This window comes from Schistocerca americana, chromosome 8 (assembly GCF_021461395.2).
Source record: "Schistocerca americana isolate TAMUIC-IGC-003095 chromosome 8, iqSchAmer2.1, whole genome shotgun sequence".
Taxonomy (NCBI): Eukaryota; Metazoa; Arthropoda; class Insecta; order Orthoptera; family Acrididae; genus Schistocerca; species Schistocerca americana.
Genome location: NC_060126.1, coordinates 238,355,805 through 238,499,983, shown reverse-complemented (window position 1 = coordinate 238,499,983; position 144,179 = coordinate 238,355,805). Strand labels below are relative to the sequence as shown.

Here is a 144,179-nt window from a genome sequence, read left to right as displayed (position 1 = left end):
ATAGAACCCAGTGTGTTGTCCTCGACGGCGAGACTTCATCAGAGACAAGTGTTTCGTCAGGAGTGCCCCAGGGAAGTGTGATAGGACCGCTATTGTTCTCTATATAAATAAAATTAATGATTTGTCGGACAGGGTGGGCAGCTATCTGCGGTCGTTTGCTGATAACGCCGTAGTGTACGGTATGGTGTCGAAATTGAGTGACTGTAGGAAGATACAAGAGGACGGATACAAGAGAATTTAGAGAAAATTTCCTGTTGGTGTGATGAATGGCAGCTAGCTCTAAATATAGAAAAATGTAGGTTAATGTGGATGAGCAGGAGGAACAAACTAGTAATGTTGAGATAAGGTATTAATAGTGTCCTGCTTGACACAGTCAAGCCATTTAAATATCTGGTAGTAACGTTGCAAAGCGATATAGTAAGGTGGAACGAGCATGTGAGAATCTTGGTAGAGAAGGCGAATGGTCGACTTCGGTTTATTGGGAGAATTTTAGGAAAGAGTGGTTCACCTGTAAAGGGGACCGCATTAGCAAGCTGGTGCCATCTGTTCTTGCGGATTGCTCGAGAGTTTGGGATCCGTACCAGTTCGGATTGAAGGAAGACATTGAAGCAGTTCAGAGACCGGCTGGTAGAGGTGTTACCGGTAGGTTCGAACAACTCTTAAGTGTTACGGAGATGCTTCGCCAACTCAAATTAGAATCCCTGGATCAAAGACGACGATCTTTTCGAGAAACACAATTGAGAAAATTTCGAGAACTGTCGTTTGAAGCTGACGGCCAAACGACTCTACTGCCGCCAACATACATTGCACGTAAGGATCACGAAGGTATGATACGAGACATTTGGGCTCATACGGAGGCATATAGATGTCGCTTTTCCCTCGTTCTGTTTGCGAGTGGAACAGAAAAGAAAATTACTAGTAGTGGTACAGGGTACCTTCCACCACGCACCTTGTGGTGGCTTGCGGAGTATCTACGTAGACGTAGATGTGGACATTGTCCGCAGTACCACGGAGTGTCAGACAGAGACCATTTTTGTGACTTCCCTTGACGCGGAAGCAGAAGTGGCGCGCGCCTACAGTGCCGTAATGGTACCACGTCGTCTTTTCATGGGACTTGTCGTTCTCCGTCTAGCATCACAATGGGCGTATCCATATGTGGACGCACGCATAAGAAATAACGTCGTCAGATCGGATTCGTCACCGTCATATGCGTCTAGCACATGATAAGAGAGTCCTGATGTACTAGACAGAACTTATTGTGTAACCATGCTTCAAACAAACCACCGTCATCACTCCCCGTGCATCCCAGAACACTGTAGCCGTAACTCTCCCTGCCGATCGCACAGTTTTGAATTTCTTCTTCTTCAGTGAGTGACTCCATTCCATTGACTGCTTCTGTGATTCTGATTCAAGAAAATGAACTCATGTTTCGTCTCCGCTCACTTTTTTTTTTCAAGAAATTCCTTTCCCTCCAAACGGAATCGCTGCAGCAGTTTGGAGGCCATTGTTTTTCCATGTCTCTTTACTCTGGTCGGTTAACGTTCTTGGTATCCAAGCTGCAGAGAGCTTTGAGTATCCCAGTTGAATAATCGTCATCACACTGACTTTACTGAGGGAGACAATGTGATACAAATCATCTGCAATCAATCATACGGCGGTCACCAGGTATGATGTCATCGACTTGCTAAATGCTTTGTGGAGTCACTGCAGTTACCGAGCTTACTCTCCATGTTTCGTCAGCCAACGGTGTTTGCCATTCAGCTTCGTAAGAGAGAAACAACCGATCGTCTAATAGTGTTCATATTCACTGTTTCATCACCGTGCACATTTTTTAAGTCTTTAATGAATGTGATTGGGCGTTTCACCTTCTGCATTCAATAATTCTATCACAGGACGCTGTCTACTGTGAATATCGATGTCGGCCGATGTGCAAGCGACTGCAGTACAGGCGTCTGTTGACGCAGAAAGTTACTACTGCACTAGATCCGAGAACAAGCTTCGCGCAATAGCGTCAAATTGAAATTTATCGCTTAAACTTTATTTAAGGAGAAAAAAATAGGAGGCACTACATTTTTTAACTGGCCCTAGTCCATTTGTGTGTGAGCTCTCACCATGCGGTTATGATCCGAGTAAACAAAGCATCGAGCGTGTTTACTGGAGGACTGTGTCGACCAAGTTGCGGACCAACCACATCCCACATGTATTCGATTGGCACTGTATCAGGCAACTTACCTGCCAGGGAAACAGGAATACCCGTTGTACTTCGCAGAAGGCTAGAAGGTGGTTTTCTATGTGTGGAGTAATGTTACTCTCTCTTTCTTGGGATATTGTGTTGTTGTAATATATTAATTTCAGCAATCAGCCAACGTATTGGCTTTATCGGCTTGGAGTCACGTAACAAACGACGTACAAAGCATCTGTAAATGCCCCTTCCTAGAGATTATGTAAATGAAAAATATTACGAAATTGCTTACGAAAATTCTTAACGTATCAAATGCATTGGAAACTGTTACGTGTCCCATTATCATCGAGGATAAAAAAAGTTCGTATTAAAACATTATAGTTTTGTTTTTTCATAGAAGCTACACTGCCATTTTTCTCTTTCTTGAGCAATTATCTGTGCCGATGATGTGTATGTTTGATTATATGTATTGTGTTGACCATAAACATGAATACATATCCTCTAAACTGACTCGTTCCACATAATTTCGACAAAAGAATCGTTCAGATGATCGTTGAAACTTGTAAGTAACTAACTATATAATTTCATACAAAAGCACTGCATCTCCGTCTAAAAACAGATACAATTTTCCTTGAACTTTATGTATACATTCACCCGATAGATAACCCCTTTTACTGAACAGAACTTCAAATGTTCTTGAAATAGTAGTGTATTGTAATCTCAAGTACAATTGTTCAAACTGAATAGCTTCTGATTATAACACCAAATGAGATTCTTCAATTTCAACTACGTAACAATAAAATAATAACCTACTGCGACCGCAGACTTATTGCACATTCGTATGATGACCAGCTTTGCAGATCGTGTTTGACTTACGCAGGTTCATTAAAAATGAAACATAAAAAACATAGCAAAAAATCAGTTTTTGCGCTTTATAGTCAGTTTAGAGGATATGTATTCATGTTTACGGTCAACACAATACACATAATCAAACATATAAAGCATCGGCACAGAATAGAGTAGCGTGGAGAGCTGCATCAAACCAGTCTCTGGACTGAAGACCACAACAACAACAACAACAGAAATTAATAATAGCTAAAGTCTGCGATACAAACCGGTGACATGGCTATGGTCCTGACTGCAGATGGAGTGGAGAGCCTCTCTTCTCCGCGGTAATACGAGGAGGAAGTTAGCAAGCCCAACGCTCCGACCGCCTTTTACCTCGGGGTAACACCGCCAGTAAGCTGAAAAATTAACTGAAAATGTAAAGTACAGATTTTTTTGTTCTTATGACCCGGTGTTGCTGGAGCAGGAGAAAGTATGTGCCGTAGACCACATTTTGTGAGGCTGCATGGGATTCTTACTGTCCTATACAACGTTATCAGAAAGGTGGTGTGTGTGTGTGTGTGTGTGTGTGTGTGTGTGTGTGTGTGTGTGTGTGTAAGGGGGAGGGGGAGAGGCAGTATCAGGGCTCTAAAATCTCGGATATCGTGGTTCCTGTTAAGACTGTTCTCAGTACGTAGTAGAAGTTCAGGTTAAGGCGAATACCAGAATATTTCTTTTTTTCCTCTCTCTCTCTCTCTCTCTTATTTTCCGCAATTCGAGTCACATGCAACGAAATCTCAAAAGCACACCTATTACACAATCGAAATAATGTAATTGTACATAAATTTAAATTAAAACTGAATATCCTATGTAAATAAATGGCTCTGAGCACTATGGGACTTAACTTCTGAGGTCATCAGTCCCCTAGAACTTAGAACTACTTAAACCTAACTAACCTAAGGACATCACACACATCCATGCCCGAGGCAGGATTCGAACCCGCGACCGTAGCGGTCGCGCGGTTCCAGACTGTAGCGCCTAGTACCGCTCGGCCACTGCGGCCGGCGAATATCCTATATACTTACTGTTATCCTTCTAAGAGGTTGGCAGTGTTTTTGTATAAGGTCTAAGAGGTTGGCAGTGTTTTTGTATAAGGTTCTGTCCTACCAGCATCAAATATGATAATTTACAATAAGTGCGGGTCATGAAAGGCAATAAAAAGTATGGGACAGAATTATGAAAATAATTTGAATCACGGAACGGAGACAGGATCTGGGAACACAACTTTAAATACGGTTAGTACAATTTGTAAAATAACAATAGTAACGTGTTATATGCCTTTTTATATTGTTTTCCGAGACTTTTGCAACAACCTTTGAGTATGCGACATCTAATTATTAAATAACGTCTTTAATTTTCAGTAACTCAAGGTCTTCTCATAATTGATTTAATCAGTGTAATGGATTTCAAATAGATTAACTTAATTGTATAGTCCGACGTAATGGTGTCTAGAAACTACCTGCGTACGAAGCGTCCTGGCAGATTAAAACTGTGTGCCGGACCGAGACTCGAACTCGGGACCTTTGCCTTTCGCGGGTAAGTGCTCTACCATCTGAGCTACCCAAACACGACTCACGATCCGCCCTCACAGCTTTATTTCCGCCAGTACCTCGTCTCCTACCTTCCAAACTTCACAGAAGAGCGGTTCGTGAGTCGTGCTTGGGTAGCTCAGATGGTGCCGGCACGGTAGCTCAGCGTGTTCAATTAGAGCGCTGGCTGGTCTCTGTAATAAAAAAAACTGAATCAATGGACCAACAAATGAACTTCAACGGATGTCGTCATGTGACTTCCGCTACGACCAAATTCAACGAACAGTAACGAACAGTAACGAACAAAAAACACAAAAAAGATGGTAGAGCACTTGCCCGCGAAAGGCAAAGGTCCCGAGTTCGAGTCTCGGTGCGGCACACACTTTTAATCTGCCAGGAAGTTTCATATCAGCGCACACTCCGCTGCAGAGTGAAAATCTCATTTGCACCTGCGTGCGGTTCACTCTAATGGCAGAATCGCACTTTCTAAATAACTGATGTACGTTGTCCTCCTTTAAAGAAGGGAAAACACAAGAAGGTAGGCAGAGATGTACATCTGATCTTTACCTTATCACAGATCGATGTTACTTATTGAACTACTACTTAATACTGTGTTTAAAACTCACGATGTAATTCCCACCCACTCCATGGAAAGCGGAGAACATACGAGTTACTGCATTGCTCGTAACTAGGGGGGAATTATTCAATTTACAGTCCGCCCCAGTAGCTGAGTGGTCAGCGTGACGGATTGCCGTCCTCTGGGCCCGGGTTCGATTCCCGGCTGGGTCGGAGATTTTCTCCGCTCAGGGACTGGGTGTTGTGTTGTGTTCATCATCATTTCATCCCCATCCGGCGTGCAGGTCGCCCAATGTGGCGCCGAATGTGATAAGACCTGCGATATGGCGGCCGGACCTGCCCCGCGAGGGGCCTCCCGGCCAATGACGCCAAACGCTCATTTCCATTTCCATTCAATTTACAAACATTCTGGCCTACGTTCTTTTTTCTAAAATTTAATTAAACGTTTTTTCATTACATTAACGGAGAAAACTGTACTGGTAATTGTAGTAAGCTCATAAGCTAAATTCCTAAGTTTATCTGTGAAAATGTATACACACGTAGGGCTAATAATCTTTAACTGTAATCTCTGTTTGAACAGCTTTCCAAAGTCTTTGATATTCCCGTCAATTATCATAGATTTTTTACTACATTCTTTTCATTTGTATGTTTTTTAGAGTCTTTCTTTCCCGTTCCGTTCGCAATACTTTTCATCAAATTAAGTCATAGGCTATTGTCAGTACACTAGAAGTCAAACAAAACAAAAATGGGGCGGTTGTGAGTAGGACTCCCGCACTCAGGGGTTCCGCACAAACTTATTAATGTATACAGACAGTTAAGCCATTGAGGAAATCGAGGATATTGACCATTTTTGTTTGTTATCGAGACTGATACTGGCAAGATATCGGTCCCAGGGAGTCCAAGACTTTTGAGAATGTTTTAGTTTCAAGTCTGAAGTCGGATAACGAGTGACGAAGTAAATATTTTTTTCTTGTGATACAATTACAAATTAACAATTTTGGATTTTTCCGCCAACTTATACAGTGAAAACTTACTTCTTGCCAAATTTTATGGTTCTAGGTCGACGAGACGACCGCAATAGGTTTTGATGAGAGTTCTCGAGTAAAAACATATCACACAAATGATCGTCTTTTTTGCTTGAATTGACTTAGAAACTTAAATTTTACACACCGCCAAGGGACGATATTACCTTACTATGTGACGCAAATTTGAAGCCGGCCGAAGTGGCCGTGCGGTTAAAGGCGCTGCAGTCTGGAACCGCAAGACCGCTACGGTCGCAGGTTCGAATCCTGCCTCGGGCATGGATGTTTGTGATGTCCTTAGGTTAGTTAGGTTTAACTAGTTCTAAGTTCTAGGGGACTAATGACCTCAGCAGTTGAGTCCCATAGTGCTCAGAGCCATTTGAACCATTTTGAACAAATTTGAATTTGATACGTCTACCCGTTCCTGAGAAAAAGGTTTCTTAATAGACGAACACTCAGGCAGGCAGACTGACAGACAAAATGACGGACGGATAACAAAGCTATCCCATAAGGGTACCGTTTTCACACATTGAGGCACGGACGCTAATAAAATGACGTAAAATAGAAATAAGGAAAGGGAAAATATACAGGCAGCACATAAATACGTACATATTCCAAGAAAAATATGTACGATAAGTTATTCTTTCTAGCTTGTTATGTTGCCCCTTTAAAATAATTCCACACTTTTTGTTATGAACTGTAGTCAATGAAACAACACGTTCTTTTTCACGCAGATCACAAGACAGTTCATCACAAATCTGTATTTTGTTAAAGACATCTCACGGTATTTGATTAAGTTTATTTTCGTTATTTTATGACGTAATAAATATTTCTTAATCATCATTACACCATCATTGAGCTGGTACATACAGGGTGAGACACTAACTGTTCCCACCAAGAATAACTCCGAAAGTATGATAGTAGATGAAAAGTTTGTGGGACTAATGTTGGATGGGACAACGGGGGCCATAAAATGACGTTGGTTTTTTGTTGCTAGGTGGGGTTGCTTCAGAGATATGAACGTCAACTTTGTTCTTTTTAAACGGTATACTATAGTTTGGTAGTTATTTTCTGATAGCGTTTATCGAGACAAACCCAAGGACGTGTAACAGTAAAGTCTTCGAAGGTCAACGAAGGTCACAAAAGTGGCATGAACGTCCGTGTACAGAAGGTGTTCGAAGTGATGACCATTGGTATCAATGCAATGCTACTGTCTTCTTATCAGGGATTCAGTGGTATTCCTTAACACATCGGCACTTATAGAAGCATATACTCTGACAATTCTCTCTCGCATATCTTCAGGCGTAGTTGGAACGTCTTTATAAACAATGTCCTTTACGAATCCCCACAAGAAAAAATCCGGAGACGTCAAGTCTGGCGGACGAGCCGGCTACGATACATCTCCGCGTCCAATCCAACGATTTGGGAATTGTCTCTGAAACTCATTACTAGCCATCAGCGAAAAACGTGCCGGACACCCATCGTGTTGATACCACATTCTGTTCCTTGTTCCTAAAAGTATTTCTTCCAATAACAGACCTAACGTTTCTTGCAGGAATGTGGTGTACTTCCTACCATTAAAATTTCCTTCTGTAAAATAGGGGCCTATGATTCTGTTCTCCAGAATCCCACACCATACATTCACCGACCACGGTTTTTTGGTGTGCAACTTGCCCACATGGATTTTCAGTTGCCTACTAATGCGTGTTGTGCAAATTAACATTTCCATGTTTCGTGAATGTAGCCTTGTCAGTAAATAAAATCAAATTAATAAATGTATCATCCCTCTAAATCTGAAGTTGAGCCCAACGGCAGAATTCAATGCGACGCATACAATCCGTACCAGCTAATTCTTGGTGGAGACATATGGTAAGGATGATATTTGTGGCGATGCAGAACACGAACAACAATACTCTGGCTGATGCCAGATTCCCTTGCGATTTGACGCGAACTGGCACAAGGATCTGGAACCACAGTGACAAGAGTACCAATTTCCGTTTCGTCGTTAGTAACTTTCCTTTGCCGAATATGTTTCCGATGCGTTAAAGATCCAGTTGTTCTCGATTTATCATACACATATTTAAATGTATGATGTGTAGGTGAGTACGTTGAGGATATCTTTCAGTATATAAGTCTCTAGCTCTCACTGAATTTCGTTGGCATTTTCCGTAAATGAGAAGAACATCGACTTGTTCAAAATGGCTCTGAGCACTATGGGACTTAACATCTATGGTCATCAGTCCCCTAGAACTTACAACTACTTAAACCTAACTAACCTAAGGACAGCACACAACACCCAGCCATCACGAGCCAGAGAAAATCCCTGACCCCGCCGGGAATCGAACCCGGGAACCCGGGCGTGGGAAGCGAGAACGCTACCGCACGACCACGAGATGCGGGCTATCGACTTGTTCTTCGAAGGAATACATCATTCACATTCGCCTGATTCGACGGTACTAGTCTTACCGTACCTATTAGTGTTGTATTGCGAAAACGTCGAATGGTGTTCACATGTCATTGGCACATTAGATGGATACGCCGTATTCGGCGAATATTTTCTATTTGCGCGATATACGAGGGAGAATTGTCAGAGCATGTGCTTCGATAAGTGCCGATGTGATAACGAAAACCACTCAATCAATCCATGATAAGAAGGTTGCAACACTGCACTGATACCAATGGTCATCACTTCGAACACCTTCTGTAAACGAACGTTCATGCCACCTCTGTGACTTTCGTTGACCTTCAGAGACCTTACTGTTGCACATCGTTGGATTCGTCTCGATAGCGGCTATCTTTCAGAAAATAAGTACGAAACTATAGCATCCAATTTTAAAAAAGAAAAAAAAATAAAGTTGACCTATCAGGAAGAAACCAACGTCATGTTATGGCCCCCGTTGTCCCATGCAGAATTTGTCCCACAAACTTTTCAGCTACTATCATACTTTCGGAGTTACTATAGGTGGCAAAGTTAGTTACTCACCTTGTATATAAGTAGTTGAAGAGTTTATATTATTCAATACTAACGTCACGTACTCGTGCTTTTAGAATTTACAGTTAACATGCAATATTGTTCAACAGCAATGATAAAGTTTTTTCGTTTCGTTGTTGACACAAATTTCTTTTTAATGTTCATAGACGCAGGTATGTATGTTGAAAATTATATGCATTCCAGTTTTGCATTTTAAGTTGAAAACTGCTTTTACCCATTTGGAATTTATGAACATAGCTGACTTACATTAATTACGCAAAAACTACGGACTTCGTTTGTAATTCACATCTCACAAAGCATGATTATTTAAGCGCGACAGAAGACTTTATTATCCATCCAAACATTTATCAGCAAGGCCCACTAAAATCGCACAGAAGATAAAATTAAGTCTCGTACTTGAAGTAACATTATTTAATCAAAGGTGGCCACCGGATAAAAGTTCCGGATGAACGAAGATACTCATACTATATGTTCCTTTGTACTGTTCGTAATCGCATCTGAAATAACCTAGCAGCTTTTTGGATTAGCGGACAGACTGGCACCTACCTGTAATTTTGTTCCGCATCACATCGGAACAGAGAGCTGTAAGAAAAACAACGCAGTAGCAATTGGGCATGCAGGGGACTAATTTGATACAGAACATGTGGTTAGTAAAGCCTGGCGGCCGTGGGGAGTGGCCGCGAGGTTTAAGTCGTCATGTCACGGTCTGCGCGGCCCCTCCCGCCCAAGGTTCGAGTCCTCCCTCGGGGATGTGTGTGTGTGTGTGTGTTGTTCTTAGTAGAAGTTAGTTTAATTTAGTTTAAGTAGTGTGTAAGTCTAGGGACTGACCTAAGCAGTTTGGTCCCTTAGGAATTCACACACATTTGAACATTTGGAATCCTGGCGTTTCTTACCGTGAATCCTGCCTCAAAACCTATCTGGTAGAAAAATAAAAATGAAACTTCAGACAGACGATCTGGTTTAACAAACAGGATCGAAGCTGCGGACAAATATAGCGTGTGATGAACAAGTGCGAGGTAAATCATCTTCATTAGATCTCAAAAAGTAAAATTCATATGCATTATTCACATGCTACAGGCTTATAATCAAATCATATCTGGTTAAATGCACACGTATTCATCACACGTTCCATATAGCTTGTCCGAGGACAAAGCATTCGGAAACAAGGGAATATCAGTCTGTTAACAAACTCACGAATCTACTTTTACTCATAGAGAGTATTTGACTGTTATAGGTACAAACGAAAGGGGCGAGCGGAGAATAATTCTACTAATGCAAAACCAGAAATCAATTGTTTTTCCGGGTACGACGTACGCTCAAGCGTAGTGATGTCAAAGTTGCAACACTGTTTATGTCTATGTAACGTTTATGCTGCAGCTTCGCTTCGGATGATGTGAAAGGATGTGTATGTGGTCCATGCGTGATGGTATGGCGGCACAGTTTCGTGCGGCTGTTCGAGAATACAAAGTACGAATCTTCGACAAGTGTATCTGCTGTGGCTTGAAACTGCCATGACTTCCAAGGAGCCCTTTGTATTTTATTTTATTTTTTTTGAGTGGGATATGAAAAGTCTTTGGTGCGTTCCACATATGTTGATAACATCGATGAACTCTGGAAAAGCATTGCGGATGGCTCTCAAAGCGTTTGGTACTTGCCTGGGATTTCCTTAATGTGAATGGCCATCGATAAGGAGACGTGGCACAGCCTGCCTTAACATGAGCGGTTGTCATAATGCAACACTTTAGTGCCTACCTTAGTTCTACCCTAATTTCTTTCGGAATTATCGCTGCAATACCTAAAAGTGTTAAAAATCTCTAGATTTAAGGCGTATAATTATAATAAAGAACAACACATTTCATGTGCTTAATAACATAAAATACCTATAGTACATCGCACAAAACATTCATAGATTTAGTGGATCACACGCTTAAGCTTTCCTTTTGCACGTTTTCGCTGAATTTAACATAGCTCTGTTGAGCTGTAAAGCTGAGCAATTGTTTCCTAGCAGCCGGCCGGTGTGGCCGAGCGGTTCTAGGCGCTACAGTCTAGAACCGTGCGACCGCTACGATCGCAGGTTCAAATCCTGCCTCGGGCATGGATGTGTGTGATGTCCTTAGGTTAGTTAGGTTTAAGTAGTTCTAAGTTATAGGGGACTGATGACCTCAGAAGTTAAGTCCCATAGTGCTCAGAGCCATTTGAACCATTTGTTTCCTATCATTCCCAGTTTTGTACGAAGCAACCCGCTAATGGTTTTACTGTTGAATCCATTTCTTTTATTTGGTTTTACATTTTTGAGAACACTAAATAATCTTTCTGCCTCAGTATTTGAAGATGGAACTGCTAGCAAAAGTAAGATGACCACTTCGAGGCTTTCGTAACTAAAATTTCCATGAGGACCTTTCTAGCTTAGTACCTTAATCCAGCAAATTTCAGCTATCAACTTTTTTTATTTCTTCGTCTTCCATTCCAAAACGCTTGGCATCGATGACAGCTTGATCCTCCCCTTCGTTGTCTCCTTTTTGCCCAATGCTTTTTGTCACCAAATATTAAAATGGCAGAACACATCTTTGGGTGAAGACTGTTTCTCCGTACCTCGTGCTACTTGGGGATCTACATATAAAAAAATAAATCAAAATAAATCGAAAAGTTCCTCATCCAAATTGAACCGCTGGTGTATCTGAAATATTATTTCCATACAACATTTCCTGGTCAGACATATATATGGTCGTCCTTTAGGTGAGTTTCTGTCTGAGCGACATCCAGTTTCATGAGACTGTTTAAATCAGATCTAGGTCTCGGGTGGGAAAAGTCGGGAAAGTGTGCGGAGGTAGTATTAAACTGGTCATATCTAGTAGACAAGAAGGTTAAAATAACTTTTCTTATTACAAATTATTGCTGGTTTATTTAGGAACAACATGTATCAGTTACAGCTGCCTGACTTTTAACACAAGCCTTAAATGTCAACACTGCTCGTTCTTACCCTTAACCGCATGATCTGGTAATAGTACGTGACATCAAAGAGTAGGTACTAACATTTATCACAAGAAAATTCACCATATCCTTCATACTCTGTGCATTCTTCATGTAACCATTGGGAGCAATTATCATATTTAATCCAGTCTTCCGTGATAGGCTCCTCCTAGATTTCACCAGACCATAGGCAATTCAGAACATCAGATCGCTTCTTGGATTTGGACCTGGTTGTTTCTGAAGATGATGGCGCGGTTAACTCCAGATTAGACCAGAGATTCTGCGTTGTTCGTTACTGGTATTTTCTCTCTTATTAGTTTTGTCTGATTTAACTTGTTTTTCTAACAACGCAGACAAAATCTCGGATTTTTTTGCCATTTTCTTTTTTGTTGTGGGTCGCAGTGGATAAATACTAGATAGGCCTACACCTGCTCGTGCAGTAGCACTCTGAATTTCATTTATGTCACGTTATTTGTTTTTCCTGGTGTTTGCACAGACAAATCATGTGTCAGTCAGGAGCAGCATTTGTCCGTGGGCTCCTGCTGAATTCCTTTGCCTTCTTCATTTGTTGGAAATTCAGTCTCTCAGGGATTTCTGATGGAGCGATGTCTTTTATTCTAAAGACAACATGATTGAACGGGAATATTCCTTGACTCGAAGGATTTTTCACCTGTTTGGATTGCGGTTACTCTAGAACGTAGCTCGAAACAAAACACTCAACTGTCTGCCTAATGGGTCTTCCAGGGTTAGTACCGCTTGAAACAAAGAGGCAGGGGCGAAGGGTGGTTAAGAGTGCTCGAATAGTCTTTCCCGCTACCTTACAGCGTACGCCTAACCGGTGCGCCACATAGTTAAAAAAATAACACAAATGGTAGTCACTGCTTGGTTCTGCTGTTTGACGTTCCGTGGTTTGTTCCTTACAGAACGGTGATTCTTTCGTAAAATAATTTTATTTTCAAGTGCATGCCTAAATAGTGCTTATTACTTACGACAGACAACTTAAAGATTACATAATGTGAACCAAAAGCTTACATATATCTGCCAAACCAATAAATCTGGCCGAACTCTTCAAGACTATATGTGTTAGCGTCGCTGTAGAATCAACGACTGAATGTATTTTCTCGTTGTTGGTCAGTGTGCCAAAATAGAGAAAATGCCATCGTGAAATATTACCAGATGCGTACTCCTACCCAACCTTACCTGACCTTAGCCTCTTCTTTTTTTGAAGAACTGTGATATAAAAGTTTGTGACATCTTCTGAATCATTTCAGGCAGTATGTACAGTTGTGATGATTTTGGTTAAAAGAAGAGGACGTAACACATGAAACATTATAAGGCATTTTTAAATAGGTTATTGAGGCTATGAAGATAGAATCATTAACTTAAAAGGGGTCCTCAAAAATTACTTTCGTGAAAAATAATTTCACAGCATCGTACTGTTCTAGTATCCTGTCGATACAAGCTTGAAGTGGCAGCCATCTGGCATTAGTTGCAGAAATTTATGTTGATCAATCTTCAGAAAATTTCGAAACTGCTTTAGCGATTCCGTTCGCTTCGGGTTCATATGAAAGTATGCAGGTACATTACTGCACAAATATTTTGAAATTCAGCTAGTTTACGGGAGAGATGTGATGTCGCACGATGAATTTAAATGGCAGGAGCACCCGATAACAGCAAGACGTGGAATTCACTTTTTTTAGTAAAGCATGGACCGAATTGAGGTTTCCCGCCATAACGTTCGTTGCGTCCAATGTTTATCTGAAAACACGAAGAAGCGATATTTCATGTTTATCTTTTGTTTTTTTAGAAGATACCTTTTGGCGTCCCATCTGTTATATCGATCATACAAAAAAGTCTGCATTACACTTTTTTTAACATTATCATAGAATGTTAAATTGACAACTGCTTTTTTCATAGACAAATCTGTTGTTTCATCTATTATAATATGAAAATAGTTCTTCATGGCATCAGTAACTTCTTGTTTATTGGTTGATCCTGTGACTTGATGTAAAATATTTTTTGCTTTTTGGTATCCTAGATGCACACCACCCGAACATTTCGATTCTGGAAACAAGCTTCGCATTAGTGTCACAAAATCATCGACTAATGAAATAGGCAGCTCATGTTTTGCAAGAAAACCGCACAAATTTTAATTCCATTTCTAACAGCTTAGTGGTATGAGTGAGTTTTGCTTAAAAAAGTTGACATTTTGTCACATTTTGATACAACAACCATATGTTTAGTGTGAATGGCACTTTTTATGTGTCTTAATAATTCAGACATTCCACATACAAGATCATAGTCACAGATTTTACAAAAGCATCTGTAATTATGTTCAAGCATGCGGTTCTCACTATGTTTCCATATTTTCGTCCAACGCCTGCAGCACGAATACCAGAAGTTACATGATGGATAATACACAATTACTATCAAATGAGTCATCAGACACACTTAGGTATTCTACACACAAACTCACATTTAAAAAAAAAATAAAAGCACCTCGAAATTGGCTCAAATAACTATAGCATCGTACACAATACGAGAGAGCATTCCTGTTTCTTAAAACTGTACCGATTCTGCCCTCTTTAGCCACCACCCGAGAATATATAGGGCTTCGTAATCAACAGCCAGCACGTGACACGTGAAACCTCCGATGTACAAAGACAAATTACTCTCAAAAATGTTCCGAGACTACCACATATTTCGGTGTAACAAATTCCTAAACATTTAGGAAACACACGACCGAGCGGCAACAGTAACACCATTTGGCTTGAAAGTGCCACAGCAAGGAACCATGACCACGCCGCATGCTTATTCACTAAGCATTAGACGTACAGAAACAAATTATAATGAAACACTGCAACGCGAAGCATTTATATGATGAATAATCATTGTAGTAACTGGTTGGCTGATGAGGGGCATGTGGGTTTCGTTGAAGCGCCACCCAGGAAAAGATTTATAATTAATTTCATGGCTAAATTTACGAAGCTTCTCAAGTATAAATCTGAGAGGAGATTTGAAGTGTCAAAAGTAAAGCAAAATTAACGCTGTTTCTAGCGCGCAAATTCAACGTGACATAGTAACATATCATCCAGGTATTCCAGCAACGTCGGCGAAGTTAATCTCAGCGGAGTCTTCCGTTCAGGTGCGTGACTTACAAGATAACATTCCCAAGTGTCAAAAAAACGATCCTGATGAAAAGTGGCGGCTGTGTAGAGGGGGAAAAATAATGCAACTTGAGAAATGTATAACAAGCTTTTGTAATAATTTGAAATTCAAAATATCCCACCACAATTAATCAAATTTGGAAAATGAGAACTTTTGCTGTAACATAAAGAATAGTCTTTCCCGCTACCTTAAGGCGTACGCCTAACCGGTGCGCCACATAGTTCAAAAAACCACATACATCCGTGTGTAATAAAGGTGGTTTCTGAAGTACCATTTTTGGAAAATGGGCTATATGCAATGTGTTAGCTGAGTATTTCAACAGACTAAATTAAAATATTAAAAATTTAATTTTATTTTACTGATTTATTTTACTTATATTTGCTTTAGTTTTAATTGCTTTTTTACGTTGTTCATTCATTTTGTTTTTTAGTAAATCATTTCAAACTCGTGCATTTTGTTAATTGAAAAGTAAGTAACACATCATTATGATACAAGATCATTTCAGTACTGGTGATTTGTAAAGAAACGCTTAAAACATAACATTTTTTTATACCATACACAAAAAATTGAAAGAAATATCTTAACACAATACAAAACAAAATTCAGCAGAATTTCGACCTGGCAGGAGCGATCCTCTAAATATTCTAATTTGTGACAGGTACGTATCAGTCCACGGTAAACTTTGGCAAAGATAATTTATTATGTACTAGCGACTGCAGCTTTATTATATTGTTTGTCAAGTGGAGATATACATAATCGTTCAACAGAACTAGATCTGAAAATCTACTATCAAAGTTCTTCCACTATCAAAAGGCGTATATGTCTCGCGGCTGTAAATGAGCCATCTCATTGTTTGGGTTCACCAGGTGAACAAGTTTCTTGTCCTCCGGTACGACGCTAAAAACTTTTTTCCCTTCACATTGCCCACCTGCCTTTTCTTAGGTTTAAAAGAAACTAACGGCGAATTTGGACGTGCAGTTGGAGAATCTCTTTTTTAAATACCAAATGTCCTTTTGGCAGCATCGAAATGTGGTACACAAAAGTCTGATCATGTCACAAGATATTGGAAAGATGTTTTCTTATCCAGCGAGGGAGAAAAATATATATTTTTGTCAGATTCTTCGAGTGGTCAGTGTGAATGAACCGTTTAGAGAATTGTACCCAGACAAGGAACTTTACATCGGGTGGTTCGAAAGAATTCAAATGCAGAGTTGCAGTCATGGGACATGTTGGCTTTCGATGTTAGAAGAACTTTGTGAGAAGATTTTCTGAACCAGTTCTGTGGAATGATATGTCAATCTTCACTTGAGAAACAATATAATCAATCTGCAGTCATTATAATCAGTTCTCTTTGCTAAGGCTTACCAAAGTGCTGGAATATGCCTGATATAAATCAAGATATTTACAGGATCGTCTGTAATAATTTGAAACCTCGTTGCATTTTGTTTTATGTTGTGTCCTCCATAGTGTATATTGTAACCTCCCCACAGATAAAATATATAAGTATAGCATTCACATTCAGCGTAACCTACCAACAGATAAGTTCCGTAACCTACCAATAATAAAAATGTGACAAATCTCTCAATAAAATTGTGGGTCACTTATAACCTTTCAATAATCGACTGCGAATTTAGACTGGTAAATTTTGGACGTCAGCAGTGCTGCGTCATGGCTCGGAAACATAATACTGAATAAATTGAAAATTCTTACCTCAATAAGGCCGCCGGATAACGCGTATATATCTGCTACTACAAGAATTTTTTTTGGCACAGCCCAGTGTGGCCGATAGATTTGTCGTGTATAAAAAGAACAACTGAATTTTTCTTTACTGTAATCTGGATGCCCATGGATTGGAGAGATTAGTAAATTCTTTAAATTGAGATGAATGATTGTCAAAAGTTAATTTTTATAAGAAAGATTATTATTAAGAGATTTCTTTTTTAAAACCATTTACATGGGACTTGATATAACAATACTACATGTGCGCGAGGGTGCTTTCCCCTTATACTACAACGCTCAAGCACCGCCATCGCTCCACACGACCGCCACAGCCAATACGATACACCAGACTCCTCACTACTACTACTACAACTGCTACACAGTTCCTACTGAAGTCAACACTGCTCTCTGGTCTGAGATTCTCTTATAGCTTACATATCGCAGGCAGCTCGTGAGTAATCCATCGAAATTACATCTGCTCGAGTGCGCTAGCAAGAAATTCCTTAATCATGGACCTCTTACAATATTAGCTGAAGAAATTTCGTTCATTTTATGTGCATGGTGTGAAAAAGTGTTATTTTCTAAGCATTTCTTTAGAGATTATCATTACTGTAATGATTTTGTATCAAGATAATGAGTAATCTATTTTCAATTAACAAAATCGATGTATGTGAAACGACAAACTAAAAAGCAAAACTAAAATGAATATAAAATGTAAAATAATAATTTAGAACATAAAACGAATATAAATAAAATAAATGATTAGAATAATAACGACTGTTTAATCTTTCAATCAGGGATCTTGAAAATACTCAGACAGCACATTGTATACGGCTTATTTTCCAAAATTGGTATTTTAGAAATCAACGTTGTTACACTTGGATAGGTGGCTTGAAAGTTTCTTTAATTTGTGTTGTAGAAAATGTTTTAAATTTTCAAAACTGATTAATTGTGGTGGGATATTTTGCATAATTTCAAATTATTACAAAAGCTGATTGTACAGTTTTCAAGAACATTAATTATTTATTAACTTTTGTATGAAAACTTTGTTATACATCGTCGAATATATGCTCTCTAAATCAAATATTTCAAATCATCTTTCAGGGTGTGTTTTACCTCTTAAATATGAAATTAGGCACAAACGAAAAAAACACATTGCATTATTTTGCCTCCTCAACACATCAACTAAGTTTCATCAAGATCGTTTATTTACACTTAGGTATGTTACCTTGACAGTGGCTCAGATTTCACGCATTTCGACGAAGTCCTTCAGCTGAGTACCCAAGTAACCACTTCATCGTGGTGTCAGATACTGCTCAGTTAGACAGTAAGTTATCTCACTCCTAAGAGAGTTTTCATAACATCATAAATTTGAAGCTAACAGCTGCCATGTCAATTGCCCCCAACCATTAGCTTCTGGTAGAAGTGGTTTGATTAAAAAACACCAACTAATATCATTGTAGGTGTACTAATCGTACAAATTATGATCTAAACTGTAAAGTAATGACATTTAATTTGTTACTGGACCTATTCAAACGGTTTCTTCTTTTATATACATGAGTTTTGGTTCTGGTGATTACTTCTTCTGTAGTAATTTTATTTCTGTCTTTCTACATTAGTTTTCCTATGGATTCAACTCCTTAAGTTCTCTGGATAAACTCTGCGAGAAGGAAAGCTATAAAATCGACCGAACAGAGCAAAATATGTTCTCAGTATTTTTGTGAAGTCGACATAGATCAAACATCAGTTTCGTCAGCCAGTATTAAGGTAAATGCTGAATTACGGAGGCAGTCTTCTCATATTACATACCGTTTTTAAGCGTATGATGCAGATGTAGACGTATCACAAAAACAAAGTTACATAAATAGGGCTAAACGCGTGTTACTGGATCACATATACGTTCAAGACCAGAAAAGTGTCTGAAAACACCTTCCTTACACTCCGTTATTCACGAAAGCACTGCGACATATACTGTTTAAAACGACTGTTGCGTGCTGATGACAGATTGAGAGCAGGAATCAAACGTAAACTGGAGTCTCCTAATGATTTGGGGCATTCAGTATTGCCGACTTTAAAGCAACGTATAAGTAGATCTCCAGTGTCATTTCCCCTTATTATACCTGCATGCTTGGGATTTCGTGTGGATAGCAGACTATCCTTCACTAAACACAATTATATTGTTACGAAAACAGAAAAGCTCTAAATGTTCTACATGTTCTAACAAGTGGTGTGTGTCGGGGAGCCCTACTGACCACTCTCACCATATAATACTGTGGGCTAATACGTTCTGCAATGGACGACGGAACTTTTTTATTTTGAGATACCCTGCAATATATGCTACAAAAATAGATTTTGTTTCGGGCTATTAAGCAGCAACGAAGTCGACACTAGCTAATGCACTTCTAACAGAAGCCAAAGACATGCCACTTGACTACGTGCTAAAAAGCTTCTGCTTCACCGATATGCAACAATTAATATCCTGTCATAATTAAAGCAAAGCCTTTCGCAAAAGATAGCCAAAAGAAAGCAAACCTACACCACTGTTATAAAAGGGCTTGAGATATCTCAGATTTACGTTTCATTGACACAGAGGGACAGAATATCACCATTGTTCAGTGGAGAATACGAAACAACCATCTATCAACCTGAAATATTTTATCTACCAGTCAATATGGCTCAGGAGTTTAGAACAAGTAATCATGTAATACGTTGCCTGGAAAGCAAATGGCCAGACTTTTAACGTTCCGTGCCTCAGTGTGTGAAAACTGTACCCTTATAGTATCGCTTTGTTGTCCGTCTGTTTGATTGTTAAGAAACCTTTTTCTCAGTAACGAGCAGACGTATGAAGTTCAAATTTATATAATAAGATTTATGATCCCTTGCCGGTGCAAACTTTTTAAAGTTCTAAGTCAATTCGGTCAAAAGATACAGCAATTTATGTCACATTTTGGTAGTCGAAAACTCACTCATCAAAACCTATGGGGTACATCCTGTTGATCTACGATCATGAAATTTGGCAGAAAGCAAGGTTTCACAGCACAAGTAAGGGGAAAAATTGGGGACTCCTTAATTTGTAATTACGTAACACCAAAAAAGATTCAACATTTTTTATCCGTCTGTCTGTTTTTCCCCCCGTTAAGATCATTTTTCTTTGCAACAGATTAGTTATCAAATTCACATATTAAGGTCTATGGTACTTTGTCAGTATAAAAATTTTAAACTTCAAAGTAAAATTTAAAGATACGCCCATTTATGTCACATATTTTGATACTTGATGACTCATTTATCAAAATCTGCATTGTACTTCCTGTTGATGGAGAATCATGAAATTCGGCAACAAGTAAGGCTTCACTTTAAGAGTAAAAGGAAAAATCCGAAAAAATTAACTTGCAATTACGTCGCACGAAAAAGTATTTCTTTTGTCATTCGTTAGCTGACTCAAACTTACAATTAAAACATTCTCGAAAGTCTTGGAATCCTTGGGACCGATATCTTGGCTACATCAATGTCGACAACATGAAAAATGGTCAATATCCTCGACTGTCTAAAAGGATAACTGTCTACATACATAATTAAGTTTATACAGAACCCTCACTGCGATAGTCGTACTCGCACTTGGTCCATTTTTTGTATATACAGAGTGCCCGAGAAGACATGGTCAGTATTACATGTTCCATGAATGAATTGAATGACTTTCTACTGAAATTGTGTGGAAAAAGCCCGTTTACAAGATATGTAGATTTGATCAGTTTTAACATTAATGAAGTATATGTCTTTAACACGAATGTTTTCTGGGTTTGGTACGGGATCATGTTGTAAATGACTATCACTACTAGACGCGGTAGAACGCCGCTGTAATCATAGTCGAAACGGTGGTATCATCAGTGATGGGTATTTACAATACGACTCGCTCTCTTACCCGGAAAACTTTCATGCCTTTGGCCTGCGGAAGCCTACGCAGCTACATATATTTTTCAGTCCTTCTCATGCAACTACACTAAAAACATAGTTTTTTTTACTTCTTGTTGTTGTTGTTGTGGTCTTCAGTCCTGAAACTGGTTTGGTGCAGCTCTCCATGCTACCCTATCCTGTGCAAGTTTCTTCATCTCCCAGTACCTACTGCAACCCACGTCCTTCTGAATCTGCTTAATGTATTCATCTCTTGGTCTCCCTCTACGATTTTTACCCTCCATGCTCCCCTCCAATGCTAAATTAGTGATCCCTTGATGCCTCAGAACATGTCCTTCCAACCGGTCCTTTCTTCTCGGCAAGTTGTGCCACAAACTCCTCTTCTCCCCAATTCTATTCAATACCTCCTCATTAGTTATGTGATCTACCCATCTAATCTTCAGCATTCTTTCTGTAGCACCACATTTCGAAAGCTTCTATTCTCTTCCTGTCCAAACTATTCATCGTCCATGTTTCACTTCCATAATGGCTACACTCCATACAAATACTTTCAGAAACGACTTCCTGACATTTAAATCTATAGTCGATGTTAAAAAATTTCTCTTCTTCAGAAACGCTTTCCTTGCCATTGCCAGTCTACATTTTATATCTCCTCTACTTCGACCATCATCAGTTATTTTGCTCCCCAAATAGCAAAACTCCGTTACTACTTTAAGTGTCTCATTTCCTAATCTAATTCCCTCAGCATCGACTACATTCCATTATCCTCGTTTTGCTTTTGTTGATGTTCGTCTTATATCCTCCTTTCAAGACACTGTTCATTCCGTCCAACTGCTCTTCCAAGTCCTTTGCTGTCTCTGACAGAATTACAATGTCATCGGCGAACCTCAAAGTTTTTATTTCTTCTATACGGATTTTAATACCTACTCCAAATTTTTCTTTTGTTTCCTTTACTGCTTGCTCAATATACAGATTGAATAACATTGGGGAGAGGCTACAAACCTGTCTCACTCCCTTCCCAACCGCTGCTTCCCTTTCATGCCCCTCAACTCTTTAACTGTCATCTGGTTTCTGTAGAAATTGTAAATAGCGTTTCGCTCCCTGTATTTTACCTCTGCCACCTTTAGAAATTGGAAGAGAGTATTCCAGTCAACATTGTCAAAAGCTTTCTCTAAGTCTACAAAAGCTAGAAACGTAGATTTGCCTTTCCTTAATCTTTCTTCTAAGATAAGTCGTAAGGTTAGTATTGCCTCACGTGTTCCAATATTTCTACGGAATCCAAACTGATCTTCCCCGGTGTCGGCTTCTACCAGTTTTTCCATTCGTCTGTAAAGAATTCGTGTTAGTATTTTGCAGCTGTGACTTATTAAACTGATAGTTCGTTAATTTTCACATCTGTCAACACTTGCTTTCTTTGGGATTGGAATTATTATATTCTTCTTGAAGTCTGAGGGTATTTCGCCTGTCTCATACATCTTGCTCACCAGATGGTAGAGGTTTGTCAGGACTGGCTCTCCCAAGGCCGTCAGTAGTTCTAATGGAATGTTGTCTACTCCCGGGGCCTTGTTTCGGCTCAGGTTTTTCAGTGCTCTGTCAGAGTCTTTTTCTCCAAAGGGCTCTTTAATTTTCCTGTAGGCAGTAACTATCTTACCCCTAGTGAGATAAGCCTCTACATCCTTACATTTGTCCTCTAGCCATCCCTGCTTAGCCATTTTGCACTTCCTGTCGATCTCATTTTTGAGACGTTTGTATTCCTTTTTGCCTGCTTCATTTACTGCGTTTTTATATTTTCTCCTTTCATCAATTACATTCAATATTTCTTCTGTTACCCAAGGGTTTCCACCAGCCCTCATCTTTTTACCTATTTGATCCTCTTCTGCCTTCACTATTTCATCCCTCAAAGCTACCCATTCCTCTTCTACTGTATTTCTTTCCCCCATTCCTGTCAATTGTTCCCTTATGCTCTCCCTGAAACGCTGTACAACTTCTGGTTTAGTCAGTTTATCCAAGTCCCATCTCCTTAAATTCCCATCTTTTTGCAGTTTCTTCAATTTTAATCTGCAGTTCATAACCAATAGATTGTGGTCAGAGTCCACATCCGCCCCTGGAAATGTCTTACAATTTAAAACCTGGTTCCTAAATCTCTGTCTTTCCATTATATAATCTATCTGATACCTTTTAGTATCTCCGGGATTCTTCCATGTATACAACCTTCTTTTATGATTCTTGAACCAAGTGTTTGCTATGACTAAGTTATCCTCTGTGAAAAATCTACCAGACGGCTTCCTCTTTCATTTCTTAGCCACAATCCATATTCACCTACTATGTTTCCTTCTCTCCCTTTTCCTACACTCGAATTCCAGTCACCCATAACTATTAAATTTTCGTCTCCCTTCACTATCTGAATAATTTCTTTTATCTCATCATACATTTCATCAATTTCTTCATCATCTGCAGAGCTAGTTGGCATATAAACTTGCACTACTGTAGTAGGCGTGGGCTTCGTGTCAATCTTGGCCACACTAATGCGTTCACTATGCTGTTTGTAGTAGCTTATCCCCACGCCTATTTTTTTATTCATTATTAAATGTACTCCTGCATTACCTCTATTTGATTTTGTATTTATAACCCTGTATTCACCTGACCAAAAGTCTTGTTCCTCCTGCCACCGAACTTCACTAATTCCCACTATATCTAACTTTAACCTATTCATTTCCCTTTTTAAATTTTCTAACCTGCCTGCTCGATTAAGGGATCTGACATTCCACGCTCCGATCCGTAGAATGCCAGTTTTCTTTCTCCCGATAACAACGTCCTCTTGAGTAGTCCCCGCCCGGAGATCCGAATTGGGGACTATTTTACCTCCGGAATATTTTACCCAAGAGGACGCCATCATCATTTAACCATACAGTAAAGCTGCATGTCCTCGGGAAAAATTACGGCTGTTGTTTCCCCTTGCTTTCAGCCGTTCGCAGTACCAGCACAGCGAGGCCGTTTTGGTTATTGTTACAAGGCCAGATCAGTCAATCATCCAGACTGTTGCCCCTGCAACTACTGAAAAGGCAGCTGCCGCTCTTCAGGAACCACGTTTGTCTGGCCTCTCAACAGATACCCCTCCGTTGTGGTTGCACGTACGGTACGGCCATCTGTATCGCTGAGGCACGCAAGCCTCCCCACCATCGGCAATGTCCATGGTTCATTCTTATTTTTAAATAAAAACTCATCTACAGAGTAGAAGGAGTTGTCCAGAAGAAATAATTTTAGGTTAGATATAAATCTTGTTTTGTTACTTGTCATGTTTTATGTTATTGGGCAAATGACAAAAAAATTTTATGCTTACTGGACACGTTCTCGGTGACGGCCAGCTTTAACACTGGTTAATAACGGTCATTCTATCTCTTAGTGTTGTAGGTATGGACACGCTATTCTTCTCACCTTGTGATGGAGAACTTACGGCAAATTTCATTAGCGAATGACAGCGTATCCCTCCTAAGATTCGTTTGAAGCATTTTCCCTTGTGTTTCAGCAGATATTTCCAGTTTCTGTTTATTCAAACTGCAAGTAGAGTCAGCCCAAACAAATACTGCTCATCACATGTATCAATGCGGTGCCCATTATCAACGGAAAACCTTTGTTTATTTCCAGTTACAAACAAAATGTTTGAGATAGAAATTTACGTGCCTGTTCCATAGAGAGGTCCAAAAGCAGTGTAGTGCAATAGTCAGGTACCGATTTGTATTAACAGGGATGTAGAATAACCAGTATTCCAGGAGAGAACGTACGGCGAAGCTGCATGGTGATAGCAGGCAGTGCGGGAAAGGGCGGCAAGCCAAGTCGTTGCTGGAATACTGAATGTTCTTTCTGTTTCATTGTCCCTGTTAACACATATCGATAATCCGAATATTGCACTACACTGTTAATTTCCTGTTTGAAGAAAACATTTTGTTTGTAACGGCGAGCAAACTGAGGTTTTACGTTGACGTTGGGCATCGCATGAAACACGTGACGAGTAATATTTCTTTGCGCGAACTCCATCTACACATAGCAAAAACGTAACTGGAAACTTATATCGAAACACCAGAGAAAGTGCGCCTTACGAATGTTATGAGAGGAGAGACGTTAAATTGTAGTTAAAAAGGCTAACTCCCTGACTGCGGGTGAACAAATATTATTCTTACTGTTCGCTTTTGTGAAAACCATTCTTTATTTCTGAGTGATAAATTGCCCTAGAAAATTATTCCTTAAGAAATTGTTGAGTTGGTATATGCTAAATTGTTATAAGGTTGGTTCATTTGTTTCAAAGAAAAGCAAAAGCAGCAGAACTTAATTGTTTGAACAGCTCGGTAATACGCTTCAAAGTTTTCATCAATAAGTACACCACAAAATTTGTTGCATTCTACCATGTTTATTAACTTCTGTGCGTGCGCTACATCAGTTGTTGATATGACTACTATTTTGTTGCGCATAAGTGAATATGACGTGTCTTCCCAAAATGTAGGTAGAGTTCAATTTCAGAGAACCCCTTAATGGTTCTTTGGAAAACTCATTAACAATTTCTTGTGCTGCTTTCTCTCGTATTGAGTTTATTACAACACATGTACCGTCAAATAAAAAGACCAGTTATGCTTGATGACTCTAAAGAGGATGGTCAATCACAGATATAAGGAATAGTAATGGACCCAAAATTCAATCTTGTGGAGCTCCCCACTCACTAACATTTTCACTGTTTTCTCTCAGTAACAACTCACAAGCATATGCCTCTTATTTCTGCATGACTTTTCTACCAAACTAGTCTCAAAGTAGTTCCTTTTAGTCTGAGGTTGCAGAAATAATGGAAACATACGTATGTTGTAATAATAAAACAGCTTCACTTTGGTGCTTACAAGCTGACAATCCTGGCACTGCCCCGGTATTAATTTTGTCAATTTCCATTAGAAACTGAAACTAGAGATGAACTGTGTTTGTAGCGTAATATCGAAAAAATCTAATTTCTATGTATTCATGAAAACATACTTGAAATTACGAAACAGCCGTACAAAGATAACGTGTAGGCTTTTAGAGCCGACGTCGTCATTAATTAAAATTCCGGGCTAAGAGGTCGTGGTTGAACAACAGAAATTCTTCGTCCTCACGTTTCGTTGCCAACTGCGGCCAATAACCATCAAAACTGTTAACATTCGCCTAACGAACACAAAAGGAACCGTCGTCTGGGACACAACGGCAAATCGGCTGTAGTGGAACATGTTTTTGAAGACGGTGATCATGAAATAAAATGTAGTGAGACAAGCGTGCTAGCTAAGACATCGCATTATTGTGCACATATGTACAGAGAAGCCATTCAGCATTATAAACACAGCAGTAATTTTAACAGAAAAGAAGGAGGCTTCAAGTTAGACAAGATATGGCGGTCGACTTTGTACCAATGATGTGAGAATCCTTTGATCGAGAGTAACAACGTTAGTGTTTCACTGTTGCCAGTTCGTGACGAGCGATAGCGCCTTCTATGCGATCTGTATAAACGTCGCTGCACCGACCAGCAGCAAGTCGTTGACTCACCTCGAAAGATGTTGCCCGCAGTTGGCAACGAAACGTCAGGAGGAGGAATTTCTGATGATCAACCACGGCCTCTCAGTCCATAAGTTTTAATAAATGAGTCGTACAAAAAATATGCATAACCTACAAATGTGCAAGTTCAGCTGATTCGTTTATCTACAACGTGATCTTGTAAACGTCTCTATGGCAACGCTTCTTTGTAGCTTTAGGTACGACTCAAGCTTACGCCTACACCCATGTGCACTTAGCAGTTGAAAGCTGTCAAAAACGCTACCACGTACCAGGAATTTTCTTATATTGATTCGACTGCAGGAGTGTCTTAGTAGGAAAGAACAAATGTATTGAAACTTCATGCATGATGCGACAGTTTTTCAAGCGTTTCATCGTTCATATCGTCATCTCTCCTGAACTCCTGAACTACGACAGGTACGTGGTTGTTACTCCAAAAGAGATTGTTACCTGACAGTAACGGATGATATATATATCTCTCAGCGAGCCGCGTAAGAAGGTAGGGCTCGCTACTTGGAAGTCCCATACGTTTAGGTAAACTGCTACGCTGCTTGCTTACGAACAGTGAGCAGTATGGTCAGGCTCTGACTTTACGGAAACTGAAAGTTTCAAATATTCACTAGAAACAGTCATGCTACAAAAAAAAATAATGACACCACTGAAATTACAATAAAGACAGAAATTAACTAAAATTATAACAATATTTAAAGCCAATATAAAAATTGTTAACACATTTGTACAATTTTTCTTACAAAATTAACGACAAGAGCTACAGACATGCTACATACGTGTACGACACACAGTTGGATAGGTCTTGACATTAGCTATAAAGAGACCATTTTCATCTTATCGCTGAACAGACGCACAAATTGTTATAAATAAATCATTTAGTATCCCATACAACAGCGCCAAAATAAAACGGTTCTTCACAGACACACTATAGATTAGCATCAGTTTGAATGGTTTGTCCTGTTGTCACAGATTCTTTATGTTTATTTAATAAGTTAATGTTTGTAATATGGCTGAGTAATGCAGTACTGCAGCGTAAGCTCAATAAAGACAAGAGTTTGAGAACCTTTTTGCATTCTGTTTGTCATCTATGAAAACTAAATCGAAGCTGACGATTCTGTGCTTTGTAATGTTTGATAATGTAATATCAATCTGCAAATTATCTAGAAGTATACACAATCTGTGTTTGAAATATGTAAAGATAGTAAAAAAACTAACGTAAGAATGACCTTCTAGTTACAAGATGCTCACTTTACTTTTGTAGTTGGTCACATAGAAAATCTCTTACGCAGGTGCGCAGGCTATGTTTCGGGGTCTTTTAATGTTAATGTCTTTGTGGGTAAGATTGTTTGGTGAGTTTTGCATGGCTGTTGAGCTACAGGAGTTTAACTATTGTTTAGGAACTGTAATTATTTCCGTGTGCACCTATTTGAACAGCGAGTCTAGTGTATCTGTCAGTGACTGAACTTGTTCCTTATTGAAACAGTTATTGTATGTAGTCTTGAATGAATGTATTTAACTTTACGAATTTAATTCAGTTTGAGTGATTTGGGTGCACAGCAGAATGCCTTTGGATTAGGCCTATTATGTTACTGCCTGTGAATGCCCTGCTTGCTCTTGTAAGTCAACGGTATGATCTCTTGTTGCTCTACTGTGTGTAAATGTCAGCTTTTGCGATTGATCTGAGTTAACTGATAGAGAAATTTAAACCTGTGGTTAGGCTACACCATTGTCCTGAGGTATCATTCCTATTATTTCTCATTACTTCCATAGATTAACTCATATTATAGCACAAGTGTTTCACTGAATGCCTCAGCTAAATTAATTTGCCTCATGAAACATACATTATTCTATAAAGGCTTAAAGCACTAGTGCATGATCAAACTCTTAATTTGCGGACGAGCTACATTCAAATCAAGATTGTGTACTCACCTCCTGGTGGTTATGAAGCAACAAATTGATACCAACTGGCAATCAATTTCACATCATGTTATTAGTTACCAGCCCACAGTGAAATTGGATAGGTTACAGAATAAATTCTCAGAAACTAACTATAAAAGTTGAGACCAACAGAAAACCTTATGTATAGCCTCTTACAGAAATGTAAAAGGATTCCCTGTTTCAGTGCTTATTAAAAAAAATGTTGATGCTTATAACTTTTCTTTATTTGCTATTGTGTATCAATATAATAATAAAAATAATAATAATAATAATAATAATAATAATTACTTGTATTAGTATTATTAATTTTTGCAGTACGTTATGATTCATATGAAATACATAAGTATTTGTCCATGTAACTGAATGATGCACACTAAATTAAGTCATAAAGTTTTGTAATCGCTGCATCTGATTCATTTGCCGTTATTTCTCAATATATAACGTATTGTTAACACCATGTGTGAATCTGGGCGTAAAATTATTCTGTTACAGAAGATTACTTTTAAATTCCAGTTTCACTAAGTAAGCTAATACTTTCTTTCCAGACTTGAAGGTAAATTTTATATATTTAATGGTAAGTAGAGAAATAATAAATTAATTACACTTACTAATTTACATAGAAAGGCTCGTATGGGTCTGCATCTATCATATACAATAGAACCCTACCCTGTAAATGCGTTTGTCAGGAGTGTTGTTGGCTTAGGTCACAGTAGCGGAGGTAGAGCTACAGTCTCAACAGAACAACGATCTTTCAATGTTTCTTTAGGAACATCCTCTTTTCGTACAGTAACGGCTTTCACAAATGGATGTCGTAGCTGCTGGTGATATGACTGTGGTCCATGAAACTTCACCTTCTTGGCTATTTTAACTGTGGGAGACACCGATGGAAGATTGAAACGAAGTTTCGCGGAAAGTCACGCACAGAGACATATCTGCATAACTCCAGCCATTATCCACAACAAAAGATGGTTGCCATTAGAAGTCTTCTGACAGAACCGAAGTAATTTGCACGGCGGTACATCTGGACCCCGAAGTAAAACATGTGAAGCAGGTTTTCGAGAAAAATGCCTATTCTGAAAAATTAGTAAATAGGGTTCTTCAACCAAATAGCAACACACAGAAAGACAACAGTACAACACAACGATGGATGAACACAATTTATCTTCCCTTTATCAAAAAAGTAACTGATCAGATTGGAAACATCTTACAGAAACGTAACATCAGATTGATTTGTAGACCAGCTAAGAAAATGTCAGAAACACCTGCCTAAAGGATAAAGGTAATGTTTGCTCTGCGAAGATGAACGCCAAATACAGCTGTCGATCGCGAGGAGAGCAGAGGGGATACACAGTTGGGTTGTGTGTTAGGTACGAACAGTCAAGTTTTGGTTTCGTAACAGTATGCAGAAAAAATGGAGATTTTTGAGAATTATATTGTAGATTAATAGAAGGTTTTTGATAGAAAAAGAATTGATTTTTACATTGGTACGATTATACTCTTTGTGAAAAATGAATTACAGATAATGATTAAGTTTGTTTTATTCGTGGCAGCGGTTTGACAATGTAGCATCCTCAGTTCGTCAGGCATCATGTATAGAATCTTCTTGATTTTCATTTTTTTGTTGTCAGGATTTATCGGAATTTTGTTTAAGAAAAGATTATACGTGTAAATTTTATTCTTGGATTATAGTAACGGGACTGCAGGGGAATGATAGAAATGTTTTTAGAGAACGTATTGCATCTTTGCGTATCTCACTAGTTAAATGTTTGCAGCTCTGTTGTCGAGACGCGCTGTAGCTACGAGAAGTTAGCACAGCGTTATCCAGTGCGAACCAGGTAAGGCAAATAATGAGGAAAACAGACTATTTCCTTAATTAAATTTCACAGGGACTAATTTTGGTTTCAAAGAAATCAGTGTTTCATCGAATTTCATAATCGTATCTTGTGATAACAGTAAGTCTCAGTCAGGGCTCGATTTTGTTAAAATTCTGGCAGTTAGATTTCTCTATGCATTCTCGCAGTTAAATTTTGTAACCAACAGTTACTGTTACTCATGCTATCAGCAACTAACAGGCAGTTTAACATTAAAACATGATTAACATTAGAGATTCACTTACACTAAAATACACTTAAACAGGTAACTACCACGGTAAGGTCAACATTGCATTGGGACTGCCAAGAGAAGCGTAAATACATGGCTGAAGAAATTTACAAGTCTTTATCGACTATGGAAAACAAAGTCTGCTGTAGCAGACTGTAGTAATTAACTAAAGTTTTCCGAAACCAAAATCATGCAGTGACGAACTGTTATGCTCAGCTTATAGAGAAGATACAGAAATATATGAACACGTTCATAATTTTAACAGAAAAGAAGTGGCGACACTTCGTCTCGTTTTTGGTACCCCCAACGATAGCAGCGACCAGCAATCGACACTTCAGAGTACGATATAGGATGAGTGCGAATGCTGAAGTTTATACTGACTTGTAACAGTTTTTACAATAGGAAATGTTTTTAATGCCAGAAGTATCGACAACAACCAAGAAATTACACCACATCTCTGATTACTTAGTTTCCTAAAGGGGCTGGAAGGTTCGAAACTGCGTTACACGACAGTTTATTTACGATTCTCTTGTAACGTACAGATATTCAGTGAACAATATCGTTTTTCTTTAATAACAAAAAATGCTAATAAACACCAGAAAAACAGATATTTCACGAATAGATGTCGTTTATCTATCGAACAAAGAGTTTTATTCGCTACAGTTTCAGCCAAATCAGTGAATGTGGAACGTAGGAAACGTATATGGAATGTAGTACCTAAATTATTTAACGTATCAAATAAACCACCACAACTGTAGCTTAAGGGAAAACCACATAGACCTGATAAACCATCAAAACAAAAAACTGAGAAACTAATTCCGTAATTGTTGGTAAATCTATGCCACGAAAAGGCAATATTATTCAACACTTTCGTTTTTGAGGCAAAAGTTATTACATTTAGAAAAATATTCGTGTATTAGAAAATCGAGTGAAGTGTAAGAAAGGGCGAATCATTTAACACTCTAAATTTTTTTTAAGTGTCAGGGAAAGTGCGTAGGACAATAACCGCAAGTAACAACAAAAATACACACTTCTCATGCATGAAATGTTTATATTCTCTTGCTTTCAGCGGAATAAGCTGTGAATAGACATATTCGAAAGTATTTCTTCTTAGATACATGAGTTGTAGCTTATGTCATTGAATCAGTGTGGTTAAGCTGTTTTTAGCTGCATTTCACGATAATTCACGACTCCTGGTAATTTACTAATGCATGGAGTGCAAACTGTAACCTATTCGACTAATTGGGTCGAAAATAATGAAAAACGTTACGATTACGACGCATGTGACTATGTGCTTTCTCACCGCTTTGTGGGCTAGTGTCGTTCAGCTGTCAAACGGTAACAAATTACGCACCAAAGAGTGTCATGAGTGTATTTATTGGACTGTGGTGATATACAGGCAGCAGTTCTACAGAACGAATAGATAAGTTTTATCTTTGACGGACGATAATCAATAGTTAAGTTTTATCTCTGCTGATCACGTGTCAACTCTAGCACACTCCTTGCCGACTATGTTTATTAATCGCGCAAAGATGGCACTCGGCGCGCTAGCTGATGGGAGCGGCTGTAAATGGGAAGTGCCTTTGCAGTCGCTCCCATCAGCCACTGCGTCGAGTGTCAACTTTGTTTGCGCATACAATACGCCACGCTCCGACGTCCGACCCATCAGTCGTAACTAGCAGCACTTCCAAAGACGCTAACTACAGCTCTGGACGATACGTTAGGTACGGAAAAGTTTCATGGGCCAAGACCACACAACGCGGAAGACTTACCAGCAGCTAAGACATCCTCTATTGTTTATAACGTGCGTAGTATCGCACCTACATTACAGTGAATCGCTGGCACAACCTTTTCCAACCGCAAACGGCTGTGATTCACAACCTTTTATACTCTCCGTGTCATGTTACTCGCTTCGTATCTGCTGGAAGCTGAGTTCCAGTTGTCCCTTGGGTGCACCGACCAGTTTCCCAGGGTCCTTCAACAATGGCTGCGGAGTCTTGGCGGTCGGGCTGATCCTGAAGTTGCTGATTATATGTGCCAGGGCGGTCTTGGCGACCAACTGGCCCAACCTAGGACCTGAAACAGCCAACAGCTCTTAGCTTGTGCCACAACTACAGACAACTGCCATGTACGAACCATTGTAGCACCCAAAAATGTACCAAGAAAAGAGGGAATCAAGATATTAACATTGGAATTTTTATACACTACTGGCCATTAAAATTGCTACACCAAGAATAAATGCAGATGATAAACGGGTATTCATTGGACAAATACATTATACTAGAACTGACATGTGATTACATTTTCAAGCAATTTAAGTGCATAGATTCCGAGAAATCAGTACCCAGACCAACCACCTCTGGCTGTAATAACGGCCTTGATACGCCTGGGCATTGAGTTAAACAGAGTGTACAGGTACAGCTGCCCATGCAGCTTCAAGACGGTACCACAGTTCATCAAGAGTAGTGACTGGCGTATTGTGACGAGCCAGTTGCTCAGCCACCATTGACCAAACGATTTCAATTGGTGAGAGATCTGGAGAATGTGCTGGCCAGGGCAGCAGTCGAACATTTTCTGTATCCACAAAGGCCCGTACAAGACCTGCAACATGTGGTCGTGCATGATCCTGCTGAAATGTAGGGTTTCGCAGGGATCGAATGAAGGATAGAGCCACGGGTCGTAGCACATCTGAAATGTAACGTCCACTGATCAAAGTGCCGTCAATGCGAACAAGAGGTGACCGAGACGTGTAACCAATGGCACCCCATACCATCACACCAGGTGATACGCCAGTATGGCGTTGATGAATACACGCTTCCGAAGTGCGTTCACCGCAATGTCGCCAAACACAGATGCGACCATCATACTGCTGTAAACAGAACCTGTATTCATCCGAAAAAATGACGTTTTGCCATTCGTGCACCCAGGTTCGTCGTTGAGTACACCATCGCAGGCGCTCCTGTCTGTGATGCAGCGTCAAGGGTAACCGCAGCCATGGTCTCCGAGCTGATAGTCCATGCTGCTGGAAACGTCGTCGAGCTGTTCGTGCAGATGGTTGTTGTCTTGCAAACGTCCCCATCTGTTGACTCAGGGATCGAGACGTGGCTGCACGATCCGTTACAGCCATACAGATAAGATGCCTGTCGTCTCGACTGCTAGTGATACTAGGCCGTTGGGATCCAGCACGGCGTTCCGTATTGCCCTCCTGAACCCACCGATTCCATATTCTGCTAACAGTTACTGGATCTCGACCAACGCGAGCAGCAATGTCGCGATACGATAAACCACAGTCGTGATAGGCTACAATCTGACCTTTATTAAAGTCGGAAACGTGATGATCCGCGTTTCTCCTCCTTACACGAGGCATCACAACAACGTTTCACCAGGCAACGCCGGTCAACTGCTGTTTGTGTATGAGTAATCGGTTAGAAACTTTACTTATGTCAGCACTTTGTAGATGTCGCCACTAGCGCCAACTTTGTGTGAATGCTCTGGAAAGCTAATCATTTGCATATCACAGCATCTTCTTCCTGTCGGTTAAATTTCGCGTCTGTAGCACGTTATCTTCGTGGTGCAGCAATTTTAATGGCCAGTAGTGTAACAATGTGAGGAGACTGAGGTAGTGTCACGTTCCAAGAACGGGAAGAGACTCGAAAAACTTATGATACCGAAAAGAATAGTAGTTATCCACTCAGTACTGTTGGTAGCTAGATTACACTGATACGTGAGAGCTAAGCATCATTTCGTAAGAATACTCCTAAAAAAGAATATCTACTTTTATTTTCAAAGAACGATATCTTACTGAATTTGGTAATCCTGTTATGTGTAAATCTGGCATATATCCCGAAAAGTGATAATCGGATTAGGAAGTAAAAAGCAGAAAATTCAAAAGATATATTTCCACACATAAAAATAATGTTAGGGTGGCAGTAAAGGTAATTTTCAAACAGAAAAATCGACAACTGTAAAACTAACTATCAGTATCCCAAGGAAAGTGGTAGCGCTATTGCTGTTCATGATGCACCGAGAGGGTGGGGGGGGGGGGGGGGGGGGGGGGGACGAACATGCGGAAACACTAGAACACCGGCAATGGAAAATTGAACTGAAATGCAGGAGGATCTGAACGAATTGACGCATGGTGCAGGGAATGGCAATTGAATCTCAATGTAGACAAGTGTAATGTGCTGCGAATACATAGAAAGAAAGAATCTTTATCATTTAGCTACAATATAGCAGGTCAGCAACTGGAAGCAGTTAATTCCATAAATTATCTGGCAGTAGGCATTAGGAGTGATTTAAAATCGAATGATCATATAAAGTTTATCGTCGGTAAAGCAGATGCCAGACTCAGATTCATTGGAAGAATCCTAAGGAAATGCAATCCGAAAACAAAGGAAGTAGGTTACAGTACACTTGTTCGCCCAATGCTTGAATATTGCTCACCAGTGTGGGATCTGTACCAGATAGGGTTGATAGAAGAGATGGAGAAGATCCAACGGAGAGCAGCGCGCTTCGTTACAGGACCATTTAGTAATCGCGAAAGCGTTACGGAGATGATAGATAAACTCCAGCGGAAGACTCTGCGGGAGGGACGCTCAGTAGCTCGGTACGGGCTTTTGTTAAAGTTTCGAGAACATACCTTCACCGAGGAGTCAAGCAGTATATTGCCCCCTCCTACGTATATCTCGCGAAGAGACCATGAGGATAAAATCAGAGAGATTAGAGCCCACACAGAGGCATACCGACAATCTTTCTTTCCACGAACTATACGAGACTGGAATAGAAGGGAGAATCGATAGAGGTACTCAGGGTACCCTCCGCCACACACCGTCAGGTGGCTTGCGGATTATGGATGTAGATGTAGATGTAGATATTACGTTGGGATGATTAATATCGCATAGAAAAGTCGTTGACATTCGCAATAGCTTCCAGGTCTTGTATGGTTTTGAAGAGAATCTCAGGCCATTCTTTCTGAAAAATAGTGGCAAGTTCAGGTAACGATGATAGAGGTGGATAGCGCTCGCGAAACCTTCTCTCCAAAGTAGACCATAAAAGCTCAGTGATATATGGTGACTGGTGGCAAAGGCAGATGCGACAGTTCATCCACATGTTCACATCTGAACTGTGTGACCAAGGATCTAGCAGTTTTGGAAACTAACATTATACCCTGAGATACTACTGTACAGCCAAACTGGTCACTTAATAATGATTATGTGACCATTTAGTCTCTGTGGCTGTACAAGTCTATCTCATGGCACAATGTTTGTTTCCCAATGGAGATGCTGTGTTCCAGCAATGTGACCTCCGTAGGGTCAATGAAGTACCAGTACATTGCTGCCCGAATCATCATCGAACCTCCGCCATGTTTCACTTTGGGAGCAAACTCTGCCAGAAGTGTGGAACAGTGTGCAACAAGACTCATACGGCCAAATTACTTTCGTCCGCTGCTGCACAAACCAAGTTTTATGGCTTGGGAACCATGTTTTCCTGCCATGGGCATTTGCACTGGTGAAGAGTGCTTTTGGAATTCCAGCTCGCTCTGCAAATTTCCTTTTTATGGAGCTCCCTTCTTGTTGTATTTGATGCTGACAGGGTTCGCGAGGGCGACATTCAGTTCTGCAGTGACTCTTATAACTGTCGTCCCATTTTTCGTCACAATCTTCTTCAGTGACCGTCTGCCACGATCAGCCAACCCTCACTTTCACCCGTATTGTGACTCAGCGGACGACTTTCTTCCACTTTCCTTGTGTGCGGTATAAATCTTCGACACTATGTGGCTTGAAACACCAAACACTTAGGCTCCCTTGGTTTTGGAAGCACTCACCATACTCCCTCTCTTTCAGTCTCTTCGCCTGTGATTCGACCGGAATAATCACTGCAACAGACCACTGCTCAGGAGCCAGTGATGATCAGTAAAATTACGCAACGGAATTTAGTAAAAGACGCAATCTGTTTATGGAGGCACCAAGCACGGAATCCTGAGTGGGCCTCATTGAACTCCTGTCCGTGGACATGGGATTAACTACCTACAAAAATAAAATCATAGAGTACAATAGACTCACCATTTGTTTCACAAACGATGTATTAAAACTTGTAAGGATTAACCGTTCATTACTAACAATTTCAGTTCAAATAGTACATGCGTGTGATTCTCGAAATTCTCCCGGCGTAAAGAGTAGTCCACGAAGTTTAGGGAGTGAAGTAGGATAACGTCGGTTTCTTACCATGATATTTCGGATGACAACCATTCAGTCACCTTCAGGTGAGTGTTTTGCACTGGAGATTGCTAGTTCACATCGCAGCCTTCGTACAAAAATTGTCGCAAAGACAGCCGCTACATGAACGAGCACTGTCGAATTACACGCCCTCTTCGAATGCTGCTCCATCTATGGCGTGACGGTCTATCTGTAATGAGATACTACATGCTCTCCCTCTGTCGGAATGAGCAGTTGCACAGTAAAAATTTACATATCAAAGTGAATGAAATTAAATATCATTAGATGTGTCATCGGTCTTAAAATTTTTTTCTTTCTGAAGAAATTAAAGATATCACCGGGTCCCACACCTTAGCCAGCTGAAAGCCGCCACCACGATTAATAAGATCTTCCATCCATGCCTTAATAATTGAATCCCAGAAGGATCTCGTCGAGACCAAGATTTCCGTGGCAGAGAAATCCATAAAAAAATGCTGTGGAGATACAATGCTCGGCTTTGGCCGGCTTACTGGGCTACGAAAGGCGAGTGTGGCGATCATATTCAACGCATCTTTCACGTACTGTGCGAGGTGTCTCAACAATTTAGGCTTTGCCACACTGGCAAGGTATTCTGTAGATTCCAGCCTTCAGCAATAGGAGATCGTCCTTTGCCGAACCGAAAAGAGAACACTTCTTTGTAGCTGGACGAAAGGTTATTTTGACTTTGTTTTCTTAAGATTCTGCCTATTTCCGACTAAATATTGCCGACGTACGGAAGGAACGCCCTGGACCTTAACAGCACCTTCTCCTCTTGATCGCGTGGGTAATCACGTTTCTTCTTCCTTAAAGTTGTGCTGATCTGATTGTGAGAATATCCATTATCTTTGAACACTGATTGTAGGTGTTCCAGCACCTTCACAAGGCTGTCTCCATCAGATACATAATGAGCCCTGTGAACCAACGTTCGAAGGACGCCCATAGTTAGTGATGGGTCGTCGCACCTAGACGCCTGCAATTACAGGTCTGTATGTGTGGCCTTACGGTAAACGGAATGCCCCAACGATCCATCCACTTTCCGTCTGACCAAGACGTCAAAAAATGACTGACAGCCGCCCTTTTCCACCTCCATCTAAAATTTCATATTCTCACGGATAGAATTCAGATGCTGCAAAAAAAGTGTGACAGTTCTTCTTCACCGTGGGGCCACACTACAATAGTATCATCCACATATCGCCGGAAGACTTTTGGTTAAGTTCTGCCGAATCAAGTGTCCTTTCCTCAAAGTCTTCCACAGTAAATTTTGATATCAGAGGAGAGATAGAACGATCCATGCCTTGACCCTCAATTTGCTCAAAATATTCACTGCTTAATAAACAGCAGTTTGAGGAAACGGCACGCTGAAATAGCGCTGTTATAAGATCGTAAGTTCAAAGCTTATGGCCTTCGTCATCTCAGACCCTGAAAGTTTGTCAGTGGAACAGTAAAGAAATAGAGTAACAGTGATTCGAAAAGCCCTCTACCTGGCACTTAATTGTGAATTGGAGAGTAGTGATGCAGATGTAGCTTAGTTGACCTCTAAGTTAGCTTTCGCCAGTATTGTAATAATCAAAGAGATATGTACCGGGTGAGTGACGAAAAGAATGGGCAGGCACCAAGTTTACTGCCTTTCTCCTAACAATTCAGTGATGGTTGCTGTTCCTGCTACAACTGCATCTTGGAGATTCCAGCACAATTTATCATTAATTATTAATTATGGGGTTCTAGGCGCTTCAGTCTGGAACCGTGAGACCGCTACGGTTGCAGGTTCGAATCCTGCCTCGGGCGTGGATGTGTGTGATGTCCTTAAGTTAGTTAAGTTTAAGTAGTTCTAAGTTCTAGGGGACTGATGACCTCAGATGTTGAGTCCCATAGTGCTCAGAGCCATTTTAACCATTATTAATTATGGAAGGGTCAGAGGAATCTTTCAAAATGGTTCAAATGGCACTAAGCACTATGGAACTTAACATCTGAGGTCATCAGTCCCCTGGACTTAGAACTAGGTAAAGCTAAATAACCTTAGCACAGCGCACACATCCATGCCCGAGCCAGGATTCGAACCTGCGACCGTAGCAGGAGCGCGATTCCGGACTGAAGCGCCTAGAACTGCTCGGTCACAGCGGCCGGCCGAGGAATCTTTCAATGGCAACATTCACGCTCGCATATTCATATAATAGAGATTCAGGACAAATAAAAATAAAGAAAAACTTCACCACAATGCACGTTGATGGCAAATGGCCGTTCCCTCGGCTTGAGTGCCCGAGAAAAAGAATTCATCGATAAGAATAAACTCTTAATAGTTGCACCATAGAAGAAGTTCTGAAATTAATTTGTGAGTTTTACCCCGAGAATTAGTAACTGTGACATGTAACGTTTCTCACAATCTCAAACACGTGGTAGTCACAAACAAAAAAAGCTGCATAAAATGAGTGGTAAAATTCAGAATAGCTGACCAAATTGGACAGGATACATTACTGTGAGTCACGATCTGCGAACGTAAGACTCTCAGGTCCGTACTTAACACGTGCTGGGACAACTAAGACATGTGAAAATTAGATTCCGATCTGAAAATGAAATTAGCGACATTTCAGAAATCTATTCACTTACACGATACTCATGACATCACCAACGAACTAAATCGAACTGGTGTGAGAAGATACATCACGAGACCACATGTCTGAACAGGGGTGGAGCAGAACATAGTTTGCATGCGTCGTCAAGTGCAACGGTTATGATGTTCCGAAGTTAACCAGAAAAATTCCCTATGCCGCTCAATGAGCAATGAGTGCAAGAAAATCTTGACTGGAGCTGAAATTTACAAAAATAGGATAATTCATTAATTATGAATAGGCACTCTCACACTTAATCAGTGTCGCCCATCTCGCGTATCCCGCAACACTGCCGAGTGAACCCTTTTGGAACCCACGCATTCCGTTCCTCCGAAAGTGTCCAGAGACCTCCCTATTGTGTGGTTCCAACTTGTACAGGAGCTTCGTCCAACTCGAACAGAAACCTCTTTGTTACCTGGTACGTGCTTCATAAGGTTGGCATTTCTGCCACAATAGCAGACTACTTTTACTCCAACAGATCTACATACCCTAAATTTACCTTGTACACTCTTATTCATCAGGTGAGAGGAGGAAAGGATGTATATACCGACATACTGCACATAAATGTATTGAATATGCTTGTCGTGCTCCGATAATTACCAAAAATCTTAGTAAAATATGAGGTGAAGTACAGATAATATACTTTGTGGCCACTACAGACACACTCAGCTGCTCACTCTCTTTTTTATGTAGTTTAGAGTTTGCATCCAGAATTGAGGTGCCAGATGTGGGTACATTAACTTAATTGTTCAACAAAATGATGAATCTCATTTAGAGACCCTTCAGTACTTCGGCCAGACCAGCAGAATCGTCGAGGACCAGTGTGTTAAGCATAAGCCTGACACATGTATGCAACGGCAGGACAAATATACTACCGTAGAACATTGCCTTGTATGTTGTATGTTAACCGGGGACCTAGAAACGACGGAGAGGCTCCGTACCCGCCACAGCCGCAGTGGTCTACAACCCCACGACGACTATCGCAGTCCACTTCACCCCTCCGCCGCCCCACACCGAACCCAGGGTTATTGTGCGGTTCGGCCCCCGGTGGAATTATCCCCGCCCCCCTCCTCCCGGGAACGTCTCACACCAGACGAGTGTAACCCCTATATTTGCGTGGTAAAGTAATGGTGGTGTACGCGTACGTGGAGAACTTGTTTGCGCAGCAATCACCGAAGTAGTGTAGTTGAGGCGGGATAAGGGGAACCAGCCCGCATTCGCCGAGGCAGATGGATTACCGCCCAAAAACCATCCACACACTGTCCGGCTCACCGGACCTCGACACAAGTCCGCCGGGCGGATTCGTGCCGGAGACCAGGAGCTCCTTCCCGCTCCGGAAAGCCGTGCGTTAGACCGATCGGCTAACCGGGCGGGCTACATTGCTTTAGTACCGATCTTCATCTGAATTACAACAGAGATCCTAGCGTGCATTTACAGGTACTTGGATAATGTTGTCAAGGAAGGAATTAAGATTAAATTAGTAAGTGACCTTATGAACAGACGAAGTTCCTGTCTTAATTTTTCTTGGAATCTTGTTCTCTGCCTGGTCAAACAACGGAAGGAGTTAACGCTACTTGCTCATCTGTCGAGACATCGGCTGTAGTCGAAGACGCCACCCAGCTCCATTACCGTAAGTTGTCTGAAAATTTTATACTCTGGAGGAAATTAATTACGAAAATATTGGTATCAAATTCGCTTTCTCAAATGGAACTGTAGGTTAATAATTTCTGCTGCTAGTGTTGTTCTAGAAGGGACGATTTCAACAGCGTTTCACTCTTCAGAATCCGGTTACTCGTTTAAGAGTAATTTCAATATTTAGAATATATCATTTATCTTAATATGAAACGGATTGTTGTTTTATGCGGGAGTCTGCAATTTCGTACCCAATAAAGAAATACGTCACACTGGATAAAGACGATACAGCGTATTTCGTTGTCGCTATACTGGTATAAAAGGAGCACGGAAGAAACGTGGCTTTCATTTTGTATTTGTCGTTCACTAATGTCTAGCGCTGAGTTCTGATTAGTCTGAAAAAGTGTCTCTTACGAACCAAGAAAAACTACATATGCTACTTCTTTACGGAGAATGCAGGAGGAAAGTGAAATGAACAGCTGACTTGTGCACAGAATGACATTCCGACAGACGATGTCCAAACAGAATGATAACTTAGCGAACTCGCAAAACGTTGTTATGTGAAAGGCAGTAGAATATTAAGCAGAAGGTAAGGAGAAACCCTACAACGAACAGAGCAAACGGAATAAGTTCTGCCAGATGTTTCTCATAACACATATGTTGAATCTAGAGAAACTGCTAGTCACTCTGGAATTAGTTACCCAGCGTTCTCCGCATTTTAAGAGCTTTCATCCGCATTATGTCAGTTTACCAGCAGATACTAGGGTAAACTCAGAGATGAATTCTATGCCCAAGTCCCGACACCACAAGGGGATTTAAAATATCACATTGTTGCAGCATATGCAAAGATACGGAAGGAATCTCTTCAGTCTGTCCAGAAGTCCTTGTACTACCGAAACGTGTATTGCTGCAGACGGTGGACACTTCGAAAAATTTATAACATAAATATGAAGAGTACTTGTTGCAGTGGTAAACATTAGAAACCTTGACTGTCGATGGAAGAGGCAGGAAAGAACACGTCAATAGCCACTCAGAATTCCAGCAACGAAGGATCACTCATACGTGAGTGTGAATGTCAAAGCGATTGCTACACACCGTACAGGCTGGGCGCCATTCCCAGCAGTACAACAGAATGACATCATGGCAACAGATTCCAGCCTAGTGTCGGCCACAAGAAGTGATGCAAGAGTTACTATTCATTACACTGACATAGCAGAATGAGTATCTGAAACGTAGAGTTATGCAATTCTGAAAGGAACCAAATGAGCTGACCAGACAATAAAAGCAGGAGAAGTGACGTCATTGCCAGCTCACGACAGCACATGTGTCAATCGCACATAAATATTGCTCACATCCAGTGGATACAGGCCCATTGTGCTGCCGATCAGCCTGGAGAAGGAACATATGCCGGCTAGCTGTTTACCCATCTAGCTGTCTACGAGCTCCTGTGGCAGCAAGTCCTACCGAGGGGATTCTGACACTGTCAGTCGCTGTGCTATCTTCCATGCTGGGACCGATGGGAAGCGCTGATAACATCAGCACTGAGCGCCCGTTAGCTTCTTCCTTACACACACACACACACACACACACACACACACACACACAGATGGGAAGAACTTCGGCATCTTCGACCTACAGGCCATTTTTTTTTTTTTTTTTTTTGAGGGCTCAACTATGGTTGTCGTCATCTTCCACCACGAGGGTCTCCGACTCCCATCCAGGGACATGCAGCTATTCATCCATTCATCCATCGTCACAAGGGACGAGCTGCCCATATCACCTGCTCCTAATGGCACATAGAGTTGGTGGTGGCTGCCTTTTTTGTGTACAGTCTGCGACAGGGCCATGGGTACACTGGTCTATAATCTGTGTGCTTCATATGGTGCAGGCTCGGCCTCATACAAGTATGGTGGGTTGCCAGCCTTGTGACGTCACAGGGCTGAGGCGGCGCCGTGTTAGCCGCATTCCTGGGTGACACTTTGTTGATCAGTTGACCATGAACTACCACCTACCAGAGCATCTGCCGAGGTAGCCGCTACAAATGAAATTTTAAGGAAGTATTTTTGGATTTTCTTTTTGTTGGTGTAGCTGATATAATTTGTCAATGCAAGTGTGTATCTTAATCAACTCCTGACACGAAATTAGTATTTACACTTGTGATGCCTCAATTCCCTACTTTACAAATCCACTCAATTTTTGACGTGCACCTTTCTTTTAAGGCTCTGGCAGAAACAAGAGCTGAAGTGTTACCATAGTTAACCGATGTATTATCCTTAGACGGCATGACCATTGCCTTTTAGTTCATATGTCGGTCCAACTACATGTAGCCAAGTATGATTAGTGGCAGTTTTGAATTAAGCTTTTCGCCACTATTTTGATTTTGTAAACAGACATAGTTGCGTCAAGCTGGAGCGCTCTGTCAGCCTGGCTCTCCAGTTGGTTATAACAACCCTAACTTGTGCATGAGACAGTTATCATTTTATGTTCAAAACAAATAAGTCTTAAGTTCTAAATAATTCTAAATATTGTGATTTCTCCGAAACTGCTAATCGAATTTTGAAGAGTCAAACGCCGTTTAATTCATCTCTTTTAGAATTATGATACTAGCAGGACAAATTATTACTATTCCATAGTTCCATTTGAAAAAGTAAAAAAAAAAGTACTGGTATTTCTGTAATCGACACGTGTAGGAGAGATTGTACGTCATTTAGTGAGGACGTTTTCACAATTGCATGGAGAAAGAATTGAGAGATCTTAAACTATTGTGGTAATATCTTCGATGAAGGGATTTGCTGAGCCACCACGTCTACTTTTATAATGAGGTAGGAAGGCAGCAGCAAGTAACATTTGTTGTAGATAAGCATGGTAGCGATCCGCTAGTAGCAGAAGCCTGGTACCTGGCGATGGTAAGTATACATTAAACATTAGTGCTTGTCATGGTAGCTACCAGGCTGCTACGTTGAGTTTGCTTTTGCAGGTAGTCAACACCTATTCGATTTCTAGTGTACGTCTACCTCACCTAAATGAAAACATTTTTCACTTGTTTTCAATCTGAGCAGGTTTCCTACCTTAATTTTATCTCACGAATATTCTTCGTCTTATATTTCCTGTTTACGAATTAACAACTTTATATTCTTGGGTAGTTGACATCATACAGCTTTCATCTCTAACAATCAGAGTGCAGATACTTTAAACTGTGAGGGCGTCTATCGGCCTATTTAGTTCACTAATGACTTTGTAACGGTTCAGTTGTGTGTAGTTGTATACAGAAAATAGTTTGATTCGAAATTTAGTTTTCTAGTATTTTACTAACCCATTTCCCTTCCTGGTTAAGTAGATCATCTGGTAATGGCTGATTAAGAAGGAGAAACCAATAACGAAACTATTTTTTGTGTGACCCGTGGCAGTAAAACAAAATAAAATAATTTTGTTAGCAGACGGTCGGCGATTTCCTCGTAAGCAATATGCTTAAGGTAAGCTATGTCGGGTTGGTTGCTAGCATTTGCTGGCAACCGGGACTTTATAATCTGCGCAAAATACCCTTCAGGGGAGAATTACACAGGAAGTGTACAGTGTTGTGGTTGGAGTATAATAGTCTCGTTTAGGAGTTGCAGGTTTTCCTTTGACTTTCTGAAGATAGCAGGGTTCTCCCTGTACCATTAAGTAAGAAATAATACTCCGAATGAGGCTAAAGTTTTGTAGGAAAATGCAACGAGTGGGAGAAGGGAATGATCAATGAGAACGCCTGTGTTTGAGACAAAAGCCAAACATTCTGATCCTGATGCATTTAAGCCTGAAAACAATTTTGAGGTTGTATGGTGCTCGCGAAATGGAGGAATCGGCTGTCAGCCATCCTGAGTGTAGCAAGTTACGTCACGTGTCAACGAGACAATTTATGCCGCAATACTGGAATCCAATTAAACGACCATTTTCAAAAGTAGCGTTTGTTCAACTGATCCTAGATAACGAAAGACCATGTTTAAATATACAACTGTATCACAAGTGCATCAGACGAGTTAATACTAATAACAAATTAATCATTATTTTAAATCTTTTATAACTACTAAAATATTTCAGATTTTCCAACTCTAAGACCAATTTTGGAATCAGCACAAAGTTTCCTTTAAGTTGAGACATTTTATACAACATTTTACAGTTTAAAATTTCGTAAAAATTACTTATATTTCTTATCGAAAAAGTGATAGAATGAAGGGTGGAAAGAATAACTGACAAATGCTGTTACCAAGACGATAATATACATTCGATTAATTCAATTTACGAAGGACTAAGGCTTGTGTGTGTATAAATTAAAATAGTGCTACTCATCAGCCGGCTTAATCTACTATTAAGTACATATTTATACTTCGTTTTTGTGATCTCACATCCATTAAACTGGCGACGATATATACATAGATTTTTAAAAGACGCCTTCCAAAGTTAGGTTGGCAGAATGAGAAAACATGACCAACACATGCTGATGATATTGTGTGTGTGTGGTTTGTTTACACGACAGATCTGTTTATATGGAGACATTGTTTGACTTACTGCTTGATACATGGCACATAGTTCCAGCACAAATGATCTCTGGGACCAAACTCTTGGAATGGACTGCAGCCAGTCTTAATTCATCATTGACTGTCACCGAAATCAATAAAATGGACTTGTGACGTAATAGTATGGGGGCTAGGAATTTAATTCGTTATTGGCCGCGAGACATCGAAAGCCGTCAGTTCCAACCTTGGAAGTTGGGGATCTACAGTTATTCCTGCTATGCAGAAGGTCCGACACTTCCCAAATGCGTTTCCTTGCACTGATCTGTAATTCTAAGTAGTTTCTTCCTGGTTTTGGTAGACTCCCGTTGTGGCTTTGCGGGGACGCATGTCGTTGGTAGTGAGAGGCCTAGCAAGAGAACGTGTAGCTGTTAACTAGCTGGAGGTCGCATCTGACGGAAATTAATAACCGCGTTTGTTTGCGTATAAATCCAAAAGACTGATGCCACAACAACGTTATTACAACTCCCCATGAAGAGGTGAGATGGTAATGGACAAAAACTGCTTTTCAGCGAAAGGTTATACATGTTTAAAAGAAGTCTTTGAAATACATATAAACAGATGAGAATAAATGACCGTTTTAACACACTGAAGCACAATTTTTATGATGCTGAAAAATTTTAGACTATAAATTACAGTTAAAATATAATCACTAATGACAATGTTAATGATGATTTAGTATAGCAGTGATGCTAGTGATGAATGAAAATGATTATGGCCACCATGGAGATGGAATGATGAGCATGACTATGGGGCCCTGTTGAACCGGATACAACGACTGTAAGTAGTTAGGTAGAGGCAAGGGGAAGTGTGGTGTGCATACTGTAAGACCTTCGGTACACACACCATCAGATTATTTGACTTGTCGCTCTAACGAAGTAGGCGAGTGTCACCAATATGTCTCGTGGTCTTATCATGGCGTGTTTATCTTCTGCCGTTAGGTCAGACGATAGAAATGCCACTTGCACGCTTAGAGTAGCAGATTGACGGTTACCAACTTTAAACAGAACTTGATTAAGTTTCACATCTATTTATTAAAATAATAAAAATCGTAGATATTACATAACTTGATTCTGGATGCTATTTACAACTGACAATCTGAAGTTCCTTTGGTCTTGGTACGTTAATCTTATTCTCACATATCTCTGATACTTGACAAAGTGTCTATACATTTCTCTTCATGGCTGTGTACAGGAATATGATAATCTTATTAGGCGCAGACTGAAACTTGACTATAGACTGGTACAGACAAATGCAGACTAATGCAGACTGACTAATCGGAGGTCTGTACACTCGTTATAATACCTCGAGCGTTCAGGTATCACTCTGCGCGAGTGTGATCCGCGAGGAGAAAAGGTTCTACGTTAGCAGCAATCTCATTGGCTGCGTTACATATTAATACGTGGATCGGCAGAAGCAGAATTTGGTCCATCTCTAAGACAGCGCCATCTCGTAGTGCAGAGACGGACGAGCGTTGCGCCTGCGCTTTTGTGCTTAGTGGGGCGCGCTCTAGTGGGAAAGTTGTGTACGCGCTGACTACGCGGAACTACAGGGTGTTTCAAAAATGACCGGTATATTTGAAACGGCAATAAAAACTAAACGAGCAGCGATAGAAATACACCGTTTGTTGCAATATGCTTGGGACAACAGTACATTTTCAGGCGGACAAACTTTCGAAATTACAGTAGTTACAATTTTCAACAACAGATGGCGCTGCAAGTGATGTGAAAGATATAGAAGACAACGCAGTCTGCGGGTGCGCCATTCTGTACGTCGTCTTTCTGCTGTAAGCGTGTGCTGTTCACAACGTGCAAGTGTGCTGTAGACAACATGGTTTATTCCTTAGAACAGAGGATTTTTCTGGTGTTGCAACAAGACAAAGTTTTCAACGGAGGTTTAATGTAACCAAAGGACCGAAAAGCGATACAATAAAGGATCTGTTTGAAAAATTTCAACGGACTGGGAACGTGACGGATGAACATGCTGGAAAGGTAGGGCGACCGCGCACGGCAACCACAGAGGGCAACGCGCAGCTAGTGCAGCAGGTGATCCAACAACGGCCTCGGGTTTCTGTTCGCCGTGTTGCAGCTGCGGTCCAAATGACGCCAACGTCCATGTATCGTCTCATGCACCAGAGTTTACACCTCTATCCATACAAAATTCAAACGCGGCAACCCCTCAGCGCCGCTACCATTGCTGCACGAGAGACATTCGCTAACGATATAGTGCACAGGATTGATGACGGCGATATGCATGTGGGCAGCATTTGGTTTACTGACGAAGCTTATTTTTACCTGGACGGCTTCGTCAATAAACAGAACTGGCGCATATGGGGAACCGAAAAGCCCCATGTTGCAGTCCCATCGTCCCTGCATCCTCAAAAAGTACTGGTCTGGGCCGCCATTTCTTCCAAAGGAATCATTGGCCCATTTTTCAGATCCGAAACGATTACTGCATCACGCTATCTGGACATTCTTCGTGAATTTGTGGCGGTACAAACTGCCTTAGACGACACTGCGAACACCTCGTGGTTTATGCAAGATGGTGCCCGGCCACATCGCACGGCCGACGTCTTTAATTTCCTGAATGAATATTTCGATGATCGTGTGATTGCTTTGGGCTATCCGAAACATACAGGAGGTGGCGTGGATTGGCCTCCCTATTCGCCAGACATGAACCCCTGTGACTTCTTTCTGTGGGGACACTTGAAAGACCAGGTGTACCGCCAGAATCCAGAAACAATTGAACAGCTGAAGCAGTACATTTCATCTGCATGTGAAGCCATTCCGCCAGACACGTTGTCAAAGGTTTCGGGTAATTTCATTCAGAGACTACGCCATATTATTGCTACGCATGGTGGATATGTGGAAAATATCGTACTATAGAGTTTCCCAGACCGCAGCGCCATCTGTTGTTGAAAATTGTAACTACTGTAATTTCGAAAGTTTGTCTGCCTGAAAATGTACTGTTGTCCCAAGCATATTGCAACAAACGGTGTATTTCTATCGCTGCTCGTTTAGTTTTTATTGCCGTTTCAAATATACCGGTCATTTTTGAAAAACCCTGTATGTACACAACAGGAAGGACGAAAATGGAAGGATGGTGTGAGGTGTAACACTGTTATTATGGTTGGAAGGGGGTATTTGTGAGAAAGGATTTCATCGTTGAATACTGAGAGTTCATGCAGTTCCGTCAGGAGAAGGTGAATAAGACACGAAGATGCATGGAAGGTGGCATATGAATGTAGTGGAGCAGCAGGGTATCTGGGCTCAGTACAGCGTTAAAAGGTAGTAAAACACAGATTGTGAAAAAACCGGAACAGAAGAGAATCGAAGCTTTAAGATGTAGTGCTGTAGAAGAATGTTGAAGAATGTTGAAAATTAGGTGGACTGATAAGGTAAGGAATGAGGACGTTTCCCACAGAATCGACGAGGAAAGGACTGTATGGAAAATACCGATAAGAAGGGACAGAATGGTATGACATCTGTTAAGCCATCAGGGAATAACTTCCATGGTATTGGAGGGAGATGTAGACAGTAAGAACTGCAGAGAAAGACAGAGCTTGGAATATATCCAGCAAATAATTGAGGATGTGGGTTGCAGTTGCTACTCCGAGATGAAACAGTTGGCACTTGAGAGGGGTTTATCGGTTTCAGAAAGAAAAGGGCTTTGGGTGATTTTCATAGCTTTTTGCGTGGAGGGCGGTACTGTGAAGAGTGGTAGGCATTTCGTCACAAACTCTGGGGACATTGCTTGAGGTGCAGGTGGGTGATATATCTTTACTGGGTGCATTGTTTCGTTGTTTAGCGAGTGTCTGTGTTATTTCTTTAGCTGTTATTGCTGTTTTTAGTTCTGCTCGTGGAGTTCTGCGTAAGTATTGAAAGTTTGTTGAGAGAAGTGGGATATCTATGTCTGTACATTCGTACACATAGGAATACATCGAGTTATGAATGTGTGGATCATGTGGATTGATGAAAGTGTCTTCTGGGTTGGATTCGAAGTGGTTGGCCTTGGTGAGGTTCTCATGAAGCAGTCTGTTGTTGTGTGGGATAGGATATTTTGGAGTGTAGTTGTCTCCGGAGAACCTATGGAATGCTTTCCGGCATCTTGTCGATATCATAGGCGTCTCGTTTAGTTTAGTGCATGTCATCCAGTGCTACCAATAAAGTCTAGAGTGGACTGAAGGAATGAGGAAGATAAAACAGTGATTTCAATGCGTTGCTTTCCTGCGATATTTTGGAAGTTGTCATAGTTATGTAGGATTCTCACCAATCATAAATTTAAACGGTGTTTCGCTCCCCACCAAACCGCGTATTTGAGTTCCGCCAAGGATGATTTGATGCTTCACAAGGGTGGAGTTGACAACAAACCACGCGAGTGTGACCCGTACAACGGGCAGGTGACGCGTGTAGTCCTTGAGAGATGCCCGGAACACACCCGGCTCTTAGAACCCAATAAACCGGTTGTGGTAGAATACTGCACGGACATTTGCCATTCCGTACTGTATGAAAAAGTTGAAATTCTAGCATCAACTTCGTCATACTGGAAACAGGACCTAAAGGAAGTAGGAGACATTCATTCGTCGAAGTACTGAAAATTAATGGCGACAGCTATTTCTACCTGGACAAAGCATGTAATCGGACCATTTCTTTTACCTACGCGCGAAGGTGTCGCAACAGTGCAGCTCCTAATGATGCGTCCCACCATGAATCGAGCTTCTAACTACAGGTTCTGTTCAGAAAGTGTTCTGTGCTGCCGCATGACATCTCTGGCCGTTGCGTATGTGTGGACAGATGCTCTGTGGTTGCAGGCCCTTGAGTTTAAAAGTCTTCGTCACATCGACACCAAGAACTTTATTTCACCTGCCGAGGACGGACTCTAAGTCCACCGTCGGAACGTATTGAGACGACCACGCCTTGGGAATGAGGACATCGCCCGGAACTGCAACTACATCATCATCCGCAATCTGCACGACATCGCCCGTCACCTGGACGACAACATGGGTACCGACTATATGTCGGACGTCCGCAGGAGCTCTCCGCAAAACTAACAACACCCACGGTGCTACCAACTGCCCACATAACGGCACCATCATCGCGAGAAAATCCCGGCATCAACCGCAGTATCGTCAAAAGCGTCAACAACAGCATCAGTCGCATCGTCACCAGCAGCAACATCAACGCCGCTGCAACAAAACCAGCTACAACGCATGCAACGCCTATAACGGTAATTGCAGGCTAACATTCCCTACCTCCAGTCATTACACAATCTCCCTTTCACACTCAACCAAAACCTATTACAAAAGGCAACAAAAGGTTAAGTACAAGTAAGTGACAGTGTGTAACGAAAAGGACTCTTAACCCTATTGGACGCTGTCATCATGCAGATAGAAATCACTCCAGAACCTCAAAGCAATACTTTCCTCTTTCTTTTTACTAAGCAGTTGCGGCCCCAAATTCCCAAACAATACAGCAACTCATCCCCACAGAGATACCATCGTCATCAAAACCAATATTCCCTATTCCCATTCAGCCCTACGTAGAATCATCGCTTCTTTTGGAGGAACTGTGTCCGTAAAAACCCTCACAGAACCTCTACCGGACCAACGACAGCCGTTCAAAGCAGCATTAAAATGTTTGACTTGGAGTATACGGTAGTAGAAATCGAAAGTGAACTGAACTCGCTACCAGGAATTAATGTACGTAATTCATTACGCATTCGAAGTGATAATGGACACCGCTAGGTAACAAGAGCGTTCAGAATTAGCCCACGCCATAAATTTATAAAAAATTGGGCCTTGATTTAGCGCAGAAAGTTGCGATTCTTCCGAAATAGCGACCACCTAACCGAAAATTTCAAGACCCATCTGTCCTCACTGCAAGCAACACCACCTTCACAAGCAATGGCTGAGAGTCCAATCGCCATTCACCTGCAACAACTGCAATCTCTTCTTCGCTATCTACTCCCACAAATGCAAATCATAGCCTCTCCCCAAAAACTTGAAATCGTGCACATACGCACCGTTGTTAAACAACTCCTACACGCACCACTGAAAACATCAGTGTTTGTAACCTAAGTCCTGCAACTAGTCATTCTATGCAAAGACTTCACATTCTACAGCAAATTCTCCTCGCTACAAGCATCATCTTCTTACGTATTCTCAAAATCAAGCCCGTTTCATTTCTGATCGCATCGAAACACTCATTTAGACTGAAGCTTCGGACAGCTTCCTGCCTGACCGTAAATGGCGCAGCAGACATAAAACATCATGTATAAAAATGTCCATTATTTCTGCTTCAATAAACTTCTTGCTCCTGCCCTCAAACACGAAATTATGCTGTCCTCCTCAACGAAACCTCCCTCAAACAACACAATGCGATACTATGTTTCCTTAGATTCTATCGCTACTCCTTAATGATCCAACACAGCGTTTCGTCTTCACAATCTTGCTCCCAAAAGTCGCATTAATCCTATCTAGTGTCTACATCCGACCTAATCATCCCATTCTTTATGATTTTCTGAAGCATGTACAATGAACCTTTAATATGTATATAATCGCAGCCGATCTTAACCTGCTCTATAACGTACATGCCGAAAAGCTGCGGTAGCGTCTGCTCATCAGCATTCTCAATGGCCACGAAATGCACATCCCTGTCCACATTCGACGTCGCACAGATACTTCCCACGAAGCCATCATTGCTCCTCTTAAGGTCTTAAATCACACAACAGTACAGTCATATCCAACTTCCCTTCTCCACACCTCAATACCGTGTCCCAAACCCGACACGACCCACACTTAATCATCCACTCTGACAACCCCAGGGTTGAAACTTTCTGGCAGACTAGAACTGTGTGCCGGACCGAGACTCGAACTCGGGACCTTTGCCTTTCGTTCGAGTCTCGGTCTGGCACACACTTTTAATCTGCCAGGAAGTTTCATATGAGCGCACACTCCACTACAGAGTGAAAATCTCATTCTGGAAACATCCCCCAGGCCGTGGCTAAGCCATGTCTCCACAATATCCTTTCTTTCAGGAGTGCTAGTCCTGCAAGGTTCGCAGGAGAGCTTCTGTAAAAGATTGGAAGGTAGGGGACGAGGTACTGGCGGAAATATAGCTGTGAGGACGGGGCCTGAGTCGTGCTTGGGTAGCTCAGATGGTAGAGCACTCGTCCGCGAAAGCAAAGGTGCCGAGTTCAAGTCTCGGTCCGGCACACAGTTTTAATCTGTCAGGAAGTTTCATATCAGCGCACACTCCGCTGCAGAGTGAAAATATCATTCTGGAACCCCAGGATTATTCTCGTTCCAAGACCCACACCATTATCGAAAGCGTCTTTCAAAATTCTGACGACATCCAGCGTGAAGGGAGGAATGAGGTCTGAAGGAAGCTTAGTATTTAACATCCCGTCGACAATGAATTCATTAGAAAGAGAGCACAATATCGGAATGGCGAAAACTAGGGAAGGAAATTGGCTGCGCCATTTCGAAGGAACCACCCTGGAATTTGTCTTAAGCGATTTAGGGAAGTCACGGAAAACCTAAATCTGGATGGCCGACAGGGGATTTGAACCGCTGTCCTCCCCAATAGGAGTGCAGTGTGCTAACCACTGTGACATCTCGTTCCGTACATCAACCGAACTGTCTCCTCTGACGGTCACACCCTCCCGCCACGTGTTCTTCCCCTGCTCCTAGAATCCCCTTGTCTCTACAGAGAATCCCTTCGTACTCGTGACCGAAATAGCTCTCTCGCCCCCGACAAAAATGGTTCAAATGGCTCTGAGCACTATGGGACTTAACTGCTGAGGTCATCAGTCCCCTACAACTTAGAACTACTTAAACCTAACTAATTTAAGGACATCACACACATCATGCCCGAGGCAGGATTCGAACCTGCGACCGTAGCGGTCGCGCAGTTCCAGACTGTAGCGCCTAGAACCGCTCGGCCACTCCGGCCGGCACGACCCCGACAGGTTTAGCTACATGTCCGCAGTTACTTACAAGCTAGACGACGTCGGGTCTGGCACACGAGACACATTGAACTAAACGAAACACATGTAAACTCTACAGAGCACTGGAAAGCATTCCACAGGCTCCCCAAAAACAACCCCATTCCCAAGTTTCCGCTCCAATACAACAACAGACCCCTTTCCCGACAACCGCACCAAAGTCAACCACTTCGCATGTATCTGTTGTGCAGTTCATCCATTTGCTTCAAAAACTCTCCTTAAAAGCGAAAGCTCATTGTGGAGACTACCCTCTTCACCAGTGCTATGTGCCCAATGAGCTGAAGTTCCAAGAGCACCCATCGTTTGGTAAAGGTGGTGGCAGCTGTTTGCTTGTAATACAAGTATGAGGCGGGTGCAATTAACAGCGTGTCCGAAGATGCAATCAGCTTTGCGACGAACCAAACCATTCCTTGTTCTCTCCCTCCTGAGTCAAAGCGACCATTACTAAGACTGTTTTCCAAGTGGAACATTACGGAGAATTGGTATGAGTCCACCCATGAACTTTTCTTGGTCAGTTGATGGTGCAATACGACGCATAATATGTCTCGAGCGCTGGACGTCCTTAACAACTCAAGGATACGCGTAACAGTCGTGGATGAAAGCTCGAACGACTCGACAGCAGGACGTGTCGAAGGAACATTTCAGTTTGTAGCTTCCTTCTCTGACAATTATTTTTGTGATTACATGGCATTTGAAACGAATACTTTTGGCTTTCGAGTATTTTATGGATGTTATCTGAAACTGTGATCTTACCAATGCACATCCTCGGTCCGTCGCTGAATGGAAGATACGTGAATCGTGGCCGGCTCTTGCTGTTCTCGTCGCTGAACCTCTCCGGCATGAAGCGGAGAGGCTCCTTCCAGTACCGTGGGTCCGTGTGCAGCCCCAGCAGGGAAACGACCACGGCTGTGTTCTTGGGCAGGACGAGGTCCGTGCCAGGCAGTCTGTAGTCTTGCGTGGCCCTTCTATCCACGAAGTTCAAAGGTGGGTGCAGTCGCAAGGTCTCTAGAGAGGAAAGAAGCAATTTTAACATATGGCATCAAATTTGTCTTCAAACCAACCTCATACAATTTCAAACTTGGGATGGGGACAAGCTACTTCTTTTGAGAAATTGCCCGAAAGAAAGAAAAAAAGGGTAGCTGAAGTACATGCATTGTGATATTTTGTTCAGATAAGTCGTTGTTTCCGAACATACGAGTACGCTTCCACCACATTAACGTGCCCATCCATCAGAGTCCTGACCGCTGCGAGACGTGCTGGAAGAGTTAATGAGGTTCTGAAAGGTAGCAACAGGGATTTGGAGCCATGCCCACTCCAGTTCCATGGCACGCTGCGCTAGGTTTCTCGGTTGAGGATCCACAGCGCGAAGAACCCTATCGAGGTGGTCCCACTGCTTCTCGATTGGGTTTAAATCCGGGGAGTTTAGTGACTAGGGGAGTACGGCAAACTCATCCTAATGTTCTTCGAAAAAGGCACGCACACTGCGAATTGTGTGGCACGTTTCATTGTACTGGTGGTAGATGCCATCGTGCCGAGAAAAAAAAAACTGCATGTAGGGGTGAACACGGTCCCCAACGATAGATGCATTCTTGTGTTGATCCATTGTGCCTTCCAGAATGACGAGATCAGCCAGGGTATGCCAGACCTTCCTCTGGTCTGGACTTTTCAGACGACTGGTGCAGGGCCATACACGCCAACGGCCATCCGTCAGATGGAGCGAGGTGGCGCAGTGGCTAGCACACTGAACTCACATTCGGGAGGAGACCGGTTCAATCCCGCGTCCAGCCATTCTGATTTTGGTTTTCCGTCATTTCCCTAAATCGTTCCAGGCTAATGCCGGGATGGTTCCTTTGAAAGAGCACGGCCGACTTCCTTCCCCGTCCTTCCCTAATCTGTTGAGACCGATGACCTCGCTGTTTGGTCTCTTCCCCCGAAAACAACCCAACTCAGATGGAGCATAAAAAGTGATTCATCTGGAAAGGCCACCCAGTGGACGTCCAGTTACAGTATTGCCGTGCAAATTCCAGCCTTCGTTACCAATGAACAGCTGTCAGAAGTCAACCTGGATCCATGAACAAGGCGCTTGCTGTGGAGGCTCATATGCATTAACGTTTGGTTAACAGTCGTAGAGGAGATACTGTTGATAGCACCTAATTTCTTCTGGGCAGCCTGTTGCTCAACGGCTACTAATATATTCTTCGGTGCATATTTCCACAGCCGTCGTTCACTCCTGTCATCTATGACCCGTGTCGCCTCTCAGTTGCATCGGTACTGGTCTTTGACAGCACCATTTTGCAACATCTTTGCAATGAAAAAGTAAAAACTGAACTGTACATGAATAACAATGGAGTAGACAGGAAAACCTTTAGCACAAAATAGGAATAGCATGCCTGCATAACAGTTTCTATTAATAAACAAAACTAATAAAATAAAATAAAATTAGTACTAGACAAGGCTTCATCAGGAGGTATGAAACATGGAGAGTGATACACAACAAATTAAGAGACAGTTATCAATGTAAATACAGAATACATAAGGAAATTAAGCAATATCAATAAGATAAACAGAAATAAATAAATGCAGGAAAATGGAGGTGTTTGAGGGAACCTACAGTTTGAGAGCGTGGTGGTACTGCATTTTAACATTAACATTATAATCAAAGCAGTGGCTGTGTAACAGTTTTCATTAAATAAATGAGCCAAGTAAAATATGAACAGTATTTGAGACAACTACAAGTGGTGTTAAACATGGACAGTAATACAAGTACCAGTTAAAAGAAAGCCTTAACTATTGAAACTACAGTCTATGTGGAATAAAAAGACAACTTCAACAAAACAAAACAACTTAATGAATACAGGAAAATGGGAATATGTAGGAAGAGAGAGTGTGGGAAGTAATGAACAACAAAGATGGTTGTATGAAGTTTAGGAGAGGGAAAGTGTTGAGCTGTGTCTGGTCATTTAGTATGAGATCTGGACTGTGAGCAAGATGTTTGTTAATTTCCAGGGCTTCGAGCAGGTTGAGTTTATGGCCTTTGTTTGCTAAGTGAAGTACATGGGACACTGGCTGGTAGTTGTGACCCTCACTCAGTACATGCTCGGTAAATGCAGAGTCTGAATTCTGCAACCTCCAGCTGCGTTCATGTTCAGCCAGCCTAGTTGACATGTCTCTGCCTGACTGGCCAATGTAAAATTTGTCACAATCAGAACAGGTGATTTTATATACCCCACTATTGGCTAATAACTGTATCTTGTCTTTGCTATTAAAAACACACTGGGCTGTCGTGTTCCTGACATAGTAGGAAAACATATACTTGCAGGATTTCAGTGCTTTGGCTACAATCTGTGATACCTGACCTAGAAATTGTAGTGTACACCATTTCTTACAGACAGTGGATGGGGAAGCAGGTGGGGCATAGAGGAGGGGTATAATTTTTCGTTTTTGTTTCCTGTGCAAGGCGTGGTCAATAAGAACTGGATTGAAGCCATTGGCTGTGGCAATAAATTTTATTGTATCCAACTCTGCTTTAAAATCCTCTCTGGACATGGGGATAGATATGAGACGGTGTACCATTGAGTGGAAAGCTGCATGTTTGTGAGCTATGGGGTGTTGTGACCAAGAAGGTATTACTGTGTTTGTAGCTGTTGTTTTTCTGTAAATTTTGAAACAATGTGTGTGTGTACTGATGTCAGTGGTGAGATCTAAGAAGTTTATGAATTTGTTGCCAATGTCCATAGTGAACTGTTTACAGCTGAGGTTCTCAATTCTCAATAAAAAAAATGACGTCTAAATGGGATTCATATTACAAAGTCAAGTTTGTATGGTTTGTTGGCATTCTCGTGCTTTCTCTGCGTGTTGAGTAATTAGATTTCTGGGCTGCAGTCGTGGAAATACCACTTCTTCTGTTGATATTCTGGTAATCATCAAGTGAGCCGATCGACTGAAGACACGGAATGCTCTTTAAAGCATCTGTCAATCCCATAATAAGGGGCGCTATCCTAACCTACAGTAAAGTAAAATAAAAAGGATTATATGTTTGCTGAGAGGGCGATGTTTGCGGTCTTGAATATGTGAGAAAGATGGAGCTGTGGGCTCTATACAACATTAAGTAGGGAAGGGACTTCTATGCAGATGGAAGTGGAGGCAAAATGAAATGAAAACTAATGTTCGACTGGTATTGGCAAGGGCTAAGAGATGGGATTTAGGTGATAGGAGGTAGACAGGATAGCAGGTATGCGGGGAAAGATTTGGTTGGAGCTTTTATTTGGAATGAAGAAGTATAGTACATAGTTCAATGGGTGTGGCATGGAAATATGGTTCAAATTACTGTGGGAAAGGGTACAGAGTGCGAAAATGTAAGAACACTGGGACGCGGTGTCAAAGGCACGGCAATAGCTCGGGGATGGTGAGGGTGAGGGTACAGTGCCCTGTTGGGAGACATACACTATGTGATCAAAAGTATCCGGACACCTGGCTGAAAATACCTTACAAGTTCGTGGCACCCTCCATCGACAATGCTGCAATTCAATATGGTGTTGGGCCGCCCTTAAGCTTAATGACAACTTCCATTCTCGCAGGCATACGTTCGGTGCTGGAAGATTTCTTGTGGAATGGCAGCCCATTCTTCACTGAGTGCTGCACTGAGGAGAGGTATCGATATCGGTCGGTGAGGCCTGGCACGAAGTCGGAGTTTCAAAACATTCCAAAGGTGTTCCATAGGATTCAGGTCAGGACTCTGTGCAGGCCAATCCATTACAGGGATGTTATTGTAGTCATGTAGTGTAACCACTCCGCCACAGGCCGTGCATTATGAACAGGTGCTCGATTGTGTTGAAAGATGCAGTCGCCATCCCCGAATTGCTCTTCAACAGTGGGAAGCAAGAAGGTGCTTAAAACATCAATGTAGGCCTGTGTTGTGATACTGCCACGCAAAAACAACAAGGGGTACGAGTCCCCTCCATGAAAAACGTGACCACACAATAGCACCATCACATCCTAATTTTACTGTTGGCACTACACACACTGGGAGATGACGTTCACCGGGCATTCGCCATACCCACACCCTGCCATCGGATCGACACATTGTGTACCCTGATTCATCATGCCACGCAATTTTTTCCACTGTTCAGTCGTCCAATGCTTACGCTTCTTACACCGGGTGAGATGTCGTTTGGCATTTAACGGGATGATGTGTAGGTTATGAGCAGCTGCTCGACCATGAAATCCAAGTTTTTCACACCTCCCGCCAAACTGTCATAGTACTTGCAGTGGATCCTGATACAGTTTGGAATTCCTGTGTGATGGTCTGTATAAATGTCTGCCTATTATACCTTACGACCCTCTTCAACTGTCGGCGGTCTCTGTCAGTCAACAGACGAGATCGGCCTGAACACTTTTGTGCTGTACGTGTCCCTAGGGATATTTAGGAGTGTGGATATCTCGCGTACAGACGCATGACACAAGTGACACGTAATCACCTGACCACGTTCGTAGTCCGTGAGTTACGCGAAGCGCCCCATTCTGCTCTCTCGCGATGTCTAATGACTATTGAGGTCGCTGAAAAATGGAGTACCAGGCACTAGGTGGCAGCATAATGCACCTAATATGAAAAACGTATGTTTTTTGGGGCGTCCGGATACTTTTGATCACATAGTGTAGTACCGGCGGAGTTATTTCGTAGCGCATGCAACCCCAAACGCGCATGTCCTAGCAGTCTACATCAGCATTAGTAGTTCGCAAATCACTCATTTGTATGGGAGAAGGTTCTTCCTGTTGTACCTGTTAATGCGGCTTTTCCCATTCCTTTCACGAATGGAGCGTTGGAAGAGCGGTTGCTTAAACGCCTTTGCACGCGCTATCATTATTGTAATCCCGTCTTCGCGTTGTAGCTGTTTGTTCCTAGACTCATGACTTACAGTTAATTCTGAAACTTACTTACAGGATACTTAATGTCTATCTTCAAGAGTATGGTGGTTCAGTTCTTTCAGAATCTCCATGACACTGTCCCTTGGATCATACAAATCTTGACCATTCGTACTGTTCTTCTTTGTATACGTTGAATATGAAGGGTTCACGGGGAAAAGGGCGTAAGTCAGGTCTTCTTACTTTTCCAGGAAAGAAGGTTATAACACCAAACATTCTTTACCAAATGCAATTTTTAGCCATTCCCCTTGAAATTTATGTTTAGTGTACCCTTACTTATAGTCGTTAGGTACCTCTACAAGGTTTTTGTGTAAACGTACTGTAACAACCTAAAGAAAATATTATATCGAATAACTTCCTTTTTGTAGGGAAAACGGGGTTGGTCATTATAAAAGGGGGAATGGCGGTAAATCTCGCTAATTCGTTAACTCTGTTAAACCTAGTACAATTAGAACTAACTGGTTGGTTGTTTTGTGGTGGTTAAAGGGACCAGATTGCTATGGTCATCGGTCCCTTTAGAACTAACTACCAATATTATTTAAGCTGTCATTAAAAAGCGTAATAAATGAATGTGCAAAAATTTATTAGTTACGAAAAAACCATAAAAATCATAAGATAGAAAATTATAGAATAGAATAGAATTAATTCTTTATGAACAGAAAAAAATTTGTAGGATCAAACAATTTCTTTGTAAACTATGTTCATTCATCGTTTATTCATTTCCGCTCTGGATTTGCTTCTTAGCACTAGCACTTATTGGTTTTAGAAAAACAGTGTGATCTTGGTGACACAATTTCTTGTTACGCTTTTGTAATTCTTCCAGTTTTGGCATCTGGGAAGAAAACTGCCTAGCCTCTTCTCCGCAAAAATATCTTTAACTGTTGTAGGTCTACATACTTGTCATAAATGATAGGTTGTGCATCTACAACAAAAACATCTTCTTGTAGGTTTTTTAAAAAGTAAATGTAGGTGTAGTTGTATTAAGGAAATAATGCAATAAAAATGATGATAAAAATAAGGAAGAAACAAGAAACACTCACCTTTATGTGGTCAGGTAGAAAGAACTCTCCTTGACGCTAAGGTTGTCCTGTTGTAACCGTAAGTGGCTTGGGCTTGTTGATAACATAGCGATACCAATGGCCATGGAATGTACTTCTGTATTCCAAGAATCGGGGATGTTCTTTTGCAGCCACTAATTCTTTTATTGGTCTAGAAGGAAATGGGCATTTCTTGAAAGATAACTGATCGAGGTGTGTAGAGTAATCCCTTACAAACTCCGTCTACATCGACAACATGAAAAGGTGAGTGTTTTCCTCTTGCACTCTATTTCCTCGATCCAGTCTTTGGGCATTTCACCTCCCTTTCTTTTTTTTTTTTTTTTTTTTTTATATATATATATATACTGGCCATGTTACGATCAAATTCAAGATACGAGTGGCCACGAATTGGAAAAGTCATTTTCACGTTCCTGCTCAAGTCTCTTGACGTGATGAACGATGTAATGCAGCAGGCGGAAAATAATCCAATTCTTGTTCTGCCCCCCGCGAGAGTCTGAAAATACATCTAATTTTCTAACAGAGGGATCAAGAATTGTCACAGAATAAAACAAAAAGGAAGAGACCTCGTTAGACCCTTTGTAGGCTACTGTTTCATCATACACGAAGAAATATGATTCATCGGTTGACACTATATGAATATTAAACATGAACAACCTTAATTGTCTCTTGTAGCACCCGTCGTTAGTTGTGTGATGTTAGGGATAGGTAAGTCATTCTGGAAATCCATAGTAATACGTTCACAATCTTTTGATGCCTTGCTGTTTGCTTTAGAACTTCTTTAACAAATATAATTCATGTCAGATTTTTAAAAGTGAAGTTTTTCACTGTTGACAGTTGACTGATTTTTTTTCTGAACTCGCTCTTTCTGAGCTATTTCGGGTTCGATTTCAAAGCATGTTCAACAGCTCGAATTTCGGCAGCATGCCTATCACAGTAACTGCAAGTGTCCATTCTAGGATACCCGAAACCGACGTTAAATTCTGTATTGAAAACAAGCCTAATTTTTCAAACAAGACTGATTGAGTAGGGCTTGATTTCTTAAATAACTTATACATCTTACTGATGTTTAGATCTGGTGGAAGATACACTTTCTTAGAGGTTTTCAAGCGGTAATGGCTTCGTACACATTTAAATGAACTAATGTGTTGGTGAACTGCGTCAAGTGCCTCCGATGTCACACGATGTTTCCGATTAGAGTGTTAGCCTCGACCATGCTTAGGACTCACACGTTTTTTCAGACAACGTTGTATTACTTCTAATGTTTTTCACAGATATTCCATGAAAAGATGTAAAGGCTTTAAAACAAAAATTACTTCAGTGACATAATTCTCCCTCTTCGCACTTACACGATATGAATAACTGTTGTCACGAAATTTAGCTTCGTTTTCTGGGTGCCTAGGTCTCCTTTGCGATTTACTGTTTACATTAATTAGGCCTGCCGAGTAAGCATTATGCTCATCCACAGTCATTTTGTTATAATTAGATAGAATATACCCACGTTCTGAATCAGTGGTACTCTGAAACCATCTCAGTCTGGAACATTTACAATCTGGCTCTAATTCATGGGTGGATGATAAAAGTTTTTTTCTCACGTCGGAAAGTCGACCTGTTCTCTTCCTTTTTCTTCGTTGAATGTGACAGTTGGCTGAAGGTGATACTTTCGTCATCTTCATTTTCCATGTTCACTTCCACAGTTCAGTTAAAACGTAAAACAAACTGAATAATTCACACATCACACAAAGCACCAACTTAACGTCTCGAACAGCACATACTCAACAGCTCAAGGAACACTGAATAAAAAAGGTATGCCAGACTAGCTTAGTGGGCTCTCATTGGTCAGCGACTTGTTATGTCACCCGGCAGCCAGACGGCAGCAGTCTCCTTTTGCAGAATATGAGAGATTGCAAAATAACTGTTTCCACGTCTCTTCTTTTCTCATACAACTTAAAAGTTTCGCGCTCACAGGGCTGAACACACTTCATGTTAATATTATATACAAGGTTTCCGAAAGAAATGCGTTAAATATTAGTAGCAATGATGATATATCGCCACGCAAAACTAGTGGCAGATGTTCGCATCCGCATTCATGCTCGCGTTTTAGGCATCTGACTACGGTAAAATTTTTTTTTTTTTTTGTAAATAAAAAGATAGTTATCTTCGAACTTACCTTACAAAGCTGATGCGGAAGCTATGTCGAAGATGCTGAAGGCGACGCTGACCAGATCCGAATCTTCCTAGCCGAATTCCGTTTCATTGCATCAATATTGGCTCTTTTGTTTAAATGTCTAATCCGTATAAAAGTTCTTTTTCTGACATATAACTGAACTATTTTGCTATTAAGTTCGGGAAATTTCGCACTTATATGATCTGCTAAGGTTGCCATCACTCTATTACAATGAGAAATATTTTATCCACGAAAAGCAGCAAATATAATTTCTAACTCACGTATTTTAGCAAACCAGTCAGTAGAGGGAGAAATGACGCCCCTTTTGCAATAATAGTAATCCAGTCTTGCTTCAGACTTAATTCTGTGTCAACAACACACTGCCCTGCTGTATTTCCCAAAGAACTGTCAACGTTTTTGCACTTGAATGCTATATATCCTGCTAGATATTTTAAAGCATCATCATTCACGTCTTCACTGGTACACACTGAATCACTGAGCTCGAAATCTAAGAGCAAGTTTTCATCTGTAGCGACGTCAAATGATTTATCAGTTACTCTTATACATAAATCGCTCGAGAGAAAACGTGCAAAATCTTCCTCAGTTTCATCAGCTGGTGTCGGGTAGTTTTCAGAACCAGAATTCTCATTTCTGTCCTCTGAAGTCGAAGCACCAGAAGACAAAGGTATTTCACTTGCACTTCCAGTCAGTATCAATAAACGTATTCTGTTTTTCACCTCGAAAGGAGTGGGATTGTTGTAGAAGACACCAAGGCCACGGATTCTGGAAAAGAAATTTTCCAGACAGTCTTGATTAAGTATGGCTGTCAATATATAAGTAGCTCCGGAATTTTTCGTATCATTGTAAAGTCCAAAAAGTGAATTTATTAATATAATGAATCCCTTCTGAAACGGGAGAAGACTTTCTTTTTCCTACTCGCATATTAGAACACATTTCAAGAAATCTTTTTAGAGAGTTTTCCTGACTTCTGATATTACACCCGTAACCACTTCTAAGGGGAGCTTTCTCATCTTGAGGGTATCTCGAATTCAGCACATCGAAAACATCGTTCACGAGCTCAATGAAGCTTCCTTCGCGGTCTTTATGCAGAACATATCTTACAGCTTGGGCAGTGCGATGTGAAAATATCTGTGCGGCCCTTCGGACATTCTGACGATCACGTCCACTAACGTTAAGATGAACCTCCGATATGTGGTGATTGATCGAAAGATCGCCTTTCTGAAGTCGAAGAAGATCTTCTATAACCATTTTTGTAATCACAGTACCATCAGGCAAAGTGATTCCGTCATCAAGAAAATGATTTCTTAATAACTTAAGCAAATGTGGAACATCAAAAATAACCCAGACTTTTCTGCTATGATCAACAGGGTTTGAAAAGAATGTCTTGGATGTAGACACACCAAGTTGCTTCCACACATTCATATTTTTTGGTCCCATGTCACACTTAACAGCTACGATACGGATTCCTGCTGTTTCAACTTCTTTTATGACATTCTGCAACAAATCACTAGACTTTGCAACATCAAAGTCATAATACACTGGCTGCTTCCATTTTGAAAACAAGCTGCGAACCATGACGACTTGGACATTGTTGTGTGGTCCGACTACTACATCGTCGGACGAATCGTAAGTCACACGACCGTCAATGCTCATCTCGTCGAAGCTTAGGACACCAATTGCCTCTAATGATGTGAACATTTCTGACCTACATTTAATTAACTCCAAAACTGGTTTCAAAATACCTGGTTGGCACTTGAACTGTTTCGTTTATGTCTGAAGTGTTGACCTGCAGGGAAAAGGATAACTCTTCCTCCTCAGGTAGGCATATGCTTAGGAGACAAAGCTCTCAATGTGAGAGCATTTGCAATGTCCTCTGAGCACCACTTTACTTGCTTCCTCTTCTTTAACAGACAACGAATTTGTCTTGGTGTGAAACACAGAGAAAGTGTACTTCTCACATCCGAGCATACACACTTGTGCTTCTTAGTGTGAGACACTTAATTCTTTGTTCTAGTCGAACATTTTTAATCTTCAAACTAACCAATTCTTCCTTCAGTGCTTGAATTTCCTGGTCTTTAAGTGAAATTAGCGTATCAGTAAAATCGTCTGTGTTGCTGGATTTGTCCAGCTTACTTTTCTTGGGAGATAAAGTTTTCAATGTTGAGAGAGCTCTTTTTTTTTACTGTTCTAGTGTCACAGCGACGTTCTCTCTCTGTTAGAACACTACCGGTAACATTCGCGGTGCTGGGACCTGGAACTTCGAATACATTTCCGTGCCAGTTTGGTATTTTTAGAGACGGAATAGCATTATCCTGTAGCAGTTTCCGTGTAGGTAGACCTGACAATTCATTCTGCAAGTTTCGCTTGTAATCGCTTTCAAAAAATGTTCAGAATAAACTCTTGCATTATTAACATTAATTTTGTCCTCTCGTTTACAACGAGCAATCCACTTACACTGTAGTTCAACATTTTTTGGAAAGCGATGATAATAAACTAACGCCTTCAGTCTTACGTCCACTATTGCTACATTCAGCAACTGCACAATACGACGTATTTGTACACGTAATTCCAAGAACGAAGCTACAAGACTCACGGAACAATTCCTTTCCAACTGAACACTCGGCAGGACAAGAATTACACACAAACTAACGTGTAACACGAACTCACATGCACGCCTTCGATAGAAGCACTGAGCAACACCGTTGTAAACAAACTGCAGTAGCTGCCAGGTGACGTCACAGCTCGAGATTCATCATGGCGGATAAAGGAGTGGGAGGTCGCATTTGCACTCCCGTGCAACAGCTGATAATCATAGACAATGGAACATAAACAACAGTTGCGATCAGTGCTGCCAACTGACTAACCCCCTTTTTCCTTGTTTCACAATGACTTACCTCCTTTTTCCCGTGGACGCTATATTTTTAAACCGCTGTAACTTTGAGACTATCCCCCTGCTTTCCACGAAACAAAAACTGATAAAAGCAGCTTGTTGAAAGCTTTCTGAAACTGTAATAATCTAAAATTTTATTTGTTTCACTTAACCCCTTTTTCCCGTGGACCCTTCACATGGATTAAGAAAAATACACTAATATCGCCAAAATCTATTGTAACATGGCTGACCCCGCATTGCATTGGGACAAAGGCCCCAGACAAGATGATACATTATGTACACATATATACACATACATATATATAGTACCGATAGACTGACTGAACATCGCTCAGTCCAAATCGTTAAGGACAGGAACTTTAAATTTGGAGAAAGTGTGGATCTTATTGTAGGTGTCGTTTCAGAATGGATTTTTCGAAATTCCAACCCCAAGGAGGTGAAATAGGGATGAAGCCTTTTTTTGAAAAATGTAGCTATTAAAGGAATTTTGAAGCTACACCTACGAAAATTGGTATTTGGTTTCTCGATCAGAAATAAAGAAACACGTGTTTCAGTATTTTTGGAAATTTAATCCTGTGAGGGTGAAATAGTGGATGAAACATTTTTTAAAATATCATTATTAAAGAACTACTAAAGTATTTTTAAGCTATGTCTATGAACATCGGTATTTGACTTCTCAGTTACAAACAAAAAACACGTGTTTCAGAGTTTTTTTTAAATTACTCCCCTAAGGACTTATATAGGGGATGAGGTTTTTTATGAAAACATTTTATTAAAATAGCATTTTAAAGCTACATCTATGGAAATGTTAATTTGACTTCTCAATCAGAAATTAAAAAAATACGTGTTTCATTGTTGTTGGAAATTCAACCCCTATGGAGACTATACAGGGTTACTCTGATTCACTGTCTCATCATCGCGCAACTCAAACTGCTGAGGGTAGAAACTGGAAGTTTGATGAGAGTGTGGATTTTATACTGTAAGATGGGATTTTCAAAATTCCACTACTAAAGGGGTGAAATAGTGGATGAAAGGCTTTTTATAAGAATGTCTCTTTTAAAGGAATTTTGTAGCTACAACTACGAAATCTGTTATTTGGTTTCTCTGCCAGAAAATTAAAAAAATACGTTTCAGCATTTTTGGAAATTCAACCGCAAAGGGGGTAAAATAGTGTGTGAAAGTTTGTTTGAAAATAAATAATTGCTAAATAACTACTAAAGTATCTTTAAGGTTACATCTATGACAATTGGTATTTGACTTTCCGGTCAGAAATTTAAAAAAAGTTATACATGTTTCGTTGTTTTGGAAATTCAGCCCCTAATGGAGTGCAAAAGAGGATGAAAATTATTTCACTCCTCGGTTAGATATAAAGAAATTATCGTTTGGGGTTGAAAGTTGCTATGGAAATATCTCCACAAGAACGCAAAATACACAATTAACGAAAACTTCGGACTCTAGCTACCAGAATAGCGTTTTGGTCAGAAGTACATTCGGAAACGACCATGCTTATATGGCCTTAATTATCGTGAAAAGCTTATAAGGCGTTGCAATTTGTGAACAACGTAAAAATTTGATTAAAAAACAGAAATATCTCTGCAGGCCATATAGTCTTCGCGAGCGAGCAGCGGGCGCTAAGCTAGTACATACATATGTTGTAAGGTGGTCATGTCATATGGTTTTTGTATGTCACCTATGTGCGTATCAAAGAGAGAACATGTTACGTTACTTTTAAACAGTCTTTGGTCTTGTCGTGGCAGTCTTTGCATCTTTCTTAGTTGAAGTATGGTAGGTGATGGACATAATAGTACTGTGTTGATTTATGATTGTATCTGTTAGATGAAGGAAGATTTATTGTAAAGGACAGCAAGGATGAGTAAGAAGAACAAATTAGAAAGTGAAGAGAATATAAAATTTGAATAATGTTATGTTTCGAAGACGATGAGTTTGAGGTAAGATTGCATCATTGCGCATCTAGGAATGATTATTCTCAGCTAGTTAACTTGCTCAGAGCTGAGAGGGCAATCAGCCCCTCATCGCTGAGTCGTGCATTAACATTTTAATTGATTAAGCTGTTTGATTTTTATAGAAGTTCTCTGTTAACATTGTACCCTTGTCAAATCGTTGTTCGCTTTAAGCATAGTATTAGTCAGACCTATGTTTTGTGTGAAATTCACGCGAAATTTTACTCTGTCTTTTTGAAAACATACTTCATTTTAAAATCTTGTCTTGTAATATCATTTCATAGAAATAGTTACTCGCCCCATCCCACTGTTTGGCACTATGCATTACCACATGTAACAGTCTGTGCATGTATTTCGAAACAGAGACCTAGCTTTGCCGCTGCCTGCTTGCTGATTGCTGTTGTGCTTTCGTGAAACAATGTTGTCAAGACGCGAGGTAAGTGGAAATTTTGATTAGGATCAGATAATTGTTGTACTTCAGTTGCGCATTTAACATAAATACAAGATGGATTCAGATCAGTTGCACTTCAGTTCATATTAGGTTCTGTTTAGTCAAAGATTAGCATACGAGTTGATGTTGGGTAAGAGTTTGTGGGGACAGTTTCTGATAATAAGTAGACTTTTGTAGAGAGCAAGGTAAGGTTATGCTAAATTCGGTATAGAAACAAAATTTAGTGGGGAGGCGAACATATGTCGACCTTTCTGCCAAAAAGTTCGTTATTTCTTGAAACCAAAAATACCACTAATTTTACTGATGTCCTTTTTTCAGCCAATTCATTTAAAGTTATGTGTTCAATATGTGAAATTTGGTGTCGTGTGACGATTATCGATTACTTCGTTGCGTAAGCATTTAGCATAGTAGTGCAGTTTCTGTGTGGATTTCTTTCATTGTTGGGCATTTGCATGCGCAATAGTACAGTTCTGCTTGTTTGATCATTGTAGCAGTTCTGTTTCTTCAAGAAATAGTGTTTCATCATGAGTGGTACAGCAGAAATCAATATGAAAGTTCGTCGTAGCTCTAGACAATAGATGGTGTTGCAAAATGATTCGGTACAGTATGAGATACACCACCTTGAGCGATTAGTGAACCCCAGCAGTTTACATAAGACTGCAAGACATTGCGCGGATCCACAATTATCAACCAGTTCAGCGAATAATAATGAAACAGAACAAACGATGGGTAATGAACATGTGAATTCTGACGTTGAGACTGTCTGCGGGAAGTCGTACAACTGGTAATAGACACATGAGAATCAGGTTTTGCGTCAGCGTCCTTTGAACGAACACAACGCACATCACCTTCATTGAACAGTTACACAGAACCACACTGCGCGAATCCGACAAATGTTCTAGGATCAATTCGTTCAAAATTGACATCTGAGGTCATCAGTCCCCTAGTCTCAGAACTACGTAAACCTAACTAATCTAAGGTCATCACACACATCCATGCCCGAGGCAGGATTCGAACCTGCGACCGTAGCAGCCGCGTGGTTTCGGACTGAAGCGCCCAGAACCGCTCGGTTACAGCGGCCGGCGACCAATTCATCAGATGCTTAAAGAAACACAAGATGAGAATAGGAAATCACTTAGGGAAGAAATTAAAAATGATCTTCAACCAATAATCAGCAGTTTTGCAACTAGATTACGTTACCTTGAAACAGAACAATGAGAAGGACTAATTGTTACCTAAAATCAACACTGTAGTTCCGAGTGCGATAGTTACACAGATAAAACCTGTACCATGGCTTGCTCTTTCCCCAGATATGTCACCTCTGGACTTTTCTGTGTGGGGAGGGATGCGCAACCTTGTTTACACAACCCCTGTTGCATCAGAAGAGGATCTGGTTGCCCGGATAGTAGCAGCAGCAGGAACAATTCAGGAAAATCCTGGGATTTTTGCCCGTGTCAGACAGAACATGATCCGACGGTGTGTTTATGTGTCAATGGAGGCATTTTTGATAATCTACTGTAATTGGAATTGGGTTGTATTAATGTGTTGTCTCTTGGTCATAAAAAATGGAAAAGTGTTTGTTGGTTTAATTAATTTGCCGCCAGAGAAATCTTCCTCTACTGGTTTAAATACTCCTCACAGGAAAAAATGACATTAGTGAAAAATATTTGTTTTGATGTCCCCTACAACCTCCCAGAATTTGTCGGTTTAAATACTTTTCACCCTGTACTTTCTAGTGACGATCATAAATAATATAGGTGGTCAATGAGACCTTTGTACCACTAACCGCCGCAACAGCCACGCTTATTTAACTGTTTTACTGTTCCATTAGACCTATTTTCTCTATACAATAGGTCGCATTTTAAACGCCTTCTGAAGTTGTCATGTTTTGACTGATTACAAAGTTGTGTCTCAGCATAGTAATAGAACTAATATTATTAAATTCTTCATTTGTGTGCCCATATAGTACGTAGTTGCTTTACAGTTCTTGAGGTGTATTTTTGTTCTGCCGTTGCAACTACAAAAATGCGTAATTTTTTCACGAGACACGTTTCGCTTTACTGAGGTAAAGCATCATCAGTTGTCTGTAACCAAGTTACTTAATTCTAATTTGCTTTAAGATCGAAAACAGTTCGTTAAGAATATTGATTTGTACTTACGGTGATTTTCGCTTGATTTCTCTCTTACGTCAGGAAATGCGAGGAATTAAGCGAAAATCATCGTAAGTACAAATCAACTTATTTTTAACAAACTATTTTTAATCTTAAAGCAAATCAAAATATAAATAACATAATTACGGATCACCGATGATGCTTTACCTCAATCAAGCGAAACGCGTCTGGTGAAAAACAAAATCACGTATTTTTGTAGTTGCAATGGCAGAACAAAAATACCCTCAAGAATTATTATATTATCGTATAACTATTATTATCATATCATTATCATCATATTATCGTATAATATTACCATCATTTATTATTATTATTAGATTATTATTATGTTATTATTGAGGAGGAGGAGGATAATGTTAATATTTTCGTGAACGTAGAAACTCATCTCTAGACATTGGCCTACGGCGAGCCGAATCAGTCCAGGAAGTACGCTTAGTGTCGTCTATGAATAATCATGCTTCGCTACCACCACAGACAACGCAGGGGAGAAAGCTGCTACAGAACTGCCAAAGGACCAAGGAACAACGATGCTGAGTAATATCCATTTTGCGTCACTTTTCGGATCCTTTCCGTCCGGAATGTAGTGAAAACACAGCAAGCAACGCGTGGTCAGACACTGTGTCAATACTGGGAGTTCTACACCAATTAACCAACGTCCATACAGAGTGTCACTGGCTGAACGAGGGAAATCCGGGAAAAGTGGGAAAGATGCTGCAAGACAACATCTTGAGGCTGATGAGGCTGAGTGGAAAACTACTACCTTCATAACTCCTGACAGGTTGTATGTGGGTTCAAAGGTATACCATTTGAACTGTGTGGTGCTCCAGCCACCTCTAAAGGTGTGATGGGCAATGTATTTCGACACCTTAATCAGACGACATTTTTTCTGTCTGGATGACACTGCCGTTTGCTGAATAACATCTAAGCCGCATGACAATCATATTTTAATGTGTCCAATTCGGAAATATGTCACTTTATCGTCCAACAAATAAAAGTCTTGGAGTACCCAGTAAATGACGATGTAGTTCGTCCCAATCCAAAGAAAATAGTAGTCAGACTTTACGACTCTTCGGCACATTCACGAGATGAGAAGTTTTCTTAGAATGTGCTCGTACTACTGATGATTCATGAAGGACTTTTGTACCAAAGTCCTTCCTGTGCAGGAACTACTGCAGAAAGACGCCATATTTTTCTGGAACAAGGTGCAAGAAATGTCTTTTCTTGACCTTAGGGGGTCCTTAATATCTCTAGCTGAGACCGAACTTCATACCGACAGGGATAGGGGCAGTTTAATACAAATTCAAGTGCTCTTAAGGTAATAGATTATGTTTCCAGAGCACTCTCAAAGTCTGTTCTATGAACTATTCTACAACCGACGAAGAGTGCCTTAATGATGTTTGAGCCATCAACAACTTCTGGTCGAATTCGTTTGGCAAAACATTCACTGATGTGGCAGTCACCATTCTCCATGTCTAGCCTGAAGGATCTGTTATGTCGACTAATGAGATGAGCAGTGAGGCTTCAAGAGTAATGAATAAAAATGGTGTACGAAAACGGGTGTAAAGAAAAGGATGCTGACTGCCTTTCAAGGAACTCTTCAGCAGAATACAGCGGCATTGCAGCAGAAATCTCACTCATCACAGTATAAATGACATTGCTGCTGAAGAGAGGGAAGATCCAGCATTGCTGAAAGTCCGAGAACCTTAAGCAATGAGGAACCAACTAAAGGAGGATTCCGACTAGTAAACGGAACATTACATAAGAGGAACTATGATCCGATGGAACGGAAATGAATGCTCGTCATCCCAGCTAATCTGCAACCAGCGATCCTGAAGAATTTTCACGACGCTCCGAAATCTGGTCAGCTGAGTTTTGTGAAGACTCTAGACTGAATCAGACGCAAGTATCACCAACCAAGTCTCTACCGATCCTTTAGACATTATATCGACCACAGTATGAAGTGTCTGGGATGGAAGCATGTACCGCAATTAACTCTGTGGCATCTTGTAGTGCCATTCGTTGGCGAGCATTACGCTGGTGAAAAATGGCATCATGATTCTGTCACACAGATGTAATACATGGGATGTAGAATGTCTGTGAGGTACTGCTGTGCAGTCAGAATTCTCATTCACTACTACCCATGACCTGAAGCAATAACTGAGTGCTCTCCACACCATGACTCCAGGATTGACACCGCTGTGCTTCTGCAGAACACTGGAAGAGTTGGACCTCTCCACAGTGTTTGTCGACGACGGACATTCGAGGTCATGCAGAGCTGCGATTAATCTCTGAACACAATGTGATGACATTCTGCACCAGTACATGCGTTCTGGTTATGACACCACTCCAGGTGCAGCATTCTGTGTTGTGATGTTAACAGCAACCTACACATGGACAGTAAGTCCCTAGTCTGATTGCTGCAAGTATCTGACGAATGAGGTGGGATGACACAGAGTGATGCAGAAGTCCATTACTTATTCTTGGATGTCAAACGCCTATTTGAAGGTATTAAAATGTGGTCGGTGCCCACTACGGCGATCATTCCTTCTGGTGATCAAACTTGGTCGAATGTAACCTTGACAATGAGTATGCCTACTCTGTCGTTGCCAAGCAATCCTACATCGGGCCACTGTTCACATCTGGATTGCCCAAAAGTCTGCGCATTGCACATCAGATCACCGAAGTTAAGCGCTGTCGGGCGTGGTCGGCACTTGGATGGATGACCATCTGGGCCGCCATGTGCTGTTGCCATTTTTCGTGGTGCACTCAGGCTCGTGGTGCCAACTGAGGAGCTACTCGACCGAATAGTAGCGGCTCCGGTCAAAGAAAACCATCACAACTACCAGGAGTGCGGTGTGCTGACCACACACCCCTCCTATCCGCATCCTCAGCTGAGGATGACGCGGCAGTAGGATGGTCCCGATGGGCTACTTGTGGCCTGAAGACGGAGTGCTGAATATTGCACGATTCGACCAGCCAGTCCAAAAAAAAAAAAAAAAAGCCATAATAAGGCAACTTTCAAACTCTGTCAGTTGTTTGCTGTCAGACACGAGTACGTGGTATATCCATGTTCTTCACAGCAATCGCTCAACGTCTGACGCCATTCTTGCCCCCTATCCTAAGAGGCCTGGTAACGAAACTAAACACGAACCACGCTAATGCATTCCGATGACCAACCTACCTGTCATAGAAATCATTTACAAACTCTCTAATGACGTGTGCATGTACGAAGTTAAATTGGCATCCAACAGTGTATTCTGAGGCTTTGCTTTTCTTTTGTCAGACCATGTGTTATAAATGATAGACTTTTACACGAAAATAACGGATCCGATGGTCGACACTGCCTATAATTTTCAGCGCCATCAATGTTTTGGGTCAATGGACGGACATGCCTTTGAATCCCACACACCTTCCAGTGACATGTATTTCAACGTTTCTTTTTGGAAAGTTACAGCAGTCAAGACATTATATTACTCACCGCTCATGGTGTTGTCGAGGAAAGTCATTTCCATCACTGCAGCATAGGTGAGCTGTCCTCCGTGCTTCGCCGTCACCATCTGGATCTCCTGGCGCAGTTTTTCTTGGACATCTTGATGGAAGGCCAGCTCATACAGCGCAAACGTCAATACCGAAGATGTCGTGTCGAATCCCCCCTCCAAGAAGATCATTATATTTGAAACTGCTTTTATGACATCCATAACTAAAAAGGAAAGAGAGAATGATGAAAAAGTATGTTTTGGTGACGTAATCTGTCTTGCAGTAATACATCTACACTGTCCGGATCACTTCTTTTACCAACTACCGTTTTTAATTAGCGCTGCCGATGATCTTCAGGTCTAGATGCAATAGGAAAGCGAGGCAACAATAGAAATTACAGAAGTGTGATATTACAAATACTACTACCAGGGGCTGCTCAATTAATAACAAGATATTATGAGACCCACACGTATCTGGCGCTGTAAAGTGTAGTTTGTCAACAAACTGCAAATACAAAAGTTGTGAGTGGGATAAACAAAATTCGTATGGTCACGTGACCTGTACGTATGGCATAGGCTAGTGTATTAAAATAGCGTGAAAGAGATTTCTTCATCATACAACTAAATAAATAACGAAATCAAGAATATCAGGGCAATTTTCGAAAGGGAAGATCCTGTATCGAACAGATGTTTAACTTAAAACCAATAATATCCCACAGAATGCTAACCAGCAAACCACAATTCATAGGAACATAAATAGGTAACATAGAGAGAGTAGGTAAATTTAAATACCTTGAAAAAACTATTCAGTCGAATGGACCAGAAAAATTTGCAATAGACGTATGAATTACAAAGAGCATACATACAGTTTGACAAACAATATTTACAACAAAAAACACATATTTAGAAAAACGATGCTAAAATACACTCCTGGAAATGGAAAAAAGAACACATTGACACCGGTGTGTCAGACCCACCATACTTGCTCCGGACACTGCGAGAGGGCTGTACAAGCAATGATCACACGCACGGCACAGCGGACACACCCAGGAACCGCGGTGTTGGCCGTCGAATGGCGCTAGCTGCGCAGCATTTGTGCACCGCCGCCGTCAGTGTCAGCCAGTTTGCCGTGGCATACGGAGCTCCATCGCAGTCTTTAACACTGGTAGCATGCCGCGACAGCGTGGACGTGAACCGTATGTGCAGTTCACGGACTTTGAGCGAGGGCGTATAGTGGGCATGCGGGAGGCCGGGTGGACGTACCGCCGAATTGCTCAACACGTGGGGCGTGAGGTCTCGTCAGTACATCGATGTTGTCGCCAGTGGTCGGCGGAAGGTGCAGGTGCCCGTCGACCTGGGACCGGACCGCAGCGACGCACGGATGCACGCCAGGACCGTAGGATCCTACGCAGTGCCGTAGGGGACCGCACCGCCACTTCCCAGCAAATTAGGGACACTGTTGCTCCTGGGGTATCGGCGAGGACCATTCGCAACCGTCTCCATGAAGCTGGGCTACGGTCCCGCACACCGTTAGGCCGTCTTCCGCTCACGCCCCAACATCGTGCAGCCCGCCTCCAGTGGTGTCGCGACAGGCGTGAATGGAGGGACGAATGGAGACGTGTCGTCTTCAGCGATGAGAGTCGCTTCTGCCTTGGTGCCAATGATGGTCGTATGCGTGTTTGGCGCCGTGCAGGTGAGCGCCACAATCAGGACTGCATACGACCGAGGCACACAGGGCCAACACCCGGCATCATGGTGTGGGGAGCGATCTCCTACACTGGCCGTACACCACTGGTGATCGTCGAGGGGACACTGAATAGTGCACGGTACATCCAAATCGTCATCGAACCCATCGTTCTACCATTCCTAGACCGGCAAGGGAACTTGCTGTTCCAACAGGACAATGCACGTCCGCATGTATCCCGTGCCACCCAACGTGCTCTAGAAGGTGTAAGTCAACTACCCTGGCCAGCAAGATCTCCGGATCTGTCCCCCATTGAGCATGTTTGGGACTGGATGAAGCGTCGTCTCACGCGGTCTGCACGTCCAGCACGAACGCTGGTCCAACTGAGGCGCCAGGTGGAAATGGCATGGCAAGCCGTTCCACAGGACTACATTCAGCATCTCTACGATCGTCTCCATGGGAGAATAGCAGCCTGCATTGCTGGGAAAGGTGTATATACACTGTACTAGTGCCGACATTGTGCATGCTCTGTTGCCTGTGTCTATGTGCCTGTGGTTCTGTCAGTGTGATCATGTGATGTATCTGACCCCAGGAATGTGTCAACAAAGTTTCCCCTTCCTGGGACAATGAATTCACGGTGTTCTTATTTCAATTTCCAGGAGTGTAGTATGCCGCAGTGGTATGGGTGAGCCTGTGCAACGACCTATAAGCTGGACAGAATAAGGATACTTTAAAGACGAATTATTAGAAAAATGACGGGTTCAATACAAACTGCAGGTGGTTTTAAAATGACGCATAATGATATCTATAAAAGTAGAAAAAATATCAGAAGTAATGTCTAAATGAAGATTAATCTCTTTTGGACAACTCTACCGAATGAATGAGAACCGGTTAACGAAACAAATATTCGCGTTTTTCTGGAAGAAGGAATCTACAATAGCATGGATTGCAGAAATAAAGAAAAACTGGGAAGAAAGAACATCAAAGAATCGATAATAACAGGAAGAAACATTTTAAAGACTGAAACACTAAATTTATAAGGCTTGCAGTGTAGAAGAAATAAGAAACCGGGAGCAAAAAGAAGAGAAGAAAGGAAAGACAACATAGTACAAAATGAGAATATTGGTATAATAGGAAACAACTACAAAGAAAGGAGAGTAACTGAGACTGTTTCGTGATCCTATTAAGTCAATACGAAAAAAACCCTAAATTAGGAATTAAGTACACGATAATGCAATACATTTCAGTATAAACGATATATGACAAAGATAAAATACATATTTAAAAAACAACCACAGAGTATAGTGTGAATCTTACATTTACGTTCTTGTTTGTACATTTGAAAGACTGTGAAAATATCACAAACGTAGCTTATCGCATAGTTTGAGTCTTCTGTCTGCTGACCTTTAAGAACTGTCATTCATTTTGATGAATGGGAATAAAAATATACTGAGGAACTTTCTGGAAATTAAAAAACAGGTAAGGAAAGGAGGCCATATAGTTACAAAAATAACTGTAGTATTGCCCAAAGCTGTAGTTAATTTTATAGCTATGTTCCCTCTTTCCCTGGCCAGTGTTTTAACTTCCACTAAAGGTCCTCAGTATATTTTTATTCTCCTTCATTACAATGAAGTTGTTTTTTAACAGATGGAAGACTGAAACTATGTTGATTCATGTCCTGATGCAGCTGACAGAAGTGATCCTCTCCCTCTTCCTTTCTTTCATCCCCTCTCCACAGTCAGTTTACCTATACAGATTGGATAAGTTTGTTAATTTTGTGTTTGTTGTTGTGGTCTTCAGTCCTGAGACTGGTTTGATGCAGCTCTCGATGCTACCCTATCCTGTGCAAGTTTCTTCATCTCCCAGTACCTACTGCAACCTACATCCTTCTGAATCTGCTTAGTGTATTCATCTCTTGGTCTCCCTCTATGATTTTTACCCCCCCACACTGCCCTCCAATGCTAAATTTGTGATCCCTTGATGCCTCAGAACATGTCCTACCAACCGGTCCCTTATTCTCGTTAAGTTGTGCCACAAACTCCTCTTCTCCCCAATCCTATTCAATACCTCCTCATTAGTTATGTGATCTACCCATCTAATCTTCAGCATTCTTCTGTAGCACCACATTTCGAAAGCTTCTTTTCTCTTCCTGTCCAAACTATTTATCGTCCATGTTTCACTTCCACACATGGCTACACTCCATACAAATACTTTCTGAAACGACTTCCTGACACTTAAAGCTACACTCGATGTTAACAAATTTTTCTTCTTCAGAAACGCTTTCCTTGCAATTGCCAGTCTACATTTTATATCTTCTCTACTTCGATCATGATCAGTTATTTTGCTCCCCAAATAGCAAAACTCCTTTACTACTTTAAGTGTCTCATTTCCTAATCTAATTCCCTCAGCATCTCCCGACTTAATTCGACTGCATTCCATTATTCTCGTTTTGCTTTTGTTAATGTTCATCTTATATCCTCCTTTCAAGACACTGTCCATTCCGTTCAACTGCTCTTCCAAGTCCTTTGCTGTCCCTGACAGAATTACAATGTCATCGGCGAATCTCAAAGATTTCGTTTCTTCTCCATGGATTTTAATACCTACTTCGAATTTTTCTTTTGTTTCCTTTACTGCTTGCTCAATTGAATAACATTGGGGACAGGCTACAACCCTGTCTCACACTCTTCCCAATCACTGCTTCCCTTTCATGTCCCTCGAGTCTTATAACTGCCATCTGGTTTCTGTACAAATTGTAAATAGCCTTTCGCTCCCTGTATTTTACCCCTGCCATCTTTACAATTTGGAAGAGAGTATTCCACTCAACATTGTCAAAAGCTTTCTCTAAGACTACAAATGCTAGAAACGTAGGTTTGCCTTTTCTTAATCTTTCTTCTAAGATAAGTCGTAAGGTTAGTATTGCCTCACGTGTTCCAACATTTCTACGGAATCCAAACTGATCTTCCCCGAGGTCGGCATCTACCAGTTTTTCCATTCGTCTGTAAAGAATTCGTGTTAGTATTTTGCAGCTGTGACTTATTAAACTGATAGTTCGGTAATTTTCATATCTGTCAACACCTGCTTTCTTTGGGATTGGAATTATTATATTCTTCTTGAAGTCTGAGGGTACTTCGCCTGTCTCATACATCTTGCTCACCAGATGGTAGAGTTTTGTCAGGACTGGCTCTCCCAAGGCCGTCAGTAGTTCTAATGTAATGTTGTCTACTCCCGGGGCCTTGTTTCGACTTAGGTCTTTCAGTGCTCTGTCAAATTCTTCACACAGTATCATATCTCCCATTTCATCTTCATCTACATCCTCTTCCCTTCCCATAATATTGTCCTCGAGTACATCGCCCTTGTATAGACTCTCTATATATTCCTTCCACCTTTCTGATTTCCCTTCTTTGCTTAGAACTGGGTTTCCATCTGAGCTCTTGATATTCATACAAGTGGTTCTCTTCTCCCCAAATTTTCCTGTAGGCAGTATCTATCTTATCCCTAGTGAGACAGGCCTCTACATCCTTACATTTGTCCTCTAGCCATCCCTGCTTAGCCATTTTGCACTTCCTGTCGATCTCATTTTTGAGACGTTTGTATTCCTTTTTGCCTGCTTCATTTACTGCATTTTTATATTTTCTCCTTTCATCAATTAAATTCAATATTTCTTCTGTTACCCAAGGATTTCTACTAGCCCTCGTCTTTTTACCTACTTGATCTTCTGCTGCCTTCACTACTTCATCCCTCAGAGCTACCCATTCTTCTTCTACTGTACTTCTTTCCCCCACTGCTGTCAATTGTTCCCTTATGCTCTCTTTGAAACTCTGTACAACCTCTGGCTTAGTCAGTTTATCCAGGTCCCATCTCCTTAAATTCCCACCTTTTTGCAGTTTCTTCCATTTTAATCTGTTGTTCATAACCAATAGATTGTGGTCAGAGTCCACATCTGCCCCTGGAAATGTCTTACAATTTAAAACCTGGTTCCTAAATCTCTGTCTTACCATTATATAATCCATCCGATACCTTTTAGTATCTCCGGGATTCTTCCATGTATACAATCTTCTTTTATGATTCTTGAACCAAGTGTTAGCTATGATTAAGTTATGCTCTGTGCAAAATTCTACCAGACGGCTTCCTCTTTCATTTCTTAGCCCCAATCCATATTCACCTACTATGTTTCCTTCTCTCCCTTTTCCTACACTCGAATTCCAGTCACCCACGACTATTAAATTTTCGTCTCCTTTCACTATCTGAATAATTTCTTTTATCTCATCATACATTTCATCAATTTCTTCATCATCTGCAGATCTAGTTGGCCTATAAACTTGTATTACTGTAGTAGGCGTGGGCTTCGTGTCTATCTTGGCCGCAATAATGCGTTCACTATGCTGTTTGTAGTAGCTTACCCGCACGCCTATTTTTTTATTCATTATTAAACCTACTCCTGCATTACCTCTATTTGATTTTGTATTTATAACCGTGTATTCACCTGACCAAAAGTCTTGTTCCTCCTGCCACCGAACTTCACTAATGCCCACTATATCTAACTTTAACCTATCCATTTCCCTTTTTAAATTTTCTAACCTACCTGCTCGATTAAGGGATCTGACATTCCACGCTCATCCGTAGAACGCCAGTTTTCTTTCTACTGATAACAACGTCCTCTTGTTAGTCTCCGCCTGGAGATCCGAATGGGGGACTATTTTTACCTCCGGAATATTTTACCCAAGAGGACGCCATCATCATTTAACCATACAGTAAAGCTGCATACCCTCGGGAAAAATTACGGCTGTAGTTTCCCCTTGCTTTCAGCCGTTCGCAGTACCAGCACAGCAAGGCCGTTTTGGTTAATGTTACAAGGCCAGATCAGTCAATCATCCAGACTGTTGCCCCTGCAACCACTGAAAAGGCTGCTACCCCTCTTCAGGAACCACGCGTTTGTCTGGCCTCTCAACAGATACCCCTCCGTTGTGGTTGCACCTACTGTACGGCCCTGTGTATCGCTGAGGCACGCAAGCCTCCCCACCAACGGCAAGGTCCATGGTTCACGGGGGGGTGTTAATTTTGTACTCTCTTTGAAATATACAAAACAAGAACGAAAATGTACGATTCACACTATACCGTGAGGCAACTTTTTACATCTGCGTTTTATCTTTTAGTTTATAACGCATATCTAGCGAAATGTGTTAACTTTCACGTCTTTTAATTCTTGATTTCATTATTTACCTTATTTTATTTTGCGATGGAGAACTCTCTTTGACCTTGTTTTTCATGTACTAGCCTATGACATAGGCACATGTCAGGCAGCAAAACAAAATTTTTTTTCGTTCCACCCACAACCTTTGTATTTTACGGTAGTTGACAAACGGCACTTTGCAACGCCAGGTATGTTATGGTCTCATATTTTGTTATTTATCGTGTAATCTCTGTTAGTAGTGTTTGTAATATCACACTTTTTAATTTTTTTGGTTGTTACCTCTTTTTCCTGTTCGAACTAGTTCTGAAGATGATCTGCAGCGCATATTGAAACCGATAGTCGGTAATAAAAAGATGTAATACAAATGATATTTATTAATTATAACAATAGATCACGGTTTCTTCGACATTAGTTCAATTGAGCTCAGCAGATAGTTTCCAACACTTTCTTGATAGTCAACATGAAAAATATTTGTCGCAAAAGTAAAGCGAACACACGACGAAACTTCAAACAACCAAAATTACTCACAAAAATAAGGAAGGAAGATTAGAGTTTAACTATTTCCAAAAATAGACACTTTTCAGGCAGTAACTGCTACTAGTTGGACACATTGCACTAAGCAACGAGGAGCACGGGAAGGCAGCTACCCTCACTTCCCCCGAGAGCCTTGACAAAAAAAAAAAAACTTACCCAAATTGAATTCGCACCTTCCCCGCCACAAAGAGATTTCAGTTTCAGAAAAGTCACGAATGTGACGGATGCCGGCAAGTAGAAAGTACACGAAAAGCCATTTGTCGCGAAGCCTCAAAATTTAGACGGCGCTGCACAGTGTCTACGGAGTGAACAAAACCACTCTGAGTCGTTGGGGGAGTCGTCTGTCGTCATGCCAACTAGATCACCTGTCCGATCTCCCGCGTACTGGCTGGGCTCTCGCAGCTGCGACTCCTGCAATGTTGGAACGTCTGGACACACTCATTCGAGATGTTCAACGGATCACTATCAAACAGCTCGCTGCTCAGCTGGACATCCCTGTTGGTAGTGTTGAGACACTCGTCCATCAGCTGGGGTATTCAGAGGTGAGTGTGACCGCTGGGTTCCTCGCAGCCTAATAGTGGACCATAAAAGGCAACGAAGGACAATCTGTTGGGAATTTCCTTGCGCATTACGAGGCTGATCGTGACATTCTTTTGTCTAACACCGTCACAGGCAATGAAACATGGGCTCGTCACTTCGGATCGAAAACAAAACGTCAGTCTATGTAATGGCGCCACACCGGCCGTCATCTGAGGAAAAAATTCAAAGCCCCGTCCTCAGCCGGTAAAGTCATGTCTATGGTCTTCTGGAACTGTGATGGGGTTATTCTATTTGATGTCCTCCCCATGGTGCAACGATCACCTCTGAAGTCTATTGTGCTCTCTCAGGAATTTGAAGAAAGGATTTCAGCCTATTCGTCACCACAAAAATGCAAACGAACTTCTCCATGACAATTCAATGCCACACATGAGTCTGTGCACCCGAGAGAAGCTCACAAAACTTCAATAGGCGGTTCCTCCTTATCCACCATACACCCCGGATCCTCCACCTTCTGACTTCCATCTATTTGGCCCAATGAAGGAAGCAGTCCAAGAGAAGTAGTATGTGGAGGAAGGAGAGTTTATTGACGAAGCAAAACGTTGGCTCCGACGTTGACAAGTAAGTTGGTACCACACCGGCACGAATCCGCCCGGTGGATTAGTGTCGAGGTCCGGTGAACCGGACAGTCTGTGGATGTGTGGATGGTTTTTAGGCGGTTTTCCATCTGCCTCGGCGAATGTGGGCTGGTTGCCCTTATTCCGCCTCTGTTACACTATGTCGGCGATTGCTGCGCAAACAAGTTCTCCGCGTACGCATACACCACCATTACTCTACCACGCAAACATAGAGGTTACACTCGTCTGGTGTGAGACGTTCCCTGGGGGGTCCACCGGGGACCGAACCGTACAATAACCCTGGGTTAGGTGTGGGGAGGCGAAGGGTTGAAATGGACTGCGGTAGTCGTCGTGAGGTTGCGGACCACTGCGGCAGCGGCTGGGACGGAGCCTCTCCGTCGTTTCTAGGTCCACGGTTAACATACAATACAATACGCAGTTGGTACCATGTGGTAATAGAGGCCCTCCCAGTAATGTGTCTTAAGGTCTTCGCACTGAACTGAGATTTTGCAGCCAGAAGATTTGGGAATAATATGTAATGGAATCCTGAATAAAACCAACCTGCTTCCAGAAAAATAATGTGCTGCATTAGTTACTGATCGCCGCTCTTATTTCGACGTTCGCTGCTATTCTGATTACAAACGAAAAATCTAGAAAGCTCTGAGCTCTACAAGCTTTCACTAGCGTTGGACCTTTGAATCACAATAACTTTTTTCTTCGTGCTACCAGCCAATACCAAAACCTACTAAAAATGTCAGTACAGAAAGTATTGGTTTTTATCAAAACATCACCTGTCTCACAGAAAAATAACTTGTAGACATGGCTTATAAACAAATCTTTCTGGAAGGGCACATTTCAATTTGCAGCGAGTTTGTGTTGGATTGAAACTTCCCGGGAGACTAAAACTGTGTGCCGGACCAGGGCAAGAAACCAGATCCTCACCTTTCCGGCCAGGAAGTTTATTTTTCATTACGAAACCGTAGTTGAGTTGCCACTCCTAGAAGGAAAAGGAAATTCTGTCCACTCTTCTAGCATGTATTTCGAAAGTAGACGTAAAAAGCGCTGAGTGTGCGTATACATTTTGTGAGAAACAACATCGATGACAAAAGTGGTTAATTGTAAGAAACAGATGGCATTGTCAAGAAACTGAGTCTACTGAACAGCACTATCTGATTAAAAGTATCCAAACATCCTGTGAAATGCGGAATTGGCCACTAGATGTCGTGAGAGGCGGGCCCGCCAGTATAAAAGGAGGGTGCGAGTGTTGTGTTGTCCGCAAAAGAGCAGTAACAGCAAAATGGGTTGGTCACGTGTTCTCAGTGACTTCGAACTTTGACTAGTCATGGATGTCGCTTGAGTAACAAATCCATCAGGGACATTTTAACACTTCTAAAGTTGCCATAGCGTCCACCTATCAAAACAGACGACGACACTGCGAACACTGCGAAATATTTTTTGCTGGGGAGTGACATAGTGAACGAACAACACAGGTGTTTCATGAATAGGTCAAAGGAACACAGCCCTGGTTTATTAAAGTGAGATAACACATCTTTAACAAAACTTTCAATGCCCATCTTTCTGGAATAGCAGATACCAGACCTTTTTTGACATACCCATTTAGCATATACGCTCCATACTGATGAAAGTGTGTATTGTGTTTGGTGAATGTAAATTCAGCTACTCAGGGGGGGGGGGGGAATCCAGAATATTATGGGAACGTAGATGAATAAATTAGATAACCAGATATTGGCCATCATCGAATTTACCCTCATCTTGCTGCTCTGTCGATTGTTCCCAGGCTTCATCCATTGCAGGTGCTTTGCCGGTTTCAGCCTCCTGGTCATCTAAGATGCGTAGCACCGCGTCCACTACATCACCTCGGACCTCTCCCGTTTTCCTCCGATGATCCATCACCTGAAATTTGTAAAAGAACATATTAACAGAAACAAAAAATCAGAGAGGAACATTTTGTGAGCCTTGAACTGCCACTGCTGATGTTACATATATTTCAGAATATAAGAGATATGATAGTGTCCTCGCTCCTTTCTACAAACCTCCACCATTTTGCTCAACAACCGTCAATATAAATCTGCGAAGGTTACTGGTCTTGAGTACCTACTTGCGAAAGACAGCACAGTAAAGCATTTTACATCGGCTTCTAGAAATAAATAATAATATCCCAGACAAATTAGTAAGAATACAAGCAAATGGGGAAAAATTTATAAAGTTTTGAAACTTCGGGAAAATACTCATATGGGATATAGTAATAAGAAACAGGAAAGTTCCACTTCATAGGGGGGGGGGGGGGGGGGGAAGGGGGACGGCGTCTCCCTTACAGAGCTCTTATTAGTAAATATATTCCTCGCAAAATTGTACACGAAAAAGATCTTGTGCATCTTTTCACTTATACGGATGGTATTTGAGGTATAAGCATTGGAATAGTATTCTGTTAACGTAAAAGTTTGCAGTTTTTTTTTTGTTTGGTTAGCAAAGTATTTAAATGAAAAGCGTAATTACGTATATGGATATATTTCGTGGCCTATATATTCTACTTGATGATATTTCTTTTTCGATCAGTATTGTTGAAATCAGGGTACGTGCCAACAACCAAAACGTCAAGTTCCCCTTCCCATTCACTCAGTGCTCCCCTACCACTATTGTCGCTGCCGGTTTCTTCTTATCCTGTGTCCAGTTCAGTTGAGTTAATGTTGCGATCTGTCAAAGTAGTGCCAGAGTGTTCTGTTTTTGTGGCAGTATTCATCAGTTTGTGGTGTTACGAAGTGCTTCTTCTTAGTCTCTTTTCTTTTGTCTGGACTGAGAAAACAATAGTGCTATATCCTACTACCTGTTTTATTTGTGGTCAATCTGATTCGGAAGCAGAGACATCAGTAGTGACGAAGGGCTTGGAAAACTCTGATACGTGTCAGCAAGAAAAGGAAGGATGGGGCTCATAATCTTCTACAGAACGCTGGACTGGTTGAGGTGCATAAGGTATGTCGACGTGAACATATTAAGGAACATAATAAAAGGAAACTAATTAATCAGAATGTTGCACAAGCAGCTGATAAACGTTTGAGATCCTGTTCCTCTTATCCACTCAGTTTCAGAAAAGGCTGCTTGATATGTGCTGAAAAGTGTGACGCAGAGGCGGAAACAATAAAACGACTCCATAAACACCGTGGAATGTTTGAAGTTCGCTCTATAACTCTGAAACATAGGCTACGCTGCTTGAGAAAGCAGTGAAACGCGATGATGATTTCGGTAGAAAGGTTGCCGACGGCGTCATCGGTGTTTTGTGTTTAGTAGGTGCAGAAGCCCGTTATCATCAAGACTGCTACGCTAAATTAGTGTTGAGCCGTCTCCTCTGTTCGAAATAGAGGCCGCCGTCAAGATACCACCTTTGATGCCGCTTTTCAACAATTATGTAAATTTATAGATAGTTCAGAGGAATGTCAATTTTCGCTGCTCAATTTGTTGCAGAAAGTTAATAAATTTCTACCAGAAGCAGAGACAATGACTACAAAAACTCTGAAAAATAAACTGACTTAACACTTCGGTGATGGGGGTCTTGTTTACCACAATGCCAAAAACTCCTCCAGTTGTACGTTTTCGTGGCCACAAACTTTTGAATCAATGGTGTAATGAACGAGCTGTTAATGAAAAAGATGAGAGAAAGCTAACAGTAGAAGCAGCAGCAGCTATCATGCGCGAAGATATAAGAATGACTCCTTACAGTATTGCCGATTATCCAAATATCAATGACTTGACAGAGAATGCTGAAGTTAGGGTTCCTAACACTTTACAGATATTTGTGAAGCGTGTGGGTCTGTCAAAAAAGAAAGGTGGTGAACAGTCCCCTTTAAGAAATATACAGCAATATCCTATGCGATTGTGCTAGCTACCAGGCCTCGTTCATTTATCTCCCCACTGCAACTTCGTCTTGCAGTGTACTCGTCTCGTAAAGTGGAATCAAAAAACATTGCTGAAATTGCCTCGAATGTGGGTTTCTGCTCCTCATATAGCACTGTGGCTTTATGTGAGGCTTCTGCCGTTAAGTTCTGGAAATCCAACATTTCAAATGATTCATTCTTATAGTTCGTTTTCGATAATGCTGACTTCAATATTGCAACAATGACTGGGCAGAATCAGGTGTGTGACTCCAGCTAGAGTGATAGAACATCAGAAAGTAACGAAACTCTCTGTCACGTCGAGCTCTACTGAATCAGCAAGTGCCCAAAAAATTAGTCTGCTAACATTCCAAAGTTAGAATAGAGTTTGTAACTGAAGAAATTGTTCTGCAAAATGCCTACTCAGAACAATCATTCACTACAGCAACAGTTCTTACCAATCACGATTTTACTTGGATGATGGGAAAGTTTTTACAGCTTTCTATTCCTGCATGGCAAGGTTTTATATAGAAAATCATCTTATATGTAATCAAATGTGTTAGCGCTTCCATTCATCAACAACCCGCCGACAGATTATAGCACAATTTTAACTGCTTTAACTCATGCCATCGCGGAGAGTAAGAAGACCACACAGCAAACATACAGTATGTCTTCAAACATTTAGCTGCGACGAAACTAAACTGCTGAGCGAAATTCGTTAGAGATACAGGTAAAATATGTATACAAATATGTGTGAAATATAATACACATACGGGAATTAGTTTACATCTCCACCAGTGTGCAAAGCCACGGGTACAAAGCTCAAGCTGAACCCCTGGAGTGATTAACCCATGGAACGATTTCAAACAAATCTATTACACATATTAGTTACAATTTGGAAATAAATACTGTGAGCTAAGAACTACCAGGCCCCTGTTGGCGTGAGCCTGGGCGACGCTGGGTACTCACCTAATACGAAATAAAATCCTGAAAATACGAAATACAAATGGATTATTACTCTCAAGACGTAGATAATAAGTTAATTGAAGTCAATAACGCAGAATAAGGCAGTGAATAAAATAAATTTCACCTCGGCGTTTGATTTATATCCGAAAATGAAGACTTAAAAGCCCGAAACACAGACTACTGACGGACTGCTATTCATAAAATATACAAATTTCTCTATCTATGTGCCACGTGAAAATGTTACGAATTCATTAAAATTTGCAAAACTTAGATTTCTTCGAAAGTTCGACCCCTTTTGCTGTTGTTACTTCAAATATTTACGAGATAGAATAAATGAATTACTTTCATAGCTTCATCTGGTCCAGCATTAGGGTCGCACTGTAGCTCGTAGAGCAACTAAGTCTAAAAATTGCTAACGACATTGTTCAGCACAAGCTCCTGGTGGAAGTGGTTTGTCATTACATTCAATCATATCCGTCACTGAAGTGTCATGAGGCACTGCAGTGACTGTGCAGGGGCGTTCTTTTGTCAGCGTTCTTATGAATGAACAGGAATTTAAAAATCACTTAATAAAGGCAAGGCCTCGGGCCCAGTTTGTATATCAGTCAGGTTCCTCTCAGAATATGCTGATAAAATAGCTCCATATTTAGCAATTATATACAACCAATCGCTCACAGAAAGATCCGTACCTAAAGACTGGAAAATTGCTCAAGCCACACCAATACCCAAAAAGGGAAGTAGGAGTAATGCGCTGAATTACAGGCTTATACCACTAACATCGATTTGCAGTAGGGTTTTGGAACATGTACTGTATTCGAACATTATGAAGTACCTCGAAGAAAACGACTTATTGACACATAGTCAGCACGGTTTCAGAAGATATCGTTCTTGTGAAACACAACTAGCTCTTTATACTAATGAAGTAATAAGTGCTATCGACAGGGGATGTCAAATTGATTCCATATTTTTACATTTCCAGACGGCTACCGACACAGTTCCTCACAAGCATCTTCTAACCAAACTGCGTGTCTACAGAGTATCGCCTCAGTTGTGCGACTGGATTCGAGATTTCCTGTCAGAAAGGTCACAGTTCGTAGTAATAGACGAAAAGTCATCGAGTAAAACAGAAGTTATATCCGGCGTTCCCCAAGGAAGTGTTATAGGCCCTCTATTGTTCCTGATCTATCTTAACGACATAGGAGACAATCTGAGTAGCCGTCTTACACTGTTTGCAGATGATGCTGTCATTTACCGTCTTGTAAAGTCATCAGATGATCAAAACAACTTGCAAAATGATTTAGATAAGATATCTGTATGGTGCGAAAAGTGGCAATTGACCCTGAATAAGGAAAAGTGTGAAGTTACTCAAATGAGTACTAAAAGAAATGAGCTAAATTTCGATTACGCGATAAGTCACACAAATATAAAGACTGTAAATTCAGCTAAATACTTAGGGATTAAAATTACAAATAACCTAAACTGGAACGATCACATAGATAATATTGTGGGTAGAGCAAACCAAACACTGCGATTCATTGACAGAACAGTTAGAAGGTGCAACAGGTCTACTAAGGAGACTGCTTACACCACGCTTGTCCGCCCTATTCTGGAGTGTTGCTGCGCGGTGTGGGATCCGCATCCGGTGGGACTGACGGCTGACATCGAAAAAGTACAAAGAAGGGCAGCTCGTTTTGTGTTATCGCGAAATAGGGGAGATAGTGTCACAGGCATGATACGTGAACTGGAGTGGCAATCATTAAAACAAAGGCGTTTTTCGTTGCGACGGGATCTTCTCATGATATTTCGATCACCAGTTTTCTCCTCCGATTGCGATAACATTCTGTTGGCACCCACCTACATAGGGAGAAATGATCATCACGATAAAATAAGAGAAATCAGGGCTCGCACAGAAAAATTTAAGTGCTCATTTTTCCCGCGTGCCATTCGAGAGTGGAACGGTATAGAGAGACAGCTTGAAGGTGGTTCATTGAACCCTCTGCCAGGCACTTTATTGTGAATAGCAGAGTAATCACGTAGATGTAGATGTAGATGTAGATGTAGAAGGGAAGTGAGAAACACGGTGCCAGCGTCTAGTCTACTTTCCCAGAATAACATCAAGAAGGTGCCGAGCCAAAGATCTTCACCAGACAAGAGTGGCATCAACAAAGTCAGCAGCCCTTCCTACGTGAGACGTGCAGAGATCTTTGAGATTCAACCAGAACAGATTTCAAGCATGGTCATCAGGGACTTTTTGCCACCATGCCATCTACATTCCTTCTTTCGAGACAAATGTTACCCACTAATTTTTTCCCGCCGCTGGAACCTGAAACCTTTGAATCAACAATCATCTCTTCGGCTACGGAGGTGGACGAATCCGTGGGCGCTCCTTGTATTTTCCTGCCCGTAATTGTTTCACGGCCAACGACTTGGCATGTTTGGCATTTTCAAGGACTGGGGCTATTAGCCCAAAAAAGGAGCAGCAACTTTATTACCAACTGAATAACCATGGGAGCGAACATCACAAATCTGGAGTATTTCCAAAATAAATTCGGCAGCTCTGCATAAACATTTTTGTAGACGAAACTACCAAGATTTCCGCCACATTTTTCGTAGTAGGCAGGCGGTTTCAGGCATAACGAAATACACTTATGTAGAAATCAGTGGAAGCATGAAACACATCAAACATCCCACACACTCAACTGGAAAGAAAATTTACACTTCAGAATGTGATTGCGAAAGGGGGATAAAATTGACCGACGAGTTCTGTTCAGGTACTTTACCGGCCAAAGCTGGTGTGTAGCAACGTGGACATACATTCTATACCTAATTTCGATCAATGTCATTTCTACTAGCTTATAAATTCTTTGCGTGCCTCATTTGAACAGTCTTTAAGAATGGAATGATAGTATTCTTCATCTCTGCCTATCTTGGACTAGTCAATTTCTGCTTGACTACCATAACCAACCTCCTCTACGATGAACTGAACTTCGAAGCACGCAGTGCTTTACTAAATCTAGAAGTACACTACTGGCCATTAAAACTGCTACACCACGAAGATGACGTGCTACAGACGCGAAATTTAACCGACACGAAGAAGATGCTGTGATATGCAAATGATTAGCTTTTCATAGCATTCACACAAGGTTGGCGCCGGTGGCGACACCTACAACGTGCTGACATGAGGAAAGTTTACAGCATTCTTGTGATGCCTCGTGTAAGGAGGATAAATGCGTACCATCACGTTTCCGACTTTAATAAAGGTCGGATTGTAGCCTATCGCGATTGCGGTTTATCGTATCGCGACATTGCTGCCCGCGTTGGTCGAGATCCAATGACTGTTAGCAAAATATGGAATAGGTGAGTTCAGGAGGGTAATACGGAACGCCGTGCTGGATCCCAACGGCCTCGTATCACTAGCAGTCGAGATGACAGGCATCTTATTCGCATGGCTGTAACGGATCGTGCAGCCACGTCTCGATCCCTGAGTCAGCAGATGGGGACGTTTGCAAGACAACAACCATCTGCACGAACAGTTCGATGACGTTGGCTGCGGCATGGACTATCAGCTCGGAGACCATGGCTGCGGTTACCCTTGACGCTGCATCACAGACATGAGCGCCTGCGATCGTGTACTCAACGACGAATCTGGGTGCACGAATGGAAAAATGTCATTTTTTCGGATGAATCCAGGTTCTGTTTACAGCATCATGATGGTCGCATCCGTGTTTGGCGACATCGCGGTGAACGCACATTGGAAGCGTGTATTCGTTATCGCCATACTGGCGTATCACCCGGCGTGATGGTATGGGGTGCCATTGGTTACACATCTCGGTCACCTCTTGTTGGCATTGACGGCACTTTGAACAGTGAACGTTACATTTCGAGTCGGGGCGTGGAATGTCAGAAGCTTGAACGTGGTAGGGAAACTAGAAAATCTGAAAAGGGAAATGCAAAGGCTCAATCTAGATATAGTAGGGGACAGTGAAGTGAAGTGGAAGGAAGACAAAGATTTCTGGTCAGATGAGTATCGGGTAATATCAACAGCATGGTATAACAGGTGTAGGATTCGTTATGAATAGGAAGGTAGGGCAAAGAGTGTGTTACTGTGAACAGTTCAGTGACCGGGTTGTTCTAATCAGAATCGACAGCAGACTAACACCGACAACGATAGTTCAGGTATACATACCGACGTCGCAAGCTGAAGATGAACAGATAGAGAAAGTGTATGAGGATATTGAAAGGGTAATGCAGTATGTAAAGGGGGACGAAAATCTAATAGTCATGGGCGACTGGAATGCAGTTGTAGGGGAAGGAGTAGAAGAAAAGGTTACAGAAGAATGTGGGCTTGGGACAAGGAATGAAAGAGGAGAAAGACTAATTGAGTTCTGTAACACGTTTCAGCTAGTAATAGCGAATACCCTGTTCAAGAATCACAAGAGGAGGAGGTATACTTGGAAAAGGCCGGGAGATACGGGAAGATTTCAATTAGATTACATCATGGTCAGACAGAAATTCCGAAATCAGATACTGGATTGTAAGACTACCCAGGAGCAGATATAGACTCAGATCACAATATAGTAGTGATGAAGAAGTTCAAGACATTAGTGAGGAAGAATCAATACCCAAAGAAGTGGGATACGGAAGTACTAAGGAATGACGAGATACGTTTGAAGTTCTCTAACGCTCTAGATACAGCAATAAGGAATAGCGCAGTAGGCAGTACAGTTGAAGAGCAATGGACATCTCTAAAAAGGGCCATCACAGAAGTTGGGAAGGAAAACATAGGTACAAAGAAGGTAGCTGCGAAGAAGCCATGGGTAACAGAAGAAATACTTCAGTTGATTGATGAAAGGAGAAAGTACAAACATGTTCCGAGAAAATCAGGAATACAGAAATACAAGTCGCTGAGGAATGAAATAAATAGGAAGTGCAGGGAAGCTAAGACGAAATGGCTGCAGGAAAATTGTGAAGACATCGAAAAAGATATGATTGTCGGAAGGACAGACTCAGCATACAGGAAAGTCAAAACAACCTTTGGTGACATTAAAAGCAACGGTGGTAACATTAAGAGTGCAACGGGAATTCCACTGTTAAATGCAGAGGAGAGAGCAGATAGGTGGAAAGAATACATTGAAAGCCTCTATGAGGGTGAAGATTTGTCTGATGTGATAGAAGAAGAAACAGGAGTCGATTTAGAAGAGATAGGGGATACAGTATTAGAATCGGAATTTAAAAGAGCTTTGGAGGACTTACGGTCAAATAAGGCAGAAGGGATAGATAACATTCCATCAGAATTTCTAAAATCATTGGGGGAAGTGGCAACAAAACGACTATTCACATTGGTGTGTAGAATATATGAGTCTGGCGATATACCATCTGACTTTCGGAAAAGCATCATCCACACAATTCCGAAGACGGCAAGAGCTGACAAGCGCGAGAATGATCGCACAATCAGCTTAACAGCTCATGCATCGAAGCTGCTTACAAGAATAATATACAGAAGAATGGAAAAGAAAATTGAGAATGCGCTAGGTGACCATCAGTTTGGCTTTAGGAAAAGTAAAGGGACGAGAGAGGCAATTTTGACCTTACGGCTAATAATGGAAGCAAGGCTAAAGAAAAATCAAGACACTTTCATAGGATTTGTCGACCTGGAAAAAGCGTTAGACAATATAAAATGGTGCAAGCTGTTCGAGATTCTGAAAAAAGTAGGGGTAAGCTATAGGGAGAGACGGGTCATATACAATATGTACAACAACCAAGAGGGAATAATAAGAGTGGACGATCGAGAACGAAGTGCTCGTATTAAGAAGGGTGTAAGACAAGGCTGTAGCCTTTCGCCCCTACTCTTCAATCTGTACATCGAGGAAGCAATGATGGAAATAAAAGAAAGGTTCAGGAGTGGAATTAAAATACAAGGTGAAAGGATATCAATGATGCGATTCGCTGATGACATTGCTATCCTGAGTGAAAGTGAAGAAGAATTAAATGATCTGCTGAACGGAATGAACAGTCTAATGAGTACACAGTATGGTTTGAGAGTAAATCGGAGAAAGACGAAGGTAATGTGAAGTAGTAGAAATGAGAACAGCGAGAAACTTAACATCAGGATTGATGGTCACGAAGTCAATGAAGTTAAGGAATTCTGCTACCTAGGCAGTAAAATAACCAATGACGGACGGAGCAAGAAGGACATCAAAAGCAGACTCGCTATGGCAAAAAAGGCATTTCTGGCCAAGAGAAGTCTACTAATATCAAATACCAGCCTTAATTTGAGGAAGAAATTTCTGAGGATGTACGTCTGGAGTACAGCATTGTATGGTAGTGAAACATGGACTGTGGGAAAACCGGAACAGAAGAGAATCGAAGCATTTGAGATGTGGTGCTATAGACGAATGTTGAAAATTAGGTGGACTGATAAGGAAAAGAATGAGGAGGTTCTACACAGAATCGGAGAGGAAAGGAATATGTGGAAAACACTGATAAGGAGAAGGGACAGGATGATAGGACATCTGCTAAGACATGAGGGAATGACTTCCATGGTACTAGAGGGAGCTGTAGAGGGCAAAAACTGTAGAGGAAGACAGAGATTGGAATACGGCAAGCAAATAATTGAGGACGTAGGTTGCAAGTGCTACTCTGAGATGAAGATGTTAGCAAAGGGAAGGAATTCGTGGCGGGCCGCATCAAACCAGTCAGTAGACTGATGAAAAAAAAAAATAAATAAAAAAAATAAAAAAAATAAAAAACGACCCGTGGCTCTACCCTTCAGTCTATCTCTGCAAATCCCTACATTTCAGCAGGATAATGCACGACCACATGTTGCAGGTCCTGTACGGGTCTTGCTGGATACAGAAAATGTTCGACTGCTGCCCTGGCCAGCACATTCTCCAGATCTCTCACCAACTGAAAGCTTCTGGTCAATGGTGGCCGAGCAACTGGCTCGTTACAATACGACAGTCACTACTCTTGATGAACTGTGGTATCGTGTTGAAGCTGCATGGCCAGCTGTACCTGTACACGCCATCCAAGCTCTGTTTGACTCAATGCCCAGGCGTATCAAGGCCGTTATTACGGGCAGAGGTGGTTGTTCTGGGTACTGATTTCTCAGGATCTATGCACACAAATTGTGTGAAAATGTAATCACATGTCAGTTCTAGTATAACATATTTGTCCAATGAATACCCTTTTATGATCTGCATTTCTTCTTGGTGTAGCAATTTTAATAGCCAGTGGTGTAAAATACCGAGAAACACTTTTTGATGAAGAGTGATAGTCACTATGAAGGTGATAGCGATCCAATGTTATGAGATTTTTTTAAAACCACAACAGACTCTGATGGAAAATATCTGTTTATTCCTTTAACAGTTTCAATCATTATGATCATCTCCGTAGAGATCAGCTACTTTCACGAAGGAAGATCAGCTTGAAGATGATCATAATGATAGAAACCAGCAACAGAATAAACGAATATTTGCCATCACAGACTGATGTATGTTGTAGTATTTATAAAATTTCAACACTTTATAATCGTTTCGCGTCCAGTACCGCCAATTTTACAGTGACAGAAACATCACTGATAACATGGTAGAAAGTTCGTTTTCAGTAAATGCTATCACATCTCAAAATCGCACAACATGGAATCAGCCACGCTCTCCTTTGACACAAACTGAGATGCTGTAGTACCTCCGTCGGTAATGACGGAACCCTTATAGTATCACTTCACTGTCCGACTGTTAACAACAGTTTCTCAGGAATGGGTAGACATATGAAGTTGAAATTTATGTTAGATATGGAGGTCTATAGACCCTTATACGTCAATGCAGTCAAAAGATACGGCCACTAATATCACATTTTGATATTCTCAAACTCACTCCTCAAAACTTATAGAGCACTTCCCTGACCTAGAATCATGATATTTGGCAAGAGGCAAGTTTTCAAAGTAAAGGAAAAAATCCGAAAATGGTTAATTTGTAATTATATCACGCGAAACATCCCATTTTTTGTCATTTGTTATCTTCTGTCTGTCTTCCTGTCTGTTATGACCCCTTTTTCTCGGAAACGGTTAAACGTATCACGTTGAAATTCATGTCATTTAAGTCCGAAGGTTTTAATGAAGAAGGTCGCATTTAAGCATTGAAATGTATCATTGCTGACAGGTGAAAATTTGTGCCGGCCGGGACTCGTATCCAGATATCCCTCTTTACGCAATAGGCTGTCTTAACCACCACGGCCGCCCGAACACGCTTCCCTTCCGACCCAACTGTCCGCCGGTTGCACGCGACTGACTCAGCGGCCACACCTGCCTATGAAACCCTTACACTCTGTCCCTGAAGCGCGTATGAGATTGTGCTTGGTGTGCATTGTTGGCCGTCGTCACCTTATGTACAAATACGGCCTTTTTGCAGCATAAAGGATTTAAGCTTTTTCGTCAATGCAGTCAAAAGATTCGGCCCTTTGTGGCACATATTTTGACATATTGCCAGTATCGATATCCATGACAGGCATAAATCGTCGAAATTCTCGATTCCAGGGATGGATGAAGTACCCACACTCATGCTCATAAATTAAGGATAATTGTAGGATGTGGTGCCACACAACGTGGCACTACACAAAACTTGCGATAATAGCGTAGGTACATAGGGAACACACGCTACACAGATCTGTAAGTCTTTGGTATTGGTGATAAGTTGAGAAAACCGTCACGAAACACATGTGCTACAAAACGCCACTGTTTCCTGCGCATGTACCCCGACATCAATATGGGATATGATCACCATGCACACGTACACAGGCCGCACGACGTGTTGGCATACTCTTGATCAGGTGATCGAGCAGCTGCTGGGGTATAGCCTCCCATTCTTGCACTAGTGCCTGTCGGAGCTCCTGAAGTGTCGTAGGAGTTTGAAGACGTGCAGCGATACGTCGACCGAGATCATCCCAGTCGTGCTCGATGGGGTTTAGGTTTGGAGAACAGGCAGGCTACTCCATTCGCCTGATATCTTCTGTTCCAAGGTACTCCTCCACGATGGCAGCTCGGTGGGGCCGTGCGTTACCATCCATCAGGAGGATGGTGGAACCCACTACACCCCTGAAAAGGCCGACATGTTGGTGCAAAATGACGTTCCGATAACCTGACCTGTTAAGTTCCTCTGTCAAAGACATGCAGGGGTGTACGTGTACCAATCATAACCCCATGCCGCACCATCAAACCACGACCTCCACACAGGTCCCTTTCAAGGACATTAAGGGGATGGTATCTGGTTCCTGGTTCACGCCAGATGAAAACCCGGCGAGAATCACTGTTCACTGTTCATGGACTCGTCCATGAACATAACCTGGGACCACTGTTCCAAGGACCATGTACTGTATTCTTCACACCAGGCTTCATGGGCTCTCCTGTGACCATGGGTCAGTGGAAAGCACCTTGTAGGTCTCTGGGCGAATAAACCATGCCTGTTCAGTCGTCCGTGGATTGTGTATCTGGAGACAACTGTTCCAGTGGCTACAGTACTCCGTGGCCATCTGTGGGCACTGATGGTGAGATATCGGTCTTCTTGTGATGGTGTACACTCTTCACGACCCGTACTGTAGCGCCTGGACACGTTCTCTGTCTGCTGGAATCGTTGCCATAATCTTGAGATCACACTTTGTGGCACGTGTAGGGCCTGTGCTACGACCTGCTGTGTTTGACCAGCCTCTAGTCGCCCTAGTATTCTACCCCTCATAACTTCATCAATATGTGTTTTTTGAGCCATTTTCAACACACGGTCACCATTAGCAATTCTGAAGACGTCTGCACACTTACTTGCTGCACCGTAATCTGACATGCACCAACACACCTCTGCGTATGTGGACTGCTGGCAGTGCCACCGTGCGACGACCGCAGGTCAGTTGCACCGCTTGCTCATACCCCGAGGTGATTTAAACCCGCAAACCGCCAACCAGAGCGTTGTTTCACCATGTAGCAGTATTATTCTTAATTTATGAGCATGAGTGTATATACACTGAATTCAGAAAAAAAAAAGAAACAGGACACCTTGAAGGACTAGAGATAGGATGTTCATATTAACAGGACCCATACATTAGTTTGTTCTGCAGAAATGATAAGTATTTTAGTCATCACGGTTCAGCATGTGTCCTCTTGCCGAACAGGCACAGGGTCCTCCATGGCCCCTGATAACTTGTTCCATGCACGATGGCATCGATGCGTGTAAGCGCGAATGGCGTCCTGTGGTATAGCCATCCATGCTGCATTCACCTGGTTCCAAAGTATATCTGTGATGGGTGGAATTTGGTCACAGCGCATCAGCTGTATTTTCACCATATCCCACACATTTTCGATTGGTGACAGGTCTGGTGATGTGGCGAGCCAAGGCAAAAGGATGATATCATGTGGGGTGTTGTGCAGGAACGGTATGGCTACCGGTCGGAGGATGTCGCTCCCGTACATCACACTGGTGTTAGTGCCCTGTATACGCAGCAAATGTGATTTGTGAGTGCATTTGATAGCACCCAACATCATAAGGCCTTGAGTTGGCGCTGTATGCCTTGCGCGAATGCAGTCACTGTGATGCCAATCCCCATTCTGCGGCGAACCAAAATTCGGTTATCATCTTCAAACAAACAGAACTCGAATTCGTCCAAAATACTATCTGATGCGATTCCTGTCAGTGTGACCTTCCATTCACCATTTCCGTCTAGCTCGTTTCTGCGCACTCGTCAAAGGTGGGCGTAGAATTGGACGACGCGCACGTAACCCAGGCGCCGTAATAAACGGCGACGGACTGTCACCCCTGATGGTGTACGAAGTGTTCCACCGTTGCGCCAGAGTCGAGGAGGTCACAGAGATGTCCTGCAGTGTCATTCGGATGAAGTGTCGATCTTCTCGTGGAGAGGGGGAAGGGGGGAGGGGGGGGCAGAAAGAGGAGGAGGAGGAGCATGTGGTGGTGGTGGTTTGGTTGGTGCGACCTGACGCATTTCGTTGTGTTCTACGGTCTTCCATGAACCATTTTGCACATACCCGTTGAACTGCCGATCCTTCCCACACGAGCAGCAATTTTCCGGGTTGATGGTTCAAAATGACTCTAAGCACTATGGGACTTAACATCTGAGGTCATCAGTCCCCTAGATTTAGAACTACCTGAACCTAACTAACCCAAGGACATCACACACATCCATGCCCGAGGCAGGATTCGAACCTGCGACTGTAGCAGCAGCGCGGTGCCAGACTGAAGTGCCTAGAACCGCTCGGTCACAGCGGCTGGCCCGGGTGGATGCATCACATTTTCTCAAGCTAATAATGCGCCCTCTTTCAAAATTACTGATTTGGCGGTACGGTTTGCGCACACGTCTGGAAAGCATCCTGCATGCCTGATCAAATCGCACTGATCCATTACCTTCGGTTTATAGCGACAACGAGAGCCGCAGATACATTTTACCGGTAGGTGGTGTTGCGGCACGATACCGATGTTGACCTTGAACACATGGGCTGAAATGGTACAAATTTTGATCATTTTTACAGAACATACTAATGTACGTGTCCTGTGAATATGAACGTCCTGTCTCTAGTCGTTCAAGATTTTTTTAACATGAGTGTACGTAATTGAGTTTGTTCAGAGCCGTCGGTGTACGTTCCCTATTCGCATTTATCTGAATTTTCTTTTTCCACCTGCTTACCTGAACAATCTTGTCGAACAAGCCTTTCTCCGCATCGGAGGATGTGAACTTGAAGGGCAGGAACCTCAGCAACTGCGGGGCGAGGAAGAAGACGGCGTAGGCCGGCCCAGCGAAAGCGTCCTTCCGCAGGAATCTATGCAGCTGGCGACATACTGGGGAGTCTTCGTTCTTCAGGGAGCCGCCCTCCACGCCAAGGAAGATGGAGCACACGATGTCCGCCGTGTAGCACGTCAGTACCTGGCGCACGTCCACGGCGCTGACTGGAACAGGGGCGGCCAGGCCGCGTCTAGTTACCGCGTTACACATAATGTAATCTCTGGTTTTTGCTTTAGTCCTTAGGTTCACACGTGAACAACATATTGCATCTCATCAAATGTACCTGGACACCTCCATGTAATGCTGAATCCACCACTAGGTGTCGCGAGAGACGGACGCACCTGTATAAAAGGGGGTGGATATTATCGTGTTGTCAGTCCTTCGACTGCGTGTGGCACGACAGCCTCGTGTACAAACTTTTTGTACACGGGGTATCGACGTCGCACGTGGTGCTACTGCGCTCGTATCTCTCGGGACGCACATTCCACATCCGAGCAGATGGTGGCACCTCCACCGACCGGCATTCGAGCGGGAGTGCCGCAGGGCTCGGTTCTCGGCCCCCTGCCGTACTCCCTGTACACCGCCGACGCACCGCAGGTGGCACGCGTGGAGTTAGCGCTTTATGCTGACGACACTGCGTTGTTCACCTGTTGCATGAATGCGGCCGCCGCCTCCAGCTCGGATGTGACGTCCTGTGCGCCTGGTCCACGAAGTGGCGCCTAAAGTACAACGCTGCGAAGAGCCAGGCTGTCGTCTTCAGCAGGAAGAGGTAGCCTCCGGATCTGCCGCCGGTAACGATCAAGGGGGGCCCCATCCCATGGTTGCGGACCGGCAAATACCTCGGGGTCACACTGGACAGGCACCTGACGTGGCGGCCCCACGTCCGCGACGTCAGAGGGCGAGCAGTGGGGAGACTACGAGCGCTGTACCCGCTGCTCAACTCCTCGTCTACACTACCTCCAACCACGGCCTCTCCATGTACCTGGCCTTGGTACGGCCAGTTCTGGAATATGCGGCGCCGGCCGAAGTGGCCGTGCGGTTAAAGGCGCTGCAGTCTGGAACCACAAGACCGCTACGGTCGCAGGTTCGAATCCTGCCTCGGGCATGGATGTTTGTGATGTCCTTAGGTTGGTTAGGTTTAACTAGTTCTAAGTTCTAGGGGACTAATGACCTCAGCAGTTGAGTCCCATAGTGCTCAGAGCCATTTTTTTGGAATATGCGGCCGTGGTGTGGGGCAATGCAGCAGCGACACACATTGCGACGCTCCAACGCGTCCAGAATAGCGCGCTGCAACTTGCGCTCCACAAGCCGCCTCGCTACCCCTCGAGGCTGCTCCATGAGGAAGCAGGAGTCCCTTTCCTACGGGATCGCTTCCGGCACATCGCCAGGGTGTTCTACAACAACATTCTGACAGCCGTCTAATTCGTGGGCTGGGCCAACAGGTCCACCACAGGCCGACAACACGTTGGCCCGACCTACTGCGGGAGTAGTTCTCTCCCGCAGTTCCGATGACGATACAAAGAGCGTTTCTGTAGCCAGGGACGCTCACTGAGGACAGCTCGTCACGATAGGTCCCATTGCCAACACCATGGGTCAGCGCAGAAACAGCAGGTCCGGTGCTTACACTGCCTCTACACCTGGCATATGTCGCCAGTGTTTCACAGCGAGCGAGCGAGCGTGTTGTCAGTAGAGAGGCAGTAACGGCACGATGGGTCGGTTAAGAGAGCTCAGCGATTCATCTTGGACTAGTTATTCTTTGCCACCTGGCGAAGAGATCCATCATGGACATTTCAACTCTTCTAAAACTGCCCAATTTGACTGATGGTGATGTGATTGTTACGTGGAAACGCGAAGGAACAACCACAGCTAAACCAACACCAGACTGACCTCATGTAGTGATGGACATGGAGCGTCGAGCTTTATGAAAGGTGGTCGCAGAAAATCGCATAAAATCAAGTGAAGGAATCGCTCTTAAGTTTCAAATGTGCAGTTAGTAGAATAACTGTGCACAGAGATTTAGAAACAATGGAGTAAAATGCTCGAGCAGCTCCTCATGAACCACACATTTTTGTAGATCATGCGGAGCGATGCTTGCGGTGGTGGAAAGAGTGGCACAGATGGAGAGTGGATTAATGGGAACGAGTGATTTGGACTGACGAATGATGATACAAACATTGGCAGTCCAATGGTAGGTTTCGGCTTTGGGGAATACCTGCAGAACGTTACTTTCCATCATGTGTAGCGCCAACAGTGAAGCACAGAGGATGTGGTGTTAGGATATGACGTTGGGGTTTGACCCCCATTTGGGCTTAAACTCTAAATGGGGAAGGATGTGAACACATTTTACATCACTGTGTAGCGTGCAGAGTGGAGGAACATTTCGGAGGCGATGAGTTTATCAGCTGGACATGCACCCTGACAGGCAATTTTTGAAGACAATAACGTTCCTGAAGTTGACACTCCTGCCCACAGTCCCGGCCGAAATTGTCCAGGGAAGCCATCACGAAGGCGATAGGTGGTCACCCCCCTATATTAATATCCACTAATAGGTGTCCGTATACTTTTGATCAGACAGTCCAACATTTCTGTGCTAATACGACCGTGAAAACTTTCACATGTGAGTAATTGCCATTCGGCATGAATGGAGCCCATCCAGTCAAGCACTGTAGATACTGGAGTGGGAAGGTGTTTTAGGGATGGGAGAGCGACAGTTAAGTGTGTTGGGAAGTCTCAGAGATGGATTCTAACTTAACACACTTGCAAGCCGTTGCTCAAGATTATTTCTATATGAAAAAATCTTACTTACGGTATATAAATAAAACAGCCACGCCCATTTCACTATAGTAATGAGGCGACTGCAGCGAGACAAAAATCTCTTTTGTATTACACAAACTCTACACACTACAAGCAGTTCAACTGAATTATGTATTACTTTTAACATTTGCACTTATACTACTTAATGAGAGACGATATGAACACTAGCAGTTGTGTATTGTGTATTAAACTGGGGACTTAGAAACGACGGAGAGGCTTCGTCCCGCCGTAGCTCTCAGTTGTACACAACCCCACAACTGGCCACAGCAGTCCACCCACCTCACCGCCGCCCCACACTGAACCCATGGTTATTGTGCGGTTCGGCCCCCAGTGGACCCCCTGGGAACGTCTCATACCAGATGAACCTCCTGGAATACTGTTCACGAATGACAGCACAGCGGGACGAATCACCAGACTGACGTATAAATTTGCACGAGAATCATAAAAAAACTATTTTCATTAATAACACATTCGGCATGTGTGAAAGTAAAAAGAACTCTCGTGCTATGTACACAATTAACAGGTTATTAAATTAAACATAATTCCCAGAGCCCTTGTAATCACTGTGGAGGTTAATTATGCCAGTCTATGTCTGCAACGATTTGCCAGATGTCACGTAAATTACAAGTGTTGTTTCGGAATAATTGGCGCTAAAAGCTTCAGCCGAATCGTTATGTATATAAGGAATGACGAACGAAGGAAAATAATTTAACATCACGTCGACACCTAAGTCGTTAAGACGAAACAGTATTTTTTAACTGCCACACCTCTTTAGGTTACGATCGACTGTTTCGATAAGTTAATGAAGTACTTTCGCGATTAAACTTCGGTGGGCAATCAGACCATGCAGTATTTACCGAAAATAAATACGTTTCAATAGTCAGATTAAATAGCCTGAGTAACGCTACAGTAAGAAACAGAACAGCGAACACGCGAATTATCCTATGAAAGGTTTGTGAAAGGTTTGCCTGGACACAGAAGTGGACGTAAATAAAGAAACAGTTCGTACCTTCTCTCACAGCTTTCTGGATATTTTGAACTAGATCTTTCCCGACGTCATCGACAAGAGGAAACATTTTTTTCATTTTACCAGAACTGAAAGCTGGCACCAGTTTATACCGCATTACTTTCCACCTGAAAAAAAAGAAACGTGAACATTGAGATATAATATAAAGAACATCCCCGGGGAACCTGTAATTCCCCATGGCAGACTATTACATTATCACATTACCTGGAGTAATGAGGTTAGTGAGTGGTTGTTCCTTCCAAGATCCTTCCTCCTCCCCCCCCCCTCCCCCCCCCCATTCCCAAACTACTAATCTGAAGTGAATGTTCCAATGAGCCCCGTTAACAATTAAGATAACATTCGCAGAAACACCAGTTACCTATTTTAACACTGAATTTGAAGACTAGAAAAAATTAGAAAAATCTCTTAACGTTCTGCAACTAATATACCGCTCAAGTCAGTGGATTATAAATGAGTTCACTTTGTTGCCACAATAATCAATTGCCAAAAAACAATTTGTCTGATACGTAGTAAAGGTAACAGTAAATTTTACTAGAAATCGGGTCTTCTGGACAACTCATTCAATTGTGCAGATGCATTTTTCATTACAACTAGTAGAATGTTAAGTCTAGGGAACAAAGAGCTTTACTTTTATTGTGAAAATAATGATTAATTATTATTATTAAATTGAAGTCACTTGTTAATAAGGAATCAGTTAACTGTCTGCATGTAACAATACACACAAAATATGAGCAAGGAGCCTGTAAGCTGACTCATTCTACATTATTTCGACAGAAATCTCGTTGTGCACCATTTCGTCGTAAATCTGGACAGTTATTCAGGAAATATGGAACTAATTAACTAACGAAGTATAACAGGTTCTGGAAAGTATAACACTTTTCTCTAAGTAAGAAAGAAAACATTGGAAGAGAAAAAGTCATTGTGAAGGGAAAAGAAACAGTGAATTATGTTTTTTCTTAACCATTATCTTATCCACCGCTCTAAGTCTGTGATAAATTCGTCATTTCTTTCCAACTATTTAGTAGCATGGGCAAAGATTCAGTCCTAGAAACGAGAACGCTGCTAACAGAATATGACTAAACCAAAAATTATTATGTCATGTACAATGTGGAGTTGAAACATGAACTCACGTCCCGTACTGTTTTCTAGGTTTTTCCTTATAACACTCCTCTGCTTTTTGGCTCTTGCGGCAAAGGATCACTGGTATTTATTAAGCGTTTTATGAATATAACAGTGCCTCCAATCTTCTTTATTAACTACAAAGTTCCTCTGAGCGGTTAGCTAAAACACATCGATTACTTACATACAGCACTCAGTAAAAGCATACAGGGTGTTCAGAAATTTCCGCTACAGGATTGTAGAATTTGTAGAGGAGACGGAGTACATAATATTTTGAATAGGAAGCCATGTCCAGAAACGTACCTATCCGTTCTACGACGGTTTCAGTTCAGATACTGAGGGAAACAGGAAAGTCTCAGAATTGCTTGTCATGGTATGCAACTGGATAGACAGGATGACATTGGTTCAAATGGCTCTGAGCACTATGGGACTTAACATTTGAGGTCATCAGTCCCCTAGAACTTAGAACTACTTAAACCTAACTAACCTAAGAACATCACACACATCCATACCCGAGAGAGGATTCGAACCTGCGACGGTAGCAGTCGCACGGTTCCGGACTGAAGCGCCTAGAACCGCTCGGCCAAACGGGCCGGCGCAGGATGACATATATTACGTCAGATTTTAATGTCCGCCTTGTTGCGAGACCTATTGAATGCCTGTGGGTCTCCGATACAGTAAAGATATTTCGATCCCCGCTTTAGGAACACACACACACACACACACACACACACACACACACACACACACATGCTCCTTGTGTATGGCGAAGATCGGGGTAACGGAAGAGCGGTTTCCGCAACGTAGCACGCCATCGCCCAAACTTTTTGCCCAAGTTATGCAGGCGCTCCGAGAAACAGGTGCATTCACCGTGAGAAGGCAGGACTGACTGAGCGAAGTGGCGCAGTCGCTAGCGCACTGGACTCGTATTCGGGAGGACGACGGTTCAATCCCGCGTCCGGCCATTCTTATTTAGGTCTTCCGTGATTTCCCTAAATCACTCCAGGCAAATGACAGGATGGTTCCTTTGGAAGGGCACGGCCGACTTCTTTCCCCGTCCTTCTCTAATCCGACGAGACCGATGACCTCGCTGTCTGGTCTCCTCCCCCAAACAACCCCAAGGCAGGACTGTGGTGCTCCACGACAACGATCCACGCCCGGATTTGAGTATGTGCGTCATCACGTTGAAGAGAACCACTCAACGAATACTCGACAACATGCAATGGGACGTTCCACGTGAGCAACAATTACATCCGTACCAGTTACAAAGAGTACACGCTACGAGGCCAACCCATTTTCCACAACGTGTTGCCTGCTGCACGCGTTTCCTGCATCGCTGCATCAACACACCCTTGTGACCACGTCGAGTTCTGTGCACGGATGAATGTAAGTTCACTACGGACTGTGTTCTGAATTCGCGAAACAGCCATGTGTGGGCAAACGAAAACCATCGTGGGACGGCTGTTCAGGGATTTCAGCTGTAAGTAGGCTGTTTATGTTTTCTCTATGTAAGTAGGCTGTTTATGTTTTCTTATTGGCAATGTTACGTAGCGCTCAATATGAAAATCACTGGCTGTGCTGTGTGCATATGTAAGTAGGCTGTTTATGTTTTCTCTATGTAAGTAGGCTGTTTATGTTTTCTTATTGGCAATGTTACGTAGCGCTCAATATGAAAATCACTGGCTGTGCTGTGTGCAGTCTGTGGCTGCTTTGCATTGTTGTAATACTCGCCATTGTAGTGTTAGGCAGCTGGCTGTGAACAGCGCGTAGCGTTGCGCAGTTGGAGGTGAGCCGCCAGCAGTGGTGGATGTGGGGAGAGAGATGGCGGAGATTTGTAATTTGTCATGAACTGATATATATATTATGACTTGTGATGATATTAAGGTAAATACATTGTTTGTTCTCTATTAATATCTTTCATTTGCTAACTATCCCTATCAGTAGTTAGTGCCTTCCATAGTTTGAATCTTTTATTTAGCTGGCAGTAGTGGCGCTCGCTGTATTGCAGTAGCTTGAGCAGCGAAGATTTTTGTGAGGTAAGTGATTTGTGAAAGGTATAGTTTAATGTTAGTCAGGGCCATTCTTTTGCAGGGATCTTTGATAGTCAGATTGCGTTGCGCTAAAAATATTGTGTGTCAGTATAAGCACAGTCTCATATATAAATTGTTTAAAGGGGACGTTTCATATGTCGACCCTTAGCCTAGGATACCTCACTGGAATCTTCTGATTTTTTTCTTGTAGTTTGTGTAATTAGTGTAGATTTTGTTTATTGCTAGCGCGTAATTGTAGAGAAAATCTCCTTTGTAGTTGCAGTCTTTCATTGTTGTACAGTAAAACAGTTGTGGCATGCATATAGATTTGCACCAAGTATTTCGCAGCTGTAATTAACTAGATATTATTTTCAGTGTTATGTTAATGTGTTCTCTTATTTTTGCCCTTCAAATTGTGTTTTTCTGTGTTGTCGTATGAAATACTGTGACAATAATGGCGTGTGAAAAACGTAATACTAGGCTCCAAAGTAAACTGAGAAATGACAGTGAAAATGAAAGTAGTGTGTTAGCGCCACCGAGTAATGAATTAACTAATGTTCAAAGTAGTAATTTGGTAACTGTGCACAGGGAAATGGAGCGGGCGTCAAACAATGGCGTGGACAGTGAAACAATTAGTGAAGAGGGAAGCATTATCGATCGATCGGTCGGCAATAGCTCGCCTCAGGAAGCCGAAATGACACGACACGATCTCGCAAATACTGTAGATTCAGGTTTTGGATCCTCACCGTTTTCTCAAATAAGTCAAGACACATTTTCTGCTTGTCAAAATGTGAATGTTTCCGGTGTAAATTCACTGCCGAAAAGCACTGAGGAACATGTTTCAGACACCAGTGCATTGTTATTACAATTAATGCAACAAATGGGACAAAAGCTTGAAAAGTTAGACACAATGGAACAAAATCTTAAAAAGTTAGACTCATTGGAGCAAACTCTTGAACGAACACGTGAGGATTTAACTGCTGAGTTACATCACATTGAATCGAAATGTCAAAAAGTCTGTAATGACGTAAAAACACAAATTTGTGAGCATTTCCAACCTATTTTTTCGCGTCATGAAAATGCACTACAGAATCACGAAGCAGCCATAAAAGAACTGCAAACTATTGTTCATGAAAATCATGAGACCTTGCAAGCAAAATTTGACTCAGTTGCATCTACCGATACGGTTATGCAACTTGCAAAAACTCAGGAAAACTTAAAGGTCACAGTAGACACGATTGCAACACAAATGGACACTCTGAAACTTGGTTCAGAAAAACATATCACTATCGGATAAAGTAGCCGAACTTTCGGATCAATTCACTAACTTATCTACAAAGGTAGATGATGATCTGAATGACACAACACCTGTAGCCTTCATGGACACTGAAGAGTATGAACAAATTAGAAAATTCAAACAAAATCAAAATCAAATCAATACACAGTACAAAAGAGAAATCCGCGAAGTGCAAGATCAGTTGGCACAAGTAGTACAAGAATTACGTATTTCAGAGGACACTCGCGCCCCAATACGGGAAGAGGGACATACAAATACGGAACAGACACAAAATAACAACACAGGGCACTTCGGAAATTGTGAAAGAAGTTGGCAAGGTACGCCGAATTTTGAGATGGAACCGCCGAAACGACGTAACAATGACCGACATGCGACTTGCCGACATGATGATTTTGACTATAAGCTGTTCATTACTACACGTAAATTCAAAACATTTAAGAATTCTGGCAACGACATTCATCCACAAGCATGGCTCCATCAATTCTCTCATTGTTTTCCTCCCAACTGGTCGTTAGAACACAGATTAGAATTCATGTGTGGCTATTTAGAGAATGAACCAGCTGTAAGAATGCGATCGGTCATTCACGATTGCCACAGTGAAGGAGAATTTTATCATGCCTTCCTCTCAGCATATTGGTCTCAAGCTACACAAGACCGTGTAAAACATAACATCATAATGATGAAACACTTCGAACAATCTGAATTTTCCAGTCTTGTGAAATATTTTGAAGACATGTTGCACAAGAATCAATACCTGTCAAACCCATACAGCCCCTCAGAACTCATCCGCATTTGCTTAATCAAAATGCCTAAACATTTACGACATATTATTTTAGCAGGACGTTGCAAAGACGACATTGAAGCTTTTCAGGGACTGTTACAAGAATTAGAAATTGACACTGACAATCGCGGAACGCGAAACCAGGAACACAACAATTACAGGTCACATCCGTCGCAAATCCGCGATGAAAGAAGTAATAACTGGACACGAGAAGGCTATTCTCACAACACAAATCGTGACCAAAATAGACACCACCCGTATGACAACCGTTGGCAGAGTAGTAATAACTACAGGGAAAGATCACCTCTCCGTGGTAATGACTATCACAGAGACAATCAGAGAAACAGACAATATGGGAACCAAAATAAATATTATCAGGGGAGACAGAATAACTTTAGACGCAACGGTCCAGCGCGCAGTTTCGATTCAGGGAGAAATTCTCCACCACGTGACCGACAAGAAAGAAACTATGGCATCTACCGACATGACGACAGACGATATGATCGTAACGACAGACCTGAATTGCATCAGAACTGGCGGGATTTAAACAGGGCAGGGCCCTCTCGTCACGGTGAATTTGTAGAAGTTAGGTCTCCAAATCCCAATAACGACGCGCGCCAACAAAGAGACAATAGGCAATGACTCATACCGCAGGCAGCCACAAAACGCACGTATGAAACTAACGACGCAGCTGCCGTAGCTAGTAATTACGTAAAAATGGAAGACATTAGGGACATCTTACTCCAAGAACACGACGTAAAACATAACAACATTGCATATCCTGTGATTCACATTACAGTAAATGACGTAAAATTTACGGCAGTACTTGACTCTGGCAGTCCCATTTCATTAATCAGTGAAACAGCCTTTAGCAAATGCAACAAATCGAACGATTGCCCCACACTTCCGTTAGGTAAGATTAAATTACAAGGTGCAATCTTTGGAAAAAGTGTAGATGTACGCCAACAAACCAATTTAGAATTCTTTTGTCAAAGCCACAGCTTCTCTATGAACTTTCTCATTGTTCCATTATTGTCGACGGAAATTATATTGGGAGTAGACTTTTTGAATGAATACAAAGCAATCTTAAACTTTCACGATGCTGAAATAGGTTTAGAGAAAGAAGGTAAGTCAATAGCTTTGAAATTTGAAGACTGGCTCTCAAACCATGACGAGGAAATTAATCGGCTTTACCTTCTGTTAGACAACAGTTCGGACTTTTCTACGGAACTAGACACTAACAATCACTCTGCAAGTACTGACAGGGATGATATCGACGGCGCATTTGACATTAATAAGTTAATTCAGAATAAAATTCAAACAATTGAGAATTGTAATGACACTGATAGGCAGGACCTTTTTGAGATTTTACAAGCACATTCCACAGTTTTTACTCATAAAACAGGAACAATCAAGGGATTTCAATACCAATTTCGTGTTCGTGAGCATACTAAATTTTGTGTTAGACCATATGTAATTCCAGCAGATTATAGGGACCGTGTTAGAACAGAAATACAATCTATGCTTGACGAGGGCATTATTGAGCCTGCAGTAAGCTCATACAACAATCCATTACATGTTGTTGAAAAGAAAAATGGATCGATCAGACTTGTCTTAGATTCGAGACAAATCAATACTATCATTATTCCTGAAACAGACAGGCCGCAGACGATGGAAGAACTTCTTCAAAATTTTAATGGTGTAAAAGTGTTGTCTTCCATTGATCTCAGATCCAGCTTTTATCAGATCGAACTTCATCCAGAATGCAGAAAATACACAGCTTTCCTTTGTTTCGGCGTTTGTTATCAGTTTCGGAAACTTCCCTTTGGTTTGAACATTTCTTCAGCAGCATTTATTCGCGGGCTAAATTCCATATTACCTGAGTTCTTAAAACGTCACATCACCTTATATGTGGACGATATTCTAATAGCGGAAGCTTCATGGGAACAACATAATCGCATCCTCAACAGTCTGTTACGTATTTTTGCAGAATCTGGAATTACAGTTAACTTGGAAAAGTCTGAATTCGGTAGGTCAAAGGTGAGGTTTTTGGGACATATTATTTCTTCTGAAGGCATTCAGCCGGATCCTGAAAAGTTAGAAGCAATCAGAGCCATTCCAGTTCCATCCACAAAAAGACAAGTCCGCAGTTTTCTAGGTCTCGTAAATTTTTACCGTCGTTTTCTGAATATGCAAATTCTAGTTACACCAAAACTTTGTTCTCTCACTGGAAAAAATGCTCTTTGGAACTGGGACGAACAAGCACAGTTGGAATTCAATTCTTTGAAAGAATCGCTACTTAACGCGCCAATACTAGCACATCCAGATCTGTCACAAGATTTCTGCCTTAGCACGGATTCTTCTAAAGTCGGTCTTGGTGCCCATTTATTTCAAGAAGCCATAGAAAATGACACTACCGTTCAGAAAACCATTGCTTTTGCTAGCCGAGTGCTAACAAAATCTGAAAAAAATTATTCCGTTACTGAATTAGAAGCTTTAGCTATCGTTTGGGCATTTAACAAATTCCGTTTCTTTCTTTCTGGTAAGCACGTAAAAGTATACAGTGATCATCGTGCATTACAATTTCTTATGTCTTCAAAATTAAATCATGACAGGTTAAAACGTTGGGCATTGTTTCTGCAAGAATTCCGCTTCACAATAGTCTACATTCCCGGCAAGGAGAACATTGTTGCGGACGCACTGTCACGCGCACCGGCTGGGCTTGAGAAAAGTACCACAGAAGGCAACCTCGAGAAAAATTTCAGTATTCTTTACATTCAGAAAGTCGCCTTTGAAAACTTCATCACCACATCTTTAAAGGACATTGCTCATGAACAAGATAAAGATCCGATTTGGAAAGACATCAAGAGCAAATGGCATGAAAAGACACACACACAGATTCGGCATTATTACCTGGTTAGAAACAACATACTCTTCAAACGCTGCACTGTTGATGACAAGCTATGGGTACTTTGCATTCCAGACGATTTTGTTAATAAGCTCATTTGGTACATTCATTTCAGCTACGCACATTTTGGCCCACGAAAATGTTATCATATTCTTCGAACGACTTGTTATTTTAACAATATGGAAAAGCGAATTCGAAGAGTCTTGTCTATTTGTAAACTTTGTCAAAAGGCGAAACCATCTACTGTCTCACATCGTGCTCCGTTGTTTCCTATTATTCCTGCTAAATTAAAAGAATTTGCTGCTGTTGATCTCTTGGGACCGCTTGTCAGAACATCCAATGGATTTTCGTACGTTCTAGTCGCTGTTGAACTTACTTCAAAATTTGTTTCTTTGACTCCGTTACGTAAAGCCACTGGACGGTCTGTATCCAACGCCTTTGTTAAAAATTTCTTACGTGAAGTTGGACACGTTAGTAAAGTCATTTCAGATAACGGACCGCAATTCAGATCTGCTGTTTGGTCACGCATGCTTCGCAACCATAAAATCAAACCTGTTTTTATTTCATTGTACTCACCACATTGCAACCCGTCTGAACGGATTATGAAAGAAATCAATAAGCTTTGCAGACTTTATTGTCACAGAAAGCATCAGCATTGGGACAGATATTTACACTTATTTCAAAACGTGCTGAATGAAATGCCTCACGACTCCACTGCTTTACCACCTACTCTTGTACTGAAGAATGAAGAACCACCGAACAGAATCAGAGAGCTTGTACCTTTCCCGAATACACGTAAACTTCGACACAAAGACATAATTGATTTGGCTCTTAAAAATATAAAATCTGCAGCAGACAAAAGGAGAAAACTACACGGTAAAGCAAATGCAAAGAAATTGTATATTGGTCAGAAAGTTCTCATTAAAGCTCATTCATTGTCACATAAGAAGAAACACTTGAGTCACAAATTCTTTCTAGTTTACAATGGACCTTACAGAATCCGACGTATACCACATGATAATTGCGTTGAAGTTGAAACTCTGCGTACTAGGAAGAGTAAAGGTTTACACCACATTTCTCATGTAAAACCATTTATTGACAGATAATCTGCCTTTTAACTTTGTCTTTGCCATAAAACGTTTCACTTCACGTTACTAGTATGCTTAAGAAACTGTTAACATACAACAATGTTTGAAGTACAATATCCAATCAAGAACCAAGAGAACTTATTTAAACAGAAATGACGAATGCATTGTTATAGTGAACAGACGTCACAGTGTTATTGTGTGTGTACATTCTTGCTTGTTTGTTGCACAATTACGTAACGACTATAAGGCTCACATACTTAGAACATTTACCAGTACTGCTAATGAGATTTTAATGCAACATTTTGGTTTATTTGAAAATACATTCTGAATTTAATGTGCTTTCTGAGAGATACCAGATGACACAGAGGTTAGTTTATGTGACAGCTACACGATTTTTATCACGACGCTACTAATGAGTGACAATTTACAATGTTGCTTTTGCGGTGTATCTGTTTTATATCTGCACAGTTTTTCTGAATTCTTCTGGAAAGTAAAACATGTTTTAGTAGTAACTTTTGTGGTACAGCAACAATGAGATTGTCTTTTCCGTAGCACAACAATACGTTACAGCACAGTACTTTCTTCATCACGGCAATAAGCGTAATAACTAAGATATCTATACATAAAGCATTTCACTTTTGTTTATCATGAGGTAAGTACATTGACTTCTGCAGAACTTGGCTTTCGGAGGACGATAAGTACGACACTTCCACAGAATTATCTTACAGCAAGACGCACATTTAGCGCTACAGGACACGCATTTGAGAGATTTTGTACTTAAGCCATTTATTTTTCAAGATTTTTGAATTACAAAGAAAGTTTTCCGTGATATATTTCATTCTATTCCTGTAATCTGTAACACCTGAGGGTATAATTACATTAATCCTCAGGGGGGTACACGCTTACTTTGTGTACCATGTGTTTGGCAACCACAAGGAACCCTAGCTAATATGGTATTTGCTTATACAACTTTACACATCGGTACCATATTTCTCTAACACACAATTTACACAGCTATCTGATCATTTAACTGAGAGAGACAAACATTTATTTTTACTATATCAGTGACAGATGTTTACGTAATTACACCGTTGGATAACTTCACACTTACGAAATTGTATTTTGTCTGTACTGTGTGAACTCTTCATATTTTTTCGGAACCATTGTGATACTATGAGAGCTTTGAATTATGTATTTGGTATGAGATCATGATTTTTAAAGTACGTTTGAGGCAGCTGACACTTTTGACATGAGCAGAGAATTTTTTTAGGTTTTGATATTATTGCAGAAAGCTACGACGTTTTTGAGATTTGACTGAGGTGTTATGATGTTATTATTACGACGACGATGTGTATTATGCTGTTGAGGTATGTTTATGATCAATAAGATGATGATACCGTATATGAGGAATTTGATTATGCTACATGTTTCTCAGGATGAAATATTGAAGAAGTGTCGACGAATATGTATATGTATAATAAGGTAAGGAATAATGAATAGTGGTTAGGGACTCTGATTTATGAAAAGGATGTTGGAAACCAAGAAACGTACTTTAAGAGTTATGAAATGTGTGTGTATATGCGTGAATGTATTACAATGCAGACGAAAATTTTTTTGGACACTGTTACATCAATAGCATTTTGTTTCTACAGATTTGTAACGCAAATTCTTGACCTGTGAAATATTTTTATATCAGACTGTCACTTTAGCGGTAAATATTTCCGTAAGAAAGTTAAGTGACCACCTGCACGTAATGCGTCGCGGGCACCCAGCTGTGTCAGACGCCTGGAGAACAAGCCATTAGTGTGAGTGCCTCGTCAGAAGCACAGGTAGAAAAAAAAGGAAAGGGAAGGCCATTGTCCGCGCTACTGACATCTCCTTGTTGAAAGCATACTGTGGAGCTCGTAATTTATGATATTTACTGAAATGCCTAATGAAACGATGAGAAACATTTCACAGCTATTGCCTTGCTAGTTAAGAAAAATGCCATATGGCTTGCTTTATGTATTTATTTACACATTTTGTTTAATATCAAGTTTCTAGCTGCACTGCAGCATTGGTTAAAATAAAATTTTATAGATGTACTAATATAAATATTTTCTGTCTACAGATCGAGTATATAATAATTTTTTTCAAAAAAATGAGGGAGCACAAAGCGACAGTTACCTTCACAGGAACTGCATTCATAATTTTCTTTTCAAGTACTTGGTAATTTCTTTTGTAGAATAAATTGTGATGCATCACTCTAATGTTAAGATGTGACATAGGTATTAGACATGGCCATTTTAGTGTAATATTTTTTCTGCTTGCGCTATGTCATGTTTAGGTATAAGTTGCTGCTGTTTGCCAGGCATAGTGTTATTGAATTTGACTTTTGCTAATTTATACTGTAGCTTGCTTTGCAATTTTCCATTTTTTTCATTGCTGTTTATAATAATTGTTTTATGTGCTGCTGCATTGCCTCGTCCCTTAGTTTAGCATCTGAGCTCAGTAGATTTAAGTTAGCTTAAGAGGGGGTAGACTATATGAGAAACTGACTATGGAGAATAGGTAAAGAATGCATTGCGAAGTTATATAAAAAGGATTTGGGCCCAAATGAGTATTGTACAATCAGAAATAATTATTTTGAAAGAAATATGAACAGAATACAGAAAGCATGCTTGGATAAGATTTTTTTGGTGGAAGCAAAGGTTGAAATAAGACGAAAGATCTATGGAATGAAGTTTTGGGATGGACTGCAGTACCAAATGTTACACTGAAAACGAACCCTGTCCTTTCCTTTTGTGTTATCCCAGTATGTGTTTGTGTACCCTTGTGTATTTGTTTTCTTCCTGTCTCTGTGTAGTTTCATAGAATTTTTTCTTCTTTTAATATTAAGCTACATTCACTATGATGAGGAATACTGTTATCCTCAAATATAATTGGCATTAATAATATGTTATTTACTTTGTAAAGATGTTAGACATTATTCATTCTGTTTAAATGCCCATGTGTGAAGTTGATGTTTCAATAATTATTCTGATCTTCTATGTATGTACTCATGTCATAATTCCTGTAACACTGACGTATATGTCTATTTCTATTCTTTTGTAAAGCCCCTATTACTACAAATGTTATCTATATTGTTATGTTTTTAATGATGTATTGTGTACCTTTGTTATTGTATTTTTATGTTACCAAATTGTAATTGTTACCAGTTCTTCAAATTAAGTTACATTTCACTGCACACGTTTCTGTTGGTCATAGTATATGGACAATATGTGAGAAGTAGGGACTGTTAGTGTTTGCACGTGTGTTGATAATTTAGCAAGGGACTGGATAACAGCATTGCTCGTTCTAAGGACAATTCCAAAAAAACTTTGTGAGTGCACAAGTGGTGGTTATGGACTTGCTATATTAACTGCAAGACTCTTCACTGGTGATTGTGCACCTGCACAATCACAACAGATGGCTGCTGGTCATCTCTACCAGGACTACAGTGGGCCTGTCAACACTTGCTACAAGGACTGCAGTGGGTCTGCACCTCTGGTGGCCCACCAATACCGTAATCTCTACCAGGACTCCAGTGGGTCTGCTCTGTGATGACCTACCTACCAATATTCTTCAAAACTTCGAATGACTCTGCTGTGGGTTTGCTCCATTGTGGCCCATTACCTGTCAGCATGTCAAGAGTCAGCACTGTCTTTCCGTTGGAAGGACAACACTACTTCTTCAAGACTGTATGGAAATCCACTACTTCTGTGTGCAATTTCTTTTACTAATGAGAAACTGTAATTACTATTATGATGAATGATGAGGACTGTCTTTATGGACTGTGAGAAATTTTTAGCTTTTGACCAACATTGTATCAATAAGTGTGTGCATTTGATATCTTTGTTATTGCAATAATGAAAAATTTTTTCAAATCTGTATTGGCCACTGCCCAACCCAATTTGTAAAATTTTTGTGGGGAGCATGGGGGCTATGTAAGTAGGCTGTTTATGTTTTCTCTATGTAAGTAGGCTGTTTATGTTTTCTTATTGGCAATGTTACGTAGCGCTCAATATGAAAATCACTGGCTGTGCTGTGTGCATATGTAAGTAGGCTGTTTATGTTTTCTCTATGTAAGTAGGCTGTTTATGTTTTCTTATTGGCAATGTTACGTAGCGCTCAATATGAAAATCACTGGCTGTGCTGTGTGCAGTCTGTGGCTGCTTTGCATTGTTGTAATACTCGCCATTGTAGTGTTAGGCAGCTGGCTGTGAACAGCGCGTAGCGTTGCGCAGTTGGAGGTGAGCCGCCAGCAGTGGTGGATGTGGGGAGAGAGATGGCGGAGATTTGTAATTTGTCATGAACTGATATATATATTATGACTTGTGATGATATTAAGGTAAATACATTGTTTGTTCTCTATTAATATCTTTCATTTGCTAACTATCCCTATCAGTAGTTAGTGCCTTCCATAGTTTGAATCTTTTATTTAGCTGGCAGTAGTGGCGCTCGCTGTATTGCAGTAGCTTGAGCAGCGAAGATTTTTGTGAGGTAAGTGATTTGTGAAAGGTATAGTTTAATGTTAGTCAGGGCCATTCTTTTGCAGGGATCTTTGATAGTCAGATTGCGTTGCGCTAAAAATATTGTGTGTCAGTATAAGCACAGTCTCATATATAAATTGTTTAAAGGGGACGTTTCACAGCACCGGTTTGTTATTAAAGTGTGGACATGTGTTCTGAATGGTTATGTGATTGGGCCATACCTCCTTCCATTCAAGCTAATTGGTCCTGCAAACTTTATCTTCCTACCAAACGTATTGGACCTGTTCTTGGAAGCTGTGCCACTGAATGTCTAAGAAATGTGGTTTCAGCATGCTGTTCCCAGTACTTCACTCCTCGCGAGCGATTTGGAGATGTACTGGGTTCTTTTTTGTTTTCGAATAATATAAACACGTAATGTTTCATTATTTTTTGTCTCGAATGGTTACCTAATAATTGTACTGCGTCAAGCCTAATTCAGTTCCTCAAATAGAAGCGAATGAGTTAAACATTTGAACTGGAACCGCCATGGAACGGAAACGGTGCGTTTCCGAACGTGGGTTCCTATTCAAAATTTATGTACTCACTCCCCTCCACAAGTCCTAGAAGTTTATAACACGAATTTGCGAACATCTTTACATAGATATATAAAAGCCCGATGTGTCGGGGAAAAGTGTCGATAACATTGATGTTCTGACAGAAAAATATCTTAATCTGAATATAGATATTCTGCAAAATGTTATAATTCCCATTCCAAAGAACTCAGGTGCTATTAGGTGCGAATACTCTGCAACCTTCAGTTGAAAAAGTCGTGGTTGCAAAATACTGACACGAATTATTTGCAGAAGGAAAGAAAAACTGTCTGAAGCCGGCCTGGGGGAGGAGAAGTGTAGGACTACGCGAGGCAATCTGACACTACGACTGATACTAGAAGGCAGATTAAAGAAAGGCAGTCCTACATGTATAGTATTTGCAGATTTAGGTGAAGCTTTTGACATTGTTGACTAGAATCCTCTCTTTGAAATTTTGCAGAGATCAAATGGAGGCAGTGAAAGGTTATTTAAAACTTTCCCAAAAATCAGACTACTGCTGTAAGAGTGGACAAATTTTACGAAAATCAAACTGCAATTATAATAATACGGGGACTTGGAAACGAAGCAGTGGTTGAGAAGCGAGTGACGCAGGGCTGGTGCCTCTTCTTCATGTTTTTCAATCTGTACATTGAGTAAGCACTGAAGGAAGCAAAGACCAAATTTGAAAAGGAAATTCAACTTCAGGGAAAAGAAATTAAAGGTTTAAGGCTGGCTGATGACATTGCCATTCCGTCAGAGACGACATATGCCATAGCAATTGAATGGAGTGGATAATGTCATGAAAGGAGGTTACAAAATAAATACCAACAAAAGCAAACGAAGGGTAATGGACTTCAGTAGAATGAAACTACGCTATGGTGAGGGAATTAGATTAGGAAATGAGACTCTGCAATTAAGCTATGAGTTGTATTTGGGCAGCAAAATAACAGACGGTGGTTTAACTAGAGAGGATATAAAATACAGACTGGCAACAGCAAGAAGCGTTTCTGAAGAAGAACGTAGAATATAAATTGTAGTAGTAGGATGTCTTTTCTGTAGGTTTTTGTGTGGAGTGTAGAGTTGTGCGGAAGCGAAACGTGGACGAAAAGCAGTTCTTACATGAAGAGAATATGTCTGTTTTAAATGCGGAGCTACAGAATACTGCTGTAGATTAGATGGGTTAATCTAATAGCTAAAGAGGAGGTAGCGAATAGAACTGGGGCTAGCTTGACTAACAGAAGCTATCGGTTAATAGAACATCCTGAGCCACCAAGGAATCGTCCATGTGTGTAACAGATTAAAGGGTGTGTATGAGGGGAAAGGGAGGGGGGGAGGATGAATTTTAGTGGGAGACCTAGGTTTGATTATAGGAGGCAGGTTCAAATGAGTGTGGTTGTAAGGAGTTATTCAGAGATGATGAATGTTGGACAAAATGTATTAGCTTCATCAAAGTTTTCTGACCGAAGACAACAACAACAACAACAACAACCCAAAAGATGGGTATTCCCAATATATCTCTACATCGTTGTCGTCACTATGCACACTTTGACACATGACATGTAACATAAGAAAAAAAACCGAAAGCTAAACAGTATAGCGAACTTAAATAGTTCCGTAGGGCAATAACATAAGCACTGAATTATGAAATGTATGGAGACTGAGAAAAAGAAACGACAGACGAATGACGCCTAGCTGCTCATTCTAACAACATTACTTAATGACTGTTGATACATAGTTCAGGGTATATTCAAATCAGATTACAGACGATATTTGCTGGTATCAATATGATTTTACTCTTGTCTAACAACATTTCTGAAGCAGAGTTGCTTTTAGACTACCGAGCGAGGTGGCGCAGTGGTTAGCACACTGGACTCGCATTCGGGAGGACGATGGTTCAATCCCGTCTCCGGCCATCCTGATTTAGGTTTTCCGTGATTTCCCTAAATCGTTTCAGGCAAATGCCGGGATGGTTCCTTTGAAAGGGCACGGCCGATTTCCTTCCCAATCCTTCCCTAACCCGAGCTTGCGCTCCGTCTCTAATGACCTCGTTGTCGACGGGACGTTAAACACTAACCACCACCACTTTTAGACTTTAACATATGCGTCCATCCATACAAGTTTGGATACAGATGAACAGTGAGTTGACAGCTACATTTTTACGAAATTCTTTTGATAATTTTTTTAGGATTACCACAAAAACAATAAGCCTGAGTACACATACTCAACAGAAATGTTGGGAAGTGGGATAAAGTGGTATTAAAACCTTGAACACAAGCAGTACATGTAGGTAAATGGAACTAACTAAGAAAGTCTAAAATTGCAGAATACAATACAAGAGACTGTACAACGAATAAAAAATTCCTAGTAGATGATAAGACAATTACTGTAATACACAGGGAAAAATGGAGAACGACCGAAACTGAAGATGATATCTAAGGGCAAATGTCGAGAATGATAGTATTACGAAGCATTCCTTTGCCTGGAACAATACTTCCACGGAATAAAAAAAAGGAACTCTTCAGTTATGAGATATCCACAAAGAAAGGGAAATTGGAAGAACAGGCTAAGAGAGATTCAAATGTAAGTGGAATATGTGGTAGGTGAAGACATAATGTTGAGGTACACTGATTAGTGAAGTAATACGAAACCATAAATGACAAAAGCGAAAGGAGAATACTGGTGCCGACTACAGGCATTAAATCTGCTGTACGAATTCCCAGAGAAAGTGCTGAGAAGTATGACTCATCCTACTAACAGTATTTAAGTGACTATCATGTGCTGCTGTAATTATTCTCTAGAACCAGCAGAAATCGTGGGGATCGGTGACAGGATAAGACTATCACATTATACTCCTGCCTGGGAATAGCCATGACCTATATACACGTGAACGTAAGAACCAGAAGATGAGTTTGATCTCAGGAATCGGAGTAGTGTAGGAAAGGCAGCTGGTATGAAGAGAATGTCTCTGAATAAATATAACCGCCAAGAAACAAATATGTGTGGTAAGAAGTATTACGCAGCTGAAATGGATGAAAGACAGGAAAATTCTCGTATGGAATTAGCTTCGAAATACCTAATTTCTAATGGGACACAAATTAATATAAATCTGGGCTGTTACAAAACAGAGTGCATGCGAAGAAACAGAAGCGTGATTAGGATTTTGCCTGTTACACCCTTTCTGTTCAGTCTACGTGAGTAGTAAAGCTCAGCGGTCAAAATATTACTGACGCCTTTAAAAGAGCACTCTGCTAGATTTTGAGCGTTATAAATGGAATAGAACTGGTAGGTCATGGCAGTGAAGTAGTCTGTATGTGGCAAACGGTTGTATGGTTTCAGTGCAAAAGATGGGTCGGCTTGTATATGTGACAGGCGGGATGAAAGGAACTGTAGTGTTTCGAGGTGCACTTGACTATAACGTGAATGATTGATTGTGTATCAGCGTAGACTTTCCAACCCGTCTACAAGGAATGAGGCAGCACTCACCATGTAACACAGCATAAGAACTGTGGTCCTAAATGGATCCAAACCAAAAGGGACCAGAAAAAAGTGCCACGCCTAGCCAGTAATGGTCAGTTTCAGATCAGCTACGAACAGCTGCTGTCAGCGAATGCGGATCAATCTTAACCAGTTTACGAGCAAACGTTGCTAAGAGACCAAGTCTGTCTTCTACACCTTCGAGACCAAGTTCTGTCTTCTACAACTTCGTAAGTGAGTCTGATGTGGACACTCCCGTCCCTCAAGAAGACAACAGTCGTCTTCACACGGCCATACACATACTTTCTTGGTTTGACGAACATTCTAGCATCCTACAGAACCAAGACTGGAGTGCTGCGTCACCCAATATTACTCCTATTCAAAATATATTTTTTTAACGGCAGGTGAAACGCATCAATATATGTCTCTGCAACGTAGGCCTTGTAGCACTACGAAATATAATAGCTGGATGTAACTAAATAAACATTTGTACTCTATTCTTCGCCGGACTGAAGCTACTATAAAGGCCAGAGGCTGTAATTCACCGATTTAGCGTGATGTCTCCCTTGAGTGACTAATAATTTGTCCGGCGAACGTAACTGAAAAGTGTTGCCTCAGAAAGCACAAGAGATTTTAAATTCGTATGGAAAGTCATCGAGCCTGTTATTTGGACTAACGCCTTTCGCTCCTTAAAATGCAAGAATAAAACTCGTTGAACATAGTTAGATGGGAGCAGAATGAAATCTTACGTGCAGTGAATTTAGACAACTGAAAATTAGTCTCTTATATACACCACAAAAGAATTATACAAATGGGACAGAAATTTAGCAAGTAAATAACTGGTTGCTCTGCCTCCAATACTTATGCAAGCAGTTATTTGGCTTTCATTGACTGAGTTGTTGGACGCTCTCCTGAGGGACTTTCTGCCAAATTCTGTCCAACTGACGTGTTATATCGTCAAAATCACGAACAGGTCGTAGGGCTCTGCCATAATGCTCCAAACATTCTCAATTCGGGAGAGATCCAGCAACTGAGAACGTTTGGGCCTTATGGGCAGAGTCCTACGACCAGCTCAGAATTTTGATGATCTAATGCACCAATTGGACAGAATGTGGTGCAACATCTCTTAGGAGGAATCCAGCCACTGTCATTCAATGTCAAGCTGAATAACTGCTTGCATAAGAGCCAGAGGTGGACCAACATGTTATTGACCCCTTAATTTGTGACTCTCTCTCATGAATAAATAATCCAGTTATTCAGAAGTTTTAATCACTTTTTCTTCTGTATATGTACATCATATCTACCGATTTCCATCACTTTCGGATAATTCATATGGCGCGTGTTTTGTTTTTTGTCTTTGAGTGTACAATGCAGAGTGTATGAGTATATGTCTGGGATCTCTTCCCAAACCCCTGGTTCGATTTCACTCAAATTTGGCACAGCAACAGCAGTCTGCATGAGTAGCAGCACTGTGGGGTTTCTAATTTCTTAGCTCCAATAGGAGCGGAGACATGGGCAATAACGTTTTTCTTCAGCCCCAGGTATACAAGCTGCCCTGCTTGACAGGAATGTTATGTGGAAACGGTGTCAGCCTCCCGAATTAACCTGTTTTGCTATGAAGCCTACCCATCTTGAGGAGGAAACTGTTTTCTGGTCTCCAACATGTAGACTGCCTTACATGACAGTCACATTGTTTTGAAGTAATATCGACATGCTTTGCACTGTGCCCTGTATGTCATCGACAAATAAACGATTTTTGAGCGGTGATGTGTAGCTTGTCCTGTTGTGGGGATAGTATCCGCCTACTTTATTAATTTCATTGCAGGGCTGCATGTACCAATGAGCATGGCTGGGGACAGGTTGAGGAGCATGGAGGGGATGGACAGATCGAGGGGGAAGGGAAAATGGATAGAAAAAGGGGAAAAGGAGGAGGAGATGCATGAGGCAGGTGGAAGGCGTAGATGGGCAGTCAAGTGGAGAAAGAAGAGGGGGAGGATGAGATGGAAAGAGGGGTGGGGAGGAGGAGATCAAGGGCCAGAGAGTGGAGAGGAGAAGGTAGACGGATAGAGGTGGCAAGGTGGGGTGAACAGAGGGAGCAGCAAGTATGTTCAATATACACTGATGTGACAAAGTCATGGGACAGCTATATGCACATACACAGACATGTGGTATCACTACACAAGGAATAAAAGGGCAGTGTATTGGCAGAGTTGTCATTTTTACCCAAGTGTTACATGTGAAAAACTTTCTGACATGATTTTCGCCGCCCAACGGGAAGTGACAAAGCTTTGAAAGCGAAATGGTAGATAGAGCTGGACGCATGCGAAATTCCGTTTCGGAAATCAGGGAATTCAATATTCCGAGGTCCACAGTGTCAAGAGTTTGCAGAGAATACCAAATTTCAGATATTACTTCTCACCACGAACACCACGGCGGCAGACAGCCTTCACTTAAAAACCGAGAGCAGTGGCGTTTGCGTAGACTTGTCAGAGCTGACAAACAAGCAATACTGCGTGATATAACCGCAGACATCATTGTGGGACGTACGACAAACGTATCCGTTAGGACAGTGCGACGAAATTTGGTTGGTTGGTTGGTTGTTTTGGGGAAGACCAGACAGCGAGGTCATCGGTCTTATCGGATTAGGGAAGGACAGGCAAGGAAGTCGGCCGTGCCCTTTGAAAGGAACCATTCCGGCATTTGCCTGAAGCGATTTAGGGAAATCACGGAAAACCTAAATCAGGATGGCCGGACGCGGGATTGAACCGTCGTCCTCCCGAATGCGAGTCCAGTGTAGAACCACTGCGCCACCTCGCTCGGTACGAAATTTGGCGTTAGTTGTCTTTTGCCGCAGACGACCGACGCGGGTGCTTTTTCTAACAGCGTAACATCACCTGCAGACCCTCTCCTGCGCTCGTGGTCACATCAGTTAGTCGCTAGGCGACTGGAAAACCGTGGCCTAGCGAGATGAGCACCGATTTCTGTTGATAAGAGATGATGGTAGAGAGAGTGTGGCACAGACCACACGAAGCCATCAATCCAAGTTGTCAACAAGGCACTGTGTTAGCTGGTGGGCTGATTTACAGAGAATGAACTTGGTCCTACGGAAATTTTTATTTTGGGCTACAAACAATCCTGTTGGAAGAACATCCGCAACTAAGCTTTACACCGGGGTTGAAAATACCGCTTCAGTTGTAAATTTCCTTTATTATCACGACCGGCTTATGAAAGCCCATCCTCAGGTATCGCATCTGTGCTGTGGCCTCCGAGCGCCACGGTGAACGTGTGCTAGGCGCGGTGTGCTACCTATGCGCTCGGGGACTACAGCACAGTTGCGACACATGAGGATGGGCCTATGAGAGGCCGAAACTGCTCGTGATAATAAAGAAAATTTACAACTTAAGCGATATTTTCAGCCTCTAGTATTTTGGGCTACTTGGAGACCGTTTGTGGCCATTCGTGGACTTCATGCTCCCAAACAAAGATGGAATTTTTTATGGATGACAATGCGCCATGTCATCAGCCCACAGTTGTTCGCAGAATATTCTGGACAGTTTGAGAGAATGATTTGGCCATCGAGATCACCATGTAAGAAATCCATGAATAATGAATTTATTGCTAGCGCACTCGACCAGATGTAACTTCGATGGAATGCTCGCGTGGTGTGTGCTATATGTAAGCTACAACAGAATCGCAGACCAGAGAGCAATGTCAGCAGTAGTAGTAGAAAAGTAGCTGGCAGTCGGGTGGTTGGGCCGGTCGTGGAGAGCGATGGCGGTGCCTGATAGATGTAGTATAAGATAAAAGCAGCCGTGCGCATATGTAATTTTTAACAACTGATTTTGTACTATTGTTATATCAAGTCCCATGTAAATGTTTTTAAAAATCTTTTAACAATAATCTTTCTTATAAAGATAACTTTTGACAATCATTCATCTGAATTAAAATATTTTACTAATTTCTCCTATCCATGGCCATCCCTATTATCGTAAAGAGAAAATCAGTTGTTTCTTTTTATACGAGGGTCAGTCAAAAAGTAATGCCTCCTATTTTTTTTTCTACGTTTAATTGTCAGGAAATTTAAATGCAATTACATAGGTTGAAAACCACAACATTGAGGATCATTTTGTCATTTTTCAATGTAATCTCCGCCCATCTCTACAGTTTTGGTCCATCTTTGAACAAGGGCATGTATCCCAGCACGGTAAAAATCACAGCTCTGCTTCCTAAGCCATTGACGCACGGATGTTTTGACGGCCTCCTCATCTTCAAAATGAATCCCACGATGAGCTTCTTTTAGTGGCCCGAACAGATGGAAGTCTGATGGTGCCAGGTCAGGGCTGTATGGGGGATGAGGCAAAACTTCCCATCCAATTTTGACAATCTCGTCAGAGGTGTGACGACTGGTGTGTGGTCTTGCATTGTCATGCAAAAGAAGAACATCTGCCATTGATTTTGTTGGGCGAACTCGCTGAAGACGTGCTTTAAGTTTGTTGAGGGTTGTGACGTATTGAACAGAATTTATTGTGCATCCCTGCTCCAAAAAATCAACCAGAATCACACCCTCTGTATCCCAGAAAACTGTTGCCATAACTTTCCCTGCCGATCGCACAGTTTTGAATTTTTTCTTCCTCGGCGAGCTTGTGTGACGCCACACCATTGACTGCCTCTTTGATTCGGGTTCAAAAAAATGCACCCATGTTTCGTCCCCGGTCACAATTTTTTTCAGAAACTCATCTCCCTCCAAACGGAAGCGCTGCAAGCGTTGGGAGGCTATTGTTTTCCTTGCCTCTTTATTCTGATCGGTTAACATTCTTGGAACCCACCGTGCACAAACTTTTGAGTATCCCAATTGTTTAATAATCGTGATCACACTGCCTTTACTAAGAGAAATAATGTGACACACTTCATCTGCAGTCACCCGACGGTCACCACGAATAATGTCATCAACTTGCTGAATGTTGTGTGGAGTCACTGCACTCACCGGCCTGCCGCTCCGCTTTTCGTCAGTCAACGGTGTTTGCCCTTCAGCTTCCTTACAACGACGAACCCATCGTCTAACAGTGCTGACATCCACTGTCACAACACCATACACCTTCTTCAGTCTTTCATGAATGCGTATGGGCGTTTCACCTTCTGCATTCAAGAATTCAATCACACAACGCTGTCTCAAACGAACATCGATGTCGGCCATCTTACAAACTTCTGCTGTGCTGCCACCTGTTGACACAGAAAGTTACTACTGCAGTGGATTGCAGAAGAAGGTTTGAGGAATGGCGCCAAATTCAAATTTTTCACTTAACTTAATTTCTTTAAGTAGAAAAAAAATGGGAGGCATTACTTTTTGACCGACCCTCGTACATAACAAAATCTAGTGGCCAGCATTGCACTGGGCTGTGACAGAAAAATTTCTTATAGGAGCAGATGTATACGCGTTATCCGGCGACTTCATTGAGCTAACAATTTTTACTTTGTTCAGAATGATCTTTCAGGACCATGACGCAGCAGATTTACCAGATTAGATTCACAGTCAGTTAATTATTGAAAGGTTACATATGAGTCACAATTTTATCGAGAGGCTAGTCACATTTTTATTCCGAGGTTACAGAAACAATTTATCTGTTGGGAGGTTACAACCTGACAGAAATCCCATCGAACGTTTATGGGATATAATCGAGTGGTCAGTTTGAACACAAAATCCTGCACTGGCAACACTTTGGCAATTATGGACATCATAGAGGCAGTATGGCTCTATATTTCTGCAGGGGACTCCCATTGACTTGTTGAGTCCCTGCTACGTCGAGTTGCTGCACAATGCCATGCAAAAGGAGGTCCGCACGATATTACGATGTATCCCGTGACTTTTGTACAATGCATATAAGGGTACAGTCACGGTAAAATAGTTACAATATAGAAGAGTAAAATACAACAACAGATTGTAATGTATGGCACTGAGAACTACGGGACTTAACTTCTGAGGTCATCAGTCTCCTAGAAACTGAGAACTACTTAAACCTAACTAACCTAAGGGCATCACACACATCCATGCCCGAGGCAGGATTCGAACCTGCGACTGTAGTGGTCACGCGGTTCCAGACGGTAGCGCCTAGAACGGCTCGGTCACTCGGGCCGGCAAGATTGTAATGTAAATATAGGCTTTAAGAAGTGTTGACCAATTTAAATACTTGAGGCGTCTGATCGCTAAAAGTACTTATCGCAGAAAGTAAATTGGAGTGAGAAGGTGAGTGTCAGACGGAGAATCAGCTTAGATTTATGGACTTAGTTATGTAGTGCTACTATTTGAACCCTTCCCGGTTAGCCTGAGAAACTTGGAAACAATGGATTGTAGTATTAGTTTTTTCTTAACGTAGTGTCGTTCACCTTGTTCTAGAATAGTCAAATACCACCAGCTCAGAGGCACTCTGACGTAATAATGAGTCAGAAATATGCAAGCCTCTGGCAAGACCAAACGACGATTATCTTTAAATGGCCTTTACTGTCCTACGTCACTCGTGACACAGGCATCAATGAGAAGTTTAAGCAACATCCGTTCCACACCCTGTTTCCATGTGTCAGATTGTACATGCAATATGCGTCCGAGTTAACTTTTAATCATAGTAGACATTGAATAGAAAATCGTGTCCAGTGGCTGAAGGAAAGTACATGTCACATCCATCTACAAGAAGCGTGAACAGAAATGATACATAAACTACCATACAATATTATTGACCTCCACTGGTTGTAGAATCTTAGAGCATATTATGAGCTCTAACATAATGCGGTATCTCGATCAGAATGACCTCCTCGATGCCAGACAACATGGATTCCGAAAACATCGATTATATGAAACTCAACTCGCGAATTTCTCACATGACATCCACAAAACCATGGATCAAAGCAGTCAGGTTGATGTAGTATTTCTTGCCTTCCGAAAAGCATTTGAGTCGGTAAAGTACCTACTCTTATTATACAAAGTACAATCGAATGCGGTATCAAGCGAAATTTGTGACTGGATAAGGATTTCTTAATAGGGAGGACGCAGCATGTTATCCTACGGTAGTCATCGACAGATGAAGTAACTTCAGGCGTGCCTCAAGGCTGTGTGTTGGGACTTTTCTTGTTTATGTTATGTATTAATGATCTTGCGACAATATTAATAATAACCTCTGACATTTCGTAGATTATGCAATTGTGTATAGAAAAGAATAGTTTGGGAAAAGCTGCACAAATGTTCTGTCAAATTGTGCTAAGATTTCAAAGTGGTGCAAAGATTGTAATTTTAGTTTAAACGTTCATAAGTGTAAAATTGTGCACTTCGCCGAACGAAAAAAAAAACGTGACTGTCACTGTAACTACACTATCAGTGTGTCACACCTGGAATTTATAAAGTCGTACATATAGCAGATTGTAGCAGTTTAGAGAGATACGAAATGGAACTATCACATAGACTCGATCGTACGTAAAGCAAATGGAAGAATTCGTTTTATTGCTCGAATACTAGAGAAATGTTATCAGTTTGCAGAGGAAATTGCGTACAAAACACTTTTGCGACCCATCCTAGAGTATTGCTCAAGTGTGTGGGAAGTAACACGGGATGTTTTAGAGAGAGAACTAAGAGAGCATCACAGAAATGTTAAGAAAACTCAACTGGTAAAAGTTTGAAGGTAGACGCAAATTAACCCGTGAAAGCCTGCTAACAAAGTTTCAAGGACCAACATTAAGTGATGGATATAGAAATATACCACAGCTCCCCGCGTATCGTTCCCATAGAAACCACGGAAATAAGATTTAATAAAGTGAACAGAGACGTTTAGGCATTCTTCTCCCGCCAACGAAATGAATGGAAAAGGATGTAGCTATAATAACTGCAACAGTGGGAACTGCTGTCTGCTACGCATTTCACAGTGGTTTGCCGAGTATGGGTGTGGATGTGGATACAAATGCGTTGAGGAAAATATGGCCAAAAGGAGTGTTTCAATGTATGACGGCTCCGACAGAGAGGTCACTGAGAACATATGGGCGTATGGGCTCGACGGAGGGTAGATGTGGCTAATTCTGACTGTGGTTCCACACACAGTACGGGTGATTTGGTAACATTGCTTCTGTGAGGCTCGATAGGGACACTGGTGCTCCTTTTCAGAGGATCCAACACTGTATTGAGGTGAGGGTTTTTTTTTTTTTTCAATTTCCGCAACAGTGTGTGAAGTTGCTAGTGGCTACCCGGGAACATATTAACGACGGTTGATTGATCGCCGAAAGACGAGAGAACTAATCTGACTGACAATGTTGTTCAGCTTCTATGTGTATGTGTGTGTGTGTGTGTGTGTGTGTGTGTGTGTGTGTTATGAACCTGTAGACCACCCGAAAAAAAATCCTGTTACTAGACAGTTTGAGAAAAAGAAAGCAACAACAGGTGACGAAGAGAGAACCGGGAGATAGGGCGTAGTGGAAAGATATATTCACAAATCATCTTCAGACAGAATGCTAAAAATAATAGTCCAGTAATAGCTATCAACCGTTACAAAGAATGAGTAAAAAGTTATTAAATAATTTCTACATCCTTCACATGGCATTTTTCGGTTCTTCGTATGTTTGCCACTGCAGTTGACTGTAATAATGGGTAAGCGAAAACTCTGTAACAACAAATGTTGCAATTTATGTCGGAACGTACTAGTTAACTTTCCGGATGTGTTTTTCACACAAATGATCAAACAGGAGACTGAATTTTCCACACAAAAGACCTGGAAGAATGCAAACAAAATTTAGAGTTTAAAGACGTTCTGAAGTTTTCCAGCATCGACATGTTGACGAGTATTCACTTTATTACATCATGAGACAATAAAATGAATGCTCGTCAAAAGCAGTTGAGGTGGAAAACTTCCATGACTGATTGACAGGACACATTTTTTAACAACAACAACAACAAAGTGTATGATACCTGCAACCGAACGAAACGATTAGTCTATTACTCATTGCGCTAAAATAGTAGTAGAGCTATACTAATATAGTACAGATATAGTGTACTAACAACACTTACTTCCGACCCTGTGCACCGAAAATCGAATTGGCGAAAACAGTATCAGTCTCACTGTTGACCTCGAAATTGCGAGTGTGGAACGTGCCGAAGTCTGCAACGAAGATACGACCCACGAGTTCTGGGTCCTTGACCATCAAGAAAGGTTGGTCAAAGGCGAACATGCCTTTGAAGGGCACATCTCCTGCCTGTCGATAACACCGGAAGACAACGTCTGCAAGGTGTTCTTTGCAAGCCACCACAGTGCCCATATTGCCGACGAATGGCCACGGCCTCATATAGGGCACCCCTCGATCCTTCCAAAAGTTGAAGTTCCGCATCATGTACCGGCAGAGCAGCCCCACTAGCACCACGAGAGCTGCCACCATCCAGCACCACGTCACAACAGCCATTCTTCTCGCTTCTCCCTGTGCAACAGACCCGAGACTAATGAATATCTTTCGACTTTGAGAAGTCATCAAATAATTTTTTAAGTCAAAGATTATCATTGTAATTAAGGGACATATAATAATATACAACATATAATACATTAATTATATGGATTCCATTAAATGTTAGACATCTGACCATTCTTCGAAATAATATTACAGAGAAACGTAAATTTTACAGGTATTGGTGACAAGTAACAACATCATAATTAACTAACATAATGCAGAGCGTTATGTTAAGTAGTTAAATCAGTTTCGATAAGTAATCATCTTCTGATGGAGAGGAAAAAATTCTAGTGGTATGCCACAGGGTTCAATAATGGGTCCAATATTATTTTTACTACGACATTTGTAATACCCATGGCACATTAGTAATGCAAACATAGATGTATCTGTTGATAATATAAGCATTGTAACTGAGAACGTCAGAGATGCACCAACAGTAGAAAAGTCAACAATTTTCGAAACGTAACTGACTGGGTTTCCGTAAATGGATTATTGCTTAACTTATTGCAAATACAATTTATGACACAAGTAGATGCAAGAGCTGGCAGCAGCACGTACCTGGTTATAACAGCAAAATGTTAATTGATAACTTTGTGTATTGATATTAAATCCAGCTTATTCGTTTGAAGGGATTTTGTAAAAGTTATATTTTGAAAGGTTTGTAAATTTTAATGTAACCCTGCAGCGTTTTTACAAGTTCTCAAGGTAAAGCAATAGTTGTGGGTCCAAAATAGCTTCACAGTGGGGTTACCAGAGAAAAAATATCGCATAAAGTTGTTTTATTTACGTGCAGTGACTAACATGTCGCTTGTCACAATGGGTGACACATTTGCGTCTGCAGACAGGAGGGAGAGGTTGCCTTTGTCTATACTATAAAATCACGTAATGTTTGACGTACTTGCAGTGACGAATGTGTACGAAGTCTCTATGTATACTGAAGGAGTACTGATGTGCGGAACGGAAAATGTATGCAGTTATTTCAATTTTGTGTGAGTGATTTTATACTGTGCCACACCTTTTAAAGTTATTTTATATTGGGTTATACGACTGTCATTTGAGCAATCACGATATATTTTCATTTTATTTCTTTTTTGCTACATAACTGATGATGATTACAATAAGCCGAAAACGGCAATGCCGCAATATTACGTACTTTGACTGAGACTTGATTTTTGATATGTGCAGCTTTGTACAATGGGGGATGCAACTTCGAAAAGAACAATGGAACATGGGAAAAGACAATTTGTAAAATAGTTTACCCTACGTTAATGGATGTGCCTACAAGTAAGAATTTTATATCATTTGTTACTGATCATCGTATCTACTCCATCAAATTACTCAACGTTTCCTTGGTGAGATATTGTGAATCAAAATGTCAGGAGCTATTTTACGTGACAATTTCTACTCACTGTCATATGGGATAATATTCTTGCAACCTACTACATATAGGAATGGGATATTCATTTCACAGAAACATAGTGTATCATGGACCTTGATGTAGACTTTGCAGTCTAGCAGCAGTTTCACGATATACCTACTCACTCACGAAATTCGCCTTAAGCAAGTGTTCTGAATTTTAAAACATCGATTTTGCCAAATGACACGTGTGCCAGAAGTGTTTCGATTATTATTTTGTATACGTTAGAAACAGGAATATGGCGTTGTTCTCTAGCAAATAATGAGAGCGAAAGGGAGAATCTAAACAACGGATAGATACAATGCAGATCTCAAGAGTTTTGTAAACCGTATTAGGAAACTAAAGGTACGAAACAAGTATGATTCATTCCCCTTCAAAATAATTTCTATTAGTCACAATATTTTTATGGCGTTTATAAAGTTGCTGGGAATTGTCAGTAAGGGATTCTGTTTGACTCTATCGAATGGTGTGACGTATTTATACGTGGAAGGCAAATGAAAACGAGACATATGCAAGAAGAGTAAGCAAACTGTTTATTATTTCAAAAGTAATCGCCATTACTGTTAATATATTATCCCACTTTGTGGCAAGGTTGTCTGTGCTTGCATGGAAAAATGTTTGTGGCTGCCTAGGGAACCATGATTGTACCCAAACATGCGCCTTTCCGTCTGAGGCAAATCGACAGCCACGAGTCTCTCTTCAGGGCTCCAAATATATGGAGATGGATGGGGAGAGATAATGTTGTATGGAGAATGTGTAAGAGTTTCCCAGTGAAACTTTTGGCCGCGTAGTCGAAACAATCTTGGCAACACATGGATCCACCTAGTACGTCCTTCATGAAGTCCCAATCTTTTGTCATGAGATTTCCATATTGTGAGAGCCTGACGAAAGACATTTGTGATAACGCGTGCTATCGATACCATGTGGCGCCTTTCCACATTGGCAGCGACCATGTGATCGAGCCTACACAGCCAGTGCCACCACAGAGCCAATTTAAGGGAGTCTAGTCTAGTCTAGTGGCTATCATGCAGCTTCTGTTACTGTTGTGGACTTGGCTACCTCAAGGACTTCTACTGGATATTGCCCTGGATCATCATGTGGAAATGAAGATAAGTAAACGAAGTTTATTATGTGTGCATCTTCTCACTTTGGTCTCCGTCACAAAATCCACTAACACACTGGCGTACATCAGCGGAACGACAGAACAACATTCATTGCCTTCGAACGAAAATGTCCACACCTGGGAACAATCAAGTTTCCGTAGACAACCGCAATCATTTTTACAAGCAGTCACCGACCCGTCTCACAATGGAATAAATGTATTAGCAGTTATGGCGATTACTTTCGAAATAAGTAACAGTTTACTTACTTCTCTTCGTCTGTCTCGTTTTCATGTGACTGCTCCTTACACATATATGGGATAATCGAGTGACAAACTTCCATGGATGATGGAGAAGGTTAAATCAGTCAGTTTGAGGTAGGAGACCCTGTTCCAGAAACGATCGAGTCGAACGGTAACAGCGAAAATCGTTCTGATACCTCTATCAGTGGACTTCTTCTGCAAGCTCTTTGCTTTCCATATTTTTGAAGAGGTAGTATCGATTAAAACAAGGAAAAAATGCCCAGTAAACATAGGCTCTAAGATACATACCAGAAGAGCTACGAGCACATGTCGTTCATTAATGTGAAAAATATCTCGTCTACTGAACAGGTGCTCACAGCTCTGAAGACATACACTTTCAAGCTCATGTTTACCGGACACTTTCTTGCTTTGGTCCGTAGTACCTCCTCCCGAAGTATGGAAAGGAAAGGGCTTGTAGCAGAAGTGGTCCACTGACGGAGGTTGTTGTTGTGGTCTTCAGTCCTGAGACTGGTTTGATGCAGCTCTCCATGCTACCTTATCCTGTGCAAGCTTCTTCATCTCCCAGTACCTACTGCAGCCTACATCCTTCTGAATCTGCTTAGTGTATTCATCTCTTGGTCTTCCTCTACGATTTTTACCCTCGACGCTGCCCTTCAATACTAACTTGGTGATCCCTCGATGTCTCAGAACATGTCCTACCGACCGATCCCTTCTTCTAGTCAAGTTGTGCCACAAACTTCTCTTCTCCCCAATCCTATTCAATACCTCCTCATTAGTTACGTGATCTACCCACCTTATCTTCAGCATTCTTCTGTAGCACCACATTTCGAAAGCTTCTATTCTCTTCTTGTCCAAACTGGTTGTCGTCCATGTTTCACTTCCATACATGGCTACACTCCATACAAATACTTTCAGAAACGACTTCCTGACACTTAAAGCTACACTCTATGTTAACAAATTTTTCTTCTTCAGAAACGATTTCCTTGCCATTGCCAGTCTACATTTTATATCTTCTCTACTTCGACCATCATCAGTTATTTTGCTCCCCAAATAGAAAAACTCCTTTACTACTTTAAGTGTCTTATTTCCTAATCTAATTCCCTCAGCATCACCCGACTTAATTTGACAACATTCCATTATCCTCGTTTTGCTTTTGTTGATGTTCATCTTATATCCTCCTTTCAAGACACTGTCCATTCCGTTCAGCTGCTCTTCCAAGTCCTTTGCAGTCTCTGACAGATTACAATGTCATCGGCGAACCTCAAGGTTTTTATTTCTTCTCCATGGATTTTAATACTTACTCTGAACTTTTCTTTTGTTTCCTTTATTGCTTGCTCAATATACAGATTGAATAACATCAGGGATAGGCTACAACCCTGTCGCACTCCCTTCCCAATCACTGCTTCCCTTTCATACCCCTCGACTCTTATAACTGCCATCTGCTTTCTGTACAAATTGTAAATAGCCTTTCGCTCCTTGTATTTTACCCCTGCCACCTTCAGAATTTGAAAGAGAGTATTCCAGTCAACATTGTCAAAAGCTTTCTCTAAGTCTACAAATGCTAGAAACGTAGGTTTGTCTTTCCTTAATCTAGCTTCTAAGATAAGTCGTAGGGTCAGTATTGCCTAACGTGTTCCAACATTTCTACGGAATCCAAACTGATCTTCCCCGAGGTCGGCTTCTATCAGTTTTCTTATTCGTCTGTAAAGAATTCGTGTTAGTATTTTGCAGCCGTGGCTTATTAAACTGATAGTTCGGTAATTTTCACATCTGGCAACACCTGCTTTCTTTGGGATTGGAATCATTATATTCTTCTTGAAATCTGAGGGTATTTCGCCTGTCTCATACATCCTGCTCACCAAATGGTAGAGTTTTGTCAGGACTGGCTCTTCCAAGGCTGTCAGTAGTTCTAATGGAATGTTGTCTACTCCGGGGGCCTTGTTTCGACTCAGGTCTTTCAGTGCTCTGTCAAACTCTTCACACAGTATCATATCTCTCATTTCATCTTCATCTACATCCTCTTCTATTTCTATAACATTGTCCTCAAGTACATCGCCCTTGTATAGACCCTCTATATACTCCTTTCACCTTTCTGCTTTCCCTTCTTTGCTTAGAACTGGGTTTCCATCAAAGCTCTTAATATTCATGCAAGTGGTTCTCTCTTCTCCAAAGTTATCTTTAATTTTTCTGTAGGCAGTATCTATCTTACCCCTAGTGTGAGATAAGCCTCTACATCCTTACATTTGTCCTCTAGCCATCCCTGCTTAGCCATTTTGCACTTCCTGTCGATACCATTTTTGAGACGTTTGTATTCCTTTTTGCCTGCTTCATTTACTGCATTTTTACATTTTCTCGTTTCATCAAAGGTTTCTATTAGCCCTCCTCTTTTTACCTACTTGATCCTTTGCTGCCTTCACTATTTCATCCCTCAAAGCTACCCATTCTTCTTCTACTGTATTTCTTTGCCCCATTCCTGTCAATTGTTCCCTTTTGCTCTCCCTGAAACTCTGTACAACCTCTGGTTCTTTCAGTTTATTCAGGTCCCATCTCCTTAAATTCCCACCCTTTTGCAGTTTCTTCAGTTTTAATCTACAGTTCATAACCAATAGATTGTCGTCAGAATCCACATCTGCCCCTGGAAATGTCTTAGAATTTAAAACCTGGTTCCTAAATCTCTGTCTTACCACTAAATAATCTATCTGATACCGTTTAGTATCTGACGGATGTATATGAACGATTTTCGCTAATAACTTTCGGCTCTGTCGTTTCCATACCAGGGTTTCTAACCTCAAATTGATACGTTTACCCATCTCCACCATCCCTGAAAACTTGTTCAAAAAACGTTCAAATGTGTGTGAAATCTTATGGAACTTGACTGCTAAGGTCATCAGTCCCTAAGCTTACACACTACTTAACCTAAATTATCCTAAGGACAAACACACACACCCATGCCCGAGGGAGGACTCGAACCTCCGCCGGGATCAGCCGCACAGTCCATGACTTGAAAGCTTGTAACATCACGGAATCACCCTATATAAATTACTCCGTAAAAACGTAAAATATCGTTTTTTGTCGTATTCCATTAGCGTATCGAGCAAGGACAAAATGAGTGTATATTTGCCTCTACGCGTGCCTTCATCTCTCCTATCATATTCTCTTGATCCCTACGCGAGACATACGCTGCTGGCAACATAAAGCTCACGTAGTCTGCGTTTAATACAGGGCTTCTAAGTTTCCTGACATGATTTCGCAAGAACCACATCGTTTTTCTTCGAAGGATTGCCATGAAAGTTCTCTGAGTATTTCTGTTACACTTTCGTATGCGCTCTACCGACCTGCGAGCCTCTGAATCTGTTGTGTTTGTAATGCCTTCGTAGTGAGAATTCCAAACACTGGAACAGTACTGTAGATATGGGTACATTAGTACCTAGTATGCGATTATATGTACAGATGTACTGCACTTTCCCAGAACCTCCCAACAAATCTAAATCTCCCACTCGGCTTCTCTAATATTGATTTTACGTGATCGTCACTTCCCATATTGATTTCTAGTATTACCACAAAAAACAATGTTATTATAAATAACTAAAGAGATAAATTCACTGTAGCTATATTAATTGAACAGTGTCACAAAACTCAACACTCATACAGAAAAAGAAGTTTTGTATCGTTTCAGCGGTACCTCAGATTTCTGCCACGAGAGCTCAGCCATGAGCAGTTGGGCAAGATGGCGCCGAGAAAGCGTCTGTCATGCTTGACATGCATTAACATCGGTCTCCCTCAACAATGCAGCGACAGTGCAGAACGAAATTCAACAAAGAACCACCAAATATCAACTCTATTCGGCGATGGTATATGGAGTTTAACCTTCAGGATACCTCTGCAAAGAGAAATCAACGGGTTGGCCTGCAGAAACGGTTGACCACGAACGGGCGAGTTTCACACGATGCCCTCAATTTTCGACAGACAAAGCAGAGAGCTGAACGCGACCCAACCGATCATTTGAAAGATCTTAAGGAAACGGCTGAAGCTGATGTCTCACCGATTGCATTATTACTACGGGCTCTGACTCCTGATGACAAAAGACAGACAATTTTCTGCGCAATTGCAACAGCTTATGGAAGAGGATCGGTTCTGTGATAAATTATCTTCAGTGATGAAGCCACGTTTTTTGAGTGGCACAGTGAAGAAGCATGTTGCGCGAATCTGGTGCATAGAGAGTCCTCATGACGTCGTGCAGCAATATTGAGAATCACCAAAGGTGAATGTGTTCCGTGCGTCTCATGGTCTAAAGTTTACGGTACCTTTTTCTTCTGCGAAAAGACCATTTGGAAATTTGTGGTAAGTTCTATGGGACCAAACTGCGGAGGTCATCGGTCCCTAGGCTTACACACTACTTAATCTAACTTAAACTAACTTACGCTTAGGACAACACACACACACACACACACACACACGCATACCCAAGGGATGAATCGAACCTCCGACAGGGGGAGCCGCGCGAACCGTTGCAGGGCGCAAAAGACCACGCGGCGAAAAGACCATTTCAGAAGACATTTTTCTGGATGCGTTGGAAAACTAGTTCACGCCATAACTGAAGACTGCCACTGTGGACTTCATCTCCCAACAAGATAGTGCTCCAATCCACTTCTACCATTACATTCGTGAATTTTAAACAGAAAATGGAGAAACCAATTGATCAGCCGTGGTGGGTTTGACGATCAGCAATTCATGTCATGGCCTCCATGCTCTCCCATCCTAACCCGATTTTTAGTGTGGGACTACGTGAAAGTTTCAGTGTTAATGCTTCTTCTACCAACAAACCTACTAGAACTACGAACTTGTTTTATCAGTGGGTTTGGACAGATTGATAGGGGCATGCAGCGTCGAATGTGGGAAGAATATTATTTCGACTTTATAGAATCAACAGGGGGCACATGTGGCGCAAGTATGTCAAAAAAGATTTTTATGCGTGTGCAAACCTTTGTGGTAATATGTGAAATAATATATAGTAGCTATAGCAACGGTGTGAAATCGCTCAAGTCACTTATAATAACCTTGTACGTACGCGGTGTGGCATACTCACGATCATTTCATATTGTAAACAGATACTATCCGACTCTCTCTTCGTTATAGCCATTATATTAAATTTGTTCATATTTAAAGAGAACTGCTGTTCCGTATTTTTCCCTATCCCTTTTTCCCTTTTCAGTCTTCTGACTGGTTGGATGCAGCCCGCCACGAATTCCTATCCTGTGCCAATTTTTTCATCTCAGAGTAGCACTTGCAACCTAAAGCCACAATTATTTGCTAGATGTATCCCAATCTCTGTCTTCGTCTACCCTTTTCGCTATCACAGCTCTCTCTCTCTAGTACCATTGAAGTTATTCCCTGATGTCTTAACAGATGTCCTATCATCCTGACTCTTCTTGTTAGTGTTTGCCATATACTTCTTTCCTCGGCGATTCTGCTGAGAGCATTCTCATTCCTTCCGTAATCAGTCCACCTAAGTTTCAATATTCTCCTGTAGCACCACATCTCGAAATCTCCGATTCTCTCATTTTCTGGTTTTCCCACATTCCATGTTCCACAATCACATACAGCCGAGCTCCAAATGCATATTCTCAGAAATTTCTCCCGTTCGACAGCTTCAGCTAAGCATGGAGGGGACGGGGGGTGTTGGGAAGTAATTCCTCCGAATTTTATATCTAAATACTAAGCTTTTTTACATAAAACAAACTGCCGGCCGGGGTGGCCGAGCGGTTCTAGGCGCTGCAGACAGGACCCGCGCGACCGCTACGGTCGCAGGTTCGATTCCTGCCTCGGGCATGGATGTCTGTGATGTCCTTAGGTTAGTTAGGTTTAAGTAGTTCTAAGTTCTAGGAGACTGATGGCCTTAGAAGTTAAGTCCCATAGTGCTCAGAGCCATTTTTTGAAATAAAACAAACATTATTAATATTCTACATATTTATTCTTCAAGTGTACGTGTTTCTCAACAAAGTCACTTTTGTGACTAACACATTTCTCCCACCGGGAGACCAGTTTCATTATTGATCGTTACAACGTACACGTTTCTACAGTGCAGCTTCACATTACAATTTCCTTACCATGAAATATTTATCCACCCCTGTGCGAAAATCACGAAACGTACGAGCGTAATGATTATGGACTCAATGACGTAATTATGGAAGTTTGGGTTGATGTTGGATGCTTTCTCGGAGCAGTTGGAGTCCCAGTCCAGCACAAACAGCTGACGTCATCCGGATTCGCAAAATGTGAATCAGTTCCGTAATAGAGACCAGTTTATTGGCTGTGTCACTGTAGGATGTTTGACTTTGTTGACGGAGGCACATCATCATCTCTGCTTGCACCGCTTCATCCCGATCAAAGTGTAGTCCTCAAAGGTGTTCTTTATGTTTGGAAGCAGATGAAAATCGGATGGGCCAAGTTGGACTTCACACAGGATATCAATGAGGGGCAGTCCAAGGTGTCGGATTGTTGCAAATGTCGCAGCGCTTTTGTGGGGTCTGGTAGTGTTGCGCCGAAATAGAGGGTGATCCAAGTGTGGACGAACTCTCCGAATTCTAAACTGTTACAGCACGCTGTTTCTCTCGCCCAAAGACTATTATGTTACACACCACCACGTTACAAAGTACCATAACCATCTAGCGGCACAGGGCTGCAAATATGTAGACACGAAGAAGAAAAATGTGCAATGTTAACAACGTTTGTTTTATTTAAAAAGCTTTAAGAGTTCTCACATAAAAAATTCGAAAACATTACTTTTTAGCACGCCCTCATATGTTTCTTTCTAGGTGCCACTTCGACACATCCCTCCATACATATTCGCATATTTTTAACACATTACTCTATGTCGATAGGAAATTTATGTTTAATTTAATTTGAAAACAGTTCACTTACTAGATAACTGCTATATCTGGTCCTAACATTAGAAACTTAACAAGAATACAATCTGTGCTCAAGCGTAAACAAATTACGTTCGTACCATATGTAGTCAATGACCCCCATTGTCAGTAAATGTAGGGATTAACAGTTGATCCGGAATATAAATAATCTAACTCTTTGCGCTTTCTTACATGTCATTTTTCTGTGGGTCTTTGTATTCCAGAAACGTCACTACATAAATGAAGATTGATCAAACAATTTATATGATGACCAGAGTAGGGGGACAACCTCCGCGTCACCCCACTCTCCATTGTTGCCAAATTTATTCAAGATGGCGGCGGCGACGTCATCCAAGATGGCGGAATGTAGACTTGGCAACAGTGCATGACGTAATCCAAGATGGCGGCTTTTGGCAGGAGAATAGTCCAATTGTGCTACGTCCACTAACCTAACCTCAAGAAAAAATGGCAGGAAGTTTGAATTTTAGTGGGAAAATAGTCCAACTGTGCTATGTCCACTAACCTAAGCCTCCAGAATAAAAAAAAAATTGCAGGAAGTTTGAATTCCAACAGGATAATGCATGCAAAGACCGTATACGTCTTTATTATTATTATTGATTATCATTCATTAACATTATCATTTATTAACATTCATTATCATTCATTGTCATTCATTATCATTCAACATCATTCATTATTATAGGCCTACCTCCACTAGAAAATTGCGCCAAATTCAAATTCCAACACGATATTATCTCGATAACTGTACTTCTATGTATTATTATCGTTTATTATTAATTCAAGATGTCCGATTTTCTCGGTGAGAAAGCCATTCTCCTTACATCCATAACAAAAATCTATCACAAGTTCAAATCCCCAACACCATAATTGATCACATGTACGAGCTTTCTCCGTCACTTATATATTTTCTTTCACTGGTAACCTATCATAATCGCGTCAAACAATAAACTGCACTTATAGTAACGTAATTCACGTCCTTTGATTTTGCAGGGGGGGGGGGGGGGGGAAGGGACTGAAGACTTTATTTCAAGCAGTACGGTCATAACTTGTTCTCCAACAGTCAGCACACACATCTTTGATATCGCAGTGCAGTCACCACGACATCCGCGCTCCAAATGAATTAGTTCAAATCCTCGTCACCCCCTGGCCAGCTCGCGGAGACACTGCCTACGCATGTCACGTGAGGCGGCCGGCCACTAGCGCGGGGGGAAAGCCCAGCGATCGCTCCCACGTCGTAAACATATTTTCGCTGGACACGCTGGAACTTGTCGAGTTTGACGTCACAGTGGCCCCTTGTCCACTCATTCGTCGCCTCCACATGTTGCCCGCCAAAATTGACTCCCTCGGTGCTGAATCGCACAACGGTCGGCCGTTTCTCTGCAACACTTCTGGCACCACGTGCAAACCTGCAGTTACCGACCCCACACTGCCGTTCGCCACGTGTCGTGCGATCGAGAACGAAGTGGTACACTTTTGGCGGCAAAGTTTGCTCGACAGCGGAATTCGCCACGACTATATAACAGCATCTTTGGACCGCACTAGAATGCCCGCTAATTGACTCGCTCTCGCACGCATGTAATAACTGTACAATAGCTGCGCCATCGCCCCGCTTACGTCACACACCCTTCATACACGCGCCGGACATAGCCTTCTGTAAATACCTGGAAAATGACTCTTTATTTCAGACATTACGGTCATGCATGTGTATTCCAACTGACTTCTCCATGCTCACACAGTAGAACTCCAGAGCGCAGCTGACGTACGCGCGGCCGGTTGAGCCCGCTCCCTGGCCGGCTGACGTCAAGCGGTTTACGGTGCCCGCCCAGCCCCCACGGCTCGCGCGACAGGTAGGCTGCTGCGCCTGAGGGCCCCCACCCGCGAGCACTTAACACCGGACACGATGTTTCCTGTCGAGCGTGTGCTGTGCGCGTTTACTCGTCGCGAGAACGCTCGCTAATTCACTCTCACCACCCCACTATACTAAATAATTCCATTTACAATTTCATATACATATTCAAACGTGTTCAACTCCCTAATATCAACTACTTTTCGAGGACCAGAACGCCACCTCCGCCTCCTCCTAGGAACCAGCGCCAAGTCCTCCTAGGAACCAGCGCCAAGTTTGAAATCTGCCAGTAAACAAAGCTCACTTGCGCTTCCGCCACCAACCTAAGAAAATTGTTTCAAACTAAACCACCAGCACTCAACCTCTTCCTACACGTTTCTGGTAAATGGATTCACCCTGCACTACGTCCACGAATTTACGTTATTTAGGAATGGAGTATATATATCACGCCGACATGTCTCACATCATACAGACCTGCAAAACACTCCTACACAATTCGTTTATAATGTTCTAGACACATGCTTGCTAATTGTAAACAGTTAAAAATAACTCATAGCACAGCCTACAGACATGCGAACCGCTCGTAAATAATGCAAAACATTTACCTCCAAATAGCGAAACAACTGCTAATTTTCGCAAATAATTTCAGTGCATAGGCCGATGGAAGGAAGAACGAGTTACTTTATTTATTTGCTACATATCTTTTTCAAACTTTTACTTCTCATAGGTTTCGATATGTAAGGCTGACATAAGGCAGTTTCTGAACTCCCAGTAGTGCACTACACTTGGCAACACAACCACACCCATCAAGATATTCATTACTATCCGGTCCTGTAACCCCTCTACAGATAAATTTGTCCAGTTATTTGTCTACTCACTCACATTCTGACCAGATTGCCATTACTGCGCAAAACAGCTCAGACTGCACTGTGCTGCTCGGGGAAGTAAGGAAGGGCTGCACTCTATTTATTTGGAGTCCTTTTATTTAGTCGTGGAGTGTATTTGTCACAAAACACCCGCACTGATCCCACTGTGGCCATCTGACATAGGCCACAAACACGTAAACAACTCCTAATATCACCGCACAATACCAAACAGCTCTTAAATAATGCAGTACACAATATCAGCAAACGAGCTCTGTACTCTTAGACTCTCCAAATAAAGCACCGCACAGTGCACAGACATGCTCGCAAAATAGTCCAACAGACGCGCCCAAACACCACCAGCTGCCAAACCGACCAAAAAGTCTCTGCTCGACCTCCCCCAAAACATGACCTCAACACAGTCGCATTCGCACCTATCCACCGGAGAAATTGATACTCCCTATGTGCCTTAGATTACACTCCAAGGCAGGCCGCGCGCGCTTGCGGTCGGCTGGAAGGGGATTCCATAGTCTCCAGCCAAGTTCATCTTCCGAGCGCTCGCGACAGACGACAGAATAGCTCATAGCTCGTTGACACACTCGATTAACGCGGCCGGGAAAACATTTACTACTCGCATCCAACCGAGATGGTGACGGAAAAACCAAATCACTCTGCTCTGCGGTGCAGGCGCGTGTAATCATTGAGAACACTATTTGTTTTTTTCGAACAACTTATTTAACCATGCAGTGTATCTATCACGCTATCACAAAACAACAATCCCAGGTGTGCCCTGGGCCATGTTGGACAGACCACAGACACGCACCCAATCATAATTTCATTACACGCTATAGCAAACTGCTACTAAATAATACGCTCAGTACTCGTAAACTATCCTAATAAGGCATAGCAGAGCCTGCAGATCCGCTCGCAAAATAACTCAGCAGACGTGCGCAGGTAACCCCTACTCCGCACCCTGCCCACAGGATCGTGAAGACACCCATCTGTCTGATTTCAGACCTCGCACAGCCCCTGCTCGGCTTCCGCAGGCGTGAGTCGGCGCGGTCAACGCGCTCGTCAGCGGTCAAAGCACACACATACGTCCGTCCAGGACCGCTATCCATCACAACCCCGAGCCAGTACCACCGAACGCGGGTGAAAGTTAACTTTATATCAACGTACCATAATTATCAAAGCGCAGCCTCCATACGCTAGATACATCAAAGCAGCACATGTCTTTACCTCCTATGACCCTGTAGCACACTGCGCATTGCTCCTCACACGACATTACACGGCCCTTTAATTAAACGTAACTACACAACCCTGCTCTCGCCTCGTCGCATTACCAGCCATCTAAAACCTTCTCAATATTATTCTTACTTTATACATTAAAAAAAAAAAAAAAGATATACTTTACACCTCCCACCGCACCTAACCTCACACCTGTCCCACAATCAACATACGCAAACGTCCTCAACCCTATCTTGACACTCGTATATCACCCCACAAACCATGTCCATTAATCAATTTACCATTCTCATCCCCTTTTTTCGAATTACAAACGTAGCCTCTATCTAAACACCAATCAACTCATCTTTCTTGCACTTTCAACAGTAAAATTAATTTTACACACACACCCAGAAATACCAAGCGCAATTAAAGAGTCAAACTTTTATACAGAGCGTCAAGCACATACGACAATATTCAAAGCCTGGTCCATATTTACCACCTCCACCTTGAAGTAAATATTAGTACCATTGCCTTAACATTCTGCCAGCGCTCGATTT

The 144,179-nt window shown here is 41.7% G+C and overlaps 1 protein-coding gene across 1 annotated transcript; it reads right to left on the bottom strand.

The window, feature by feature from the left end:
- Positions 1-32,467: 32,467 nt before the first annotated feature.
- Positions 32,468-129,938, bottom strand: LOC124545711 (cytochrome P450 6j1-like). The gene is made up of 6 exons (XM_047124655.1): positions 129,550-129,938; positions 98,799-99,084; positions 84,033-84,180; positions 73,706-73,927; positions 54,343-54,594; positions 32,468-32,640 (listed from the first exon to the last, which is right to left on the bottom strand). Exons 1-6 carry the CDS (start codon positions 129,936-129,938, stop codon positions 32,468-32,470), a joined length of 1,470 nt encoding a protein of 489 aa, XP_046980611.1.
- Between the last annotated feature and the right edge of the window lie 14,241 nt (positions 129,939-144,179).

Coding starts and splice junctions, on each gene's coding strand:
- LOC124545711 (XM_047124655.1), bottom strand. CDS start 129,938: ATGGCTGTTGTGACGTGGTGCTGGATGGTGGCAGCTCTCGTGGTGCTA. Junction 99,085..129,549: donor TTCGGTGCACAGGGTCGGAA/GTAAGTGTTGTT, acceptor CGCGGTAACTAG/ACGCGGCCTGGCCGCCCCTG. Junction 32,641..54,342: donor CGGACCGAGGATGTGCATTG/GTAAGATCACAG, acceptor TGGCTGTTTCAG/GTCCTAGGTTGGGCCAGTTG.